The sequence below is a fragment of the Cervus canadensis genome, chromosome 12 (assembly GCF_019320065.1).
Source record: "Cervus canadensis isolate Bull #8, Minnesota chromosome 12, ASM1932006v1, whole genome shotgun sequence".
Taxonomy (NCBI): domain Eukaryota; kingdom Metazoa; phylum Chordata; class Mammalia; order Artiodactyla; family Cervidae; genus Cervus; species Cervus canadensis.
The window spans coordinates 45,038,072-45,166,001 of NC_057397.1; the positions used below are offsets into that span (position 1 = coordinate 45,038,072).

General features: G+C 40.1%; 1 protein-coding gene and 1 long non-coding RNA gene across 2 annotated transcripts; one reads left to right on the top strand and one right to left on the bottom strand.

Annotated features, from left to right (window-relative positions):
• Window positions 1–1,842: 1,842 nt before the first annotated feature.
• On the top strand, window positions 1,843–110,332 carry LOC122451341. Its single transcript, XR_006272374.1, has 4 exons — window positions 1,843–1,960; window positions 95,431–95,536; window positions 105,497–105,761; window positions 110,322–110,332. It is a non-coding gene; the product is annotated as an uncharacterized LOC122451341 (long non-coding RNA).
• Window positions 89,527–95,308, bottom strand: AARD (alanine and arginine rich domain containing protein). The gene is made up of 2 exons (XM_043484109.1): window positions 94,912–95,308; window positions 89,527–91,062 (listed from the first exon to the last, which is right to left on the bottom strand). The coding sequence occupies exons 1-2, from the start codon at window positions 95,227–95,229 to the stop codon at window positions 90,919–90,921; spliced, it is 462 nt and encodes a 153-aa protein (XP_043340044.1). The 5' UTR covers window positions 95,230–95,308; the 3' UTR covers window positions 89,527–90,918.
• Window positions 110,333–127,930: the final 17,598 nt, after the last annotated feature.

Here is a 127,930-nt window from a genome sequence, read left to right on the forward strand (position 1 = left end):
GCTGAGGGGCAGCGAGCCTTTCCACCACGAGATGGCAGCACGAGCCTGCATTTGAAGCGAAGGCCGTGCCCGAGGGCGGCAACCCGCACCCCCCGCCACCGCCACCCCGGAGGTTTTTATTCCCCTGAATTTTAACCAATTGCATTACATCTTTTGTCTCCAGAAGGACAGAAATAGGTTTCATTCCTTCCCTCTAAATGATTTTAAGTTTCCTTTTGTTCAAGCTCTGCTCAAAAGAGAGAGCCCTATTTCAAGGGTTTACCTGCTTGAGACTTCTATTAAGTGGGCCAAATGATTATACCCCAAAGACAAACATGTTCTCGGAAAGGCACTCCCGTATTGTCAGGAGCAACGCTAGTGCTGTGTTAACCCGCCGACAGGCCACCGGGGAGCCGTCATCTTCCCCCAGGGAGGTCTTAGCCTTCTCTCCAAACCCAATTGTTTGTTTATGGAACAAGAATCACCTGCTGTTACCTTCCTCTCAGGACTAGTTGGCATATTTTAAAAGGTGATGAATTTGCCCTTTGGCTTCAAGTTTCTTTGACTAGATTTTCCATTGCCTTTTCTTTTTTTTCCCCAAGTAATAGCATCACTTAATGAAGATACATAGCCTCAAATGTGTATTAGCTCTTTGTTCAATAAATAAGCAATATTACTGTTTTCATGGTCTCCTTCCATACTGATTCCCTGTTGCTTGTAACAGCAGCCCCCAAAACACAGAAGAATCCTCAGAGGTAGCTCGCTCTGACTTCCAGAACTTTGCATGTGCCGCTGCACTCTGCTGAAAGCGCTCCCGCCCCCTCTTCACTTGGCTGATGTCACCACCTTCTCCAGCTCTCAACCTAAGCGTCACGTCCTCTGCCAGGCATGTCAGTTGTCAAGGCCAAGTCCAGATGAGATGGCCTTCGCGTGACTCTGGTAACAGCCTGAACTTTCATCCTCTCAGCGCTTCTCACATTATGGAGTAACCTTAGGTTGATGAACAACCTCAGGTTGGTGAAGCAGTGGTGTATCTCCCTTCCCTCGTCGAAGAATTAAAGCTCAACAGAGGCATTTCCACCTGGCTTAACTTGCCCGACAGCCCATAGCATGAAGGTGCTTAATCAGTAGTTGTTGAATTAAAGAAAAAAAAAAAACTGTAGAATTAAAAGCATACTAAAATTTGTGAACTTACTTTTATCATTTGAAGAAATATTTTACTCTGGTAACCTATCTGCAGCCCATGTGCTTATTCTCTTACCTCCTAATGTTTTTTATTCTGTTGTGTAATTTTCAGTACACACGCAATGTGAGGCAAAGCCTACTTTGCCTCTAATTACAAGCTCTAGAAGAATCTGCTGTGACCTTTAGCCCGCTGCAGTGAATTAAGATCACTTGTGTTCTGCTGCTTGTTTTGAAAGATCCAGTCTCCTTTCCCCTTGAAGTCTGCCTAGTCATGGCGTCAGCTAACCTTGCTGGTTTGAAAGTTCAGGCAGAGTTGTCAGGCTATTTGAAAAGCAGTAGACTTTTAAAATTCATAATAATAAGGGGCCAGCTCCCAATTTTGAGTGTTTAAGAAGTCTCAGCATATGTAATTGTTTACTCTGTTTTGCCAGCATGGAGGGATCTACCATTTGCCTTCCTGAAATGACTGGCTTGAAGAAGAACTGCAAGGAATGCTTGTATCTACATGAAGCTCAGAGCACTGGGCTCCGGGCCCTGCAGGTCGCCATGTGGTGGATTACCCCGACCTGGATCCTGAGGACGTGGAAGCTATGCAGAAAACTCACCAAGGGCTTTGGTGCATCTGAAAGGACACATGGGAGACAAGGAGATGAAGGGGGCTGTGATAATGAAGGATACAGATACTGTCTACAAGGTTCAGTTTGGCAGAGAGCATGCTGATGTGCAATGGAGGAGTCTTGGTTCTGTTTGTGGCTTCAATTCATGGTGTTTGTGAGCTTCACGCTTCAGCTGCCTGGTGAGTGACTGATGAACTAAAGGCTGGTTTTTTTCATTGTTTGTTGTTTTCTTATTGGAACTTTAAGCTACTTGCTGGTCTGAGTAGTGAATACCCCCTTGTCTGAAAGAATACAGCATGGTGCTACCCGCAGTCTTCTATTGGGTTTGAGTTGCAGCGCAATTTCAAAAGTAGTGGGGTTGTCATGGCACCCCCAGGAATAGGAGACCAGTCTCCTTGTTTTTGGATGCAAATTCGTCTTAAGAGAGCATGGAGCCAGGAAGAAAAAAGATCATTTTGCTAGTTCTTGTGTATTACAAGGTGTTGTGGTTTCCAGTTTTAAAATAGGGAGAATTCTGAGGCATTTGAGAATCAGTGTGGTGTGATGGGAATGGTTGAACCATGAGACAGGGGCCTATGTGTGAATATTTCTCTGCTAACTTTGTGAGTCCTTGGGCAAAGCATTTACGGTTTCAGTTTCCTTATCAGAAGAACAGATAATTATGTCTAGTTTAGAAAATATCGTAGGATTTTAAAAATGATGTATATCCATGCTGCAAATGGATGGACCTTGGAAATACCATGTTCAATTCAAGAAGTCAGTCAACAAAAAGATCACGGTTTGCTTGCTTTTGCTGACATGGTATGTCCAGAGCCGGCAAATCACAAAGAAAGTAAACTAGAGGTTGCCAGGGGCTGAGATGTTGGGGAAAGTGGAAAGTGACTGCTAAAGGGTATGAAGTTTCTTTTTAAGGTAATGAAAATGTTCTAAAACTAGATAGTGTGGAAAGTTGTACAGTTCTGTGGATATACTAAAAATCCCTGAATGGTACACTTTTAAAAGGAGAATACTACGGCTTATAAATTATATTTTAATAAAACTGTTGTTTTAAAAACTCTCTGCCACATTAGGAAAAAACAGCACAAGTCAAGTATTTTGTATGTGGCACGTAGTAGGTGTTCATAAATGTCTAATTCCTTTTTTTCATTTTTTTCTTATTTTTCTATTAAGGGATAATTAACAGATTACGTTCTAGTAGTTTCAGGTGTGCAACATAATGATTCAATGTTTATATTATGAACTGATCACCACAAGTCTAGTTAATATCCATCATCTTATAGTTAAAAATTTTTTTTCTTGTGGTAATTCGAGAACTACTCTTCCAGTAAGTTTCAAATATGCAGTATAGTATTTTTAACCATGCTGTGCATTACCTCCCCATGACTTATTTATTTTATAAGTGTGTACCTCTGAAAATGTGTACCTTTTGACCCCCTTCACCCATTTCACCCACCCCTGCCCCTGACAACCACCAATCTGTTCTTTGTATCTGTGAACTTGTTGTTTCCTTTGTTTTCCTTTTTATGGGTTTGTGTGTGTGTGTGTGTGTGTGTTTGGATTCCACATATAAGTGAGATAATACGGTATTTGTCATCTCTGTCTGCCTTATTTCACTTAGCATAATGCCCCCAAGGTCCATTCATGTTTTCAAAAATGGCAAGATTTCACCTTTTTATGGCTGAATAATATCTCGTTGTCTAGGCAGATAGATTAAATAGATTGATAGCGCATTTTCTTTATCCATTCATTAGACATTCATGTTGTTTCCACATCTTGGCTATTGTAAATAGAGCTGCAGTGAACATTGTGATGTATGTGTGCTCTCAAATTAGCATTTTGTTTTCTTCAAGTAAATCTTAGAAGTGGCATTGATGGATCATACAGTAGTTTTGTTTTTCATTTTTTTTTTAGGAACCTATGTACTGTTTTCCATAGCGGCTGACCAATGTACATTCCGATTAATGGTATATGAGAATTCCATTTTCTCCATATCCTCATCAACACGTGTTATTTGTTGTCTTTTTGATAATAGCTGTTATAACAGATGTGAGATGGTGTCTCATTATGGTTTAGATTTGCATTTCCTGGATAACTAGTGATGTTGAGCATCTTTTCATGTGTCTATTGAGCATCTATATGTCTTCTTTAGAAATACATCTACTTGGCTCTTTTTAAATCAAATTGGGTGTTTTTTTTTTTTATTGAGTTGTGTGAGTGCTTATATATTTTCAATGTATCAGATGTATGATTTGCAAAATGTTCTCCCATTTAGTAGGCTAGCCTTTCATTTTGCCGATGGCTTTCTTTGTTGTGCAGAAGCTTTTTGATATAGTCCCACTGGTTTGTTTTTGGTTTCAGCTTCAAAAAATCACCACCAAGACTTATATCAAGAACCTATGTTTTCTTCTAGGGATTTTATGGCTTCAGGTCTTATGTTCATGTCTTTAATCCATGTTGAGTTAATATTTCTGTATGGCGTAAGACAGTAATCCAGTTTCATTCTTTTCTTGTGGCTGTTCAGTTTTCCCAACACCGTTTATTAAAAAGACTGTCCCTTCTCCGTTGTGTATCCTTGGCTCCTTTATCATGAATGAACTGCCCATATATGTGTGTGTTTATTTCTAGGCTCTCTATTCCGTCCCATTTATCTGTGTTTCTGTTTTATGCCAATGCTATCCTGTTTTTATTACCATAGCTTTGGAATATAGCTTGAAATCAGAAGGCATAATGCCTCCAGCTTTGTTGTTCTTTCTCAAGATGGCTTTGGCTACTTGGGGTCTTTTTTTGATGATTCCATACACATTTTAGGATTGTTTGTTCTATTTCTGTGAAAAAAACCATTGGGATTTTTGACAAGAATTGCATTGAATTAGTAGATTGCTTTGGATAGTATGACATTTTAATCATATTAATTCATCTAATATGAGCATAGAATATCTTTCCATTTACTTATATTTTCTTCAATTTCTTACATTAATGTCTTTTACACATTAGTATATGGGTCTTTTACCTCCTTGGTTAAATTTATTCCTAGGTATTTTATTCTTTGTGCTATAACTGTAGATTACACTCAGTCAAAGGGAGATTTTTTTTTAGTTTCTCTTTCTGATAGCTCATTATTACTGTGTAGAAATGCAGACAACTTAATATATTGATTTTTTTTATTCTGTAACTTTACTGAATTCATGTATTAGTTTTAATGGTTTTTTGATGGATTTTCAGGGTATTCTGTAAGATCTTGTCATATGTGAATAATGATATTTTTACTTTTTCTAATTGAGTCCTTTTGTTTCTTTTTATTGCCTAATTGTTCTGGCTAGAACTTCCAATACCAAAGTGGCAACAATCAAGGGGCAAGAGTGAGCATCATTATCTTATTCCTAAGAGGAAAAACTTGCAGGTTTTTTACTGTGAGTATGTTAGCTGTGCAGTTGCGATATATGACTTTTATTATGTTGAGGTATATTCCCGCTATGCCCACTTTTTGCATGTTTTTATCATAAGTGGATGGTGAAGAACTTACTTTTTCAAAAAACCTACCTATGGATCCATCCTGTTATTGTCAACAGCTCTCACTTTACTTTCAACGTATTGTTTTAACTGAGTGGGGGGATTATAATTAGAAAACAGAAAATTGGGAAAATCTCTGAGTAACCATGGGAATGCATCACAATATCATCTGCATTATGTTTTTCTATAGAGTAAAAAATGTCTGAATAACATAGCTCACAGGATCAAGTAAATTCCCTGCTCAGCAGTTGATGAATTCTAAAATCTGGCCTTATCTTTATCTCCACCATTATTGCCCAGTTGGTACTTTTTCTATCAGGTAACTCTCTCATTTTTCCAGACATATGCCAGCCTCCTCTCACGTTTGTGACTTGTTCTGACCACTCCATTTTGGATGACTTCCCTGCTGTTTATTCATGAAGTTCCCACTTAGTCTCACAAATGTGCTTAGGTCCTTTCTCTGCCAAGAAGCTTCTCCTCATTATTGAAGCCCACAGTGATCCCTCATCTCTGAAAGCCTACACCTGAAAGTCTGTATCCAGAGACTGTGACTTCTGAAATCAAAATCTCAGCTAGATTAAAATGGATTACGCTTGAATCCCAGAAAAGCCTGCATGCTAACTGGAAGTATAAACTGTTCATTCTGCAATTATTTCCTGCCATAAGCATATTCTCCCCAACCAAAACAATAAGCTACACATAGAAAGCTTTGTGTTATATGTTTTTGATATCCAGGAAGCTCGTTATTTGAGTCTCGGCATAAAGTAAGCACTCCATATGTTGATTTGTATGGAGCAAGCCACTCTATTCAATCTGTACATTGACTGATTCATATGAAAAAAAAAAAAATCTATCATTGTTTAGCCTACTCCAAATCTTGGCAGTCTTATCACAAGAACAGAGTTGGACCTAAGAATCTGAGCAGTCCCAGGCCTCTTCCTGGTCCCAGGAGGACTTCGGGCTAGCACTTTAACGGGAGTTCAGTGTCTCCCAGAGGGCAACACTCAAAGCATCTTAAAAACAAGGGATGGAATAGCAGTGGATTGCATGGAGACAGACCAGAGGACACCTGAGATGCCTTTCCCCATCACTGCCCCACCTCACAGATACAGATGTGTGGGAGTCTGCAGCATCCTTTCTGATTTAGGCAGTGACTGAATAACCCTGCCTGTTAGTGGGATGGTCACTCCATTCTACTCCATTTTCTGAGCACTCGATCAAAGGAAAAGTAGAGTATTCTGGCCATGTTTCTAGAGAGCTCACAAATTAAAAACCTTAAGGTTTTCTGTAGTTCCCAAAGCAAAACCAGAAAAGCTGAAAGACGACTGGTATGATTAATACATTTATCAGCACTAGCACATTGTTATTTTATTGCTGGTATCAGAGTGACATCATTTTTCATAAAGACACCATAATTGTCTTTGAATGTCATAAAAGGTGAAATTCATTCTCATGGAAATTGAAGAGAACATTGCAAAGGCTTCCGTCAAAGGGGAACTAAATGATTTAGATGATAAAATATACTGGCTTTAAATTTCTGTCTGTAAACCAGGAGTGAAACCACAGAGAATTAGGCTTGAGATGAAGATTGTAATAACCTGGAATTAGTTTGGGCATCCCTCTAATCTCATTTTTTCATGGACTACAACTATTCATTGGGAAATCTGTTTTCTTTCACTGGCCAATATTTCACCTGTCTACTTTCCAAATGAAAATACTAGAAGCAGGAAGAGATGAAGATACTAACTAAATATATCTTATTGGGGATGGCAGAAGCAACTTACTTCTCACTAAAGCACACAAAACTCAAGATATAAAGCAACTTATATGCATAAGACCTTTGCTCAAAATATTTATCCTCTTGTCTGCTAAGTAGTCAGAATTTCTTAAGGACAAATCCTAGAACCATCACATGCAAATTCATTTTTCAACAGGCTGAGATGATGAAAGCTGGACAAATATTTAGGAATTCCTTGCTATTATGTTGTATGTCAAACTTCCTTCCTTTTCCACCCCCACCTCAATATGAACCCACTGGAAATTCCTTCTGCTGCCAAGAGCCTTAGAAAACCTTTACATTATTAATTTTTCCATGGATTTGCCGTGTTTTGGAAGCCTCACAAGAAGCTGAGTGCAGAGTTTGAGGGCAATAAAACAGTCAGAACAAATGGCAAGCCTTTCAGTTTGGCACTGCAGAATGGAGCATGCATCTGTGCATTCCTCTCCAGGCGGCTGGAAGGCTGGAAACGTCTCAAATTTGGCCCTTGGTTTATGTTACCCAGGCAAATGGTCTTTCAGTTATTCTATGGGGGGAAGCCCTTTAGAAGAAAGGCCACATTCGAGGGGAAGGATGGGGGAAGGGACAGTTAGGGAGTTTGGGATCGACATGTACACACTGCTGTATTTAAAATGGATAACCGACAAGGACCTGCTATACATCAGAGAACTCTGCTCAATGTTATGTGGCAGCCTGGATGGGAGGGGAGTTTGGGGGAGAATGGATACCTGCATATGTGTGGCTGAGTCCCTTCACTGCTCCCCTGAAACTAGCACAACATTGTTAACCGATTGTATCCCAACACAAACAGCTTTTGGAAAAAAAAAAAAAAACAGCTTTTGAAAAGATTTAAAGAAAATAAAGGCAACATTACGGGCCAGTGACTCTCAATTTCCAAGTGCATAGATATCTTGCTAAATGCATATTCTAATTCATTAGGTCTGTGTGTAGAGCCTAAGACTCTGCATTCCTAGCAAACTTCCAGATGATGCTCATGGTGCAGGAAAGGGGTTAGCAAAACATAGGGTTGACTTACCCTATGGGCTGCCCTGGAGGCTCAGTGGTAAAAAACCCACCTGCCAATGTAAGAGACATGGATTCAGTCCCTGTGTTGGGAAGATTCCCTGGAGAAAGAACTGGCAACCCACTCCAGTATTCTTGCCTGAGAAATCTCATAAACAGAGGAGCCTGGCGGGCTACAGTCCATGGGGTCTCAAAAAGGAGTCAGACACAATTTCGCGACTACACAAGTCACCCTATACCAGGCTTGGTTTCCAGCAATTTAATCAATGCTTATGTTTGACTTAAAATAAATTTTAAATTAGTCCAACTCACAATGTTTGCGAAAATAAAATCCATTTGATTTCCATTTGAGGCCAGTATTTACTGAAGAATAAGATAGATTATCAACGAACCCAGGGAATGAGGTGGGTGTAAAACAAAGAATTCCTTGGTCTTTGACTTAAGCATTTTTCATTCTCACTTTGCAACTGTATATTTTGCTTCCTTGTTAAAAGTAGCTAATGCCAATTTTATCTTGCCTTTTTATTAACAAGCTTATCTTCACCAAGTACAAGTCAGTCCCAGAAATGTCACTGCAGCTCATGTGCATCAGGCACAAGGATTAGATAGGGGAAAGCTTGGCCCGGCCTGTTTTCTTTTGCTCACCCGAAAGGAATCTCATGCTCAGTTCCAAGCCAGATGTCATTTGGGGTGATATTATATAGAAATTCCAGTAATTAAACTCACTAAACTATGACCAGCTGATATTAACCCTCTTGTTAGGTCACAAATTGCTTCCTTCTCTTTTGTATGAAAATATATCTAAGAGCTCCTCTGTGTTCTGAATTAGTTACAAGTTCTCAGAAAAATGACCTCCAAAGGCATGAGTTTGGCATGCCATAGTGATCAGAAAGGGATTTGTGTGTGTGTGTCTGCTGTCCGTGGGTGAATGCACATACTGGGCTAAATGTGTTAAGACAAAACTTGTAAAGCCTGAATTTCAGGTGTTGGTGCAGAAATGTTAGCATCAGAACCTAAAGAGAGCATCTTTCTTGGGGGCTGGGGGGTGGGGCACATAAGAAAGTAGGTTACCAAAAGACATGGTAAAGCCCAGAAAAGGTCAGAAAAAATCCAAAATCCATTAAAAACTGGCATTGGAGACCATTTTGCCTTGTATCTCAGACAACACTTAAAAAGTGGAGGTATTTACTAAGCACCGTGTCAGATGCCGACCAGTCATTCAAGTATAGCAGTGCCAAAAGCAGAGTAGACTGATGTGCTCATTCAGCTAACAGGTACAGATGGCTGCCTTCCACTAGGCATATAGCCACTGCCATCAGGGGACCTCTGGACCAGGGTATTACTTAAGGCCTCAACAGTGTCTTTTCCTGATCTCAGCAACTGGAGTTCAAGGAAGGTGTGAGTTCAGGACAGCTGTGTCACCTGCCTGTATAAGGTTTGGGGCCTACGTTACTGTGGTCATACATGTCTGGATTCAAGAGTGAAGTAGGACTTGGACTCCATGAAATGTGCAGAGTAGAAGTAAAGAAGTAGCAAAACTGATAAGAAATATTTGCCTGTTGGGATAGTTTTATCTATTAAGAAAAGACAAAAATAAAAATGCATATGACAAAACATATATGTAACAATATAAATAACATAATGTGTGTGTGTGTAGCGTGCCCAGTCGTGTTCAACTCTTTGCAACCAGCTGGACTGTGGCCCCCCAGGCTCCTCTATGGGATTTTCCAGGCAAGAATACTGGAGTGGGTTGCCATTTCTTTTTCCAGGGGATCTTCCCAACCCAAGGATTGAGCTCATGTCTCCTGAATCTCCTGAATTGGCAGGCATATGCTTTCCCAGTGTGCCACCTGGGAAGCCCATAAATAACATAATATATATATAATAATATATACAACATAAATTATGTATAGATATAACTAAGCACTGTGCTGTTGACAAGAAAACAAGTGTGCTCTCAGAAAGGATAAGCAAGTAAAATGATGGCAGGAAATATATCTTTCTCACTCTTTTAGCCTCAACATCCAGCAAGGGGCTGGTACATAACAGGTGCACAAGATTGTCTGAATAATTAACATATAGATCTTCATTTATCTGTTGAGTTAGATCAGAGGGGAGATGCTCCATGTGTATTTCTGGACTCACTCTCCCAATTTCTCCGCTATCCCAACCTGGGGGCTTCTAGCTTACCCGTCTACTATTTTAGCATCCGCTGCCTTCCATTCATCAGTGGCAGCTTCAAATACTCTACAACCACACTGGAAGTTCCTGAAAGCCAAGAATGATTTCTGATGCTTCCTCAGTGATCCCTTTAAACCATAAGAGCCAAATGCTGGTGAAATGGTTGCAGTGACCAAATAATTTGCTCTCTTTTAGTTTAAGATCATTTGATTCACTATACAGGGCAACTGGGGCTTCCCTGGGGGCTCAGCAGTAAAGAATCTGCCTGCAGTGCAGGAAACTAAGGAGACACAGGTTAGATTCCTGGGTCAGGAAGATCCCTTGGAGGAGGAGATGGCAACCCACCCCAGCATTCTTACCTAGAAAATCTCATGGACAGAGGAGGCTGGAGGGCTATAGACAATGGAATCACAAAGAGTCAGACACAACTGAGCTACTGAACACACACACACAGGAAAATTGTGTTGAAAAATACAGAGAATGCAGAAAGAAAATAATTCTGGGCAAAGTACCTTAAGATTGTTGGGTGTTGACCATCATTCTCAAACATGATTGATAGAATAGCTTCATCTCTCTGGTGTGCAGTCTTACTACACCTGTTACAAATTTAATACATTTTTTTTTTAATATTTCCACTTCTAGGAATTTTTTCAACAGTTATGCCCAGCATTGCTTAAGGTAGCAAAAATCCTGAAAGTAAACTAAACTGTGCATTAGTGTAACAATGAGTCAGTCATTTCTGGTGTGTTCATCTAGTAAAAGAAGAAGCAATCAAGAAAAGGAAGGAAACAAGCGCCAAGACTTTACACTGTTAAACCGAAATCAGAGTGCAGAGCAGTAGACATCCTTGGTGGTTCCAAAGGAATGCATGCAGTACATAGCTAATTATAAGTGCACAGAATCTGTTTTAAAAGATGCACAATAAACTGGAAAGAATAATTGCCTCTTGTAAGGGAAACTTGGAGTGAAAAAGAGAGCCTTAAATTACCCTGTGGACTTTTTTGTATTGTTTATATAGTTTTTTTTTTATCATGTATCCACATTGATCTTTAAGATCAATTTTATAAAACTACTGCTTAGGAAAATAGAACAGCTTAAGGGTATTTCGATACCACAGTAGGTGCCAAATTGGGCTACAAAAGCTCCGGCAGCACTTCAGTCACCGTCTCCTAGCATTCTGCCTCAGGATGGCAGTCTAGTTCTTCCATTTTTTCTTTCTCCAGCAAAAAATTTAATTTGGTTTCCTCTGAGTGTTCTCTGGCTTCACCTGCAACTTCGGAGTCCACAGTGAATTGAATTATTAAGGAGCTCCTTTCCCAGAAAGAAGACTTTGGGTTTATTACATTTAACTCACCCCATCTTTTCGTTGTCTAACTTTCTTTCTCTTTTAAATCCTCACAACACAATCTGGCTTCCCCCACCATGGCATGTACAGTGTTTTCCCCTTAATGGCTTGATGGGTGGTCTGCTTCTAGAATCTTGCCTTAGCTGAGGAATACTATTTAGACACCCATCTTAGATGTATGTGCCTTGTTTTCTTATTATTCTAAGTGATATTTTTATTTTATTCCCTTCTAACCCCAATTTCTCTGGTTCTACATATTCTTCTTTACCCACAATGGTATTTTTTTTCCCTCAATAAAATATTTTCTTCCAACGACATACTGTGGGAAGATCCATAGAGTTGGGCTTCCCGGGTGGCGCTAATGATAAAGAACCCGCTTGCCAATGCAGGAGACGCAAGAGACCGGGTTTGATCCTGGGTTGGGAAGATCCCCTGGAGGAGAGTACACCAACGCACCCCAGTATTCTTGCCTGGAGAATCCCATGGACAGAGGAGCCTAGCGGGGCTACAGCGCATGGGGTCGTGAAGAATCAGACATGACTGAGGAGACTCAGTGCACACACATCCATAGGGCCAGTGCGGCTTCTCTCGGTTAAGTGGCGGGTGGCGATGCTGACCCACATGCATGCCTTTTCTTCCTGCTGCTCTCTTACCCCTGACTCTCCGCTCTCCTCACCCTGACCCTACATACAATTTTGAAATGTCGCCCAGGGTGCCTGAGGATGCACAGTCAAGTTTGAAAACCTCTGTCCAGAACAAGGAAAGGCAGCTGTGAGGGAAACTTAAGTCACTGTTGTCAAATCACTGGTGAGATAAGAGACAGTGTAGCTCCGGGACCCAAGTCTTCTGGCCTGAGCTACAGAGAATGCCTCAAAGCATTTTGTGTACCAGCCTTCTAGCACAAACACAACACAAACCTTTAAAGGGCAGCTGAACAGATTTCTGCTTTCCAAAAACCTGTATTTTTTTAAGAGAAAATAAAAGGATTTTAATTTTTTATGACTCCCAAGAAAATATGTTGTCAAAAAAATAGACCTTTAAAGCCTGTTTTTCTGATATTTAAAAGCACATTTTAAAAAAATAATGTACTAGAAAACTCTGGTGGTTGTTTTTTTTCTAGAAGTTTGTTGCTGTCAACCAGCTCTCCCTCTCTCATCCCAGGCAGGGTTCCCTTCCTTCAGTGGACAGCCAGCCTCTGAGGCAAGAGATTCAGCAGAGAGCTCCAAGGCCTTAGGAGCTTCCCAGGTGGCGCTATTGGTAAAGAACCCACCTGCCAATGTGGGTGGACGTGAGAGATGCAGGTTCGATCCCTGGGTCAGGAAGATCCGCTGGGGGAGGGCGTGGCAACCCGCTCCACTATTCTTGCCTGGAGAGTCCCAAGGACAGAGGAGCCTGGCTGGCTATGGTCCATAGGGCAAAAAGAGTCCCAGGGTCAGAGGAGCCTGGTTGGCTATGGTCCATAGGGCAAAAAGAGTCCCAAGGTCAGAGGAGCCTGGCTGGCCACGGTCCACAGGGCAAAAAGAGTAGGACACAACTGGAGAGACTTAGCACACACCTCTGCCAGGGCTTTAGAGCCCAGGTGGGCTCAGATCCCAGCCTGGCCATGAATGTGGGCATGCTGCTTGGCCACAGTGAGCCTTACAGAACAAAGTTAGTGTTTGTAAGTAGTGTGATGTCATGGTTAACAGCATGGAGTCCAAACCCAGATGGTCGCAAATCCCAGCTCTAGCCCCTTCTAGATACATTATGTTAACCACGCCATGAAGAGTAGGGCAAATACTAGTACCTCCATTACAGAATTGTTACACAGATTCAATGAGTTATTTTCATAAAGCACTTAAGTGCCTTAGAAGTACCTGTTAAATATCAATGCATAGTAATATTATATTGTAATATTTTAGTTATACTAGAAGCAGAAGAAGAACTAATAAGTGCAGCGGATGAGGACTGGATTTGAGGTGTATTAGAAGTGGATGATAAAGGCTTCCCTGGTAGCCCAGCTGGTAAAGAATCTGCCTGCAGTGCAGGAGACCCTGGTTCAATTCCTGGGTAGGGAAGTTTCCCTGGAGAAGGGATAGGCTACCCACTTCTATATTCTTGGCCTTCTCTGGTGGCTCAGACAGTAAAGAATCAGCCTGCAATGTGAGAGACCCAGGTTCGACTCCTGGGTTGGGAAGAAGATCCCCTGGAGGAGGGCATGGCAACCCACTCCAGTATTCTTGCCTGGAGAATCTCCATGGACAGAGGGCTACAGTCCATAGGGTCACAAAGAGTTGGACACAAATGAGTGACTAAGAATAGCACAGAAGTGGAGGCTATTCATCATAAGTCCTTCTATCTGCTATGATGTGATTTTTTTTTATTATCATTCATGTACCTCCATTACTTTGATATTTTTAAATACTTAAAACACAGTTAGATATGAAATAATGGTCAAGTTACTTAATCTCAGTAAATTTGTTTCTTCTCATAAAATTAGAATAATAACCCCATTCATTGTTTCTTCTCTTCCTATCTCTTTATTTTGAGAAGGAAACGTAGTTGTTTTTTTAAATAGGACAACTAGCTATGTGACCTTGAAAAGACCATCTTTCTCACCTTATTTCCATCAGGATTGTGCTAGATCTGGGAAGTTCTTTTCAGCTGTGATGCCAAGGCACGGTATTTTGTTACCATTTTTAGCTTCGAAAAATCAAATGTATTATTTTACTGTGCTAGAGATTAGCGGTCCAACACTGGTCTCACTGGTCTAACATCAAGGTGATGGCAGACGTGTGCTCCTTCTTGGAGCTCTAGGGGAGAATTTGTTACTTGCTTTTTCCAGCATCTAGAGGCTACCTCCTTCCTTGCTTTTATCTTACTATGTCTTCAAAACCAGAATTAGCTGGTCAAGTCCTCACAGCATAACCTCTGACCTTTTCTACTGTTTTTTTTTTTAATCCCCTTTTATTTCTTTCAATTGAGGTGTATTCATATAATGTAAAATTAACCATTTTTAATTGAAGTGTAGTTGATTTACAATGTTTCAGGTGTACGGCAAAGTAACTTAATATATATATTCTTTTTCAGGTCCTTTTCCATTATAGTTATTAAAAGACACTAAATATAGTTCACTGTGCTATACAAGGACTGTGCCTGTTTCTTTGTTGTTTAGCTGTTTTATATATAGTAGTATGTATCTGTTAATCCCAAATTCCTAATTATCCTTGCCCCGCCCAGGGTTTATTTTGAATTTTATTGAAGTATAGTTGATTTACAATGCTGTATTAATTTCTTCTATACAGCAGAGTGACTCAGTTATATTTTTTTCTTATTCTTTTCCATTATAATTTGTCACAGGATATTGAATATAGTTCTCTGTACTATATACAGTAGGACCTTGTTGTTTATCCAGCCTATGTATAATAGTTTCTCTCTCCTAACCCCAAACTTCCAATTTTCCCTCTCCTACCTGCCCCCTTGACAACCACTAAAATTAACCATTTTAAAGTGAACAATTCAGTGCATTTTTGTGCACTCACACTGTTGTGCAATCACCAATTCTGTCTAGTTCCAAAACATTTTATCACAGAAGGAAATTCCACGCTTATTAAGCAGTTGCTCCCCATTTTCTGCTCTCTCTACCCTCTGCAACCATCAATCTGATTTCTATTTCAGTGGGTCTACCAATTCGGATACTTCATATAAATGGAATCGTATAATATTTGACCTTTTGTTTCTGGCTTCTTTCACTTAATATTTTTGAGCTTCATCCTATATTACCATGTACAAGCACTATTATCCCTTTACATGGTTGAATAATATTTCACTGAGTGAATATACCACAATTTATTTATCCATCTTTCCATTGATGGACATTTGGACTATTTCCACCTTTTAGCTATTGTGAATAATGCTGTTATGAATATACTTATACATGTTTTTTGAGTACCGATTTTCAGTTCGTTTGGATAGCTACTAAGAAGTAGAATTGTTGGGTCACATACTAATTCTGTGTTTAATTTTTTAAAGAACCACCTATTTTGCACAACCGTTGGGCCAGGTTGCCCTTAATTTTAATACATCTCCAGGGAGCTACAGTCCCTATCTCTAATGTGACCCCCTTTTGCTAATACTTCACATGATTGCAGGGGTTCCTCTGACATTTATTCAAGTAGGAAACCCTCTTAATGAATGAACTACATGTGGAAAGCTGCCAGAAACTCCTAGGAGACTGGAAAGCCCTTCTAAAGGGCTGTAGACCTTTGGACACTTTAATGAAACTTCCCTGTGCTGTCACAGACACATGCTCAAAATACGGTAGACGCTTTGTAAACGTGAGAAGCAGTGTAAGGTCAAATGAGTCAGCTGGCTTTTAGAAGTTGAAAAGGAAAACAACTACAATTCCACAGTCTTCACAAAATATTTTATATCAAACCTTTTATTTGCTTGGCAAAAGCATATTAACTGCCTGCTATGGTGCTTAGCACTGATTAAATAACATGATCCGTGTTATCAGAGAACTCATGAGCTAGCAAAGGAAACAGATGGTAAACAAATAATCGTGTTAGAATCTGACAAGCGCTAAGAACAAGACTGGACAGAGTGTTGTGGGGGTGCAGTAGATGGAGTAGTTTATCATACCTAAGAAGCTGAAGAGCTGACTCACTGGAAAAGACCCTGATGCTGGGAAAGATTGAGGGCAGGAGGAGAAGGGGATGACAGAGGATGAGATGGTTGAATGGCTTCACTGACACAATGGACATGAATTTGAGCAAATTCACGGAGATAGAGAAGGACAAAAAAGCCTGGTATGCTGCAGTCCATGGGGTCTCGAAGAGTCAGACATGACTTAGTGATTGAACAACAACAACGACAAAGCTGAAAAAAGGCTTGACAGGAAAAGAGATTGTCAGTTGGATCATAAAGCATGGTAGGAATGTGGTCCTCAGAGAGAGATGCTGTGATTGAAGGCTTGGAAGTACCCAACCGCAGGACACAGTTAAATGAATCTTTAAATAATTCAGGAATATCTAGGAATAATAGGGTGTATGAATGTGGGGATGAGAGGGTAAAATTGGAAAGTAAATATTGTATCTTATTAGCAGCCAGAAATGAACTGACCCTACCAGCCTGAGACTGACCCCTTGGAGAACAGCCCCCTCCTGACATTCAGAGTCCTCCGGGGTATCACTCACTGGCTAAGCACTGCCATCAGGCATATGTATCAATGTATGACTTACTTCTGGGGGTGCCATTTAAAAGATTTCAAGACCTCAGAATGGCATTTCTCTAAATTTCTAAATGAATTTGTCAAAATCCTAGAAAGCTCTGCTGTATAAGCATATAAGCCTTGCAATAAAACAGCCTTAAGTGATTGCTTTTATCCCTCTAAGCATCAGTTTTATTATAAAATGGGCCTTATGAAAATACCTGCCTTGTAAAGTTGTAAGAGGATTAAATGACGAAAATGAATTAATTAGTTCTAATCTGGTGACTCTGGTAAAGAACCTGCCTGCCAATGCAGGAGATACAAGAGACGCAGTTTGCATCCCTGGGTTAGGAAGATCCCCTGAGGAGGGCACAGCAACCCACTCCATTCTTCTTGCTTGGAAGATTCCATGGACAGAGGAGCCTGGCGGGTTATTGCCCATGGGTCGCAGAGAGTTGGGATAACTGAGCACATGCACACACAATCACATAGTAAGCATTTATAAATGTGACTTAATATTATTCTTAATGAGAAGCTCTAGGAATTCAAACTGATTTGGTATCTCAGGAAACTACATACTTCATCTCTCTTTTAGGAAACATTTGGATCAAGGGGTCAATTCTAGTGACGAAATTTTTATCATCAATATCGTGAAAAGATCTGGACTTTTTGTTGATTGGCTTGGAAAGGAAAAAAAAAAAAAATCTGTGATTTCTGGTTCTTTTTAGCATCCTAAACAGATTGCTTCTCTTGGGAATTTCCTAAGACCCGGTCTCAACAGGGACAGCTCTCATCTCTGTGATGACAGCCCCCTCTACTTCTTGAAAATGTCCCTGGAAAAAAAGGTCAAGAGTGACTAAGGGAGAGAACTCAAGGTTTGAATAACAATAGTCTCCTGTCGGCTAACAGAATTTCACATATATTTCACGAGTGCTTGCTATTCAAATCCTTGCAACTTGAAGAAGTTTTCCATTCCGGGCTACCTAAAGAACTCAGCAAAAGCTAAACCTACCTTGACGAAGCTCTATCCCAAGGTGAAATTACATTTAGAAATATGGAGATTATTCCGACACAGCTTAAAGACTTTTCTCCATAATCTGTCACATTTAACAACTGTGTCCAGGCAGATGTTTAGACTTTTCAGCATGACAAAGTAGAAGACAGACCAAAGAGATCAAGTTCAGACATCAAGCATACCTTGGCTTCACTCAAAAAAGAACTGGTAAGAGCATTAGAAATGTTATTAAATTTACATAAAGGGGAATATGGAAGGCAACATAAACAGATCAGGGGAGCCATACCTGGGGATTAGGAAACATGCCTGGTCAACAATTAGGAACAAGTTTGAGAGAGCAGAAAACACTGTAATTTTACATGCAGAGCATCTTTTTCTAAGGAAAGGTTTTTGGGGTTTTTTGTTTGTTTGTTTGTTTGGTCTTCGTTTTGTTTTTAACAAAAGCAAGAAATGCCTACCATCATGGCATGACTGATGTGCTTAAAATTCGACAATTGGTATAGTCATTAGTAATTATATGATAGCACTTATGGTAAAGAATCTGCCTGCCAAAGAAGAAGGCATAAGAGATGCAGGTTTGATCCCTGGGTCGGGATGATGCCCTGGAAGAGGGCATGGCAACCCACTCCAATATTCTTGCCTGGAGAATTCCATAGAGGAGTGTGGTGGGCTACAGTCCTTAGGGTCTCAAAGAGTCAGACTTAGCACGCACGTAAAGCAGGCCATGTAACTATGTATCCTCTGATAAACCAGTGAGTGACCCAGGATCACTTCTTCATGTGCTCTACTGCTATTTCTAGGCTATTCTTAGATCTGTAATCTGTCGGGAACTTCCTGTGCTCTGGAAATGTCTAAGATCTGCCCTTATTATTTGCTGCATTTTCATCAAACTTAAAAAATGAGGCATAAGGAACTTGAGTTTAAAAATCAAACAAACGTTGCAACCTTCTGGAACTTCCCTACTTTAAATCTTGTCATTGTATTTGTAAAATCATCCTCTTCATCCTGTTTAATAATTGATTTCCTGATGACTGCTCAAAGAGTGATTTTTTTCCTTCAATGTCAAGTACTCTGACATTGGGCTGAGTCATTTTGAATCTGTTCACAGTCTTAGATGACCTCAAACAAACAAAAATTTTGTACTGAAGAAAAACCATGCCCTAAAATTGGTTTTCTTTTAAATTCCAGTAATTTACTTCTTTATAATTATCTTTTCATTACTTTGGCTGTTTGTCTTTATGTAAGAGACACTGAACTTCAATAGCTTTTGCAGTGAGTAAAGAAAATGTAGAACTATTGATCCGCCAACAAAACATCTGAGTGATGTAGAGATGTTAGGATTGTGGGTTGATGAATTTTAGAACTTTCACTTTAGTTTGCAAAGCAAGTCAAAATTTTTTTAACAGAATAGTTTCTTTGCTTTTCTTTTTTTTTTTTTTAATTTGCGCTGATGACTTAACCTTTAAGATTTATCTCTGAAACTAAATTTCTGATTATGCTCTAACTCTCTTTAGTAAACAACTAAATAGTCTATGCACTAGAAGCACTAAAAGCTCACAACTGGAAGGTGAATAGATTACCAGAATACAGTGTTATACTTTGTATGATAGTTGCAAGGGCCTGGGTAGCAAAAAATAAGTCGTAGGTCCATCTTGTAGCTGATAGAAAGGTTCATATCTTACCTATTGTTGTTGTTCAGTCTCTCGGTAGTGTCTGACTCTTTGCGAGCCCATGGACTGCAGCATACCAGGCTTCCCTGTCCTTCACTGTCTCCCAGAATTTGCTCAGACTCATGCCCATTGAGTCAATGATGCTATCCAACCATCTCATCCTCTGGTATCTTATCTACAATTCTCATCTATCTTATAAAGTTTCACATCTTATAATTAAGATAATTAAATCATTGGAATGGCACTTTCTATTGAATAAATGGAAAAAAAAAAAAACAGTGAGAAATCCTGGCAGAGAAGATGCAATTTACCTTAGAAAAATGAATAAGCTCAACACCATGGGCAGAGAACACCCATCCCAGTTTAAAATGTTTGAAATAGCAGTTTTGCCCTTACTGGAGATACCCCTCGTCCAAGGTAAGAGAAACCTAAGTAAGACAGTAGGTATTGCCAGGGGGCATCAGAGGGCAGACACACTAAAACCATAATCACAGAAAACTAGCCAACTTGATCACAGGACCACAGTCTTATCTAACTCAATGAAACTAAGCCATGCCGTGTGGGGCCACCCAAGACGGTCGGGTCACGGTGGAGAGGTCTGACAGAATGTGGTCCACTGGAGACGGGAATGGCAAACCACTTCAGTATTCTTGCCTTGAGAACCCCATGAACAGTATGAAAAGGCAAAATTATAGGATACTGAAAGAGGAACTCCCCAGGTTGGTAGGTGCCCAATATGCAACTGGAGATCAATGGAGAAGTAACTCCAGAAAGAATGAAGAGATGGAGCCAAAGCAAAAACAGTACCCAGTTGTGGATGTGAATGGTGATAGAAGCAAGGTCTGATGCTGTAAAGAGCAATATTGCATAGGAACCTGGAATGTTAGGTCCATGAATCAAAGCAAATTGGAAGTAGTCAAACAGGAGATGACAAGAGTCAACATCGACATTCTAGGAATCAGCAAACTAAAATGGACTGGAATGGGTGAATTGACCCATTTTATCTACTTCTGTGGGCAGGAATCCCTTAGAAGAAATGGAGTAGCCATCATGGTCAACAAAAGAGTCTGAAATGCAGTACTTGGATGCAATCTCAAAAACCATAGAATGATCTCTGCTCGTTTCCAAGGCAAACCATTCAATATCATGGTAATCCAAGCATATGCCCCAACCAGTAACTCTGAAGAAGCTGAAGTTGAACAGTTCTATGAAGACCTACAAGACCTTTTAGAACTAACACCCAAAAAAGATGTCCTTTTCATTATAGGGGACTGAAATGCAAAAGTAGGAAGTCAGGAAACACCTGGAGTAACAGACAAATTTGGCCTTGAAGTATGGAATGAAGCAGGGCAAAGGCTAATAGAGTTTTGCCAAGAGAACGCACTGGTCATAGCAAACAGCCTCTTCCAACAACACAAGAGAAGACTCTACACATGGACATCACCAGATGGTCAACACCGAAATCAGATTGATTATGTTCTTTACAGCCAAAGATGGAGAAACACTATACAGTCAGCAAAAACAAGACCAGGAGCTGACTGTGGCTCAGATCATGAACTCCTCATTGCCAAATTCAGACTAAATTGAAGAAAGTAGGGAAAACCACTAGACCATTCAGGTATGAACTAAATCAAATCCCTTATGATTATACAGTGGAAGTGAGAAATAGATTTAAGGGACTAGATCTGATAGACAGAGTGCCTGATGAACTATGGATGGAGGTTCGTGACATTGTACAGGGAGCAAGACCATCCCCATGGAAAAGAGATGCAAAAAAGCAAAATGGCTGTCTGAGGAGGCCTTACAAATAGCTGTGAAAAGAAGAGAAGTGAAAAGCAAAGGAAAGATATTCCCATTTGAATGCAGAGTTCCAAAGAAGAACAAAGAGAGATAAGAAAGACTTCCTCAGTGACCAATGCAAAGAAATAGAGGAAAACAACAGAATGGGAAAGACTAGATATCTCTTCAAGAAAATTGGAGATACCAAGGGAATATTCCATGCAAACATGGTCTCGATAAAGAACAGAAATGGTATGGACGTAACGGAAGCAGAAGATATTAAGAGGAGGTGGCAAGAATACACAGAAGAACTGTACAAAAAAGCTGTCCAAGACTCAGATAATCACGATGGTGTGATCACTCACCTAAAGCCAGACATCCCAGAATGCGAAGTCAAGTGGGCCTTAGAAAGCATCACTACGAACACAGCTAGTGGATGTGATGGAATTCCAGTTGAGCTATTTCAAATCCTGAAAGATGATGCTGTGAAAGTGCTGCACTCAACATGCCAGCAAATTTGGAAAACTCAGCAGTGGCCACAGGACTGGAAAAGGTCAGTTTTCATTCCAGTCCCTAAGAAAGATAATGCCAAAGAATGCTCAAACTACTGCGCAATTGCACTCATCTTACACGTTGGTAAAGTAATGCTCAAAATTCTCCAAGCCAGGTTTCAACAGTACATGAACCGTGAACTTCCAGATGTTCAAGCTGGTTTTAGAAAAGCTAGAGATCAAATTGCCAGAAATCAAATTGCCAATATCCACTGGATCATTGAAAAAGCAAGAGAGTTCCAGAAAAACGTCTATTTCTGCTTTATTGACTATGCAAAAGCCTTTGACTGTGTGGATCGCAATGAACTGTGGAAAATTCTGAAAGAGATGGGAATACCAGACCACCTGACCTGCCTCTTGAGAAATCTGTATGCAGGTCAGGAAGCAACAGTTAGAACTGGACATGGAACAACAGACTGGTTCCAAATAGGAAAAGGAGTATGTCAAGGCTGTATATTGTCACCCTGCTTATTTAACTTATATTGCAAGTACATCATGAGTAACGCTGGGCTGGAAGAAAGCACAAGCTGGAATCAAGACTGCCGGTGAGAAAATCAATAACCTCAGATAGGCAGATGACACCACCCTTATGGCAGAAAGTGAAGAGGAACAAAGAGCCTCTGAAGGAAAGTGAAAGAGAGAGTGAAAAAGGTGGCTTAAACTCAAACATTCGAAAACTAAAGATCAGCATCAGGTCCCACACTTCATGGGAATAGATGGGGAAAACAGTGGAAACTAGTGTCAGACTTTATTTTTGGGCTCCAAAATCACTGCAGATTGGTGACTGCAGCATGAAAGTTAAAAGACACTTACTCCTTGAAGGAAAGTTTATGACCCAGATCCTACACAGCATATTAAAAGCAGAGACATTACTTTGCCAACAAAAGGTCCGTCTAGTCAAGGCTATGGTTTTTCCAGTAGTCATGTGTGGATGTGAGAGTTGGACTGTGAAGAAAGCTGAGTGCCGAAAAATTGATGCTTTTGAACTGTGGTGTTGGAGAAGACTCTTGAGAGTCCCTTGGACTTCAAGGAGATCCAACCAGTCCATCCTAAAGGAGATCAGTCCTGGGTGTTCATTGGAAGGACTGATGCTGAAGCTGAAACTCCAATACTTTGGCCACCTCATGTGAAGAGTTGACTCATTGGAAAAGACCCTGAGGCTGGGAGGGATTGGGGGCAGGAGGAGAAGGGGACGACAGAGGATGAGATGGCTGGATGGCATCACCGACTCAATGGACATGAGTCTGAGTAAACTCCGGGAGTTGGTAATGGACAGGGAGGCCTGGTGTGCTGTGATTCATGGGGTCGCAAAGAGTCAGGCACGACTGAGCGACTGAACTGAACTGAATTGGCCTTGCTGTCTGACATTTATTTAAATGAATGTGTTTTTTTCCATCAATATTAATTTCTTTTTCAGTCACTTATAGGAGATAAAATAATAATGGTATTATTTGCTTGAGAGGAAATAATATGGCAAATGAAAATTAGTTCTGATTATCTTTTTTAATTTCATTTTTTAAATGAGAATGTTTTTAATTTTTATTGGAATATAGTCACTTTACAATGTTGTGTTAGTTTCTGTTTTACAGCAAAGTGAATCAGTTATATGTATATAGGTGTCCCCTCTTTTTTAGATTCTGTTCCCATTTAGGTCACCAGAGAGCATTGAGTAGACCTCCATGTGCTATACAGTACATTCTCATTAATTATTTTATACATAGTATTGTTTATATGTCAATCCCAACTCCCAATGCATTCCACCCCCTTTCCCCCTTGATATCCATAAGTTCTCTATATCTGTGTCTCTATTTCTGCTTTACAAATAAGTTCATCTGCACCATTTTTCCTAGATTCCACATACAAGTGATATTATACAATATTTATTTTTCTCTTTCTGACTTACTTTACTCTCTATGACAGTCTTTAGGTCCATCCATGTTTCTGCAAATGGCACTATTTCACTCCTTTTTGTGGCTGAGTAGTATTGCATTTGTGTGTGTGTGTGTGTGTGTGTGTGTGTGTGTGTGTGTGTGTGTGTGAGTGTGTACCACATCTTCTTTATCCATTCCGCTGTTAACAGATATTTGTTGTTCAGTTGCTCAGTCATGTCCAACTCTTTGCAACCCCATGGACCGCAGCACACTAGGCTTTCCTGTCCTTCACCATCTCCTGGAGTTTTCTTAAACTCATGCCCATTGAGTGGGTGATGCCATGCAACCATCTCGTCCTCGTTGTCACCTTCTCCGCCTGTCTTCAATCTTTCCCAGCATCAGGGTCTATTCCAATGAGTAGGCTCTTTGCATCAGGTGGCCAAAGTATTGGAGCTTCTATGTCCATGCTATTGTGAATAGTGCTGCAATGAGCATTGGGGCTCATGTGTTCTTTTGAGTTATGGCTTTTTCTGTATATGCCCAGCAATAGGATTGCTGGGTCACTGATTATCTTCTAAGCTGATACTATCTCAGTTTGTCCTTCACAATGTCATTTACTATTACCTTAGAGAAACTTATCAGTAATTTGATAACCTTTATCTACTAAGTATATTTGTTCTTTATTTATAAACCTATATTTCATATGCATTTTCCTTTATATATATGTACAGGTACATATGTATATATATAAAGACATGTCTATCATATATAATTCTTTCACCTACTGACTTAACCTAAGAGAAAGATCCCCATGCTCAAAGACTTGAGGTTTTTATAGGATCAATGTTGGAAGGATTATCACTTTTTTCTTTTCGACAAAAGAACCCTTTCTCTTTAATAGTCTTCCTAATCTAGCACTACATACACAAAAAAGAACCTGAATGTGTTAGAAATTTGTAGAAATCCATGCATGTCAGAAAACCCCAGGAAAGCATTGAAACTAGATAAGTTTATTTGTTTTTTCTTTTTTTTTTAAGATTTATCAAGATACAGTTGATAAACAAAAATACTGCACACATGTAGTCTATACCTCTTGTTGAGTTTGGACATATGCATATACCTGTGTAACCTAATCCCAAGATTTCCAGTACTGTACAGCAACCCTTTGAGATCTAAAGACTGTCCCCAAAGACTGGGGACTGTAATGCTGTGTTTATGCTTCTTAAGCTTTTTATGTTGTTGAAACAATTTCATAAAATCTTTGTTGTATTCATATTTTAGGGCAATAATTTAATTTGTTCCTTAAACAAAAGACTTAACATTTTTAGGATTTTTTTTTTTAAATCACTGCCTAAATTTCTCACTCTTTTCCCCTGCCTATTAATAGCCTAACATGTATCAGTGATGTTGATATGAGATCTGACAAAAATCCTTGCCCACCAGGAGAGCATAATATCATCTAAAATCATTCATTGTCTCTTCCTCTACTCTTTGTTTCCTCAACTTAAACAAATTAAACAATAATCAATTGACAGGCAGAATCTTTCAAGATCAAAATTTATTTTCAAGAAAGTTAAATTCCTTGGGTAGAAGGAGGAAACAATTTGTCAGACTCTGTTACGAAAGCTTTGTAGACATCTTATTTAAGCAAAAATAATCCTGTGAAATATTTTATACATAAAGAAACTTAGGTTCAAAGAACTTGAATGACATACCCGAGATCACACTATAAATGATAGAATTAGGATTTAACCCCAGTTCTGTGCAACCTCAAAGGTCCTACTACTCTTTCCTATAACTGACACCTTCTCCAAGGACAGTGGCAGGAAGCAGGGTGGCAGGTGAACATTAGAAAGGAAGGAAGATCTCTTCAGAAGTGAAGAAATGAGAATTTTATTATCTTGTTCTTCAAATAGAAATGATCAGTAGGAATCCCAGTGAGTCTTAAGGATATAAGTTAGCATGACCCAGGACCTAGGTTTCACTGGTCTCTTCTGAAGCACTGCCATTAATTTCTTCACTCAGCACTAGTTTATTGGGTGTCTAGTAAGGGCCTAACAATGTTCAAGTCACTAGTATAGCACACTGAATAAGGATCTCTGTTCAGAAGACACAATTAACAGACAAACAAAAAATAAACAAAGTAATTGGGTTATCTGAGCTTGTCTATGATGTTGATATTTGGTTTGAGATCTGAAGAATGGAAGGAAACAGAAAGGTAGAAAGGCTTTCCTAGAAAGAACAGCAAATGCAAAGGCCCTGGGGCAGGAAAGAGCTTGACTTGGAAGAAACTGAAAAGCAGGCCAGTGATGTAGCCTTGTGAGCACCAGGGTGGGTGGTAGGAGGTGATGCTGGAGTGAAAGATGGGTGCTGACCCCAAGCCAGGACTTCAGGCTAAAGTGGCAGGGTCATTCTTCTCCCTATATTCTACTGTCTTCCGTTTGTCAGTGGCCAGCACAAAGCTTCTATTTTGGACAATGCCAGCAACCAGGAGACCCACTGCACTCTTGTTTCTTTTTTATGTTTATTCACTTTCATTTGGCTGTGTCAGGTCTCAGTTGCGGCACGTGGGATCTCCGTTCTGTCCTACGGCCTCTCTAGTTGCGATGTGCAGGCTCAGCAGGTGTGGTGTGCGAGCTCAGTTGCCCCTCGGCACGTGGGATCTTAGTTCCCTGAGCAGGGCTGGAACCCTCGTCCCCTGCCTTGCAAGGCAAATTCTTAACCACCGGACCCCCGGGGAAGTTACTGTACTCTGATTCTCATTACCTCCTGTAGGACCAAGCCCTCAGTAACCACTCTGAGTGTTACTCAGTGATAATGCCTCACATTTTGGTGGGATTCATTGCAATGGACTTCCTGGCACCCTTTCTCATGGCAACCAGAATAAGTAGCATAGTCCAGCAGCCATGTGCCTGGGCAGTCACACATGGGCACCAATAAAAGTTCTGTTACTTCACAGTTGTGCACCTTCTAACAGGTCACCTTACCTCTCTAGATCCCAGGTCCTTCATTTCAAAAAAGAAACAACTATCTTGCTGCATTCTTTCTTTGGGGAATAAGCAAGATAAAGTGTCAAGATTATACAGCATAGGGTCTGACAGGTAGTAAATGCACAATATACTTGTACATATTTCAATCCCGGGCTTCCCTGGTGGTTCAGATGGTAAAGAATCTGACTGCAATGCAAGAGACCTCGGTTCAATCCCTGGGTCAGGAAGATCCCCTGGAAAAGGGAATGGCTACCCACTCCAGTATTCTTCTTGCCTGGTGAATTTCACAGCCAGAGAAGCCTGTACCTCACCCCATTCTGCAGATAGAAGAACCAAAAGTCAAAGAGATAAAGTGACTTGTCTAAGCTTGCACATTTAGGAAATGCTAGAACCAAAACTTTGGCTACTTCATCTAGATGCTTTTTCCTCTCTACTGCCATGAATCACTGCCAAGTGAAAGGAGGTTAATAAACCTGCTTCCACCATTACGGGAGAGGTATCATGTACAGTGATAGGGAGGTCAATTTCTGGGAGCATGAGATTCGTCTGAGCATTGATCTAAAAACTCTTCAACAAGAATTTCTTAAGGGCATACTTGCTTCTATTAAACATTACTCTTTGCTGTTTCTGCTGAGCAAAAGAAGAAGGGAAAAAAGAGCCTGCCCTATGCTTTCTTAAAACAAACAAAAAAAGAAACACAAATGGAAGTTTGATGAAATCATGTGGGTGCTCTTGACTTATCTTTATCCATCACCCGAAAATGTGCCCATATGGAAGATAAATAGTGCTATTACATCCAGTTCTCTGTACTAAGTTCCAGAAATGCCGACAAGACACTAATCCCAACAGAATGTATGGAAGTTAATTATAACTGAAGCGCAACAGAAGTCAGCCAAAAGATTGCAATCAACAAGATTCATGGAATGAACACTTTGTTCTTTGCTGGGAACGAGACATGCCACTCTCTCTCCTCATCCCCCTTCTGCAAACCTCTGCCTTGCCTACAGAACTCCTAAAGCACGACTCCATCCTAGGAACAAGGATGGAAGCTGGAAACTGAGAAGGAAAGGAAACCTTCCCATTGGCTCATGCTCAGGGGAGTGCAGAGACCCTAGTGCTATATGTGTCACCTTAAACTTGAAGCCATTACTGCCACTTTTCCTCTCCCAAGAAGGAATCCATCAGGCATTCAGTGTAGTAGCATCTTTCCCTGAAATATGATTCCTGTAAGGCCACCAGAAATTCAAGTTTGCTATTAAAGCCTTGTTAGGAAAGCTAGTCACATTTCAAAAGCTGTGGTTCTTGTAAAACAGGCAACTAAATTTTCTGCCAAAAAGAGAGAAGGTCAGGATTTACCTAGTGGTCCAGTGGCTAAGACGCCATGTTCTCAGTGCAGGGGTCCAGGGTTCGATCCCTGATCAGGGAACTAGATCCCGCATGCCGCAACTAGGAACTGGCATAGATAGAACTGGCAACTTGGCAACTTGGATAGAAAGAGATCACAGAAGACTGTAGAAGAAATAGCATTTGAGACAGGATCTTGAAGGGTCGGTAAACATATTTGAAAGTCAGAAGGCTTTTGATTTATAATAAATCAAAGAATTAGCTGAAAATTCCAAAAGAAAAATACAATGTATCCGAGTGGAAAATATGAAAAAATATTTCTCAAAATTGTTAACCACTTTAAAACACCTTTCATTTTTGCAGTGTTTTGGGGGAAGTAGCATCATGTAAAGGTCTTTCTCTTCAAAATATCCCAGCAGTTTTATTGGCTGAGCAATATCTACTCAATAGCAATTTATACGCAATATCTAACAGTGGACATTTAACTATGAGTATAGATTTTGCAATTGCATTATTAGCAATGCATGAGCAAGTTTTACTCATGATTGTTCTTCTACCTGAGTGATGCCATGTATAGATGGAAAATGAGAGGCAAATGTTTTTATATTGGCCAACAGATCAGCCAAACTAGTCACTTTGGAAATGTTTTTGAGTTAGCCAGAATGATAATGTTTTTGTTTTTAGTGATAGTTTATGAAACCAGCTCCTCTGCTTATCAGAGAGCCCAGTAAGGCTCTCTGGTTTTATATATGATTTTATAAGAGGGACCTTGGTTTTAAATATATGGTTTTATAAGAGAGATTATGGTTTAAGGAAGGACCTTAAGGGGGTTGTCTCTTCCAACCCTCTCCTTCCCTGTTTCTCCACCTGGCTGAATCGTGCATATAATTCCTTGCACTGGGGCTAGGTAGCAATTTTCTTTCATCTTGTGCCTGGCCCATGCCTCGTCTCACCTGCCTGGTGCCTTGCAAAACTTGAGATCTTAGCCTTCAGAATTAAGTCTAAACGTATTGTTATGCCCAGAAGTCCTTTGGAGATGTGTGCCAGACCAACCTGTGGGCCTCAGTTCCTTTATTCCCGCCTGTCCTGCCCTCAACATTCCAGCCTACTCCAACATTTTCCACTATTTGCAGTTTCCAAAACCAATCTTGATTTCTTACGACCTGCTCCTCAGCGCCTTTGCTAATGCTATTCACTCTGTCTAGAATGGTCTTCTAGCACTCCATCCCCAGGGGTCATTTCACAGATTTCAACATTTTTTTCAAACAGTCTATCAACATAAAGCATTTTTATATAAATCTATTCAATTTTTAAAAAAATGTTGAGCTTCAACTCTTTCCAGGCATTGTGCTGATTGCTAGGGAAAGACAATGGAATCAGATGGATCTTGTTTTCTGGGGCCTAACAGTCTTTGTGGTAATTACTGTGTTTATGTATTTATACATAAATATGTATATGTATTTGTGTTTATGTGTTTATGTATTTATATATAAAAAATATGTGTTTATGTATTTATACAAAAATTATGTGTTTATGTATGTATATCAAGCATCTGAAATTGTTTTCTTAAAAGGCCAGAGAGTAAATATTTTAAGTTTTAAGGGAAAACCAAAGCTGATATGTAGGTACGTAGGTGACCATTTAACACTTAACCGTGTCTACCATATAGCACAGGGAGCTCAACTTAATACTCTGAAATGGCCGAAATGGGAAAGAAAATCTGAAAAAGAATAGCTATATGTGTATGTATAACTCACTTTGATGTACACCTGAAACTAACACAGTATTGTAAATCAGCTATAATACAAAATAAATTTAAATTTGAAAAACAATCATGTTAAAACATAAAAAAAAAAAAAAAAAATGATGCTTGGCTGGTAAGTCTTAAAAAACAAACAAAAACCAAGTGGTTTTCTAGACGTGGTTCAAGGAACCAAATTCTACCAACCCGTGGTCTAGACCTGTGGTGTCCAGTAGCAGCCACTCACCACCTGGGACCGCTGAGCACTTACGAGCGGTGAGAACAAACTGGGATGTGCTCTAAGCCTCCACACACACTTGATTTTAAAAACGAGTACAAAAAAATAAAAACAAGATATAAAATAGCTCAAGAATTTTTTTTCATGTAGTTATGAGAATTGGACCATAAAGAAGGCTGAGTCCTGAAGAATTGATGCTTTGGAATTGTAGTCCTGGAGAAAACTCTTAAGAGTCTCTTGAGTGACTGCAAGGATATCAAATTACTCAATCCTAAAGGAAATCAGCCCTGAATATTCATTGGAAAGACTAATGCTGAAGCTGAAGCTTCAATACTTTAGGCCAGCTGATGTGAAGAACTTCACTGGAAAAGACCCGCTGGGAAAGATTGAAGGCAAAAGAAGAAAAGGGCAACAGAGAATGATATGTTTTGATGGCATCAGTGACTCAACAGATAAGAATTTGAGCAAAATCCAGAAGATGGTGAAGGACAGGGAAGCTTGGCGTGCTGCAGTCCATGGGGTTGCAAAGAGTCAGACATGATTAAGTGACTGAACAACAACAAAATGCAATAAAATAATGATATTTTAGATACATTGTTTTAACATATATTATTAAAATTTCACTTCTTTTTTTTTTTTTTTTACTTTTTTAAATATGGCTGCAAGAAACCTTAAAGTCGTATAGCTGACTCACTCACATTAAATTTCTGTTGGACGGAACTGGTCTGGATAACTTCTCTATTGGGCAAAATGCCATAGTTTAAAATGAATTCATTAAAAATAACAAAAAACAAAACCAAAACCCCTTCCCAAAAAAGTTCTTAGCAAAGTTTTCCCTAGCCTGGGAAATTTGAACTTCTCCCTGTGATTCAGTAACCGTCATATCGTGTTTCTATACTTTTTCACAGATATTTCTGGAATTTTCATATTTGTTTGTTTCCTTACTTATTCTCTGCCTGTCTGAGTTAGAATGTCAATTCTACAAGACAAGACCCTTTTCCAATCTTCTTCACTGTGGTTCCAGGACAGGTCAGCCATCTGGTACTGCCTTTTGCCTTGCTTCCATTGGGTCTAAAACTATGCCCTAGTTGGTATTAAGTTTTATTTCACTGGTGTTCTAGAAATGGGTACTTTTGGAATAGTCATGGGGTCATTAATAGAATATTCAGAACAAAACAAAGAAACATCCGTTGTTTAGTAGTCAACTTTGAGCCCAAGAGATAGATGTCTAATGGTTTTGGTGAACAGGAAGGGGGAATAATGGAATGCACTTGGATAAGAAGCACCAAGAACAGACCTTAGGAAGAGAAGGGAGATAATACTGGAAGGATGGTGGTGGTTTAGTCACTAGGTCATGCCTGACTCTTGCGATCACGTGGACTGTAACCCACCAGGCTCCTCTGTCCGTGGGATTTTCCAGGCAAGAATACTGGAGTGGGTAGCCATTTCCTTCTGCAGGAGATCTTCCCAATCCAGGGATCACACTCGAGTCTCCTGCATTGCAGGCAGATTCTTTACCAACTGAGCCAATTATCAAGAGTTAATATAACCCAGTGGAAAATAGACCATCTTAAATCAGGTATGCTAATCCTGGAGAAGTCCCCCAAGAGACCTAAGAAAAATTTAAAAAGAGACTCAAGTTAGTTTTGAAGCAAACACTTGTCTTTTCACCTCTATCCCTCCTAAGACAATTCCTAGGTCCCTTTAATCTCCCCTAAGAAGGATTTCCAGTTTTACCAAAAAGGCTGGTACCAGCTCTAGGTATATTTATGGTTGTAATTTTTAAGCTGTAAAATGCTGTATAATACACCTACCACATTGTTGGCAACAGATCAATATTTATTTAATGAGAAAAATAGGTGAATAGTATTATTATTTTCCTTCTTATGTATTTTACTCTTTTATCTATCTAGAACAAGACTAGGGACTGTTCAAAAAAGGGTACCTAAATGATTTGATAATATTTTCTACTTAATATTCCTGTTGCTTAGCCCTTGTGTCCTACTTTTGGTCACTAAATACTTTGTGCTTTGCAAAAACTATTTCTAGTGTGGAAATGAGAAGGCATCATGCAGTGGAGACAGAGGTATCTGAGCTGTGGAAAGCAGAGTTCTCATAGAAACAAATTCTACAATGGCAAAGAAACATTCTTACATTTTCCTTATACCATATTGTCCCTTCCTCTACTCCTCTTTTATGTTTCTAGACTTTCCTCTCCTTACACTGGAGGAATATGAATCCATTTTGCTAATATTTTTATACACGATTGAATTCTCAAAGCTATACCTCTCCTTACGAGGAGGTAATGAAATTTCCAAGAAGTTATAAGAAAAATTGATAGTGAAGGAGACAGTCAGAGGAAGTACCAGGGCTTGCTTGCTCTTTCATCAGACATAGCCCTGTTAGAATGAGAAAGTCATGCCAATGTTGAATTATTAGATGTTTTTCTTAAATCTGCAAGATGATGCATGTTCATCATAACAATTATAGTTAAAACACTGCCTACTGAGTCCCTACAAAGTGCAAAGTACTGTTTTTGGCACTGGGGAGTCAAAACTTACATGAAATACATGATTTCTGCCATCAAAGGTTTACAGTCTATTTGAAGATACTGTACACATGTGTGTGTACATGTGCATATATGTGTATGTAACTTGGGATTGTATGCTTTATATTTAATTATATAATTGGGATACATTGTGCATACATGATTATAATTGGGAAAATTAAGTTTGGAATTAGAAACTCAGACTTGGAAGGTTAACTAGTAAAATATTACAATTGGCCATCATTTTAAAAATAATACTAACAAAAGATAAAGAATAGAACAGTCTGTACAAATTAAAAATAAGAAATAAGGGCACTTATATGAACAAAGCTAGTTGTATTTTTTGTGCACCTGAAGTTTTGCATACCCTTCAAATTTTGAAAAAAGTTAAAATGCAAGAAGCATATACTAAATATACGATGAGTGATGTTTGTACAGGCAACTACTACAAAAGCTCAGAAGAAAAAGCAGCTTGGGGATTATTCTGGATTCTCTCCAAAGTAAGCTAAGTACATTACAATTCCTGTGTGTTTTACAGAGAGTGAAACTCTTTACTCCATACTTAGCCACTATGGAACCAGAATGTGGAACCAGAAAACCTTTCATTTAATGAAATCTACATTGTATGTAGTCTTTGGAAATTATTCAGTCTTAATACTTCCATAAATATATATATGTGTAAGAAGCTTTAAAAATATTTATCAAGTAGTATCCTGTATATGTGTTATTTAATAATTTAAAATAACTTGCCATTACCTGATTATCCAGTTCATTTCAGTTTAGTCGCTCAGTCGTGTCCACCTCTTTGCAACTACATGAACCACAGCACGCCAGACCTCCCTGTCCATCTCCAACTCCTGGAGTTTACCCAAACCCATGTCCATCGAGTCGGTGATGCCATCCAACCATCTCATCCTCTGTCGTCCCCTTCTCCTCCTGCCCTCAATATTTCCCAACATTAGGGTCTTTTCAGTGAGTCAGCTCTTCACATCGGGTGGCCAAAGTATTGCAGTTTCAGCTTCAACATCAGTCCTTCCCATAAACACCCAGGACTGATCTCCTTTAGGATGGACTGGTTGGATCTCCTTGCAGTCCAAGGGACTCTCAAGAGTCTTCTCCAACACCACAACATTAATTCTTCGGCGCTCAGCTTTCTTCACCGTCCAACTTTCACATCCATACATGACCACTGGAAAAACCATAGCCTTGACTAGACGGACCTGTGTTGACAAAGAATGTCTCTGCTTTTTAATATGCTATCTAGGTTGGTCATAACTTTCCTTCCAAGGAGTAAGCGTCTTTTAATGTCATGGATGCAATAACCATCTGCAGTGATTTTGGAGCCCAGAAAAATTAAGTCAGACACTGTTTCCCCATCTATTTCCCATGAAGTGATGGGACCAGATGCCATGATCTTAGTTTTCTGAATGTTGAGTTTTAAGCCAACCTTTTCACTCTCCTCTTTCACTTTCTTCAAGAGGCTTTTTAGTTCCTCTTCACTTTCTGCCAGAAGGGTGGTGTCATCTGCATATCTGAGGTTATTGATATTTCTCCCGGCAGTCTTGATTCCAGCTTGTGCTTCTTCCAGCCCAGCGTTTCTCATGATGTACTCCGCATATAAGTTAAATAAGCAGGGTGACAATATACAGCCTTGACATACTCCTTTTCCTATTTGGAACCAGTCTGTTCTATGTCTAGTTCTAACTGTTGCTTCCTGACCTGCATACAGGTTTCTCAAGAGGCAGGTCAGGTGGTCTGGTATTCCCACCTCTTTCAGAATTTTCCACAGTTCATTGTGATCCACACAGTCAAAGGCTTTTGCATAGTCAATAAAGCAGAAATAGATGTTTTTCTGGAACTCTCTTGCTTTTTCGATGATCCAGCAGATGTTGGCAATTTGATCTCTGGTTCCTCTAGCTTTTCTAAAACCAGCTTGAACATCTGGAAGTTCATGGTTCATGTACTGTTGAAACCTGGCTTGGAGAATTTTGATACTTTGCTAGCGTGTAAAATGAGTGCAATTGTGCGGTAGTTTGAGCATTCTTTGACATTACCTTTCTTTGGGATTGGAGTGAAAACTGACCTTTTCCAGTCCTGTGGCCACAGCTGAGTTTTCCAAATTTGCTGGCATATTGAGTGTAGCACTTTCACAGCATCATCTTTTAGGATTTGAAATAGCTCAACTGGAATTCCATCACCTCCACTAGCTTTGTTGTAGTGATGGTTCCTAAGGCCCACTTGACTTCGCATTCTAAGGTGTCTGGCTTTAGGTGAGTGATCACACCATAGTGATTATCTGGGTTATGAAGATCTTTTTTTTATAGTTCTTGTGTATATTCTTGCCACCTCTTCTTAATATCTTCTGCTTCTGCTAGGTCCATACCATTTCTGTTCTTTATTGAGCCCATGTTTGCATGAAATGTTCCCTTGGTAGCTCTCATTTTCTTGAAGAGATCCCTAGTCTTTCCCATTCTATTGTTTTCCTCTATTTCTTTGCATTGATTGCTGAGGAAGGCTTTCTTACCTCTCCTTGCAACAAAATGCCATAAGACTTCCTTGAGAGGATTGGGTATTTTATTTTTCCCAATGAAGTCCAACATCAATATCACCTTTAGCCATTTTTTTCAACCTCAACAAAATAGCATACAGGTTTTTTGTCTTTTTTTTTTTTCGTCAGTGCCCACGGGTAGTGCAAAATTATCCTTCCTCCATCCCAAAGCTGCAGAGTCCACCCCAGACTCTGAATCAACAAGTCTGAAGCCCTGAGGCTGGCAAGGAGTAACTTCTACTTTCAGCTCTCCAGGCTTCTCACTGACCCAGGCTTGGAATGCAGAGCAGAGTGGAAGTGTTTAATTTGGAAGTTATCTGCTCCTTTGCAAGTTTACCTCAGGGGTTCAGAAATATTGAGCTGCTTGGCAATAGAAGGAACCTGCCAATAAGAGGGCAGGCTGAAAAGATTAGTTTCACTGAGGCAAGGAGGACAAAACCTGAAACAGGAAACACTGGTCACCACTCTTGATCTCAAGTGATAAAAACCCAATTGAAACAAGTTTAATCAGAAAGAGAAATGGTTCATGTTATTGAAAAGTCTAGGAGGGAATCTGGCTTCAGGGTCTCTAGATGATCAAAACTTTTGGCTCTCACTATCTCCTGCTCTTTTTCTTGCTCCTGTTCTCGTAGCTGTTTCTCCAAATGAATTACCTGTGTCCTCTCAGACTGCAACCTGAGGATGGAGTAGACAAAGAGTTGAGGATAAGAGAGTGGACTTGGGGAGTTTGAGATCAACAGGTACACACTGCTGTATTTCAAATGGATAACCGACAAGGACCTTCTGTACAGCATAGGGAACTCTCTTCAATGCTATGCGGCAGGCTGGATGGGAGGAGCGTTTGGAGGAGAATGGATACATGTATATGTATAGCTGAGTCCCTGCTGGCTCAGATGGTAAAGAATCCGCCTGCAATGCAGGAGACCCCGGTTCAATTCCTGGATTGGGAAGATCCCTGGAGGGCATGGCAAACCACTCTGGTATTCTTGCCTGGAGAGTCTCATGGACAGAGGAGACTGGCGGACTACAGGTCATGGCTTCCCAGAGTCAGACATGACTGAGAGACTGAGCGGGCCCATAACTGAGTCACTCTGCACCTGAAGTTATCACATTGCTAACTGGCTACACTCCGATACAAAAGAAAGAGTTTTTAAAAAAGAAACTGCAGCAGAACCAGATATAAGAAGTAAGTCAGCCATCAGATATATGAGTACAGAGGACAAAAGGCTTAATAATTTTCATAGATCTCCATGAAATAATGACAGTAACATTTATTGAGCATCACCTGCATGCCAGGTACTTTAACCAAGCAGTAAATCTCATTAAACCTTCAAAATTCTGTGAGAGAGCCTCAGAGATCTAAATGGCTTGCCCAAATTCACGTAACTATTAAACCATGCAGCTACCATATTTGAAAACCCAGGTCAGTACATATGACTCCATTACTGGACACTCTGGACATTGGCCAAAGAGTTGACTGCTAAAGACTCATAACTGCCTTCTCCTAAAATCTCCCTGCAGAAAGGAAGTTCCCTCAAGAAAGGGAGATGTTTCACCCAAGGATTTGCCCCCTCAATAAAAGGTACCAAGATCCAGTCACTTCACATTAATTTGAGAGACTGCAAAGAATTTCCCATGGGATCTTCAGAGGCCTTGGTTACAACTCTGTCACTGTTAAACTTCAGTTTCTGCCCCATTTTACTCCCCACACTTCCTTATGTGTGTTGTTCCCAAGCGTACCCATAGTAAAACTCACATGCACAAAACTCCATTTCTGATTCTGTTTCCAGGGAACCAACCTAAAACAAGTTCAAAGCCTGAGCTGTTGACCTTTATCATAAACTACCTCTTCACATCAAGTTTATTGACTCTGCCTGCTTAACTCTAAAGAGATCGTGGGAAATGAATCATGAAGTTTTGAAAATGAGCAATTTCCAAACAGGGAACCAAAAGAAAAAGTTCCTGTGACATACTCAGAATGGTAGCATAATTTTATGTGAATTGTGGACCTAGTCAACAGTTTTTCAAGGTAAATATTTTATGTTCTCTATTACAAAGCTGAGCAGAAGGCCTTCATCATATTGGTTTACTCTTTCCTGTCTTCTTGGCAAATTAAACTGTTTGATGAACAGCTTGCATTTAGCAGTTTCTCCTTTGTGGTGTTTTACAACATTGAGCTTGCCTGCCTGTCAGAAATGGTCTAGATACAAATTGTTTCCTTGAGGAGTAACCATGCAGTCCTGTACTCCTAGGTCACTGGGAATTTGATAATATTCATCAAGTCCTGTGGTATGTCAAATAGACACAAAATTATCAGTCCTCAACTTCAATCTGAGTTGCAACAGAAACCATTGTAAGAAAGACAAGAAACCAAGAGCACTTTGTCCATCTAGTCCTTGAAGGATGTTTCAAGTTCATCTTTAGTCCTTCTAGAATTTTCAGAAAATGGTCATTTTTTCCCTTCCCTCTCAGTATTTTTCAGTAAGAAAGACTGGCTTCCATGTTTGGATTTCTTGAGAATATTTGCAGTTCCACTGTTAGAAATTCTTTCTCTCATAATCAATCAAAGGCAACTAAGGCAATAGCAAACTTTTAAACCTTTTTATTGCAGTTCAGTATAAGGGTGACTGAGTTCACCAGCAAACAGTGGTTTTGATGACTAAGTTCTATAGAGGGATAGGGTAGGAAGCCAGCACTGGTAGAACAATTATTTGTTCATGATACTTTGCAGACATGACTTTATTTCGTCCTCAGCTAACCCTAAATTATCCCTGTGTTATCCCCTTTTTGGGCTTCCCTGGTAGCTCAGCTGGTAAAGAATCCACCTGCAATGCAGGAGACCCCAGTTCGATTCCTGGGTTGGAAAGATCCCCTGGAGAAGCGAATGACAACCCACTCCAGTATTCTGGCCTGGAGAATTCCATGGACTATATAGTCCATGGGATCACAAAGAGTCAGACATGTCTGAGCAACTTTCACTATCCTCCTTTTATTGGTGAGGAAACTGAATTTTAGAAAAGTAGATAGGTTGTCCAATATCACATACCTAAAAAGTATCAGACATGGGTTCCAGGTGGGGGCCTGCCTAACGGAACAGCATCATCCTCTCAAAAGATTGGACTCATCAGGGGAGAAGATCATGTAATCCTGGTAGAAAAGTGAAGAATGGAGAGGAAGTACGAACCAAAACACAGTTACTTAGCCTCACGAGCATCACTGTACTAGGCTCTCGGGCTAAGGTAACACAGACTACACAGGGCATGACATGAAGCTGGAGGGACCCTGGTGAAAAAGGCTCCTTCCCAACAAATAGACTAACAGTTCCCATGAAATAGGAAGGTCACCTCCTGTGCATCAAGGCCGAGAACCTCTGTAAACCCACTGAAATCTCTGGTGCCAGAGAAAGTCCAATCTGGTTTACAGATTCTTTGCTGTTTGGTACATCAGCCTGATATTTCCTCAGCCCACACTCAGAATTAAGATGCTCAGAAACGGACTGTGGAGATACTTGGAGAGGGGAATCACCTGAAAGCATCTGATCTATGTAGTTCCCAGGTGGCACTAGTGGTAAAGAACCTTCCTGCCAGTGCAGAAGATGTAAGAGACACGGGTTCAATCACTGGGTTGGGAAGATCCCCTGGAGAAGGGCCTGGCAGCCCACTCCAATATTCTTGCCTGGAGAATCCCATGGACAGAGGAGCCTGGCAGACTACAGTCCATAGGGTCATAAAGAGTCAGGCATGACTGAAGCAATTTAGCACACACACTGTATGAGGCTACAGATTCATTCCCAAATAAAACAGCATTTTCTTTGGGACCATCTACTGCTACATTATCCACAGTGCCTCTCCCTAAAATACCAACAACACTTAAGAGTTTGAACTAGAAAAGGTACTCCGAGGTAAGGTACAACAAGCTTAGTTCTCCAAGTATAAGAAGTTTTACTTACATCATTGGATTTAGACAGAGTTCACTCAACTTAGTAAAAATTCAGAAGAGCCATGAAAAGACATAACTTTCACTGTATTAAATGTAAAAGAAAGCATAATTTTTTTATCTCTGTTTAAAGATAGCATTTCAATCAAACCTTTTGATGATTGAATGATTGATTATTCACCATCATTAAGTGAATTTTCTTCTAGAGCTCCTTTTCTGGCACCAATTTCCCATGGTAAAGAAGGAGTTTCACAGGGCACCGGGCTGGGCTCCCTGTGTTGTATAGCATCTTCTCACCAGCTATCTGTTTTACACATGGGTAGCGTATATATGTCAATGGTATGAGTTCACATGCAGATGTATGTGTAATATATATGAGTGCTAAATCACTTCAGTTGTGTCCAACTCTGCAACCCTATGGACTGTGACCCACCAGGCTCCTCTGTCAATGGGATTCTCCAGGCAAGAATACTGGAGTGCATTGCCTTGCCTTTCTCCAGGGATCTTTCTGACCCAGGGATCGAACCCGGGTTCCTTACATCTCATGCATTGACAGACAAGTTCTTTACCACTAGTACCACCTGGGAAGCCCATATATATAATGTAATGTAATACATGCAGTTTTGTATAAATCATTCAGTTCAAGAGTAAAGTAGAATGATACCTGCAATTTATATTCAAATTGTTTAGTTAAAAATTGTGTTACTTATATATAGAAATATAAAGGTGACCAAAAAAACCCGATAGTTACCAAAAAAAAAAAAAAGAGTTTCTGTTCACTGAGATGGGGACATGTTTGTGGATGCTGTCAAAGGCTCTTGTATTGATACATTTGATGACTCATGTCAGAGAAATCAAAGATCCCAGGAGGAATTACTTTCTACCAACTCATGTGTGCTCAGCTTAAGTATGTATTTCCCAGGATTTTCTTCAAAGACAGGACTTTATGACAACTATTTTGACAAGAACTGAAAAAGATACATTCAGAATTTTTTATCTCTCAGCTCCTTGTCTAGTTAGGTTTATCCTACAATACCTTTGTGACATTTTAAATGGCATATCCTTTAGCTGTGATGGGAATTACACAAGGAAATCTCTTGAAGAACCAAAAGGAGTATGTGTACAGATTGAAAAGGCAATTTAAAGGGCTGTTGTTACCGTGAACATCCCACTGGACTGGATACAGCTGTGTAAACCCAGGGTGGGAAATGTGTAAGCAGAGGCTTGACAATGAGATGCTGCTGAGTTTGGCTGGAGCTCAGATCACACATGTCAGGTTTAATTATCAGTATCTCCCACCATGTCTTTGACCTAAACAGAATATATTGTTGTCTCTTCCAACACATCTGTTTAAAGTCATATTGGATAAAGTGAGTATTTTGACATACAGCATCTGAAATTTTGACTTTAATGGAGGCATTCTTCTAAGGATCAAAGATTAACAAAAAGGAAAAAATACCTGTACAGAAGAGTAAGCAAAGGCAGAGATGCCAGAAGAATTTCCTTCTGGTCCACTAATCAATACCAGCATTCTTTCAATGAATTATTGTAAATAAATTAGTAGGGAAACCCATTTGTCATTACTCTATATGCTACTGAAATTCTATAGAGCCCGAGGATAAAGTGCTTATTCATTTCATTTATCAAAATCCTACTCACACTTTGAAACCCTGAATGTCCACACCCTGGAATAGGTTCGCCCTGTGCCAAATCCCACCATGCCAGTTTTCTCTGTCATATGTAAGAAAATCATCTGAATACAAAGGATATCTTGGTAGACTTTATATCAGAGTTTGAATCCTGGCTCTTCCACTCCTAGCAGAGTGACACTAAGCAAGTTAAGTTTGCCTTTCAAATCTAATAATGAAAACAATGATGACATGTATTGAAACCTTACCATACACAAAGCCTCATATTCAATATAGTATTTCTAATCCTCACCACAATCTACAGTGTGATCAGCAGTGTTCTCCACTGGGGAAATGGAATGGTTAGCTAACTTAAGGTAACCCATTTAACAAGCTTATCTTCAAGCTTCAGCAAATAGGCATGTTCCATTCCTTATCCTACCTTCCTCACTTCCCCTACCACTTAGGGAGCAAGTAACAAATAGTAGCTCTTATTACATACATGCTGACAATACCGGGCTATTTATTGATTAACCACATAAGCTAGGTCCTAATGGGAAGTTTTAAAGACCATATTAACCACTGTGGTCTCTCAGGACCTGGGTTCTTCATTTTCTGTGGACAACCTGGACCTTGAATTTTACACTGTGCAGCAAAAACTGCAGCATCAAAGGCTATAAAATGTAACAAGATCTCATACATCTCATTCCTCTTTTCTTCTTGATGAAAATAACCACTCTCCGTAGATGTAGAACATTTTGACCATAATTTACTATATGAGTTCCACATTGATGAATCTGAGCATGATAAAATATTTCAAAATATTGTGATCTCAAAATTAATGGATGCTTAAAAGTAGACTTTATCAATTCCAACATTATAGAAACATTATAAATTGAATATTTTTATCCTAGATTTTTATTTTAAGAAAAATTGAAAGAAGTATATTTTTATACTCATTTCAAAGTTGGATAAGAATTCCAAAACTTTATTTAGAATAACCACTCTTCGGTCTGGAATACAAGTATTTCAGCTCTTTTTAAAGTCCTTGGGCGAGGTTTAAAATGGCAATTTAAGGCATGCAATTTGTAACAGAAAGAATTCCTTTGAGGGCTACAAATTACTTGAGCTTAGCAACCAGGAGTTTATATATCTTTTCTTGCTCTTGGCAGTGATCTCAGAAGTCTGGCTTCTGAAAAGATAGTAAATGTGTTCAAATTAGGAATTGACCCTGATGAAGCTAGACTTTCTCCATTGAAAGCTACTTGCGTTAGACACCAATCCGGTCAATTAGACCTGTGAACATACTTACTAATAAGGATGGAACTGTTCATGCGTAGAGGCAATGTGGTACAGTGACAGGAGCAAAGACTTTGAAGGAAAGAAGACAGAGGTCTGCACCCTGGCTTTGTATGTGTTAGGAGAGTTAATTACTTCCCTGGTGGCTCAGCGGTAAAGAATCCATCTGCCAATACAAGAGATGAGGGTTCAATCCCTGGGTCAGGAAGATCTCTTGGAAAAGAAAATGGCAACCCACTCCAGTATTCTTGCCTGGGAAATCCCATGGACGGAGGAGCCTGGTGGCCTACTGTCCATGGGGTCACAAAAGAGTCAGACACAACTTAGTGAATAAGCAGCAACAACAAAAAGCAGTTAGTTAACATTCAGGAATGATTTATTGAGAGCTTGGCTTGTGCTGGGTACTATTTTGGGTTTTAGGCCTTAAAACCATTCTCTAAGCTTCTTTTCCCTCATATTAAATCTAAGAAACAGTTCTTAAAATAAAGTAGGTGACTGATAAATAGTGGCTGATATGATATTGTTTCCATGGCCATGGAGGTTGTCTGAATGAATCTGACCTTTCAGCTAGATTTTTCTTTCTTCTTCAGCTCCCAATCAATGTGACTAAAGTTCAATTTATTATTTCAGAAATATATTATTAAATACTCACATGAAAAAGTAAAAAGTAGTCATTTGAATATTTTGCCAATAATATTAACCTAAAGTAATATTTTGCCAATAAATTTCATCGTTTTAGAATGAGTCAGTTATTCAGCATGTTATAATAATAGTACTTGGATCAGGAAGCTTTCAGCTGCAGTTAAAAGAAAAACTCCACTCAACGCAAGCAGTAAAGGAAATTTATTAGCTCATGTAATTGAAAGGTAGAGATAAACAGTATATATTATCACATATAAGTCTTACAATGTACCCATTTATCCTCTCCATTTTATAGGAAATAAATGAAGCCTGGAGAGGTTAAATAATTTATCCAAGGTTCACACAAACATTGAGTGGGAGTCAATAGTTGAGCCCATGTCATCTGACTCCAAAGTCCATTCTAGATTTTAAGCCACTTAGAAAAATTCCTGGCATAGGACACACAACTAACATCCCCCTTTCATAATAACCACTAGGCTCTTTTCTGAAATATGGTGACTTTTTCTTCTATTTTCTATTTTAACATACAGTGTCATATAGATAAAACCAAAGAATTTGGATTAATATAGTACATCACAATCAGTTTCATTATTCAGGCCAACAAACACCTAAATCCAGGTGCAAAGCCAAGTACTCTGAAGGAGATTAGGTATTTGCTCTTCATTTTAAGTTTACAGCATATACACTTATACACTTCCATCGTTTTTCAGGGTTGACAAGGCATAGAACCTGCATTATAGCAAAACTGGTCAGAATTTCTATAAGCCTGATCTGAACTGTCAGGGGTCAAGGCCCACAGTAATTGTGGGCTGGCCAGCAATCTTTACACGAAATGTGAATATGTGCTATAGCCCAGGGCTAGACCACTGGGTCATGGTAGTCTTTGCCAGTTTCTCTCATTACTACCCACCCTTACCTCACTCGCCCCTCTCTTGACTCTAAGGCTAGTGCTAATTTCAAAAAATGCCAACCACATTTGTAACACCAGAGTCAGACAAACACTCCTTGGGTCTGAGTCAGATACTTAAAATAGAGCAACATGTTCAAGCAGCTTGAAATGGAAGCTTGTTTCATCATTTCTTTTCCTTTGTGTGGCTATAAAACCTTAGTTTATCTCTTGAAGCATCCTAAACATAATTACTTTAAAGTCCAGATCAATATAAACGATCATAAAATTTAAGGTGTAAAATGTGGAAAATATGTCTTTGTCAGACATGCTATAGAATTCATGGTATCTCTAGTACATTCATGTCTCTATATTGATTTTGTTTCTTAAAGCTAGTTTTCTTTATGTGGTTATGCATTTGGGCTTGCAGGCTCATTTTGAAAGGAAGCCTTTTGGCTGGGGGTTAGGATTTGACCTCGGTTCTCTCACATCTGCCTGTGCACACGCTTTCGCTCACCCTGTCTGGATCCCCCTGCTCTTGCTGCCTGCTCTCATCTCTCCCCAAATCCCCATGTGTCTCCCTCTACAATTGCTTCAACATGCCTCACCCACCCACCCACCCCTCCTCCAAAGCGGGTCTTTTAAGGTTTGAAGATTTGGGCTATATGTTAGTTTTCTCAGGGTACCACATTAAACTACCACAAGCTTGGTGCTTTCAAACAGTAGAAACTAATATTCTCATAGTTCTGGAGGTCAAAAGCCTGAAATCATGGTGTCAACACGTGCATGTTCCTTCTGAAGACTTTTAGGATGGAATCCTTCCTTGCCTCTTCCCAGCTTCTGACAGCTGCTGGCATCCTTGGCTGCAGTAGCTGCGTCACTCCAGCCTCTGCCTCTGTCTTCGTGTGATCTTCTCCCCAGTGTGTGTCCGTGTGTCCTGCTCATCCTATCAGGACATCTCAGTCATTGGGTTCAGGGACCAGCCTAAGTCCAGTATGATTTAGTGTCTAGAGACTTAACTAATTATAGCTGCAAAGAGCTTATTTCCAAGTCCGGTCACATTCTGACGTTTTGGATGGCCATGGATTTTTGCAGGGTTGGGGGAAATGTCTGTTCAACCTAGTGCAAGTCACAGGCCCTACGATGACATTGAGAAGAACAAAGACACAGTTGCCAAGCCCGGGGATGGTTTCATTCAGCTCCCAGTCACAAAGCTGTTTGTAAGTACCTTGACCCAGCCAGTAATCTATAGTACTTTTTCCGGCTTCTTGTTTTGGCGTTGAAGGGATGCCTGTCTCATGTAGAGGACTCTCAGTCCCTTGAAGAAACCAAATTCCTGGCACCCCTGCCAGTTGAGGGCACTGTGCATCTTCACTCTAGCCCTGCTGCCTGTTCACGTGTCTATTCCATTTCTACTTCTTGAAGATACTTGCATTGTTTTTGAACCCAGCTATGTCTGCTAAGTTTGCTTCCTTTACATTTTTCTCTCTCTTCATTATATGTTTCAGTACATTGAAGCATCAGTTGACCACATCATCTTGATGGGTTTCCCCTTTCATTTTTTTTTTTTAAGTGCGTTCTGTGTAAGTCAAACAAAGTAAGCATCTGTCACTTGGCAACCTCTACTGAGGTCAAGTGTCCCCAACTCTGGCAAATCTTCTCAGACTCCGCAGACAGAGACAGTTCACTCTGCTTTGTACTCAGCTTCTTTGCAGCACTGGCCAAGGGTAGCGCTGTTTCCAGGAGCTTATCTCCTCTTTGGACTGTGGACCGCTTGAGAGTGGAGACCCTATTTTCTCATCTTTATATCCCTGATATGTAGCACAATACACAGTTCCCAGCAGTCTCTTATATGCTCAGTGAATGAATGAATGAGCAGAGCAACTTCAATAGCTTCATGAGTCTTGGGTCTCATTTTATCCCATTTCTGTCTCTGTTTGCCTTCCAAAGAAAACTCCTTCAATAAATATTCTTCATTTTCAAAACACCATCTGGGGTATTGTGCTCTGTACCCTGACTCACATAAAATTTCAAAGCCCTCTTTTTAGATCAATTTCACTTGGCAATTAGGTTTTGGTAAATAAATTTAATTCTCCTGTTCTGGTTTTAATTCAATGCAAAAACACCTCAGAAACAAGTTACCTTTTTTAAATGGCTTTAATTTTCTGATGGTTAAATTGTTATAACTGTTCCATTAACCCCCCTATAAATAATCTAGCAGCTGTGAACATTCTATACATCTAACAAAGAAATACTTTTAATAGAGGACAGGGGAAATGTCATAAATAATGAGGGTTGTTGTAAAAATTAATGTTTCTGCATTTTACAGTTCATCTGCAATGAATTATAGATTATATTTTAAAGCGTGTTCCGGACTTCCACCTCATAAAAACCATCACCAGAATAACAGGCAAAGTGTTCAGTTCCTCATTTTGTAACCCACTGCCCTCTGGGTGGTCTGGCTTCTAGAGGTGGATGGTAAGAGGGGAATGGGGCATTATAAAGCCTATTTACATGGGGGTTGGGGTATTATAAAGTCTATTTACACTCTTAGTCTTCTGCTTCTGGTAGTAAAGTTTCTCAGAACCTATGCCCAGATATCCTGGTCATAGACCCCTTCTGAAACACAAATGCTGCCTATATTTTCTTTGCTAAATTAGACTTTGAAAGGTGAAGTTATGCTTAAGGACATCTCCGCTTGAATGAAACACTCCAGGTTTCTATATTTAAATTATTTTCTATTTGGGAAACAGCACAAATAATGGAGTTTGGGAGTTGGGCCATGTTTTCCTTTGCTTTTGTGCTTTTCTTCCGATGAGAAGGTTCTGTATGCCTTTCCAAATACCTGAAAACCACTGAGTAGGAGCCGTAGGTATATGCAAAAAACGTCAAGTTCTCAAGGTTTCAAAGCTACCAGATAAATATACTGCTACCAACATGTCTTTCATCCTGCGTGTTCTCATGGAATAGTGTACACGGAGTGTGCCTTGCGGGGTATGTGTTGTGGTCTGTGACCTGCACAGGATAAAAATAAGATCATCCACTGTGGTTGGGAAGAGAGAAGAGGGAGAGACAGAAAGAAGGATAGTTGGGGTAGGGAGCAGGAACATAGGAAGGTGGTGGGAACCTAGGTAAAGATAAATTTAAAAGGATGTAATTTTTCCCAAGTACCTGGGACTGAAAGCCCAAGCACAAAGTCCTTATCCAGCTCAGCCTCTGAGCCTCAGTTTCCTCAGGTAAAATGAAAGCTTTGGATCCCATTGGATCCAAAATTTTAAAATTACCATCTATTTTACTTATTAGAAACTTTTCTATTGATATTTACACTCTGCTGTATTTAAAATGGAGAACCTATAAAGACCTATACTGTATAGCACAGGGAACTCTGCTCAATGTTATGTGCAGCCTGGATGGGAAGGGAGTTTGGGGCAGAGCAGATACATGTGTATGTATGGCTGAGTCCCTTCACTGTTCACCAGAAGCTATCACACAATCAGCGATACTCTGATATAAAGTAAAAAGTTTAAAAAGGAAAAAGAAAAATCCTTGGGGAGACCCAGGAGGCAAAATTAAAAAGTAAAGATATGAAGACTTGGAGATAGTGGCTGCTTAAATATCGTCCCCTCCTCCTCCCTCCCCCCGCCTGAGATATATCCAGCACCTGCCATATCAGCCTCCCCTCTAGGCTCTGGTCACATAGAATGTTCTCGCCAGAGTGGCACACGACAGTCACCAGAGGAGCTTTCTAAAGAGACACATCCCCTGGCTTGCACCTCCAGATACAAATCCCATAGCCAGGGAAGAGGCCAGGGCTCTCGTATTATTATAAATGTGGTTCTTGTATATGTCAATGGAGAATCACATGGGAAATGAAGTCCTTGTACATTTAAGGCATCATTGGGATTTGACTAAATACAGATAGAAACTTGACCGTAAGCAACCTATTTGGGTGGCTTATTTGGCTGAAGAATACTTTAGGTCCAAAGTCCACATCTCCTTCAAATGAATTCTTGGCATTTCAACAGCTCCCATACCTGGGCATCTCTCAGTACTTTACAAATACATATTGAACCTCATTCTAGGGCAGAAGATGTCATCACAGCCATCGTGGGGTAGGGCAAAATCAGCTTAGAGGTGAACTCTCTCTCCTGGGGAAACCCTATGTAGGCGTGTGCCTACATGCTTTGTCATCAGCATCTGAAGAGGCATTGGAGTGACCTTCCATGTCTTTACTAACCACAAACAAGAACACGCATATGTAACTGGAAAACGGAGAGAAAGAGAAGCAAACCAATAAATTAATGTTAATCATACTACATTTTAGCGATCATCTTCCATAATCAGGGTTAGTTGTTCATTCAGGGAGATCCCTTCTAAAACCAGCTAAGACACATACATGTCATTTTCTCATGGCCTCAAACAGTAGGGATTATGCATGTTAAGATTTTGAGGATTTACTTTGCTTTTGGAAAGGAGAGGAGGAGGGAATTTCTTAAAGAAGTAGAATACACACAGAGAAGGATTTGTAAGTCGTTAGGTTACAACTCATTGAGTTTTTACAAAGTGACTCAGGTGTGTAACCACCTCCTGGATCAAGGTATAGTTTATTACCAGGAGCCTGGAAGTCTGTCTCTTCATGCTTCCTGGAATTACCTTCCAAGTAGCATGAGTTTTATGTCTATGGACACATGGATACCTGTGGCCAGTTCATGTTGTTGTATGACAAAAACCATCACAATATTGTAAAGTAATTATTCTCCAATTAAATTAATTTAAAAAAGCAAACAACAACAAAAAAAACATGAACAGGGCTTCCCAGATAGCACTAGCGGTAAAGAACCTGCTTGCCAATGCAGGAGATGCAGGTTTGATCCCTGGGTTGGGAAGATCCCCAGGAGGAGGGCATGGCAACCCACTTGAGTATTCTTGCCTGGATAATCGCATGGACAAAGGAGCCTGGCGGGCTACAGTCCATAGTGCTGCAAAGAGCTGGACACAACTGAAGTGACTTAACATGCACATTAACATGAACAAATAGAATCCTACTGCATTTTAGGCTCTTTTTGCATCTGTATTCTTTCAGCTGACAATATTTCTGTGAGAGTCATCTACACTGAAATGTGTACTGTAATTTATTTTTTTTAATGTAGATAGTATTCTGTTGTTTGACTATACCACAATTTATTTACCCATTTGACTCTACCTAAACATATGAGTTATTTCTATGAATAATAATGCCATGAATATTCTTGTGCATTCCTTTTGATGCACATATCTAACTTGTATCTGTTGCATCTGTATCTAAACGTAGTGTGAAATGATCGTGGAGGGGCGCCATAGTTTGGTAGATAGTGTCAAATAGTTTTCCAAGACAGTTGCATTAGTTTACACTCCCACAAGCAGTATATGAGAGGTCTAGCTGCTCTGTATCTGCTGTATTTTATGTTCTCTTGAATAATTTCTGTGAGATTAGTTTTATTTCTTCTTTAAAAGTTCTGAAAAATCCACCAGTGAAGTTATCTGGGTGGGCCTGGAGGATTTTTGTTTGAGGAAGATTTTTAGTTACAGATTCAATTTATTAAACAGATGTGGGAATGCTAAGATTTTCTACTTCTGTCCATTTTGGCACATTGCATTTTCAAGAGATTTTTCCATTAACATTTCAAACTACTGTCAGAAATATGGGGTTCACCTTTTATGCTTTCCTTCTCTCAAGAATTAAAACCCTGTGTTGGTTGCAATCCAGTGGCTGCAAATAGTTATTTTCCACATTTTGTCCAGCTCTGATATACATTTATAACAATAGGGTGAGTCCATTACCAGATAAGAGATGTCACCTCTCCATAGGTATTAGCCTCTTTGCTGTCTCTCTCTTAGTTTCTGAGCCTCTTATCACATGCACGCATCCTTTTGTAACTAATAGATGCCTCGTGGGGAGACTGCGTATATACTTCGGGGCTCATGTTTTGTGACTGCCATGGTAGGCTTGCTCTCCAATTTTTGTCTTCCCTACACAAGACTGTCACAAGTTTCAGGAGATCACTTTTTCTTAGCATCTAAAGCTCCTATTATCAATAAGGATAAGCAAATGCTCTGCGGGGATAAGACCATGATAAATTTAGCGCTTACTGTGTGTGTTCATTCCTGTCTGAATCATGGCCACATGTTTCTGGTCATCTTAGTTGGTTTCCAGTACTTTCAAACATCTTTTTTCCTTTGTTTTGTGCTTTAACTCCAATATGGAGTTATTCTCAGCAGAAGAGTTAGTCGGATACAAGTTACTGTCAATGCAAAAATCCCTCGCTTGCATTTTCACTGTAACTGTCTACCAGAACCATTTTTTTGGTTCTGGCCTGGAAGTTAAACCAAAATCAAATCAAGGGAAGAAATGGCATAACTGAGTTTTCCAAGCTTTGTCGTCCTGTTATTTTTGAACCACCTCCTACATAATTTATACTGAGTTTCACCTATAATATAGTTCATTGATGCAAGCAATTTCAGTGCATTTTAGGCAAATAAATCTCCCCCATGAAATATTCTTAGTTAATAACTAACACATAAAAAGTCAGAAGTACTTGCCAGAACCATTAATTTTGAGTTAATTTTATAGCTGTTGAAGAGCAGGATGTTATTCTAGGCGTAGACCCTGCACTGCCAGCCTCAGGGCCACAGGACACTTACTGTGGAATTAAACGGACTTTGCTAAGCATCATCAAATGTGGCTCTTGTGTTCCTCTCTTTCCACGTTAGCAGCAAACCTGCACGTGATTTCACAGGCTGCAAGTCAGAGGGAGTATATTTTCTAGTCAGGGAAAGTAATTTAAACTCCAGTATTATGAATCTGTACCAACTAATGTCAGCAGGAAAGTTAAAGATAAAACAGCTGAATTTACATATCTATTGTCACACCAAATCTTTTGTTTTGCTTAAAAATTAAGATTCACAACGGATGTCATGAGTGATAAAAGTGTGTCTGAGTTTTGCAAGTAGATTGGAGGAAAATAGAAACTAAAGCAGTTCAGAAAAACATATAAAAATGCAAGTTAACATCCAGAAAGGAGAAACTCTTGATAGAAGATAGCAGAGTAGTATTCAAAATTAGAGGAAGTATAAGAGAAATAAGGGAAATGCTGAGTATTCTTCTAGTACTTCATTTTTAAAGAGGAAAGGAGGAAGAAAAATTCGAATTATTAAAAGGTAAAGGTGACTTAAAAAATTGAACAGTAAATATTGGGTAGACCAAAAGTTAGTAATTAAATAAATTACCAATAATAGTATTTCCCTGGCAAAATTCTCCCCAAATAAAACTGTATTCTGAAGCCTGAATTTCATGTATATTATTTGAATAAGGTTTTAGTTCACACACACACGCAAACACACAAACATACACATGCACACCCCAAACAAGAATACATATGTCTCACCAATAAATGTTGTGTAGTGGCTGGTTAAGTGAACATTTTATTTTAGAATAATTAGAGATTTACAAAAAATGTTGCAAAGATAATGAGGAGTTCCTATGAACCCCTCACCTAGTTTCTCTTAATGTTAACATATTCCATTATCTACGATACATTTGTCAAAACCGAAACCAACACCGGTAAGTTGCTATTAACTAACTTCAAATTCATTTGATTCACCAGTTTTCCACTAATCTTCTGTTCTAGGATGCCACATTGCATTTAGACATATTACCAGCTTATACAACTCTTGGCTCTGATGGTTTCTTAGTCTTTCCGTATTTTTGCATGACTTTGACAGTTTGGGGAAGTACTGGTCAGATGTTTTGTACAATGCCCCTTAACTTAGGGTTGGCTGATGCTTTCTCATGCTTAAACTTGGAGTTAAAGGATTTGGGGAAGAAGACCACAGAGGTGAAGTACCCTTATCACATCATAGCAGAGTACATGATATAAATATGGCTTATCACTGGGAATGTTCACCTTGATTACTTGGTTAGGGAGTATTTGCCAGTTTACTTGCCATGTGTGTACACACATACACACACACACACATTTTTTTTTTTCATTTCCATACACTATTCTTTGGAAGCCAAACTCACGGGAAATGATAAAGATTAGGCTCTACCTCCTTACAGGGGAAACAAATGTTTCCAAAACCTAGATTTTTAGAAATAAACATGAAAGAGCCCATAAAGGGACTTCCCTGGTGATCCAGTGGTTAAGAATCAGCCTGCCAGCACAGAGGAAATGGGTTTGATCCCTCATCTGGGAAGATGCCACATGCTGTGGAGCAACTAAGTCCCTGCGCCATAGCTAATGAGCCCATGAGCCGCAGCTAATGAGACCACGTGCTGCAACTAGTGAAGCCCGCATGCCCTAGAGCCCATGCTCTGCAACAAGAGAAGCCACCACAAAGAGAAGCCTGTGAACTGCGGCACAGAGTAGCCCCAACTCACTGCAGCTAGAGAAAGTCCATGAGCAGCAGCAAAGATCCAGCACAACCATAAATAAATAGGCAAATTAAATACAAGCTTTTACTCAGTGTTTTATAACACCAAAACTAACATATAGTATATCTTATTATAGAACCCAACAGAATAAAAACTTAAATACCATGGTTTCAACCTCGGGAAGTTAGTTTTCACTTCTTGCTATCCAGTTGAATGACAAGGAAGATGGCACAGTCCTGAGATGGTAAAGATATGGGCATGCCCTCCTCGTTTTCATGGCAGATACCTCTGATCAATCAAGAAATCTTGTCCAATTTTATCCAGTGTAGTTTTGGAGTTCTTTCATTGTCAACTATGCTGGCAATAGATACGTAAATAGAAGCCTAACACTCTTTCTTATTTTGTTTCTAACACTGAAGAACACATCACAAAATTTAACATTACACTTCCCTGGTGGCTCAGACGGTAAAGCGTCTGCCTGTAATGCGGGAAACCTGGGTTCCATCCCTGGGTCGGGAAGATCCCCTGGAGAATGAAATGACAACCCACTTCAGTATTCTTGCCTGGAAAATTCTATGGATGGAGGAGCCTGGTGGGCTACAGTCCTTGGGGTTGCAAAGAGTCGGACTCGACTGAGCGACTTCACTTTCTCTTTCTCTTCAGCAAACATTTTAACATTGGCCAGTGGTCTTTCTTGAGGAACTGTAGTTGTGTAGCACATTCAGAGTTATCTGCATATCTCTATTTGTCCCTTCCTCCACAATTAACTCAGCAAAACTATGCTCTATTTCTCGGAAATCAACAAATGTAATCCTGCTTATTATCTATTTTTTATGCATTCAAAATTATTTTTTGCATATCTGCTTCATTCAGTGACTTGTGTTAGATTCTGTGGGGGCCATTACTCCACCGAATAGCATTATTGCCCTCAAAGGAGTTTATATGAGGAGACTTTGCATAAATCAGGGAACACAGTGAAAAGTCTGTATGAATGGGAGAACATATTAGAGGCATTAGGAAGATAGGGATCACTTTCCCCAGAGGAAGAAGCAGAGAAGGAAAGTATAGTTCCCCAAGGCAAGCCTGAGTTAATCCAGTCATTCTACAAAAGTAGAGGCTAAGGATTATAGTACAAGAACAATAGCAACTACAATAATATGAATAATTACTTTTAATTCAAGCTTTCTTTGTGCTAGATGAACAAAATTACAGACATGGTCTTTGACAAGTGTTTCAAGAGAAGCATGAGAAGGGTGCTAAGGAAATAGAGGGGTATCATCTAAAAAGGAATTTATGGAAGAGAAAGGCAAAAACTTTAATGGATTTCCCAGAAGAGTGACTCCAGCCATGTTTTTAAAGATGAATAGGAGGTAGCCATCTGTATGGGGCCAAAATCACCACCCCGAAAGAGAGAAGAGCTTGGAGGAAGACCCTAAAGCAAGAGAATCCATGGTGCATACTGAAAAAAACTGGATGAGGTGAGGGGAAGGGCACAGTCCCAAAGGAAGATGGGGCTGGAGGGACTTCCTTGGTGGTCCAGTGGTTAAGAATCTGCCTTCCATTGCCGGGGATGTGGGTTTGATCCCTCGTCAGGGAACTAAGATCCCATGTGCCACAAGGCAACTAAACCCTCTGCAACTACTGAGCCTGTGCGCTCTGGAGCCCATGTGCCACAGCTAGAGAGAAGCCCACATGCTGCAACTAAGATTCCTGCATGCCACAAGGCCTTATGCAGCCAAATTAAAATTTAATTAAATTAAATTTTTATTTTAAAAGAATTTTTAAAAAAGATAGGGCTGGAGGATGGAACAGTATATGAAAGGAAGAATGAAGACTTGAGCTTCATAGCATTTAACCTTGTCAGCTGACTATATAGTATAACATGACAACATTCAAAGTGAAGTTTACACCTGCCTGCCACGTGCTCTGTTGGATTACGGGATTGCCTCCACATTGCCCGTTCATGACTTGCCCATCAAGATCACCCATTATCACATCTGCATGGATGAGTTTGTCAGAAGAAGAGTGAGCAGAACAGGGGCCCTGACAGGCAGGACGTGAGTCAGGGAAATCCCAATGGTGAGGAGTGTCATCCTATCAGATAAGTCTAAAAACATGGACCTCAACCCCAACTAGTGAAATGCCAAGTGGGGATATCTAAGTTGAAGAGTGAAGAGAAAGAGATCACCAGCAAGATAAAAAAATTAAAAATAAGTAAGTAAAAGTATTAGAACACTCTTCATCTAGCTCATAAGCAATGGATATTTTCTTTTTGGCCTATGGTGGTAAGATGCCTGGGTCAGATGATAATTGAACAGCTGATGAATTCAAGACTTGAAAGAGGAGTACAGAGACTTCAAAAGAGAGAAACTTAATTTCCCTAAGTCTAGTCTTTTTTTCTTGGGGATGGTCTTGATCACTGCCTCCTGTACAATGTCATGAACCTCTGTCCATGGTTCTTCAGGCACTCTGTCTATCAGATCTAATCCCTTGAATCTATTTGTCATTTCCACTATATAGTCGTAAGGGATTTGATTAAGGTCATACCTGAATGATCTGGCAACCCACTCCAGTATTCTTGTCTGGAGAATCCCATGGACAGAGGAGCCTGGTAGGTTACAGTCCATGGGGTTGCAAAGAATCAGACACGACTGAGCGACTTCACTTTCACTTTTGAATGGCCTAGTGGTTTTCCCTACTTTCTTCAATTTAAGTCTGAATTTTGGACTGTGGTGTTGGAGAAGTATATTGAGAGTCCCTTGGACAGCAAGGTGATCCAACCAGTCCATCCTGAAGGAAATCAGTCCTGAATATTCATTGGAAGGACTGATGCTGAAGCTGAAGCTCCAATACTTTGGCCACCTGATGAGAATAACTGACTTACTGGAGAAGATCCTGATGCTGGGAAAGATTGAAGGCAAGAAGAGAAGGGGACGACAGAGGATGAGACGGTTGGATGGCATCACCGACTCAGTGGACAGGAGTTTGAGTAAATTCCAGGAGTTGGTGATGGACAGGGAGGCCTGGTGTGCTGCAGTCCATGGGGTCACAAAGAGTCGGACACAACTGAGCAACTGAACTGAACTGAAGTCCAGTCTAGAAGATGTTTACTTTAATCTTCTGTTTTTAACAGAGCTATCCTCTTATTATAAAGAGACTTTCAGAAAAAAATACCCTGTAGAAGTTCTATTCCATGACATAAATAGAAATTGGGTTCTCAGACTTAAGCAATACTTATCCTGTTACTCACTCTAAAAATGAATTTTTCTCCTGTGTCGATACACTATTGTCAGTGGAGTTTCATACTGTGTAATTTACTTAGAAATGTGTCTTAATATATAAAGACTAACAGTGATAATACAGACCAGTAAAAAACTGTGTGATATATCACGTTATTTATGTTCTCGATTAGAAAATGAAAGGTGATAAGAGGAATATCAAGTAATAACTTTGATTTTTCTCGGGTCTAAATATTTTCTTTATCATAACCGGTTTTTTAAAAAATAGAAAATATTCATTCATAAAGACCATCCTGGTAAGTTGCAATAAAAATCCACTTTACACCCCCTACTTGTAAACCCCTGTGTGCCCGCCCTGCCTGTCCCCCAGGCTTACACTTGTTTGCTGATAGCTGAGAAGGCGATCATTCTTTATCATGCAGATTTCTTGGCTGGGGAATGACAGATGAGCTGCTAATTTGCTTGTTTTTAGGTCTCTCTTCTGACTCGGTGATTGATTCCTACCGCAGATCATCAGTGGAAATAAAGTGCTCTGGTCCGGCTCTTAATTTGTACTTTAATTAAGTTTTCGATCCAGCAACAAAAATCTCCAGTAGGTAGAACTGCCCTTTCTCTCTACTTGTCTGCTCATCATTATGGGATTTACGTTTCCCTGCTCTGTCCTTGCCTAACTCCCCGTCCAGGATTCTTTGAGGGCTCTCAGCAGACATCTGTGCAGACCCATTCGCTCTGTTTTGTCTTCATCCCCACATCGGACTGTGGGTCTGTGGACACAGTCCTTATGTCTCCAGTGCCTTAGGCCCATGCCAGTTAGGTGGTAAATAAATATGGCACCGTGATAAAGAAAATGCCTGCCAATGCAAGAGACCCAAGAGATGTGTGTTGGAGCTCTGGGTCAGAAAGATCCCCTGGAAAACAAAATGCAACCCACTCTAGTATCCTTGCCTGCAAAATTCCATAGACCCAGGAACCTGGAGGGCTACAGTCCAGGAGGTCATAAAAGAGCTGGACACAACTGAGGACAACAGCAAATAGTTAAATAAATGAGCAGAAAGATAAATGGGTGGCTAAACAATAAAGAAAACGAAAATGATACTATTTATTAGGTGTTTCTCTGTTTACAGACAAATCTTCCCTCACTTGAAAACCTGTGGGTGATCGTTGACTTCTAGAATTATGTGGTGGGTGGGACATTTCCTACTAATGACACCAATGATGGATCCCATCCTCCCTGTTAGCACAGCGAGGTAGAAAGTTGCTGACTCTCCAGAAAGTGAAATTCACCTCTGTTGGCTTTAGAAGCATATCCTTTCTTTTACTGTAAAAACCTTAGTCAGCACATATTCCAAAGAATTTGAATTTTATAGGGTGAAACGTAAAATTGTCTTTCTTAACAACCTTAAACTGATACAAACACATACATGCACACAAACTCACCATCTCTTAAGTCTATTTAGAATTCAGAAAAACAAGAGAACCATGTCTTACTTCTCAGGTAGGCAAAGAATAAAAGCTTGGGTAGTTTCAGAAAAGGTGTGAGGATATTGGAAAGTTGGCACTTCCATTCATTGTTAGCAAGAGTGTATTCTGATATTTCACTTTTAAAGGACAGCTTGCCAATAATATCAAAATTGTAAAAGCACATATACTGCAAATTAAGAGACTTATATTCAGGAATGTAGTTTTCATAAACACTTGTATAATAATATGTACAGGAAATTTTATTGCAACTTTATTTCACATGGGAAATAAAACTCCTGTAAGTAAACTAATTGTTTATTATTGGTAGAAAAGTTCTGTAAATTATGGTTTGTCCCTGCAGCTGTTAAAATAATGAGAATGATCTTTACTGATACATCTCTTTACTGTAGAAATACATCAAGTGGGAAACAGTGTTACAAAATAATACATACATTATGATCCCCTTTGAGTTTAAAAAAAGAGATAATTTGTGAGTTTGTGTGTGCAGGGTTGTGTGTGTGTATCTGTGATTGTGTGTGCTTAGAACAGTTTTACAAAGATATACAAGAAATAATTGACAATGTCTACTTCACGAAATAAAGCAGGCATAAGTAAAGGCAACTTTTTCTTCAAATTTTACTTTTTGAAATTTTGCATTTTGAAATTTCTAATGGATATGTTTACTTTTATGGGCTTCTCTGGTAGTTTAGCAGTAAAGAATCTGCCTGCCAAGGTGGGAGACCTGGGTTCAATACCTGGGTTTGGAAGATCCCCTGGAGGAGGAAATAGCAAACCACTCCAGTATTCTTGCCTGGGAAATCACATGGACAGAGGAGCCTGGTGGGCTGCAGACCATGGGGTTGCAAAGAAACATAACAACTAAACAACAGTAACTTTTATATTTTTAAAAATAAGTTAATAAAAAAGACTTGTGTCCAAAATAATACATGCAAAATAATTTTTAAAATCTGGGGGTAGAGAAGGTCTTCCTGTGGAACACACAAACCCAGAAACCATAAATCAAAAGATCAACAGATTTGACTACATTTATTTTTAAATTTTAACACCAAAGGGAAAAAATTAAAAGGCATTGTCCAAGGCTGGCTCAGCAGTTTTTAGAGACGACACCAAGAGTAAGATTCATAAAAGGAAAAAAAAATGGTAAATTGGTTTATATCAAGATTAAAATTTTCCTCTCTAAAAGACCCAATATAGAGGATGAAAAGACTAACTGTAGACTTGGAGAAAATATTTGCAAATTACATATTGGACAGAGATTATATCTAGAACATATAAACAGCTCTCAAAGCTCAACAGTTTTTGTGTTTTTTTTTTAAAGAAAGCAAATGACCCAATTAAATGAGCAGGTTTCTCACAGCCCTCTGCTAGCCCCATTGGTCTGCAAACCACCTCCCGGGTGTCAGATCCCAGGACTGGGGCGCCCAGTGTGTGGTCCAACTGCTCACTCCCCAGGAAGGATCTCTGAGCCAGTGTGGACCCCTCCTCTTCTGTGGCCCCTCCTAGGGTTGCAGGTCCCGATCTGATGGCTTCTCTTCCCTTCCTACGTGACTCCATATGGGTCTCTCTTTAGAGCCTTGCTTGTATTAGGGTTTTTCTGACCCTTCAATCTTCAGTTTGTTTTCAACGAGAGTTGCTCCACATGAGGATGTGTTTTTGAGGTGTCCGTGAGGGGAGGTGAGCTCTGTGTCCTCTTTCCCTCCCATGTTGATCTCCTCCCGAGACTGTGTTCTTGCTTCAGTTACCCGTTTCCTTTCCTCCCTCAGTCTCCTGCTCCTGAAAGCACTCCGCTAACAGATCGCTTAAACAAGAATCCCCATCTCAGACTTAGCTTCCACAGAACCACTGTAAGATAAATATGTTATTTCTATAACCCAAACATAATAACAACAAACCAGAAGCAATAAAAATTTGTCAAATCAATTTCCATAGAGGCAATAAAACTAGGGCAATAAGCACTTACTCGAAATTTCAGTGGTCAGACCATAAAGTCTAACTAAGTTTATGTGAGGTAAGAATACTGGAGTGGTTTGCCATTCCCTTCTCCAGTGGACCACATTTTTGTCAAGCTCCAAAATCCCTGCAGACTGTGACTGCAGCCAGGAAATTAAAAGACGCTTGCTCCTTGGAAGAAAAGGAGCAAACCTAGATGCATATTCAAAAACCAAGACATCGCTTTGCCAAAAGGTCTGTATAGTCAAAGCTATGGTTTGTTCCAGTAGTCATGTACAGATGTGAGATTTCAACCATAAAGAAGGCTGAGGGCCGAAGAATTGATGCTTTCAAATGGTGGTGCTGGAGAAGACTCTTGAGAGGTCCCTTGGACAGCAAGATTAAAGCAGTCAATCCTAAAGGAAATCAACCCTGAACATTCATTGGAAGGACTGATGCTGAAGCTCCAATACTTTGGCCACCTAATGCCAAAGAGCTGACTCGTTAGAAAAGACCCTGATGCTGGAAAAGATTGAGGGCAGAAGGAGAAGGGGGCAACAGAGGATGAGATGATTGGATGGCATCACTGACTCAATGGACATGAGTTCAAGCAAACTCTGGGAGATACTGAAGGATGAAGGGGAAAACTGGAATGCCGCAGTCCATGGGATCGTGAAGAGTTGAACACAACTTAGCAACTCAACTAAACAACAACATTTATGTGCAGTTTCCCATGCCTCAGAAAGAGCGGTGATCAGGAAATCACATCCACCATAGTTTTCCTTGTTTTCGTAATGCAATTCTAAGTATCAGATTTCTATACAAATTCAACACATGTTAGGCCTTCTTCTTTTACTTCCTCTAAGTGTTCTGTCCCTTTAGAAATGATTCTACCTTCACCTCATGAAAATTTTTAATTTTATTTCTCATCTTTATTCTCTGCTACCATGGAACTGATTTTTGTTGGCATAGTTCAAGCAACCAAACCCCTGGGGAGTTATGGCCAGGATGTATGATAACAGACTGCTTTCACAGGTAGAAGCATCTTGAAAAGGTGATGTCTGCAGTGGTCCTGGAGGGAGGCACTCACTCCTCCTGGGGCAAGTGAGTACATGAAGAATTCACTTGGGTTGCCCTGTGCTTCTGTTGTACGTTTCAGTAGTCCCCTTCATCGTTTGCCCTGTTTTTTCTCAGCTAGCTACTTGAGTACAACATAAGGAAATTCAATTGTAAGGCTTTCAAGGTTTTGATAAATGTCTCCTAGGAATGGGCCTGAGACCACTGGTTCCCAAAGATGCATTAAAAAGTCATCCTAGGGCCACTAATCACCTGTCTTGTCTGACCTCGGCAAAATGAAAACCAGTGACAAGGGATGGGAAAGGCATCCCACTCCATTTCCCAATTCCCTGAGACATTCAGTCTCTCTTCCTTTTTTATCACACAACTTTATAGGTTCTTTGGGGATGTGTGATGTTAGAATGAATTGTACCCGAGTCACCCTAGGATTGGGCTTCGCTGGTGGCTCAGCAGAAAGAATCCGCCTGCATTCCAGAAGACAAAGTTTCAATCCCTGGGTCAGGAAGATCTCCTATAGAAGGAAATGGCAACCCACTCCAGGATTCTTGCCTGGGAAATCCCATGGACAGAGAAGCCTGGAAGCCTACAGTTCATGGGATGGCAAAGAGTTGGACATGACTTACCAATTAAACAGCAACAACAATCCATAAGGCCACTGGCTAGGTCTCAAATTTTTCCAGAAAAATTAAAAATTTCTCCAAGGGGAAGTACCGATTGTGTCTGAGCATTTGGACATATTTCTCCCAAATACATAGCATGTGACTTTCTTTTGTAACATTTTTTGCATGATATTTTATTACACTTTTGTACATTTACTAAGAGAGAGGGAAAATGAAGGGAAAAGAGAGTAACAGTTATCACTGATGAGACTTACCAGCATTTTTATCCTTGGTTTGCAATATGACTAATCATCTCAAATTAAGAGCCTGCTAAGAGGAGGTCATAGTTCTGGCTACATTTTATAAAGCATTAAGCATCGTGAATGCTCAAAATGAACCTTGTTACTGCTTCATGACCAGGGCTTTTCTATTTATTTATTCTGTTTTCCATAAATGATGCAAATGCTGTTCAAAAATTTCCACCTACCTCTAAAAAAATTTTAATGGTGATATATATTTTGCATATCTGTTCTTCATTCATTCAGTCAACAGGCATATTTATTACTCATAATAATAGCAAACATTGAGTGAGAACATAAAATATGAGAATATACAATAAAGTCTTAGACCAGTGCCAGCTTCTGCTCCTTCTTTATTAGCTGCTAGCTCAGCTTTCCCTATTTCAACAGCAACTAACTTGATGCCTGGTTCAAAAGGCCATAATTACCTCCTGATAGCTGAACTGTCTTATGGAACTCCCTTGAGAAAGGCCATGAATGAATCTACCTCCTGCTATTTCAGGTATAGATAAAATGGACGTTCCAACCTTGCAGGCCCCAAATGTCTAGACCTGAGATTTAGCCTATAGACCAATAGCAGGGGACTTCCCTGGTGACTCAGATGGTAACGAATCCACCTGCAAGGCAGGAAACCCAGGTTTGATGCCTTGGTCAGGAATATCCCCTGGAGAAGGGAAAGGCTACTCACTCCAGTATTCTTGTGTGGAAAATTCCATGGACAGAGAAACCTGGAAGACTACAGTCCATGGGATTACAGAGAGTTGGACGTGACTGAGTGACTAACACTTTCACTTTTCACCAAAAGCAGAAAAAACCTCCATTAGTATAGTTATACTCTCTTCCATCTTCATTTACAAAGTGGCCAATAATTGTCCAAGCTCATTTCTTTCTTCTGAAATCTTTGTAAAATCAACAAAAAATAGTCAACATATCTGATGGTCTATCTTCTTCCAACCACATCTCTAAAGTTAAGTGCTATTTCTTTCAAGTCAGTGCATATAACAGTTTTACCAAAAACATTCTCAAAGTATTTCAGAAAGGTCATAAGCCTTCCAGCCTTAATAAGTTTCTTGGTCATCTTGCTTCTGACTACTAAGGCCATATATTTGAGGTTTTTGTTACAGCTACAATATAGTTTCAGATACTAATTTTTATAGCGAGTAAAGTACAGGTGGAGATTTATAGCAAAGATACCAAAATATAAAGTGTTTTAAATAAATACAATTAATTTTTCCTCTGTACTATTTTTCCCAGAACTAAGTAGTCTAATGCTGCTTGATTAGCCCTGATACTCAAATTGTTCCACTAGTTGCCACTTTTCATAAGGAAAAGGTCTAGATAAAACACCTTGGGAAAAAAAAAAAAAAACAGAAAGGGACCTAGAAGGTACATATAGCACTTCCACCCACATCTCGTTAGTCCGAATTTAGTCACACGGCCACACTTAACTGCAATGAAAGCTTTGAAATGTCATCACTAGAGGGAGTCCATATGACCAGATGAAAATGAGGGGGCCTATTATTAATAAGGAAAACAAGAGAGATGAAAACCTGTGAACACTTAGTGGTCTCTGAACAGGCATAAACAGAAAACAAGACATTGTTTTTCATAGATCAGCATCTGCATATCAGCTCCAGGAGGCAGTTTTCCTCTAACAATTTGGATGAAATTTCGGGTCAGTCCTATGGTTTTTCTAGTCACTCTCAAATTCTGAAAAGTCTACTGCTGACTTTGGGGGGCGCGGAAAGTCACTCAGTCATGTCCGACCCTTTGCAACCCCATGGACTGTAGCCTGCCAGGCTCCTCTGTCCATGGGATTCTCCAGGCAACAATACTGGAGTGGATAGCCATTTTCTTCTCCAGCGGATCTTCCCGATGCAGGGATCGAACCTGGGTCTCTTGCTTTGCAGACAGATTCTTTACCATCTGAGCCACCAAGGAAAGCCACTGCTCACTTTAGTCCCCCCAAATATTCTCAGTCAGTTCACTAATTCATATGTGCAGCATAACAATTAAAACTCAGACATTCATTAAAAGTTAAGGCTTTTCTTCCTGTGGGCTCAGGTCTGCTGAAGGTGAGAACATACATTGAGGAAAGAGTGCAGCGTTGTCTTCTACTCCTCTTCCTTATAGTCCTAACCGTCTTGAATGAATGAAGGAATGTGAAGTCGCTCAGTTGTGTCCGACTCTTTGCAACCCCATGGACTGTGGCCTATCAGGCTCCTCCATCCATGGGATTTTCCAGGCAAGAGTACTGGAGTGGGCTGCCATTTCCTTCTCCAGGAGATCTTCCCAACCCAGGGATTGAACCCGGGTCTCCCGCATTGTAGGCAGACGCTTTACCATCTGACCCACCAGGGAAGCCTCAACCCAGCTCAGAAATAGCAGTCGTGTATTCCTCCATGATTGAAGTCACTCACCCGTTGACTTACTTCTCTGCCTCAATTCCACAAGAGTTCACAGGCTCTTATTTCATTTGTTTGTTGGGAGGCCAGGTCCCAAACCTCTGTTTCAATCCCAGTGTCTGGATAACTTTTTCAGCAAATTTGTACATTGTTCCTAGATGCCTGAATCCCATGCCAGGAATAGGAAGAATGTTAATAATTAGAAGATAAGGTATAGGGGCTTTCCTGGTGGTCCAGTGGCTAAGACTCCATGCTCCCAATGCTGGGGACCTGGGTTCCATCCCTAGTCAGGGAACTAAGATCTCATATGCCACAACTAAGACCTGGTACAGCCAAATAAATTCATTCAGTAAATAAAATAAAACAAAGATGTAAATGTGCAATTAGAAGTGATTCATTGGAAGAAGATGAAAAGAAAAACTTCTGAAGTAATGTAATTGTGTAACTGGTTCTTTTCTTGTGCTTTTGTAGCATCTTTTGTTGTTATTCAGTCACTAAGTTGTATCTGACTCTGCACACCATGGACTGCAGCAGGCCAGGCCTCCCTGTCCTTCACTATCTCCCGGAGTTGGTAGTATCTAAAATGAGAAATTATGGGATTTGATCTAGTTTTTCCTAGTTTGTTCATTTTATAATACATAAAAGGTCATTATTGTTTTAGTTGAAACATTCATTTATATATATATATATATATAAATATAGATATCTATAAATATTTAGATATTAAATATTAATATCTCCTTAGCTAGTAAATTTTTCAGGGACTATATAAAGGAAATTAAGGTTAAATTTTCAAGCAGAATCTGTTATATAGATGGAGGAAATTAATCAGACACAATTTGCTCTATAGAATTTCCATCATTATGATAGTGAGGAAAGATGGTGATGCTCAGCTACTGTTGCAGTGTTATTTGGGGAATTACCTGTTTGATTATTTCTCAAAATAGAGTATTAAAATAGTGGAAAGATGCTGAACTCATTGTCTAAGGAAACAAGCCCATGGGAGGAGAGAAGGACTCATGTTCATTATCAGAAACCAACATCTTTCTGTATTTTTTTTTTCATTTATTTTTATTAGTTGGAGGCTAATTACTTTACAGTATTGTAGTGGGTTTTGTCATACATTGACATGAATCAGCCATGGAGTTACACGTATTCCCCATCCCGATCCCCCCTCCCACCTCCCTCTCTACCCGATCCCTCTGGGTCTTCCCAGTGCACCAGGCCCGAGCACTTGTCTCATGCATCCCACCTGGGCTGGTGATCTGTCACTATAGATAATATACATGTTTCGATGCTGTTCTCTCGAAACATCCCACCCTCACCTTCTCCCACAGAGTCCAAAAGTCTGTTCTGTACATCTGTGTCTCTTTTTCTGTTTTGCGTATAGGGTTATCATTACCATCTTTCTAAATTCCATATATATGTGTTAGTATGCTGTAATGTTCTTTATCTTTCTGGCTTACTTCACTCTGTATAATGGGCTCCAGTTTCATCCATCTCATTAGAACTGATTCAAATGAATTCTTTTTAATGGCTGAGTAATATTCCATGGTGTATATGTACCACAGCTTCCTTATCCATTCGTCTGCTGATGGGCGTCTAGGCTGCTTCCATGTCCTGGCTATTATAAACAGTGCTGCGATGAACACTGGGGTGCACGTGTCTCTTTCAGATCTGGTTTCCTCAGTGTGTATGCCCAGAAGTGGGATTGCTGGGTCATATGACAGTTCTTTGCTGGGAAAACTGGTCAACCACTTGTAAAAGAATGAAACTAGAACACTGTCTAACACCATACACAAAAATAAACTCAAAATGGATTAAAGATCTAAATGTAAGACCAGAAACTATAAAACTCCTAGAGGAGAACATAGGCAGAACCCTCTCCGACATAAATCACAGCAGGATCCTCTGTGACTCACCTCCCAGAATATTGGAAATAAAAGCAAAAATAAACAAATGGGACCTAATTAAACTTAAAAGCTTTTGCACAACAAAGGAAACTATAAGCAAGGTGGAAAGACAGCCCTCAGATTGGGAGAAAATAATAGCAAAGCAACAGACAAAGGACTAATCTCAAAAATATACAAGCAACTCCTGCAGCTCAATTCCAGAAAAATAAATGACCCAATCAAAAAATCGGCCAAAGAACTAAACAGACATTTCTCCAAAGAAGACATACAGATGGCTAACAAACACCTGAAAAGATGCTCAACATCACTCATCATCAGAGAAATGCAAATCAAAACCACATTGAGGTACCATTACACGCCAGTCAGGATGGCTGCTATCCAAAAGTCTACAAGCAATAAATGCTGGAGAGAGTGTGGAGAAAATGGAACCCTCTTACACTGTTGGTGGGAATGCAAACTAGTACAACCACTATGGAGAACAGTGTGGAGATTTATTAAAAAACTGGAAATACATCTTTCTGTATTTTTTAATTAATTATTTTTAAAATTTATTTAATTGGAGCATAATTGCCTTACAATATTGTGTTGGTTTCTGCCATGCATCAACATGAATCACCATAGGTATACATATGTCCCCTCTTTCTTGAACCTCCCTCCCACCTCTCCCCCCATCCCACCCCTCTAAGGTAGTCACAGAGCACAGATTGCGCTCCCTGTGTTATATAGCAACTTCCCATTAGCTGTCTATTTTACATATGATAACGTACATATTTCAGTGCTGCTCTCTCAATTCATCCCTTCCTTTCCTGAGCCTGCTGTGTCCATGCGTCTTTTCTATACGTTGGAATCTCTATTCCTGCCCTGAAAATAGGTCCATCAGTACCATTTTTCAAGATTCCATATATATGCATTAGTATACAACATTTGTTTTTCTTTTTCTGACTTACTTCACTCTGTGTAACAGACTCTAGGTTAATCCACCTCACTAGAACTGACTCAAATTCATTCCTCTTTATGGATGAGTAACATTCCATTGTATATACATACCACATCTTCTTTATCCATTCATTTGTCGATGGACATCTAGGTTGCTTCCATGTGCTGGTTATTGTAAATAGTGCTGCAGTGAACATTGGGATACATGTGTCTTTTACAATTATTATTTTCTCAGGGTATATGCCCAGCAGTCAGATTGCTGGGTTATATGGTAGATTTCTTCCTAGTTTTTTAACATCTTTCTGTATTTTATTTTTTGAAAACATAGAGAAAAAGCTTCTCTCTGCCCCTAAAAAATTACTTTCCCTAAAAGCTATTGAAAATGGGAATATCATCAAATGGTCTCAAAAAGAGGAAACAAAGTTAGTAGCTTATGCCATAATGTTAGCCATCAAATCCTCCTTCTTGCTTTTTCTGCCAGGATATCTTCAAAGACTGATGACCAAAAAAGAAAAGAAAGTGGTAAAGAATCAATGATATGGACCAGTTGAATTGTGTAGAGAAGGTCACTTTAAGAGATGTGAGAAATTAATATACCATTCTCCTATCATAGCTACTTTAATTGACTTGTTTATTCTATAAGAAATGCCTATTTAAATTTACTATCCCCTCAATATAACCAGTGATAATAATAGCTAACACATGTTACTTACTTTGCATGTCAGTTTTCATTCTAAGTATATATACATTTTTATGTATTTATATATACACAAAAACTCATATCAGTTTCTTAATCATCCTATGGGAAGGGATAAATGTTGTTATTATCCAAATTTTCCTGATGAGCAAACAAGCATAGAAAGATAATTTGCCCAAATTCCTATAGCAAGTAACTTTCGAGGTAGGATAAAAACCCAGGTTCAGAGTCTATGTTCTTACCCACCATCCAGTGCAGCCTCTCTAGTAATAGCGATAGTTATTGTGGCAATAATGTAATGCACTGTATTCAATCATATCTGACTCTTTGTGACCCCATGGACTGTAGCCCTCCAGGCTCCTCTGTCCATGGGATTGTCCAGGCAAGAATGCTGGAATGGCTTGCCATTTCCTGCTCCAGGGGATCTTCCCAACTCAGGGATTGAGCCCAGGTCTCCTGCATTACAGGCGGATTCTTTACTGTCTGAGCTACTAGATGTATTATTATTCCCAACAGTTCACTCTCACTTCCTATAAGAGATTAAAATATATGTATTCATTGCCATGAGACTTGCAATGGCTTTGGGGGAAAAGTGTACTTCACTTCTTCATTAATAGCAAGCTTTGTGACGCAACTTACTTTGGCTATTTATTCCCACAAGAGCATATAGAGGCATAATGTACTTGCTGTAATTCTCTTTCAACCTCCCTCTCTGACATGAATAAAACAGGTCTCACATAGATGCTGCTCCATCTGACCTGCAGCTATTGACAAGGAACACAGGCAAGAATAAATGTTTGTTGTCCTAATCCACTAAAACGTGGTGGTTATTTGTTATTGCGGCACAGCTGATTAATACAGTTGCCTCTCCTGTGTGCCAATAGGAGTTGAAATGAATTCTCAGATCTTGTAAGTATAATATCTCATCCTTCAGAATTCACAAGGGTAGTTAGCATGTATTTGAATAAACCAAGGGGTTTCATAGGTTTTATCGGAAAAGTATCATTACTCTCAGGGCTTCCCTGGTAGCTCAGACGGTAAAACATCTGCCTACAATGCAGGAGACCTGGGTTCAATCCCTGTGTCGGGAAGATCCCCTGGAGAAGGAAATGGCAACCCACTCCACTATTCTTGCCTGGAAAATCCCATGGACTGAGGATCCTGGTAGGCTACAGTCCATGGGGTCGCAAAGAGTCGGACACGACTGAGCGACTTCACTTTTTTTTCACTCACATCATTACTCTCACCTTATAAAGGAGAAAATAGTTTTTATATTAAGTGATTTGGCTGACATCACAGAATTAGTATTGGGAAACTATTCCCACCCTTTTTTGGTCTGTGATATCAAGGCACAGGCCTTCCTTATGATAGTATAGTGCATCCTCTTCCAGGAGAGAAAAGATCCTAGAAGACCCGAATTACCTTTAGAGAGTTTATGACTGAAGGTTGAAGACTTTGAATCTCCAAACTTCAGCTAGCCTGCCCTAAAATTACTGAGTGTGTCATACAATTTGTTCCTTTCCTAATCTAAAAAGTACAACTGTAAGTTATATCTTATCATTTAGAAAGAACTATCACTTCTAACTGTAGCTGGTTATACTTTATAAACATATATGCTACCATGAGGAAATTACAATATATCTTAATCAATATGAATCATCTTCATGTATGGACTTGGTTTACTCAGGTATATGCTAATTACCTCTGTGAACTCTGAAAGACAAACCATTACACTTTGAAGATTAGAAAATCTAATTGAACTTAGTGGTTTCAAAGTTATAGAGGTGAAATGTAGCTTGATCAATGTGGAAATCAGAGCACATCAATCCTTGTTAACTATCAATGTTCTGAGTGGACAATTTCCATGATAACATGGAAAAATACATGACTGAACAACATGCTTCAAGTAGATATAGACTATTCAAATTAAAATAATTTCCTGTGTGCTTAGTCACTCAATTGTGTCCAACTCTTTGCGACCCCATGAACTCTAGCCTACCAGGCTCCTCTACCCATAGGGATTCTCCAGGCAAGAATACTGGAGTGGGTTGCCATGCCCTCCTCCAGGGGATCTTTCCAACCCAGGAATTGAACCCAGGTCTTCCGCATTGCAGACGGATTCTTTACCATCTGAGGCAAAATAATTCCGTAGACAATTTAAAAGTCATATAGAAAAGATAAGGTGGTTCTTCAATTTTTTATGCTGACTTCCCATTGCCAACTCTCTTCTCTTCCATCTGCTTTTTAACACAAACTAAGTTGGACTCACCAGGATTACATGTTTTTTATATTTTTAAATTTAGACTGCCACTTCAGACAGAGAAATCCTAAAAATGTATTCACTCTACACTTCTAAAAGTTGATTCCTCAATCCTGAGGGATATTTGTTTGAGTCACAGTACTGTCTTATTCCTTTATAAAATGCTCGTCCTTACTTTTCTCTTGTGACAATGAGAAAATATAGCTGTTTATTATTTTTCAAGGTTTAAAAGAAGCAGTTGAACAGCCAGAAACATTCAAGGGGTGAGGATAGATTACTGCAAATTGCCCCCAAAGCTCCCTTTGGTGAATGAGTCAGAGACTTGTGTTATTCAAGTCTGGTTCTTGTATTTAGACACATTTAAAAGATGGGAAGCTAGCAGTAAAGTGTTTTTTGGAACTTAGCATCATTGCCTTCATGGCACTAATGGGCTTTTATTGTCATCATTTTGTACTTGAGTGTTAACACCCTCTCCTCTGGTAATTTTTTTTTAATTTTTAAAATTTTTATTGGGAGTATATTTGATTTAAAATGTTGCATTAGTTTCCAATGTGAATTAGTCATACATATATTCACCCTTTTAGATTCTTTTCTCATATAGGCCATTAGAGAGTACTGAGTAGAGTTCCTTGTGCTATACAGTAGGTCTTTATTAGTTATTTATTTTATATATAGCAATGCATATATGTCAATCCCAGTCTCCCAATTTATCCCTTCCCTCTCTTTACCCGGTGATGGCCATAAGTTTGTTTTCTACATCTGTGACTTTGTTTCTGTTTTGTAAGTTCATTTGAATCATTTTTTTAGATTCCATGTATAAGCACTATCATATGGTATTTCTCTTTTCTGTCTGCATTACTTTATTTAGTATAATCTCTAGGTCCATGCATGTTGCTGTAAATGGTATTGTTTCATTCTTCTTTATGGCTGAGTAATATTACATTGTATATAAGTACCACATCTTCTCTATCCATATTTTAGTAACAACACCCTCTCCTCTCTTATTTACCTGGTAATTTTTTTTATAATTGAGCAAGCATCCCTTATGATCACAATATGACAAAAAGTAAATTATAAGAAAAAACTGCAAAGACACATGTAGGGTCTAAACAATATGCTGGTGAACAACTAGTGGGTTGTGGGTGAAATCAGAGAGGGAATTTAAAAATACATGAAAACAAATGAAAATGGAAACACAGTGATCCAAAATCTATAGGATGCAGCAAAAGCAGTTCTAAGGGGGAGATTATAGCAATACAAGACTACCTCAGGAAAGAAGAAAAATCTCAAATAAGAATCTAACTCTTCACCTAAAAGAACTAGAAAAATAAGAAGAACCAAAACACAAAGTGAATAGAAGGAAAGAAACAAAAAACAGAGTAAACGGTGACAATAAAATAAATAGAGACAAAAAACAATAAAAAAGATCAATGAAAAAAGAACTGACTCTTTGGAAAGAGAAACAAAATTAATAACACTTTAGCCAGGCTCATCAGAAAAAAAAAAAAATAGCAAGAGCCCAAATCAACAGAAAAATCAAAAGTGAAAGAAAAATTACAGCCAACACCACATAAGAGATAATTGTAAACAATTATATAGCAGTATAAATGGACAATCTAGAAGTATTGGATGAATTCCATAAATGCACAGTAGAAGAAGAAATAGAAAACATAAACAGACCAATTACTACTAATTAAATTGAGTTGGTAATAATTAAAAAAAAAAAAAAAAAAAACCTCTTGACAAACAAAAGTTCAGAACCAGATTGCTTCATGGGTAAATTCTACAAAACATGTTAAAAAGAGTTAACATCTATGCTCCTCAAACTATTCCAGAAAATGCCAGAGGGAGGAACACTTCCAAACTCATTCTACGAGGCCAGCGTCACCCTGATGTCAAAACCAAAGACTCCACAAAAAAAGTGAAATTACAAGCCAATATCACTGATGAATATAGATGTAAAAGTCCTCAACAAAATATTAACAAACTTGAGTTCAACAATTCTTTGATACTTTCACAAAGTGGAATTTATCCCAAAGATGCAAAGATGGTTCAATAGCCAGAAGTTAATCAATGTGATGATAGACAGCTTTAACAAATTGAAGAATAAAAATCATATGATCATCTGAATAGATACAGGAAAAGCTTTTGGCGAAATTCAACATTCATGGTTTAAAGAAAAAAAAAACTCAAAAAACGGTGTAGAGGGAAAATTGTAGTTGTCATTGTATACTCGCTAAGTCTTGTCTGAGTAGTTTGTGATCCCATGGACTGTAGCCCCCCAGGCTCCCCTCTCCATGATATTTCCTAGGGAAGAATACTGGAGTGGGTTGCCATTTCCTTCTCCAGGAGATCTTCCCAACCCAGAGATCAAACCTGCATTTCCAGCACTGGCAGGCAATTTCTTTACTGCTGAGGCACCTGGGTGGCCCATAGAAAGAAAATACCTCAACCTAATAAAGACCATATTTGATAAACTCACAGTTAATATCATGCTCAACATAAAAGTTGAAAGCATTTTCTTAAGTACAAGACAAGGATGTCCACTGTTGCCAATTTTCATATTGATAAGTCCTAGCCACACCAGCGGAGAAGGCAATGGCACCCCACTCCAGTACTCTTGCCTGGAAAATCCCATGGACGGAGGAGCCTGATAGGCTGCAGTCCATGGGGTCGCTAAGAGGCGGACACGACTGAGCGACTTCACTTTCCCTTTTCAGTTTCATGCATTGGAGAAGAAAATGGCAACCCACTCCAGTATTCTTGCCTGGAGAATCCCAGGGACGGGGGAGCCTGGTGGGCTGCCGTCTATGGGGTCGCACAGAGTTGGACATGACTGAAGCAGCTTAGCAGCAGCAGCCACACCAGAAAAGAAAAAGAAATAAAAGGAATCCAAAATGTAAAATAAGTAAAACCATCACTGTTTGCAGATAATATGATATTATATATAGCAAATCCTAAAGACTGTCCAAAAAAACTGTTGGAACTAATATATAAATTCAGTACAGTTATGGTTACAATATTAATGTTCATATCTATTGTGATTTTTTATACACTAACAAAAAACTCTAAGAAACAGAAATTAAGAAAACAATTCCATTTACAAATTCATGAAAAAGAATTATATACGTGGAAATAAATCTACACATTATGACTAGATAAATAAATCAAATCCCTTATGACTATACAGTGGAAGTGAGAAATAGATTTAAGGGACTAGAGCTGATAGACTCCCTGATGAACTATGGACGGAGGTTTGTGACGTTGTACAGGAGACAGGAATCAAGACCATCCCCAAGAAAAAGAAATGCAAAAAAGCAAAATGGCTGTCTGAGGAGACCTTACAAATAGCTGTGAAAAGCAGAGAAGTGAAAAGCAAAGGAGAAAAGGAAAGATATACCCATTTGAATGCAGAGTTCCAAAGAATAGCAAGGAGAGAGAAGAAAGCCTTCCTCAGTGATCACTGCAAAGAAATAGAGGAAAACAATAGAACGGGAAAGACTAGAGATCTCTTCAAGAAAATTAGAGATACCAAGGGAACATTTCATGCAAAGATGGGCTCGATAGAGGACAGAAATGGTATGGACCTAACAGAAGCAGAAGATATTAAGAAGAGGTGGCAAGAATATACACAAGAACTATAAAAAAAAGATCTTCATGACCCAGATAATCACGATGGTGTGATCACTCACCTACAGCCAGACATCTTGGAATGTGAAGTCAAGTGGGCCTTAGAAAGCATCAATCCGAACACAGCTAGTGGAGGTGATGAAATTCCAGTTGAGCTATTTCAAATCCTAAAAGATGATGCTGTGAAAGCGCTGCAATCATATGTCAGCAAATTTGGGAAATTCAGCAGTGGCCATAGGACTGGAAAAGGTCAGTTTTCATTCCAATCCCAAAGAAAGGCAATGCCAAAGAATGCTCAAACTACCACACAATTGCACTCATCTTACATGCTAATAAAGTAATGCTTAAAATTCTCCAAGCCAGGCTTCAGCAATATGTGAACCATGAACTTCCAGATGTTCAAGCAGGTTTTAGAAAAGGCTGAGGAACCAGAGATCAAATTGCCAACATCCGCTGGATCATCAAAAAAGCAAGAGCGTTCCAAAAAAACATCTATTTCTGCTTTGACTATGCCAAAGCCTTTGACTGTGTGGATCACAATAAACTGTGGAAAATTCTGAAAGAGATGGGAATACCAGACCACCTGACCTGCCTCTTGAGAAACCTGTATGCAGGTCAGGAAGCAACAGTTAGAACTGGACATGGAACAACAGACTGGTTCCAAATAGGAAAAGGAGTACGTCAAGGCTATATATTGTCACCCTGTTTATTTCACTTATATGCAGAGTACATCATGAGAAATGCTGGGCTGGAAGAAGCACAAGCTGGAATCAAGATTGCTGGGAGAAATATCAATAACCTCAGATATTGAGCCGAAGAATTGATGCTTTTGAACTGTGGTGTTGGAGAAGACTCTTGAGAGTCCCTTGAACTGCAAGGAGATCCAACCAGTCTATCCTAAAGGAGATCAGTCCTGGGTGTTCATTGGAAGGACTGATGTTGAAGCTGGAACTCCAGTACTTTGGCCACCTGATGCGAAGAGCTGACTCATTTAAAAGACCCTGATGCTGAGAAAGATTGAGGGCAGGAGGAAAAGGGGATGACAGAGGATGAGATGGTTGGATGGCATCACCAACTCGATGGACATGGGTTTGGGTGGACTCCGGGAGTTGGTGATGGACAGGGAGGTCTGGTGTGCTGTGGTTCATGGGGTTGCAAAGAGTCAGACACAACTGAGCAACTGAACTGAACTGAAATCTAGACAAAGAGGTAGAAGCCTTGTTCTCTGAAAACTGTAGGACACTGATGAAAGAAATTGAAGATGACACAAACATATGGAAAGTATCCCAGGCTCATGGATTGGAAGAATTATTATTTCACAACTAAAATAATTCTAAAATACATATGGAAACATTAAAGACTCTGAATAGCCAAAGCAATTTCAAGAAAGAAGAACAAAACTGTAAGTATCACACACCCTAATTTCAAACTACTGCAAATCTGCAGTAATCAAACCAATATGATACAAGCACCAAAAACAGATATATAGATCAATGTAAGAGAATAGATAGCTCAGAAATAAACCCATGCTTAATGGTCAGTTAATCTATGACAAAGGAGACAAAAAATATACAATGGAGAAAAGACCAGTCTCTTCAATTAGTGATGCTGAGACTATTGGACAACTACATGTAAAAGAATCAAACCGGACTATTTCTCACACCATACACAGAAATAAACTCAAAATGGCTTAAAGACTTGAATGTAAGACCTGAAATTATAAAACTCCTAGAAGAAAACAGAGAGAGTACTCCCTTTGACATAGATCTTAATTATATACTTTTGGACCTGTCTCCTCAGGCAAGGGAAACAAAAGCAAAAATAAATAAATAGGACTACATCAAACTAAAAAACTTTTGCACAGTGAAGGAAACTATCAACAAATGAAAGGTCAGCCTACTGAAGGGGAGAAGATATTTGCTAAATACATAATAAGAGGGTAATATCCAAAATATTAAAAAAAAAACTCATACCACTCAATATTTTTTTAATTGATTAAAAAATGATCAAAGGACCTGAATAGATACTGTTCTGTAGAAGACATAAAGCTGGCAAACAGTCTGATGTTAAAATGCTCAACATTGCTAAACATCAGGGAAATGCAAATCAAAAGCATAATGAGTTACCACCTCACACCTATCAGAATGGCTATTATTAAAAAGACAACAAATTAAAAATGTTGGTAGGGGATGTGAGGAAAAAGGAAACTCTCATTAACTGTTAATAAGATTGTAAATTGGCACAGCCACTTTGGAAAACAGTGTAGAAATTCCTCAAAAAAATTTAAATAGAGCTTATATATGATCCAGCAATTCCACTCTTGAGTATTTACCTAAATAAAAACAAAAATACTAATTTGAGAAGTTATATGCACACCTGTGTTCATAGCAGCATTGTTTATAATCACCAAGATACGGAAGCAACCTAAATGTCCATCAGTAGATGAAAGGGTAAGGGAGACACGGTAGCCCACCAGGCTCCTCTGTCCATGAAGATTCTCCAAGCAAGAATACTGGAGTGATTTGCCATGCCCATTGCAGTTCCGCCTGCAATGCGGAAGACCTGGGTTCGATCCCAGGGTTGGGAAGATCCCCTGGAGGAGTACATGGTAACCCACTCCAGTATTCTTGCCTGGAGAATCCCCATAGACAGAGGATCCTGGCTGGCTGCAGCCATGGGTTGCAAAGAGTCAGACACGTCTGAGTAACTAAACACACACAGCACATACATGTACTCACATATGTATGCATATGTATATACACATATATTCCACACAATGGAATATTACCCATTAAAAAGAATGAAATATTGCCATTTGTGACAACACCGATGGATCTAGAGGGTATTAAGCTAAAGTGAAACAAATCAGAGAAAGATGATACCATGTGATCTCACATCCATGTGGGATCTAGAAAACAAAACAAAAACCGAGCTCATAGAGAACAAATGGGTGATGACCAGAGGAGGAGGTTTGGGGGCAAAACGGGTGAAGGGGATTAAGAGGTACAGACCTTCATTTATAAAATAAATAAGTCACAGCAGTATAATATACAGTATAAGGATTATTGTCAATAATATTATAATAACTTTGTATGGGGATAGATGGTTGCCAGACTTATCGTGGCGAGCATTTCACAACATATGCAAATATCAAATCACGAAGTAGTGCACCTGACCTTAACATAATATTATACACCAATGGTGGCACTAGTGGTAAAGAATCCGCCTGCCAGTGCAGGAGATGCAGGAGGCATGGGTTCAATCCCTGGGTCAGGAAGATCCCCTGGAAGAGGAAATGACAACCCACTCCAGCATTCTTGCCTGGAGAATCCCACAGACAGAGGTGTCTAGTTCATAGAGTTCTAGTTCTAGAGGCTGCAGTTCATGAAGTCACAGAGTCAGACATGACTGCATGACTGAGCACAGCATAGCATATTTCAAAAAAAAATAGACAAAATTTGTTACTATTTTACATTTTTTATTTTATTTGAAGGTAGCTAACATTAGCAAAGATCTCGGGCTTTTAGAATAAGTTATCCTTTGGTTTGTATTTCAGCTTTTGTCAATTACTTTTACTATCTATTTACATAATTGTTGTGAGCATCTAAAATAAGAAATGTAAAATGCATAATACATAGTAGCACTAAAAGACTTAATACTTGTACAGGCTGTTTATTGGGTTAAGGTATGTGGAGGTACAGGTCTTCCTTGATGGCCCAGTTGGTAAATAATCCTCCTGCAATGCAGGAGACTCTAGTTCCATTCCTGGATCAGGAAGATCCACTGAAGAAGGGATATAGGCTACCCACTCCAGTATTCTTGGGCTTCCCTTGTGGCTCAGCTGGTAAAGAATCCACCTGCAGTATGGGAGACCTGGGTTCGATCCCTGAGTTGGGAAGATCCCCTGGAGAAGTGAAAGACTACCCACTCCAGTATTCTTGCCTAGAGAAGTCCATGACTGTATAGTCCATGGGGCCGCAAAGAGTAGGACACTACTGAGCGACTTTCATTTTCACATGTGAATATACCACCTTTCCCAACAAGGTGCTTGAGTAGGTTATGGAGAGATTTTATATAGCATCAGGCATTTTTAAATGATAAAAATTTAGATAGGGCTCTTGATGTGTTGTTTTTGCTTTGGGCCTGCTGTGTGAGCTTCTACAGCCACCTTGATCTACTCTATCCAGTCTTGGATTGAGTCAAGCCTAGGATACAGGTTTTCCTCAGAAAGTCTGACATCCAGGAATCCAGATGCTGAGGGGAGTGGTCTACATAAATACTTTGTTAAGTTGATGATCTTTCCTAAAGCACCAATGTGAGCCAAGTATCTAATAGGAGCTCGGACAAATATGTAATTGTCTGCTCTTCTCAATAGAGTTTTCAAAACAGTCTGGAGCCATAAATAGTTCAAATTTGTTTTTTACCTGGTTATCTCTCAGAGACCATTATGAAAGTTGGCTGGAAATGTCATTGGTTCATCTATGCTTGAGCTTCTACTTTGGATTAAAGCAATCTTGGATTTCAGTTCATTAGAATGTCCTGAATAAAGATAGTTTAATTAATGGATTTAACAACCACAGTCAGCATGCCCATACTTCAAAAGAATTGCACTTTTTTGTGCTTCCAATAGCTCATTAGGAAAAACAGGTTAGATGGTGGCAAACTAATTCAACTCAATTTGTCTCCTTTCAGCTTCAGGTTTTATTATAAAAGCTCACACCTATAGAGGTTGAATTTCATGTAAATTTATTGAACTATCAAACTTCTTGTACACTACACTATAATGAATGCCTGCATACATAATAGCTCTAATTTAAATATATAAAGGCTGCTTTCAGATGGCCTTTAATAGTTTCACAAAAATTACTAATCCTCCAAGTGATCTTTTAAAGTCAAGAGAGAAAAAATTAACAAAGCACATGATAGCCTTGAAAGAAATGCTTTCTCATTAAAAGTAAATTCAGTAAAATGCTGTAGCTGCTGTGGCAAGTAATTTGTGGTTCTATGAAAAGCTAAGTATAAAATTACCATGTGGCCCAGCAATTTCATTTCTCATTCTAAACTCATAAGAACTGAAAACAGGTGTTCATAGAAAAACTTACATACAGATGCTTGTAGCAGCACTATTCACAATAGCTAAAAAGTTGATCCAGACGTCCATCAACTAATGAATGGATCAGTAAAATGTGGTATATCCTTAAAATGGAATATCAGCAACCACAAAAGAAATAAATATACCATATGCTGATATATGATACAATATGGATGAACTTTGAAATTATTATGCTAAGTGAAAGAAGTCACACACCAAAAGTCATATATTTCATGAAATATGAAATAGTCATATCATCATATCATATTCATATCATATCATATGAAATATAATTCATATCATATCATCAAATATTACATATCATAAGAAATATCCAGAATTGGCAAATCCATAGAATACAGAAAGCATTTTAAAGGTTGCCAGTGTCTAGAGGGAAAGGAAAATGGAGGTGTGACTATTTAATGGGTATTGCATTTCATTTAGAGCTGATGAAAATGTTTTGGAACTAGATAGTTGTGATGGTTGTACAGTATTATTAATGTGCTAAATATCACTAGTAGTAAGTTTTATGTTATGTGTATTTTAACCACAATTTTTTAAAAGAAATTATTTCTGTAAGTTTGATCCTCATGTTTCTGGGAGTGTATAAATACAGTCCTGCCTGAAATCTAAGAGGGAAACTTTAAACAGCCTCATGGTTCCCTTCAGACCTGGTGTTTCAGGGAAATAAATGAAGCCCAATCTAAGTAATTTCCTCAATTCCATGAAATGAGCTTTCTTTGTTAGTCTAAAGACCTCCTAAATTTTTAAGCAAAGCCTTCCCTGACCTCCCCAACTCCCAATCCAATTTAGATGCCTTATGTAACACCTATTATACAATACCTATATTAATACCATCATATTGCATCATACCTGTTTGCTGGCTTGTCTTCCTTCCCCACCAGACTCTGAGTTTCTTGAGTCTTGCCGTTTTTTCTGTGGTCCTTGCACTCTACCTTCACATGTGGGAGGGATTTCAGAAATTACTCTCCCTTGTGTATAAAGTGAAAACTGTATGCTGTTCCCAAATTATGAACTGTTAATGCACTAATACTTCATAAAGCAGTGTGTCAGTTTCCATAAACTGAAATCAGATCTTTGCTGGAGAGTGTCATAAATGAAGTGCCTTTAGACAGGGATATGGTTATATTTTTTACTACGTGGTGAATAAATATGTTAGAAGCAACATGAGATTTTTGTAACTTGTATTGATCTTGCTTTAATTTTTAACTTTTAATTCAGTGAAAATGAATCAACTCTTGGATAAACTGAACAAATTCAAACTATTTCCAGGCTATTGTTGCCCATAAAATGACTTTAATGTCATGGCTGAAGTGAGTATCAGTAAGAATAGTTTTGTGATGAATTGAGGAGAGTGAAAGTTACAACGGGGTAAAATCTATGTCAAGGTCTTGACATCAGTGTAGAATAAAAAGGGATAAAATGGAGACAGGAAGAAGGAAGATTACTTAAAATAATTAAGATAACTGTTTTTTAATATGCAGGTAGCATGGCTTTTATTTTTTGTTGTTGTTCACTCACTAAGTCACATCTGACTCTCTTACCCCATGGACTGTAGCACATACGGCTTCTCTGTCCTTCACTACCTCACTGAGTTTGCTCAAATTCATGTCCTTTGAGTAGATAATACTATGTAACCATCTCAGCCTCCACCGCTCCTTTCTCCTTATGCCTTCAATCTTGACCAGTGTCAGAGTCTTTTCCAATGAGTTGGCTTTTTGCATCAAGTGGCCAAAATATTGGAGTTTCAGCTTCAGCAACAGTGGTGGTGGTTTCATCATTAAATCATGTCTGACTCTTGCGACCCTGTGGACTGTAGCCTGCCAGGCTCCTCTGTCCATGCGATTCTCCAGGCAAGAATGTTGGAGTGGGTTGCCGTTTCCTTCTCCAGGTCAGCAACAGTAATTCCAATGAATATTCAGGGTTAATTTCCTTTAGGATTGACTGATTTGATCTCCTTGCATTCCAAAGGACTCTCAAGAATCTTCTCCAGCACCACAATTTGAAAGCATTGGTTCTTTGGTACTCAGTCTTCTTCATGGTCCAATTCTCACATCTGTACGTGACTACTAGAAAAACCATAGCTTTGACTATATGGATCTTTGTCACCAAAGTGGTGTCTCTGCTTTTTAATATGCTGTCTAGGTTTGTCATAAGCTTTCCTTCCAAGAAGCAAGCATCTTTTAATTTGGTGACTGCAGTCTCCATCTGCAGTGATTTTGGAGCCCAAGAAAATAAAAATCTGTCACTATTTCTACTTTTCTCCATCTGTATGCCACAAAGTGATGGGACCAGATGCCATGATCTCCGTTTTTTGTATCTTGAGTATTAAACCACCTTTTTCACTCTCTTCTTTTACTCTCAAGAGGCTCTTTTGTTCTTTGCTTTCTGCCATTAGAGTGGTATCATCTGCATGTCTGAGGTTGTTGATATTTCTCCTGGCAATCTTGATTCCAGCTTGTGATTCATCCAGGCCTGCATTTCACGTGATGTACTCTGCATAGAAGTTAAATAAGCAGGGTGACAATATACAGCCTTGACATACTCCTTTCCCAGTTTTGAACCAGTCCATTGTTCCATGTAAGGTTCTAATTGTTGCTTCTTGACTCACATACAGGTTTCTCAGGAGATAGGTAAGGTGGTCTGGTATTCCCATTTCTTTAAGGATTTTCCTCAGTTTGTTATGATCCATACAGTCAAAGGCTTTAACTTGTCAATGAAACAGAAATAGATATTTTTCTGGAATTCCCTTGATTTTTCTGTGATCCAATGAATGTTGGCAATTTAATCTCTGGTTCCTTTGCCTCTTCTATACCTAGTTTGTACATCTGGAAGTTCTCAGTTCATGTACTGCTGAAGCCTAGCTTGAAGGATCTTGAGCATAACCTTGCTAGCATGTGAAATGCTTGCTCTTATGGTAGTTTGAGGCATTGCCCTCCTTTGGGATTGGAATGAAAACTGACTTTTTCCAGACCTGTGGAAGTTGGCCTAAACAAATATATGTATACATATAGCTGACTCATTGTTCTACAGCAGAAACTAACACAGCATCGCAAAGCAATTATACTCCAATGTTTTTTAAATATTGGTTCTTGTTTCTAATTATAGCTCTATAAGGTTAATGTTCCATGCTAAAGGCAAAAGTCATCGTTCTGGAAAGCCTTCATTGAACCCAATTGTTTTCCAGTTAATGAATTAATACAATGAGCTAACTTATTGAGCTCCTAGGCATATATATTATAAATAATTTGTCCTTGATGATTCACTATAAATAGATTGCAATGTTAGTTGTTGGAAAGCTTAGGCTCAATATTTGACCTATTGCTTAAAAATACTCAAAAATTAATATTTCAAGTGCTGATCTTACCCTGGTGTCAATTATTCACCCAGTTTTATTTCTCCTTGTCCCACTTTCTCATTTGGATCTTCATTTCTGCCTTTACATCACATATATCTTTGTAGGTTTCCATAAACAAGGTAGAATATTATACATAAATAGAAGAGATTCAACTATATCTTGAATGAATGAGTGAATAAATAAATAGCTGTACTTAGCTTTTCTTTCTTCTTTCCTTCCTTCCTTCCTTTATTTTGTGTTTCCTTTATTTTCTTTTCCTTCCTAAGGATATTGAGGAAATCTTAAGGGTATTTATTATTTAAGTTACAAGAGCCATAAAAAGTGGGAGCATAAATCAAATCACAAAGTATAGAAGCATTAATATCCTCCACATTCTTTAAGACAAAAAATCAAGACAGACATTTTCCTAACATTGAACTCTCATTAAAGATGTGAAATCTGCATTTCCCTCAGTTCAAGTGTGGTTGCTTCAATTTCTGTAAAATTCTTCTAGATTCTAACCATTTCAGTTTCTTAGCTAAGTAGACAGAAATTATGAGCACACATATAGTATCCCAAAATGCTTAGCCAATTATCTTAATGAACTTATAGAGTTGTTTTAAGAGTAGCTGAGATATGACTAAATCCAAACATTCAGTATTCCTTACTATTGCGTTGTGTGTGGAAACCTGCCTGTAGACTTCTACAGAAAGGTATATTCCCCCTCCCACCCCATTATAATATTGGGAAGAGTAAAGGGATTAGAAATAAGAGAGCTAGAATTCTTCTCTGTCATAATAAGAAAGCATAATATCCAAAAACAACAAAAGAAACAGGCATTATTTTGAAAGTGAAAGAATTGACAGTGGTTTCCTCTGGGATGGTATCAGGGCAGGGGTACCATTAGGGCACTGAGAATTTTTGAGTAAGGCTTTTAGACTTTACTGTTTTTATATATTATGTGCATGTATTATTATAATGAAAATTGAATTTTAAAATATTCTTTAATGGCTACCCTTGCTTTTAAGGATAAAGTCTGAAATCCAAAGGGAAGCTTGCGATGTTTGTCTTCCTAAAGCCACCTCTCCTTACGACTCAAGCCATACTCCTCACATCTTACCCTTTCCATCTAAGCTCCAGTTATACTGAGCCTCTTCACCTCCTCCTAGTAGATGATGACTTTGCTCACCCCTGGGCTTTCCATGAGCAGTTGCTTTTGCCAAAGACTGTCTGTTCCTCCTCTTCTCTCCCCAGCCTTCTTTTCTGGAAGCCTTCTCCCTCCTGTCTCACCCAGGTTAAGTGTGCTTCCAGTTTACTCCCTCAGCACTCTAAATTCTCCCCTGTCATAGCATTGATCACATTACACTATAGTATCTTAATGAATTATCTGCCCCCTCATCCAAGGTATAGACCCATGAGAGCTAGAACGCCTTCTTTCATGTTCATTCTCCTGTGCTTAGCGCCAGCAAGATGTTCATTTCAGTGTTGATGTCCAACACATGCCTAGAATAGTGCCTGGCCCCCAATAAGCATAAAAATAAAGTTAAATGAAAAAAGGAAGGGAAAGTGGAGGGAGTGAGGAAAAAAAAAAAAAGAATATTTGGACTATTAGATTCATGCCTGTCAATTGAACTTAAGGCCAAATTATAAAGGGCAAAGAATTTAAATTTTGTATTTTTCCTTTTTTTTCCTATTCTCTTCTTTAATTGTTCACTACGGATACTCTAAAGGTCAATGTTTCCAAATCACCACCTAAAATAATCCGCGCCAAAGAACTGGTGAAAGCATGGTTTCCAAGGGTGATTCCAAAAGCATCAGTTGGAGACAATATGCTTAACCCCAGGAATCTTAAAGATCATTTTGAGTTCAACCTCTGACTTTATAAATGAGGAAATTGAAGCCCAGAGACATCAACAGTTCACCAGATATCACACAGTAGGTTCAACTCAGAGCTGGCTCCCATAGCTGTATTTTCTGACTCACAAAATGGTACTTCCTCCTGGAGGTAATACTGACCACTTAGGGAGAGTGACATCTTGGGAAGCAGGAAGAGGGTGATATTCCCAAAGTCAAACAAAAGTCAAACAGCTTTCTTGCTGCCCCTCAAATTTCAACAGCCTCAAGCAACATAGCCCCAGAAGGTTATTGTGGGTTTAATAAACATTTGGCTATGACAAGTGGTAAATTATACACCATAAAGAACTCAGTAAGCTGTAGGGTTCAGGGTAAACAATAAACCATCAAGTCATGGGTTGTGCTCTCAGTAACCTGACAATCTCACCTCGAAATCTTGAGGAAATTTTTTGCATGGCAATTCCTGAATGAATCCTTTAGAAGTTTAGAGAGAGGAGCATCCTTAATACCAGTTCAGAAGCAATTTTTGTATAGACTCGATTTTGGCTGGTTTTTATTTTTTGGACAGTTTTCTAAACTTCCCTGAAATAAAAATTTAAAGCTGATGAACAGTTTACTATATTTTGCTGCCAGTTCACTCTTCAAACACTTTAGGAAGTTATTTCATTCCAATTTATTTCAATTGCTAAAAAATGAAATTACTTCTCTGACAGACTCAGATAGGTGGTAGGTTCCATAGGCATTTGGGTATCCTTGACAGAGTGTGTTAAAAGATAAACTGAGACATATTAAAAAATTTTAAGAGTTTATTTGAGGAAAAAATCGATTTGAAGCAGACAGCATCCAACCTTGCAGATAGGAGCTCAACAAAATGAAAGACTCTTATAAGCCAAAAGGGAGTAGAAACAAGGAAGTTATATTAGGTCAAAAAAAAAAAAAGTGGGTTGGTTATTGCAGGGTCATTTTCTTTTAGGGGATGGCAGGGTTCTATCAGACAAATTACCTGATTAGTGCTGATCACATGATTACTGGTTGACTGGCTTAAGCTTCCATTTCTCAGAGGCCCTAAACTGTAATTGAGTTAAGTCTCAGCTTGATGGCATGGGGCTTAGCATAAGTAACTCCATTTTGGACCTGTTGTCTTTCCCTTAACAAGTGTGAACATGTGGAAATATTTTCATTAGAACATTTACTGCGGAATTCCAGAGCCTCCACAGCATTAGGGAGAGGGTATGTCTCAGACACATTTTGCTCTGATGTGCTTTTGACTGGTCTCCTGTTGCATTAAGGTAGGTCCTCATTACAGGCATTTAAGCAACTAAATGATGTTTCTGGAGTCCTTTGCATGTAGCTTCCGACATCTAAGGTTGCAGTCAGATAATACATCATCCTGAATCTTCATCCCAGGAGGTTGTTGGGATCCAAGCGTGTCAGTTAGTGATCCTTCATTGTGTTCATGGAACTAAATACTTAAATAAAAGTGATGAATAATTCAGTTTTATCCATGTTGCTCTTCTATTAGAGATCAAGACTAGCCACAGGTAGGCAGTCTCAGGGCTGGCTCAGGACCTCACTGGTGGCATCAGCAACATTGCTTCTCTTCATCTTGCTGTCTTCCCATCCTCAAAGAGTCCAGGTACCTCCTACCTTGGTCACAGGGTTGCTGCAGCAGGTGCAGGCTTTCCCACCTTGTGTGAGTGTTCCTCAGCAAGAAGGACATAAGGAGAAAGAGAGCTGATTCCTATTTCTCCTTTTGGAGGGAGAGAAAATGGTTCTCAGAAAGTGAAAATGAAAGTCGCTCAGTCATGTCTGACTCTTTGTGACTCCATGGACTATACAGACCGTGGAATTCTCTAGGCCAGAATACTGGAGTGGGTAGTCTTCCCCTTCTCCAGGGGATCTTCCCAACCCACAGATTGAACCCAGGTCTCCCGCATTGCAGGCGGATTCTTTACCAGCTGAGCCACAAGGGAAGCCTGGTTCTCATAAAAACCCCTGCAAATTCCCTTTATGTCTTATTGTACAAAACTGGATTTCATAGCCATCTTGAGCTCCCAGAAGATCTGGGGAAAGTGAAAACTGTCCTTCTCAGTCTCTCTTGGAATTGGGCACTTCCAATAGACAAGAAGGATGAGCAGGATGTTTGTTAGGTGGGCTGTTAAAATAATAAACACTACTTGAGAGCATTCTAAACACTTCACATACCTTAATCCATGAGATCGCCACAAGTCCATGGGGTGGGTAGGTGTGACTATTATCACTTTACAGAGAAGCAGCAAACTGAACGTCAGCAGTAAGAACACAGGGAGGCATTGAAGAAGCCAAGATTTCCACCTCTGTCACCGGACTCCAGAGACTGCACTCCTAGCTACATATTACACTGCTCTCAGCCTGCGGCGTCCCCCTCAGCAGGCAATCTGCCAGGCTGCTTCCAAAATCTAACACATAAAAGGTCTGAGCAATGCTTGTCTCCTTGTGAAGTGCAAATGTGACATTTTCCCCTGACTGCAGTCACAGTGTGGGTGAGAAGAGCAGAGAGGTATCTGAGAGTGACAGAAATTGCTCCCCGTTGTCATCAAGGCTGCCACAGCCAGGGCGTGATGGGGTCAAGGACCAGGAGAGTACAACTCACAGCCCAGGGCCAGTGATTAACAGCCAGCAGCTCGCCTCCCCCTCTCCCACCCCAACCACAGGTGTCAGGAAGTGTGGGTGAGTCAGAGGTGATGGAGGGTCCAGGTACAAGCAGGCAGCATTGGAATAGAGTCTCCAAGTTAGAAAAATGCTTTAGAGACCACTCCAGTCTTCCTCTCATTTTCCAGTGAGTAAAGTGCAAGTCACTCAGTCATGTCTGACTCTTTGCAACCCCATGGGCTGTAACCCACCAGGCTCCTCTGTCCATGGAATTCTCCAGGCCAGAACACTGGACTGGGTAGCCTTTCCCTTCTCCAGGGGATCTTCCCAACCCAGGGATCTAACCAAGGGATCGAACCCAGGTCTCCTGCATTGCAAGCAGATTCTTTACCATCTGAGCCACCAGGAAATCCTCCAGTGAGTAAAATGAGGCCCAAATAGAGTGGAGTAGTGTGTTTGGATCACCCAGCTTGTTTATGTAGAATGTAAGGCGCAGAATGAGGGCTTTTTTCCAGGTGAAACAGAAAGAACTTAAGAGCATGTCCTCAAGGAAATCTTGTCTGACCCTTGCAGAAAATATGCCTAGCACCTCACTTTTTGCTACAGTTTCAAATTTATCCACTTGTGTCTGGGTCTCCCTCACTACCTTGAAAGTGAAAGTTGCTCAGTCATGTCCAACTCTTTGTGACCCCATGGACTATACAGTCCATGGAATTCTCCAGGCCAGAATAATGGAGTGGGTAGCCTTTCCCTTCTCCAGGGGATCTTCCCAACCCAGGGATCAAACCCAGGTCTCCCACATTGCAGGCGGATTCTTTACCAGCTGAGTCACAAGGGAAGCCCTTGGGAGGGTCTCAAAAACCACACTACACCCAGCCCTGGACCAGAATCTTGACAGTTCCACTCACTTAGCCTCCTTGATACTCATCTCCTCCTCGATAAAACGGGAAAAGCAATAGTTCCAACCTCACAGTGTTGCTGGGATGACTGAGTTTTAAATGCACATGGCACTGTGTGCCAGGTAGATTCAGGGATTGGTAAGTAGCAGTTACTGGTGACCTCTCCCTGGTACCTCCTCTCAAGTTTGGTAAATCAATTTACCAACTAGCAGAAGAGGCAACATCACAACAGAAAGCAGACGGCAAAAGTTTAGAGAGTCACAGTGAAGACATGACGAAGAAAGAGGCACAGGAAAGGTCTGAGTCCAAAAGTGCAGTACGATCATGTAGAACTGAAGATGTAAAAGAAAGAAATGCAGGAAGTGAAAGAGCCTTCACCACTCACTCTGTCTCCCAAACCTGCTTCAAAGTTCTTTAACTTGAGCTCCTCAGGTTTTAAATAAGACAGATACTATTTTGACTTGGGGCTTCAGTGACTCAGCAGTAAAGAACTTGCCTGTCAATGCAAGAGACATGGGTTTGATCCCTGGGTCAGGAAGATACCCTGGAGAAGGAAATAGCATCCCACTCCAGTACTCTTAACTGGGAAATCCCATGGACAGAGGAGCCTGGTGGGCTACAGTCCATGGAGTTGCAAAGAACAGGCACTACTTGGCCACTAAACAACAACAACCCATTTTGACTAGCTTCTTTCGACAGATCTAAAGAGATTAAAAGCAGTTTAGGTTATAAAGCTGGCAAGTGACAGAGCCAGGGCTAACTACCAAGGCCAGATGACTTCAAAATCATGGTCCACGTGGATACCAATCATCGTGGGATTAAATAAGCTAATACATACTGTTCCATTCCTGGAACAACACTGGGCACAGAAGAGGATGGCCCATGACATTGCTGGCTTCATTATCATTACATCCCAAGGGTCCCTCCTGCACTGGTCCCAGCACAGAAGGATGGAAGCAGTGTGGTTCTTTAAGGAAGAGGTAGAAATTTGTAAGCCCCAGCATTCATCAGAGGCAGGACCCAGAAGCACTGATGGTGCATGGCCCCCTGAGAAGCAGTACCTGGCTCGGGCTGCTGTGAGAGGTACGTGCCCATCTCTGAGTTACAGCACCTGGTCCAGGTGAGACAAGAGGCTGCCAGATGCAGAGGTAAGCAGAGTGGCATAGGTTCAACCTGAAACCTACCCATATTTCTAATCCTTCCATAACCCTTGTTAATGACACAGCCAAAGAGGCAGGAGAGGTGGCGACAATGAACGAGAGGAAGCAGCTGGCACCAGAGGGCCCCGTGCCAGGCTCAGGGCTGGGAGGGACTCCGGCAGTGATAACAGTGGTGAATACACAGAACTGATGGTTTCCTGATGGCCCAGCACCCTGGCAGGGGAGACGGCATTCTTGCAGTTACACTGGTACAGGCTCAGCCATCCCAGGTTTACCCACATCAGACTCTGCCCAGGCTGGTGCTCCAGAAGCACCTGTTATAATAGCAGAAGCAGTCTGGCAAGCAACCAAAATGTGGATTCATCCAGGCCACCCGTAAAGGGGTTTAATGCCTAACAACCTGTGCAAAGTTCCTAAGTGTCATCATTAATTCGGCACCTCTTCACTGGTAGGTCCTGACCAGGTACCATAGAGTGAAAGCCTGTTCCCAACAAACATGGTTCCCCCTGTAATTAAAGCTATGAGAAATCAGCATTTTGGAAAACCTTAACACCCTATTTTCCTCACTAAACTATTTTTTCAGTTCTCGTCTTTGGCATTCTCTATCCACTACTGGGACGAACATCTTACGTACTTTGACTTACCCAGTTACTGCTTCCCTGATGCATCATTTAGGCATAATTATTTTCTAATTTTCCCCTCCAGCTGGCAGTAGTTTGGTCCCTTCCACCTCGTATTTCTTTAAAATGCCACACAGTTGCTCTCACTTATTTAAACGCTCTGAAAAGTGGGGAAGTGTAGCCATGGAAGTGCATTCCCACGTCCTATAGAAAAGAGTCCCTGTTGTCTGTGTGCAGCAAACAGAACCAGAATTCAGCAAACAATAAACAGCTGAGTGCAATTGCAAAAATATATCTATATATGAACACAATCTGGCTTCTGCTACTTAAAAAAAAAAAAGAGGAGGGATATGGTATGAGAGCAGAATTCACTTCATGAGGGGAAACAAACGAAAAACATTTAATAGCAATAGTTGTCCCATGTATCAAGTTCTCACTGTATCTCTCTGTGTCAGCTAATATCACAAGCCACCTCCTCTAATGAGGGCTTCAAAAAATAAGAGACTTTTGAAACAAAGAGTTTCTTTTTCTGTTTCTCCATCTGTCATTCCTAAAAGATATGGTGATCCAAAGTTTATCACTGAATGATAGGACAAAAAACTGGTGACCAAGAACTTTACAATAAATTGTGGACTTTTTATCTGACAATGTGAAAAACAATGCATCCATTTTCAGAAGTTCTCTTTTTAAGTTTCTTTTGATTCCCAACAGAGCACATTTAGTGTAATCAAATCATTCACATGAAATCTAACTAATGTCAGTTTCTCTGCATTCTGTAAGGAATTACACTTATAAAGTAAAGCATCTTGAATATCTGCTAAACACAAAATCTCAAGAATTTATAAATGTTAAATTGTAAAATGTACTTTAGAATGACTGCTCCAATATCTGATTAGTCTCTTTTGAAGAACAGACCATAAGGAATTCCACTGCCTCTTTCTTCAGAATTTCTATAACTTTGATGAAGAAACATATAAGAAATCTGTTTTACAAATACAATTTAAGAAATCAGCCTGTATATTTGGAAGGCAGGAGCACATATGCAGAATATCTCAAGAAATCCAGGGACTAGGTCTCAGGATATTGCTGACAGCTCATTGACAATGTCCTGGAAGCTGAGCCCTAGTGGTACCTCAGTTTCACAGAGAAGAAATTAAGTACCAAAGAATTTAAAGAATTCATCCAGTTCAGTTCAGTCGCTCAGTCGCATCCGACTCTTTGCAACCTCATGAACCGCAGCACGCCAGGCCTCCCTGTCCATCACCGGCTACCAGAGTTGACCAAAACCCATGTCCATTGAATCAGTGATGCCATCCAACCATCTCATCCTCTGTCATCCCCTTCTCTTCCTGCTCTCAATCTTTCCCAGCATTAGGGTCTTTTCAAATGAGTCAGCTCTTCGCATCTGGTGGCCAAAGTATTGGAGTTTCATTAATAGTAACCCAAAAAAGTTAAGGACAAACTAAAATTTGTTCAGAAAATCCTCAAATCCTCACACACATAAAACTTGTATTTAAGAGAAAGACCACATCCATTCTGTTCTGCTTTTTCTTCCAGAACTAATTTTTATTGCTAATTAAATGTGCAAATGACCTGTTTTATAAATTCATTTTTACAGATGATTATTATGAATATGGAAAGTATTTTTAAAATTAACTTTATTTTTTGCATCCAGAAGGCAGCACTTTTAAGGTAAAGGTAGCTATTCTAATTCAACAGGAGCTCTTTAACTCCTGAAAACTTAATAACAAAAGAATTGTGTTAGTTAGGAATCTTTGGAATACAAGTTGTAAAACTCCAACTCAGTTGATTTGGCAAAAGGACATTGTAATAGGAAGCTACTAGAGAATTTTCATGTATCTTAATGACAGCCAGGACTGGGGATTTAAACAGCTGGTCCCCAGAGCCAAGGAAAAGCAGTTCTCTCTCAGGGGTGCTGTTTCAATCTTCTGCAAAGAGCTCACACCTTCTCACTTGGTAGCCGCCAGCAGCTTCCAAGCCCCTTTGTCCCACAGCTTTTCCACCATCACCTTCTAAGACTCATCTGCTCCCTTAGTTCTAGTCCAAAAGCTCCCAAGAACAATCTGACCAAACTGCCTTAATTTGCATGACTATATCCAAGGTGGTGAGTCACCCTTGATGGCAGACTCTACCTGAAGGGTATGGTTGGAATCGAGGCAGAAGTAATTCTTCCAAAAACGGGGGTGGGGTAGGGTGCGGAGGGAAGACTACTGAACAGCTGACTGGGCAGACAAATGAAGAATAATCAAGTAGAACAAAAACGAACAGACTCTGTTGAAAGTTCAGGTATGGTCAGAAAATTAAGGTAGCACAAGAGAAAATGCTGGAAATTGGCACTAAGACATTCTTCCATACATTCTTCTTTTACAGTTTATTTATTTTAGCTGTGCTGGATCTTCATTATTGTGCGGGCTTTCTCTACTGGAGGCGAGTGGCTGTCAGACAGCAAGTTGTGGCACTCGGGCTTCTTATTGCGGCGGCTTCTCTTATTGCGGCGGCTTCTCTTATTGCGGAGCACAGGCTCAGAGCGCCCGGGTTTCAGTAGTTGCGGTATGTGGCTCAATAGTTGCACCTTGGGGCTTAGTTGCCCCACAGCATGTGCGATCTTCTAGGACCAGGGATCAAACAAGCATTGGCAGGCAGATTCTTAACCACTGGACCAACACGTAAGTCTCAGTACATTCTTTTACCTCTATGTCCCACACAAAACAATACATAACTTTCAAACTTGTCAACACACCATTTTCTCTCTCCCCTCTCATAGCACTGGCACTTCCCCATGGCCTAGAAGATTTTGGTCTAAAAATTGCCCCTAAAATCTTATGCTAAGCATCCATCATGTTACTGTTAGAACTGTTTTGGCATTGTCTGCATTATTCTTAGGTTTCAAACCTTCATCTGTGCATGTACTCATTCCAGATTTTGAGCATTATCTTCAGAGCTTTGCAATTCTGATGCAGTTTCCATTTCGTCCTCCTTTTTCAGTTGTTGCATTTTCATGTTTAAATCCAGCAGAGTTCTGGCCAGCTGACGATTCTGGAAACGCATTTCCAGCTGAAAGTTAGAAAAAGAATAAGGGTTTTTATTAGCCTGAGGTATGGATCAAATGAACCTGCTCTCTGCACAGGAAAAATATAAGGATTTTGTAGGAAAGGAAAACAAGACATCAAGAAAGATGTATTTCTCATCTTATTCTCCAGTTCTGACTATTTGGCCTGACTATAAAACAGACTTTCTATATGACAAGGTAAAATCCAGATATACAAATAGCTTTCAAAATGGCCTTGCAATGAAAACAAAAACAGCTGATGCACAGAGCTATCCATTTGAAAAATTCCTGTCCTTGGAAGGCTGTTTCCAAGCAATGGCATGTGATCTGCGAGGAAATCACTTATCTTTATGAGCTTTCTGAGCTCCATGATAACTGCCCAGGGCCACCTGAGCTTTCAGAACCTGGGCCCATTTACTTGATTACTTGTCATTTCAAGTTCTTAGGATTTTAAACGGTCTCCCTGTTGAGCAAAACATTTAATGACCCCTTAGGGGCACATGTACAGTTATGTGTACTTATAGAATCTAATAATTTTCACTCTAGAGTGAAATCTGTTGTAGAGCAAGGTTTATATAACCTCCCTCCAATGGGAGTTTGTGAAGGTCCTTGAGTATTAAAAAGAAAGAATAGATCTTTCGGGCAGTGTACCTAAGAGGCAGTCCAGCATAATCTTTGCATTGTAGTTGAAAACTAGTAACCAACTCTGCATATTTCTTCAGTTAGGGTCTTGTTTAATACAGTTCAGGAGAACCCTGTTCTCTCTGCTGAAAACCCCGCATCAACTCCCCATCAGAGACCACCCAAGGGTGACCCAGGACATTCCATTGGTAAAAAGCAAACATGGGTGGTCCCCTTGTAATTCGCAAAATAAAATCATTGGATATAATTTCTTTCAGTTTTCCTCTGACATATTTTTCATTCTTCAGCACTTGAAACCATTTCTCTAATGCAAGAATTTGCAGAATGAAGTAAATGAACACCCAGGAAACAACCAGTTAACAACACAACCACCAGCACAAGAAGCCCCTACACCTTGCCTACAGGAAGCGTCAGTTCTCCAGTGGCACAGAGGCCCTATAAACCTGCCCTGCTCTTCCAGCTTTATTTGCTGGCCCCGTCCACTCACACACACAGCCACCCCCCGGGCAGCTGGTCAGAAATCTTGCCTGTCCTGGAATAAACACGTCATACTGAGCCACATCTTCTGCCCTCTCTGCCTCTTGCCTCCCACTTGCTGTTGACCCCAGCCAAATGCCAGCTCTTCTTAGAAGCTCTCTCTGTCTCACCTTATCTGTGCCTCCAGAGCATTCTGTACAAGTCCCTCTCCTAGCACACAGCCTACACTAAACTGGTGATTTTGAGCACAAAGTCTGTTCCTATCCTTAATTGTATCCTTAACTATGGGTACACTGCCTGCGCGCACAACATGTTGGGTTCTCTGTGTATTTGTTAAAAAACAGAGTGAAAGAATGAATAAATGGATGAACTGATGAATACCCATCCTGTACTTTCTTGCCAAGAATCAGTTAAATTATTGATAATGGCTTACCATCTAAGTTGCTTTTTTTTTTAATAGTACATGTAACTCATAATTCTTTAGGAAGTCTGAACACCAATGGTTCCTTAATTTTCTCTCCTCATGGATCCTATTGAGGATCTAATGAAAGCTATTAACTCACTCTGGGGAAAGATGTGCATTTTATGTGTACACAAAGCTTGGCATACAATGTGAAGTATATAGAACCCGTGAAATTCACTCACAGACTCCCAGAACTCAACACATCCCTTTTAGAAGACCAATTCAAACAACAAGTAATAGCATAAATGACATCTCAAAAATAGCGACATGAAAATAAATGAAAACAAAAATAGCAACATGTCTGTAAATTAACTGAACCTGTTCATCATTGTTGCTTACACAAATACCACCTTAACAAATGAGCTGTGGATATACACGTATGGATGGGTGTCAATTCCTACAGAAATCTGGCTAAGAGACCATTATCAGAAATGACTTGTTCTAGTGGTGATAGTGTTAAGGATCCACACTCTTTTGCTTCTTCTTCATGACTGGTCACATACAATGGTGAAATGGCTGGCCAAGACAATGACTATGGTCTGTGTCTCAGGAACACAGCATCTGTGTGACAATCTCTGCCTCTTTCCAGCAAAACCCTTGATCTTTCATACCTATGTATCTGCCATTTGGGGGGCACAACCAAAAAACAATAAAAGCCACTCAATAGTGTCAATATTCTAGGCACTTCATGTAACATTATCTCACATAATACTTACAGCCATCCTATGGGTTTATTATCTCCATTTTACAGATGAAACCTAAACTTGCTAATTAGCATTCCTAAGGTAACAGGAACAATAACAGCAGAGACTGTAAATATTAATGCTGGGCTGTGAACCCAGTTTGAAATTTTATTCTCTACTTTCTCCCCACCCTGGTACATTACTTGCTTAAAACTCCTTCTGGTGGAGTGACTAGTTAGAATGCTAAAGTTCAAGTGTCTCGGAGCTTCTTGAATATACTTTCTTCACCTGATTTAAATATCAGTCAACTGAAGTGTGAGGGGGTGACACCCCAGGTCAGCAGCAGAGAGGTGGCTCAGCCATCCCGTTGGCATCCTGACCCACAGCACACCCCTCCAGGCCATCTCTTCTAATAAGGGGTCTCACCCACCCACTGCTCAGGTGTCGGAAGAAAATCATATGTTTCTTTGATATGGCTGGGTCAAAATTAATACATTCTTTGTCAGATTCAAATTGTTAACACAGGTAAAATTAAGTGAAAACTAAATGTACTACCTTCTTGCCCTTCTTAAAGACAGAAACAAGGTAAACTTTTAAGGTTCAGACAATTAACTGATGGTTGAATCAGTTCTAAAGTACGTAGTACTTACTATTTTATTAGTATGCAGTGCAAGAGAGTATAACTTTACAAATCTCCACTGTGCATATTCAGGGTGATGGTGGTTTAGTCGCTAAGTCGTGCCCAACTCTTGGGACCCCATGGACTGTGCAGCCTACCAGGCTCCTCTGTCTATGGGATTTCTCAGGCAAGAACACTGGAGTGGGTTGCCATTCCCATCACCAGGGGATTTTCCCGACCCAGGGATTGAACCGTGTCTCTTGCATTGCAGCTGTATTCTTTACCGCTGAACCACCAGGAATTCCCACGCATAATCATAGGTAGCACCATTTTAAAGCTTAAATTGCTCTTATTTCAAATTTTGCCTAACTCGAAAATGGTTTAAATTACAAAACAGTAACTAAACTATTTACCTACAGTTCTCCTGCCTAATGTTAAAGAGCTACAATTTTACAAAATTCCTTATTACTATTTCCTGTTTTCTGAATTCTTACCAAGGAGAAAGGTAATAGTAAAACTTGCAGAATAAAAGAAACATTTGCTAATGGACTCGCTCCACCCATCCCCTGAGTTTATTTCATTGAAATTTCCGCCCCAGCCCCATTTATGCGCATATACTGCAAGTGCCCTAGAGGGAACTTTCTATTTGGTAGGGAAAAAATAGAGAACAAGCTGAGGAGGAGTGGTTACGGGGGACTTAGGTGTGTCACCAGTAGACTCAGTCCTCGCCGGAGACAGCCAGCACCTCGGCTCGCAGGGCCGGTTCCCTCCCTATGCTGCCTAGGAGACAGTAGCATCAGCGCCGTCGGGGACCCAGCTGGCCCGCGCTGCACGGCCTCACCGTCTCCCCGGGAAAAGCTGCCCTCGGCCTCCCCAGTCCTCGGTGGGGCACGTGTGCGGCCTGCAGCCGAGGGCCCAGGGCGAGGACCAAGGCGAGGTGGCCCCGAGAGCCAGCCGTGGGCACGCTCACCAGCTCGGCGCGCAGCCCGGCCAGGGCGCTCTCCACGCGCGCCCGGCTCTGCGCCTCCCGCGCCGCCGCCTCTTCCCGCAAACGCCTGGAGCTGCCGCGCAGCACCGCCCGCTGGAAGGCGCGCACCAGCCGCCGCTTGAGCTCTTCCAGCCGCGGACCGGCGGCCTGGGCCTCCTCCGGGCCGTCCACGCCCCTGCCGCCTTCGAGGAAGCCTCGTGAGGGACGCAGGGCGGAGGACCGGAGCCCGGCCGCGTGGAGGATGCTGTGGGGCCCCCGGGAGGTCCCCTCTCTGCGGCGGCCGGAGTCCTCTAGGCCCATCTCGGAGGTGCCGGCTCCCAGGCTCCAGGGCTTGTATGGCTAAGGGTTTCTTTCCAAGTGTGAGAATTAGGGCGGGTGAAGGCGGGGGCGGGGAAACTCGTGGAACCCGCGGGACCCCTGCCAAGTGGGACGAGGCTATCGCTTGCTACTCGGAGGCGCTCCACTCCTACAGCCTCACGTCTGTCTGTCTTTCCTCCTTAGCAACAAACGGAGAAAGGAGTTCCCATGACTCCGGGAAGAGTTTTCAACTGGATCCCTTTTTCTCGCTCCTTGAGTGTCACTCCAAGGAGAGACTGAGTCCATCCAGGTAGGTGGAAGTGAGGTCCGGCTGCAACATTTGAGACCCGGGTTGCCTTGATTGTTTAATATTTCAGAAGCCCTTTAAAATATTTTTCTCTGGCTTTCTACTGACGGCCAGGCATTGTGGCAGGTGTTGAGGATATAAAGTTTAATTAGACCCCTTAGCCATCCCAGACATCGCTAAGACAGTCTAGTGGGAGAAGCTTGGCCCTATTTGCAAGTTAGAATAATCTTTCCACAATTCTAGGCTTGTGGGAACCCACAAGGCTTCCCTGGTGACTCAGCTGGTAAAGAACCCCTGCCAGTGCAGGAGAGGCAGGTTTGATCCCTGGGTCGGGAAGATCCCCTGGAGTAGGAAATGGCAACCCATTCCAGTATTCTTGCCTGGAAAATTTCAGGGACCGAGGACCCTAGCAGGCTGCAGGCCGTGGGGTCACAAAGAGTCGGACACAACTCAGTACACACACACTTGTTTCCACAAGCCCAACAATGTAGGAGACACTTAGTTTCTGAAACACCATGTTCTCTTCTATACTTAAGACCATTCTGCCACTTTCACATTATGAAGGGATTAAAATGAAAAGTAAGCCTGGAGTGATGCCGTCCATGGGGTCAGAAAGAATTGGATACAACTGAGCGACTGAACAATGGCAAAGTCCTTTACTCCAAAGTGTTATTTTCTAAATCCCAATTCAGTGTAATCATGTGCCAATATTACTGTATATCCTTTATCAATGAACATAATCAGCTGCCTCTTTGGGGCCTAATGAATTTCTAAAAAGGAATAAACAATTAAAAGTTTTATGTGATCATAGAATGCAAATACCTCCCCCCCACACACACACACAAAGGGCAGAAATATCTATGTAGTACTCTCAGAATTAATCATTTGTTTAATAAAGATTTACAGATTACCCACAATTCCCACAAACTGTTCCAAGTTCGTGATTGGCATTGAGGGCAGTAAGAGCTAATTGCTATTAGTATTTACTGTGTGTCAGGCCCTTTTCATAGATTAACCCATTTTATCTTCACAGTAACCCTGTGAGAAAGGTGCTGTTAGTTTCTCTGTTTCACAGGTGAGAAAACTAAGGCAGTTGTTAAGCGGTAAGTCTTCCCAGGTGGTACTAGTGGTAAAGAACCTGCCTGCCAGTGCAGATATAAGAGACACGTTTTCGATCCCCGAGTCGGGAAGATTCCCTGGAGGAGGCCACTGAGAACCACTCCAGTATTCTTGCCCGGAGAACCCCATGGACAGAGGAGCCTGGGCTGTGGTCCGTAGGGTCGCAAAGAGTCGGACACGACTGAGTTGACTTAGTAAGGCAAAGATCACCAAACTGGTAAGTGGTAGGGCTGGGATTTGACCGAAAAAGTCTAGCTTGTATTCTAAGCCACTGAGACACACCTTGGCTACACACTACTTCTGAAAGAGGAAAGACATTGCTCAGTTTACATGTTGCATGACTGAATGTGCAGATTCCCTCTGCTCATAAAATTCAACTCTGCAGAAATGGATTAAGGCTATAATTGAATAAAGTGGAATGCCGGTTACTGCTTCTGCAGATAATCTGCCAATTTCAACATGTTTCAGTAGTTTACAACCTGAACAGCCATGTATCTATCATTGTATATTCTATATTGTATCATTGTATATTCATTGTATCATTGTATATCATTGTATATTCAAGATTCTCTAGAAATGTTTGAAGACGTGTTCTCTTGGTGGAAATTATGAACATTCATATGGTCTACTATAAACCAACTGAATATAAATTTAGAAATTTAGGGGTTTCTTTATTTTTGTGTGGCTTTTGTTGCATGTGTGTGATAGGTGATGAGGCTTAAAAACCAGCACTTGTCAATGTGCAGTATAAATGTTTAAAATTGGTTTTCTGCCATGATTTTCCCCTTCTGCTTCTAGATCATTTTCTTCAACAAGGATTTCAGCTAAGTTTGATTTAATTCAACAAACAGTGAATGGAGCATGTTCAGTTAAGCATTGTTTCATATGGGATAAAAAAGGGAATAAGGCACAGTTTTTGTCCTCTAGAAGCTTAAAACCTGAAGGAACAAATTCATTCATTTATTCATCAGCAATATTTATTTAATATCTCATTATATACCAAGTATTAGAGTGTTCAAGCTGTGAAAGTAAACCACTAAGACAAAATGGTGTTTTAGAAGGATAGTTTTACCACAAATTAATAATTTTCTCCATAGATAGATATTTTTCAGCTGTGGTGCATTTTGGTGCATTTTAATGTTGAATTTTACAGTATTTTTTTATACAAATAAGGTGAATTAAAGCATTGATAAATCAGAGTGAATATAGCATGCAGAGACATTTGAGTTAAGAGATGGATTAGTTATTCATTGCTGCATAACAAATTATCCTAAAATATAGTGGCTAACAACAACAATAAACATCATGTCTCATGGTTTCCATGGGCAAGAATTTGGGAACAGCTTAGATAATGATCTGGGACATTCGTGACGTTGCAGTCAAATGTCAGCCAGAACTATAGTCATCTAAAGTTGGGTGTGATTGGAGCTATAGGGACCACATGCAAGGTGGATCATTCACATAGCTGGCAGTTGGTGCTGGTGTTTGGTGGAAAGCCTCAGTTCCTCTCTTTTAAAAAAAAAAAAATTATTTATTTTTGGCTGTGTTAGGTGTTTGTTGCTGGGTGGGTTTTTTCTGTAGTTGTGGAGAGTGGAGACTGCTCTCTAGTTGCAGTGCACTGGCCTCTCATAGTGCTGACGTCTCTTGTGGAGCATGGACTCTGGAGTGTGCAGGCTTCAGGTGTTGTGGCGTATGGATCCTGCAGTGGTAGCTCCCGGGCTTAGTTGTTCCGAGTTATGTGGGATCTTCCTGGGCCAGGGATTGAAACTGTGCCTTCTGCTTTGGCAGGTGAATTTTACCACTGGGCCCCCAGGGAAGCCCCTCGGTTCCTCTCTCTGTGCATCCTTCACCAGGACTGCTTTGAGTGTCCTTATGATATAGTGGCCAGCCTACCTCTGAACAAGACAGAGAAAGAGACAGTCAGATGGAAGCTCTGTATGTGTGTTCTGTTTTATGATCTAATCTTGGAAATCACACGGCATCACCACATTCTGTTTACTAGAACCAGGTATCTAAATCTGGACCCCATTTAAGTGGTGGGGCTCCATGTTTTGAAGTAAGGAGTATCAAAAAATTTGCAGACATGTTTTTACTCTGCCACAGGAAAAATATCCACATATGTAAACAACGATTAAGTGACTGCTGACTTCCTGTCAGAAAAGAAAATGAAGGCCAGAAGATATTAGAACAATATTTTTTTTAGATTCAGAAGAAAAAAATTAACATAGATTTCTATATCCAGCAAAAATAGCCTTCAAAGGCAAAATAAATGTGTTTTGATACAGAGAAAATTAGGAGAATCTGTTAGTAGCCAACCTGAACTGAAGTGAAAGTCGCTCAATCGTGTCAAACTCTTTGAGACCCCATGGACTATACAGTCCATGGAATTCTCCAGGCCAGAACACTGGAGTGGGTAGCCTTTCCCTTCTCCAGGGGATCTTCCCAACCCAGGCATCGAACCCGGGTCTCGTGCATTGCAGGCAGATTCTTTACCAGCTGAGCTATCAGAGGAGCCTTTGGCTATTAGAAATACTGAAGGAAGCAGCTAAGGCTGAAGTACCCCCACCCCCAACTCAGTAAATGGAAATTCTGTTCTGTCAGTTACCCAAACCATAAACTTGGGAAGCACCCACACTTTTTTTTTTTCTCCCTCTTTCTTCCTGCCTGAAAGTCATCAGTATGGTGTAGGCCCTACCTTGCAATATATCCAGAGTCGCAACGAAACTCTTTCAGTTCATCTCAGATCCTCCCTCTCTCTCCTTTGCTTATGCCATCCTGCCACCCTGTTCTCTTTACTGTTTTGATTTCAGGGCCTTTGCTTTGTTATTGTTTCTTCCTAGGAGTCTCTTCTTCCATATACATGAATGGTTAGTTCCCTTACTGGGTCTGGGTTTCTGCCCAAATGCCACTTCATCAGAGAAACCTTCCTTGATCTAAATTAGCAGACGTACACCCCTCGGTTCCTGTCATTCTCTGTGTCTTTGCCCTGCTTCATGTTGCTTCATACCTATACCAACTGTCATATATTTACTGTTACCTCATGTATCTTCTACTGTCTGCTAATAGAATCTGCATGAGAATAGGTACTTTCTTTTGTTAACTGCTATAACCTCAGTGCCTAAAATGGCATCTGGCATTTAGTTGTCGTTCAGTTGCTAAGTCATGTCCGATTCTTTGCAATCCCGTGGACTGCAGCACACCAGGCTTCCCTGTCCTTCACTATCTCCCAGTTTGCTCAAACTCATGTCCATTGAGTCGGTGATGTCATCCAGCCATCTCATCCTCTGTCGCCCCCTTTTCCTCCTGCCTTCCATCTTTCCCAGCATCAGGATCTTTTCCAGTGAGTCTGCTCTTTGCATCAGATGGTCAAAGTATTGGAGCTTCAGCTTCAGCATCAGTCCTTCCAGTGAATATTCAGGGATGATTTCCTTTAGGATTGACTGGTTTGATCCTGTAGTCCAAGGGACTCTCAAGAGTCTCCTCCAGCACCAGTTTGAAAGCATCCATTCTTCCGTGCTCAGCCTTCTTTATGGTCCAACTGTCACATCTGTATGTGACTACTGGAAAAACCATAACTTTGATTACATGGATCTTTGTCGGCAAAGGGATGCCTCTGCTTTTTAATACACTGTCTAGGTTTGTCATAGCTTTCCTTCTAAGGAGCAAGCGTCTTTAATTTCATGGCTCCAGTCACCATCCATAGTGATTTTGGAGCCCAAGGAAATAAAATCTGTCACTGCTTCCACTTTTCCCCATCTGTTTGCCATGAAATGATGGGACCAGATACCACGATGTTAGTTTTTTGAATATTGAATTTTAAGCCAGGTTTTTTCCTCTCTTCTTTGACCCTCATCAAGAGGCTATTTAGTTCCTCTTTGATTTCTGCCATTAGAGTGGTATCATCTGCATATCTGAGGTTGTTAATATTTCTCCTGGTAATTTTGATTCCAGCTTGAGATTCATCCAACCTGACATTTTGCTTGATGGACTCTGCATGTAAGTTAAATAAACAGGGTGACAATATACAGCCTTGTCATACTCCTTTCCCAATTTGGAACCAGTCCGATATTCCATGTAAGGTTCTAACTGTTGCTTCTTGACCCATGCACAAGTTTCTTAGGAGACAAGCAAGCTGGTCTGGTATTCCCATCTCTTTAAGAATTTTTCACAATTTGTTGTGATCCACATGATCAAAGGCTTTCATATAGTCAGTGAAACAGAAGCAGATGTTTTTTCTGGAATTCCCTTACTTTCTCTGTGATCCAATGAATGTTGGCAATTTGGTCTCTGGTTCTTCTGCCTTTTCTAAACCCAGCTTGTACAAGTGTAAGTTCTCGGTTCATGTACTGCTGAAACCTAGCTTGAAGGATTTTGAGCATAACTTTACTAGCATGAGAAATGTAGGCACTGTGTAAAATTTTGTTAGATGAATGAAAAGAAGGGAGAGAGAGAAACAGAGGGCATCAGAACAAAGAGAAGGATGAAGGGGAGAGAAATAAGGCAGAAGGAGTTGAGTAGACCAAGCAGAGAGCCAAGACAAATGTGAAGTAATCATGTCAGTTTATGAGATTCTCCAGAGTGACTCCAAATTGATAAATCAGGCCTGCTTAAAAATAGCACAGCATCCTCTAATGAAAAGAAAAATAGTTCCTGTCCATGTAGCATATATTTCTTCAGTGCATTTGTGCAATATGGATTGCATGATGCAGTGACAGGTCATGACAGCAATCCCAAGTCTATCCAGCTGACAGTGCCTGAAACTAGAAGTCTCAGCGAACTTTTTGAAACCATGTGATGTCTGGAATCATGTGGTCTATATGTCTATATCTCCTTTAGCTTCTTAAGGACTGTGTCGTCTTCATCACCTTTTCATCATCTTCAGAAACAAGCACAATGCTAGCATGAAACAAACACTTAAATATTGGTTAAATGAGTTGGTAAATTGATTAATACCACAAGGCAGAAAGCAATTAACATTCATAGAGCACCTCTTAAGTAGTATATAGATAGAGATATGGACACAGGTACAGATGCAGATATATTTATAGATATACACACATAAATATAGACACAGATATAAATAGTATACAGTTTACTTAATCTTCACAAAAATCCCATGTTAGGTTTGTTTTGTTCTGTTTTTTGTATGGGAACCTGGAGTTCAAAGAAAGTAAGAGACTTGCTTAAGGTCATATAGTAGACAAAGAAGTGGCTGAGGTAAGATTTGATACCAGATCTATGTGTCTCCAAGGGTTTTGCTCTTTTCTTTATTCCGTATCAGGCAATATACAGTTACAGAATCATTTAAAATCTGCTAAAGAAGGTTAGAACTTTGAATTTCTTTTATTCCAATTACCTAAACCAATTCTTCCCTAGCCTAAGTGCCGTCCTGCTTCCTCCCTTGTGTTTAGCAAGGCCACCTTCTCTCAGCCCTTTTGAACAGCAAAAGGAGGTTGAACGCACGAGTGTGTGTGTGCACACGTGCGTGCTCAGTCGTGTCCGACTCTTCATGACCCCATGGACTCTAGCCCGCCAGGCTTCTCTGTCCAGAGGACTCTCCAGGTGACAATTCTGGAGTGGATTGCCATTTCCTTCTTCAGGGGATCATCCCAACCCAGGGATCAAACCTGTATTTGTTAGGTCCCCCTGCATTGGCAGGCAGATTCTTTACCACTAATGCCACCTGGGAAACCCTGAATGCATATGTCATCCTCCTATGTATGAACAGCAACAAAATAAGGGTCAGAAATTCCTTATGCAAATTCTAGTCTCCTTTCTAAATCCTTTTATGTAAATTCACCAGTTAATATCCACCTTTGTTGCAACCATTTCTACTTTTTTCCCCTGCCTATTTGCTGTTCCCTGGGAAACCTGGATCCCAGTTCTTTTATGTGTTCTTTATCTGTACCTTGAAAACCTTTAGCTCTAATTTCACTTCTTCGCTTCATCTTCAACCATCCCCTCTGAACAATTATTCTTTTAAGCAGCAGGTTCTCTGTGTTCCCACTGCAAACAGAATGTCCTCAAGTGTTCTGTGCAAAAAGGAACAAATATTTCTCTATCAAGTGTTCTGTGCAAAAAAGAAACATATTTTCTAGGCTTCAGAGAAAGTAGATTTTCCTTGTAAGCCTTAAATATTTTGTAATTTATTTCAGTGAACAGATTAGTGATTTGAATCACTTGAGAGCCTGTGGGGAACGTGGTCATTCTGTTTCCTGGCTAACTAATAGTTGGCAAAAATTTCTTTTTGGTTGTGGAATGTCTGGAATGTAGTCACTGTCTTTCTTGCTTAATTTGCCAGAACCCTGGGGTCAAAATGTTGGCTTCAGATCCCAGCTTCACCCCTTGCTGGCCGTTTGACTTTGTGTAAGCTCTCTGGGTCAATTTGTTCACAAGTAAAAAGAAAATAATCTTTTCCTCTTCACTTAGTTACTAAGTAGATTAACTAAAGCACACAGGAGCACACTGAACCATTTATGCCCTATGGCCCTTCATATATGTTATCCATACTTCTCACATGAGGGATGTGATGGGGTTCTTGATGTAGAGACACGTTTCTGAACATTATATCAGCGAAAATCAGTGCCATGAATCTAAAAGATACAAGAGAATTGGTATTAGGATTGCAAGGGAAGCTGAGTCAAGTCTGCACTACAAAAGTGAATTCATCTTGGACACAGACCATTCTGATGGGTTGGATCACCATTTTAATTTGTCAGTGATCACATGGCATCAGTAGAATCATCTCATTCACATCTTCTAAGTCTGTTTGGTGAGTTGTTTTATTGCGCACAGTATTCTCTGCTTCTTGCAATGGAAAGATTGTATTTCTACACTACAGTGACTTCAGGCTTGGCCATAGGACTAGCTTTAGCCAATGAACTGTGAACAGATGGGGCACTTGTGATGTGCCAGCGAAATCTAGATGGTGTCACACAATCAACCCTCTTCTGTTTTCCAGCACTGTCCCTGGGCAGGCAACTCCTCACCCTGAGTCACAGAAAAAAGATAATCATGAACTAGAGGGGAAGCTGGCCTATCGTGGCTATACAGTTTGAGTGAGAACTAAACAAATGTAGAAATCCAAGAAGATGAGTGTATTTTCTGTTTTGAAAGCCTTGATATCTGATTATCCTTTTGCTTTATTTCCTTTTTCTAAAAGTAGAGTGCAGATGTAAGCATCCAGAGGACTGGGAGTTTTGGTAAATTGAAATTTGACTGAATCATTTCTGAGCAGAGATGTGCAGAAGCATATTTGCCTCAAACAGGAAAAAGCTAGTTGTTGGGAGGTACAAAAAATTTCTAGTAACTGTTCAAAAACACTTCCTGTTTTATTAGGTTAAATGAGCTATGGGTTATGTGTGAAATATAGATAACTAACTTTTTTGTTGACAGAGTATATAGAAGCAGATATACAAGACACTGTAATTTTAGACTGTCACTTTATAGTCTGAGTAGAGCATCACAGCTTCATTTCCACACCACATATAAAAGGGGTATGTTATTTTAATATAGTTTTGACTATTTATCTTGTCTTCAGGCTGTGTTTCTTGAAGACATTTCAATTACAGCCTTCTTTTAAGATTCGACTAAACATGACACCAGAAAAATACAGAAACTTGAAAACTTACGACATTTTTCTGCCTTTTATGTACTATGATATTCAAGAGTTTTGAGAAATAGAATAAATGTCATATTTGTCCAACAGCAACTTTGATACCCATTCCAATAGATATATTTTTACATAAGATACATGACTTAACTATTTTCTTTGGTAATTTCAGTTCTCAGAATAAGTTATAAATACCCAGGAAGTACTCAGGAAGCAAAATCTGCTGGAGAATATTATTACCTTCTTTTAAGATTGAACTTTGCAGTGAAAGTTAAATGTTACTCAATCAACCAACATATTCATTGGACCGCATTTAGTGCAACGTGCTTCCCAGATGGCAGAGTGGTAAAAGAGTCTGCCTGCCAATGCAGAAGACACAGGAGATACCAGTTCAATTCCGGGGTCAGGAAGATCCCCTGGAGGAGCAAATGGCAACCCACTCCAGTATTCTTGCTTGGAGAATCCCATAGACAGGAAGGAACTTGATGGGCTACAGTCCATGGGGTCACAAAGAGTCAGACATGACTGAGCAACTGAGCACACACAGAAAACCCTGTTCAAAGAGTGCCCAAGCAGAAGAAATATGCTAGCAAATGCCTTCTTTTTGTGACTGATGACACAGATTTAAATTGAAGCGCTGGTAATTGTCAGAAACATTTTTAGTATTTGGGGGTGTGCATGCCTGGTGCTAAGTCACTTCAGTTGTGTCCAACTTTTTGTGACCCGCTGGACTACAGCCTACCAGGCTCCTGTGTCCATGGGATTTTCCAGGCAAGAATACTGGAGTGGGTTGCCGTGCCGTCCTCCAGGGGATCTTCCTACCCAGGGATTGAACCCAAGTGTCTTCTACCTCCTGCATTGGAGGGCAGGTTCTTTACCACTAGTGCCACACTGGCGCCTGGAAATGGGATGTCACTTCTTAGATTGTGTTCATGCTTGGTTGTTTCAGTCGTGTCCGACTTTTCGCGACCTTATGGACCATAGCCCACCAGGTTCCTCTGTCCATGGGATTCTCCTGGCAGGAATACTGGAGTGGGTTGTCATGCCCTCCTCCAGGGGTCTTCCTGACCCAGGGATCAAACATATGCCTCCTGCATCTCCTGCATCGCAGGAGGATTCTTTACCACTGACTGGCCCCTTGAAATGGCATGTCACTTCTTAGATGAGGTTATAGAAAGACTGAGTTTGACCTTGCTCAGTCTTTTGTACTTCCTTGCTTGCTTCTTCTGAAGGATGCGGGTTGCTATGCCAGGAGCTGACCTGTGAGAAGCCATGAAGCAAGGGCTGGAGGACAGCAATGAGCCCTCTGTCCAGCAGTCCATGAGACACTGATATTGACATAACCACGTGAGTGAGCCCGAATGAAAATCCCCCCTTAGCCAAGCCTTCAGATGACTGCAACCCCATCCAGCACCTGACTGCATCCTCAATCGAGACCTTGAGGCAGAAAACCCAGCTGAGTTACACCAGATTCCTGAACACAGAAATCTTGAGATAGTAAGTGTTTGTTATTTTAAACTTGTAATTTTTTCATGTTGATTTTCTGTGAATTGTCTCTTCTTATCTTTGAAATGTCTCTTTTTCTATTGCGTGATTTGTCTTTATTTATTTTTAATTGGAGTATAAGTGCTTTACAATGTTGTGTTAGTCTCTGCTGTATTACAGCATGAATCAGCTCTACGTGTACATATATCCCCCCTCTCTGAGACCTCCTTCCCATCCCACCCCTATCCCACCCCTCTAGGTTATTACTGAGCACCAAGGTGAGTTCCCTGTGCTGTATGGCATAAGCTTGTACTGATTTTAAACTGTTTTCTTTTATCTAAAACAAACAAATAGCATTTTATTGAGGTATGACTAACATACAGAAAACTGTATACAGCTTGAGGTTTTTTGTTGTTGTTCAGTCGCTGAGTTGTGTCCAATTCCTTACAATCTCACGGACTGTAGCAGGCCAGGCTCCTCTGTCCTCTCCCATCTCCCAGAGTTGGCTTAAATTCATGTCCCCTGAGTCTGTATCAATATCTAACCATCTAATTCTTTGCCGCCTCTTCTCCCTTCGCCGTCAGTCTTCCCCAGCCTGAGGGTCTTTTCCAGTAAGTTGGCTGTTTGCATCAGGTGACCAAAGTATTAAAGTTTCAGCAACAGTCCTCCCAGTGACTATTCAGGGTTGATTTCCTCTAAGATTGACTGGTTTGATTTCCTTGCAATCCAAGGGATTCTCAAGAATCTTCACCAGCATAACAGTTCCAAAGCATCAGTTCTTCAGCTCTCAGCCTTCTTTATGGTCCAACTCTCACATCCATACAATTACTAGAAAAACTAGCTTTGACTATTTGGACCTTTGTCAGCAAAGTGATGTCTTTGCTTTTGAATATGCTGTCTACGTTTGTCCTAGCTTTCCTTTCATGGAGCAAGCGTCTTTTCATTTCATGGCTGCAGCCACCATCTGCAGTGATTTTGGAGCCAAAGAAAAGAACATCTGTCACTGCTTCCACTTTTTTCCCCTTCTGTTTGCCATGAAGTGATGGAACGAGATGCCATGATCTTAGACTTTTTAATATTGAATTTCAAGCCAGGTTTTTCACTCTTCTCTTTCACCTTTATCAAGAGGCTCTTTGGTTCCTCCTCACTTTCTGCCATTTGAGTGGTATCATCTGTCTATCTGAGATGATTGATATTAATATTTTTCCCAGCAGTCTTGATTCCAGCTTGTGATTCATCCAACCTGGCATTTCGCATGATGTACTCTGCATATAAGTTAAATAAGCATAGTGACAGTATACAGCCTTGACACACTCCTTTCCCAATTTTGAACCAGTTGGTTGTTCCATGTTTGATTTTGTTGCTTCTTGACCTACATACAGGTTTCTCAGGAGACAGGTAAGGTGGTCTGGTATTCCCATCTCTTTAAGAAAAATAAAATTCTTAAAGAACAGTTAAAAGGCAAGATGGAATGCGAGATAGGCTACCTGTTGACTCTGTGACCTTGGAGGTGTCACACAGCATGCAGGTCTTCTCCTACAAAGGAAGGTGTGTTAGTTTCCTACGATTGCCAGATCAACACAGACTGTGATTTATCCTCCCGCAGTTCTAGAGGCCAGAAGCCCCAAATCAAAGTGTCAGCCCTGCTGGGATCCCTCCAGAATCTAAGGAAAGATTGCTGCTTCTAGCTGCTGCTGCTGCTTCTAGCTTCTGGTGATCACTCGCTATCCTTGGTGTCCCATGGCTTGCTGTGCACCTCTCTAATCCCTGTCTTTTAAACCATGACCCCAAATGAGGCTAGGTCTTCGCTTTTGCCAGCAGTAAGAAAACTGAGCAAAGTACCAAAAAAAAAAAGCCTTGCTTGCTGCTTTCCAGTGCCTGGGGGCCCCCTGCTGTCCACAAAAAGACATTGCAGCCTCTCCCCAGGCTAATGGGCGTGTTTGACACTTAACATACTATTTCCTAAAAACTTACTTTTACCACTTCACAGACCAGATCATTACTATCATATGCTTTTATCAACCTCATTCTGGATCAGCCAAGTCCTCTCTCTGGGTTTCCAGTTTTTCTTAATGGTACCACCATGATCTAAATCCTGGCCCCAGCTCTGCTTCCTGCTGCTCCTTTTTCAGCAGTATCTTTGTCATGTATTAGATTTCTGCTGTATGTCGGGCACTGTGCCGAAATCTTCACATACATTATATATCATTTAATCTCTCAATAACCCTTATAAGGCAGACAATTATGTTCCTTTTCAGTTCAGTTCAGTTCAGTTGCTCAGTCATGTCCGACTCTTTGTGACCCCATGAATCGCAGCACACCAGGCCTCCCTGTCCATCACAAACTGCCGGAGTTCACTCAAACTCATGTCCATCGAGTCGGTGATGCCATCCAGCCATCTCATCCTCTGTCGTCCCCTTCTCCTCCTGCCCCCAATCCCTCCCAGCATCAGGGTCTTTTTCCAATGAGTCAGCTCTTCGCATGAGGTGGCCAAAGTATTGGAGTTTCAGCTTCAGCATCAGTCCTTCCAATGAACACCCAGGACTGATCTCCTTTAGGATGGACTGGTTGGATCTCCTTGCAGTCCAAGGGACTCTCAAGAGTCTTCTCCAACACCACAGTTCAAAAGCATCAATTCTTCGGCGGTCAGCTTTCTTCACAGTCCAACTCTCACATCCATACATGACCACTGGAAAAACCACAACCTTGACTAGATGGACCTTTGTGGGCAAAGTAATGTCTCTGCTTTTTAATATGCTGTCTAGGTTGGTCATAACTTTCCTTCCAAGGAGTAAGCGTCTCTTAATTTCATGGCTGCAGTCACCATCTGCAGTGATTTTGGAGCCCAAAAACAAAGTGTGACACTGTTTCCACTGTCTCCGCATCTATTTCCCACAAAGTGATGGGACCAGATTCCATGATCTTAGTTTTTTGAATGTTGAGCTTTAAGCCAACTTTTTCACTGTCCTCTTTCACTTTCATCAAGAGGCTTTTTAGTTCCTCTTCACTTTCTGCCATAAGGGTGGTGACATCTGCATATCTGAGGTTATTGATATTTCTCCCGGCAATCTTGATTCCAGCTTGTGCTTCTTCTAGCCCAGTGTTTCTCATGATGTACTCTAAGTGAGATCGCTCAGTCATGTCCGACTCTTTGCGACCCCATGGACGGTAGCCCACCAGGCTCCTCCATCCATGGAATTTTCTAGGCAAGAGTACTGGATTGGGTTGCCATTTCCTTCTCCAGGGGATCTTCCGCCCCAGGGAACGAACCTGGGTCTGCATATAAGTTAAATAAGCAGGGTGACAGTATACAGCCTTGATGTACTCCTGTTCCTATTTGGAACCAGTCTGTTGTTCCATGTCCAGTTCTAACTGTTGCTTCCTGACCTGCATACAGGCTTCTCAAGAGGCAGGTCAGGTGGTCTGGTATTCCCATCTCTTTCAGAATTTTCCACTGCCAAAACCTTCGACTATGTGTTCCTTTTAGGGAAATGAAAACTAAAGTTTAAGATCACTAAGTAACTTGCGTCATAAATATGACAGGGGTCGAAGCTGAGACTTGAACCAGGAATTCTAGCTGCAAAGCTCTTAATCTTCCAAGTCTATTGCATCCAGCCTGAGTTCTACTGAATAACTAACTTCCACCTGTGATAGCATTCACTAGAGGTGGTTTGTGAAGAGTGATACATAAGCAGGCAGAATTATTAGATATTAGATAAACTAACATTGTAAAAGAAAATATACATGACATTAATAATAGTTTAGGTTTTGAATTGTTAAATTGTTTTACTAGCAAAATGCATTAATATGTGCATGCCAGTTGACTATATTAATAGATTGAACAATTATTCACTTTGCTAATTTTTAACCTAACATCTTTTAGCAGATAATTTCCAGTGAATGACTAGTACACACACTTGAGCATTTTGATTTGATTTTTTTATTTTTTTTTTTATTTTTATTTTTTTTTTAATTTTTTTATTAGTTGGAGGCTAATTACTTCACAACATTTCAGTGGGTTTTGTCATACATTGATATGAATCAGCCATAGATTTACACTTATTCCCCATCCCGATCCCCCCTCCCATCTCCCTCTCCACCCGATTCCTCTGGGTCTTCCCAGTGCACCAGGCCGGAGCACTTGTCTCATGCATCCCACCTGGGCTGGTGATCTGTTTCACCATAGATAGTATACATGCTGTTCTTTTGCAACATCCCACCCTCACCTTCTCCCACAGAGTTCAAAAGTCTGTTCTGTATTTCTGTGTCTCTTTTTCTGTTTTGCATATAGGGTTATCGTTACCATCTTTCTAAATTCCATATATATGTGTTAGTATGCTGTAATGTTCTTTATCTTTCTGGCTTACTTCACTCTGTATAAGGGGCTCCAGTTTCATCCATCTCATTAGGACTTGATTTGATTTTTTTAAATCTCTATAGAATATACATTTCAATACACATGGGTATGCTAAGCTAATTCTCCTCTCTCTATTCCCAAATTACCTTCTCATTCCCATCACATATACCAAGATGGCTCCAGAGTTCAGCATCTAGCTAGAAAGAGGGGATGAGGGGTAGAAAAGAAGGGACCACGTGATGGACAAAGATGGTCCGAGGCTCTCAATATTGTAAACCCCTTATAACTTTCCTGGCTGTGATAAAAGTTTTGTTTTAGAGGCAGAAACCAACCTGGGAACACCTAATCAATTCTAAGTTGCTCAAACGTATTAAAGTGGCATGGGTAGTATTGAGCCTAGCTCTTCTGTCTGTGGTTGCCTGTTTTAAAGTACCTTTGGTTAAAATTGTTTACCTAACTTTTGTTTTCTTACCAACTGACTCCAAAGAAAGAGGACCTGGATAAAGAGAATGTTAGATGAAGACCCAATACACGTGTGAAAACTGTGTATTTGTTTGATGTTTATTGTTGAGAAATAACTTCCTGGTGAAAGTGTTATTGGAATGGGGACTGGAAAGTGGGACTGAATGTTCCGTAAGTTGGAATTTCACTTTGAAGCTTAGAGTCAAATATCATATCATCATTTTTTAAATCAAGAAATACATGAAAAACAGTGTGAGCTTTGTTGGTGTTTACTACTCAATAGTGATACCTATTCATCACTAAAACCACATCTCCTTCCAGAAAGAGGCAACTTATGAAGATTTTTTAGGTTTCCACCTATAGTTCTATGAGAAACCTGTGATGGGAGCTCACTGAGTTCTGGGAAAATATAGAGAGGGGGAAACTAATGCCGACGGAATGAGGGTCAAGAACTTACGAAAGCTGTGAAGCAAAGTCAAGGGCAGATGAGTCAGCAGAGGCCAGTCATGAAGACTTCTTTCTACCAAGCCAAGAGGGTAACATAAATAACCAACATACAAAAAAATGCTTTCATTAGTGATCAGAAACCAACTGTGTTTGCCTTTTTTTTTTTTAAATTGAAGTGTAGTTGATTTACAATAGTGTGTTTCTGGTGTTCAGCAGAGTGATTCAGTTATACGTTCTTTTTCATATTATTTTCCATTATGGTTTGTTACAGGACTGAATATAGTTCCCTGTGCTATACAATAGGACCATGTTGTTGATTCATTCTGTGTATAATAATTTGCATCTGCTAGTCCCAAACTCCCACTCCAACACTGCCCCACCCCTGTCCCCCTTGGCATCCGCAGCTGTATCAGTGAGTCTGTTTCTGCTTCATGGATAGATTCATTTGTGTCATATTTTAGATTCCACATGTAAATGATATCCTACGATGTCTTTGTCTTTCTGTTTTACTTCACATCATGTGATGGTCTCTAGTTCCATCCATTTAGGTGCAAATGGCATTATTTCATCCTTTTTGTGGCTGAAAACTATAGTGTGTGCGTGTGAGTGTGTATGTGTCCGTGTATCTCACATCTTCTTTATCCATTCATCTGTCAGTGGATATGCAGGTTGCTTGCATGTCTGGGCTACTGTCAACAGCGCTGCTATGAATGTAGTGAAAGTTGCTCAGTCGTGTCCGACTCTGTGTGACCCCATGGACTGGAACCTGCCAGGCTCCTCTGTCCATGGAATTCTCCAGGCCAGAATACTGGAGTGGGTAGCCAGTATTCTTCCCCTTCTCCAGGGGATCTTCCCAACCCAGGGATCGAACCCAGGTCTCCTGCATTGCAGACGGATTCTTTACGATCTGAGCCCCCAGGGAAGCCCATGAACATAGGGCGCATGTATCTTGTTGAACTATACTTTTGCCCTGACATATGCCAGGAGTGGGATTTCTGGATCACATGGCAACTCTATTTTTAGTTTTTTGAGGCACCACCATACTGTTCTCCATAGTGGCTGCACCAATGTACATTCCCACCAACAGTGTAGGAAGGTTCCCTTTTCTCCACACCCTCTCTAGCATTTGCTATTTGTAGACTTTTTAATGATAGCCACTCTGACCAGTGTGAGGTGGTACCTCATTGTGATTTTGATTTTGTTTGCCACTTTGAATAATCTTCAAACAGGCAAGTAGCAACATAAAAGTATCCCCCAGGGAATTCCCTGGAGGTCCAGTGGACAATAAGATCACTTGTGTCTCAGATAAAAACCAGTATTCTTAGAATATGCATGTTATTTCCGAAAGTATTTGGTCAAATGTAAGTTTCTATCTCACACAGAGATGAGTTCATTATTTCATGTTTAGCCTTCCACTGAAAAGAGATATTTATCAAAGCTGGCCTACTTATTATTCTCCATCCTAAAGACGTGTTTCAGTGATGCATCTGACAAAACTTATACTGATGTTTTCTTTTGGATGTAATAGTTGTACCATAATAAAGACGAAGCCAACTGTAAGACTCTACCAAAGTATAGAATTCAATCATATAACTGATTAATTCTTCACACAAAACCATTCCATCAAAGATGGGTGTTTTTAAATTCTTTATGATAAAACTTAAACAATTACAAAGAAAAAACACTAAACTAGATATGATACCTTAAGTACAGAACATTATTTGAAAGCACAATAGCTTCAAACAGATTAGTATTAATAGATCTGTTCTTTGATTTCAAGAAGTGTTAGTTTAAAATCTGTCCAAATCAAAGCAAGCAATGAATTATTTGAGAAGCATCTTAAGAAATTTCTACTTTGAAATAAGTCTGACTGTCTCATAGAAGGCTTATCCCCTCGCTCCACTCCACTCCAGCCACACTGGTCTCCTTTCTGTTCCTTAAGACTTCCAGGGAGCCTATTGTCTCAGAACCTTTGCACTTTCTGTTCCCTCTCCTGGATACTCCTTCCCTAGGAACTCACAGGGTTCATCCTCTCACTTCCCTCAAATCTTCACACAAGTATTAATATCATTCTTTTTTTTTTTTTTTTTAATTTTTGGCCACAGTATGTGGCATGTGGGATCTTAGTTCCCTGATCAGGGATTGAACTTGTGCCCTCTGCAGTGGAAGTGCAGAGTGGTAACTGCTGGACCGCCAGGGAAGTCCCAAGTATCGTTTTCTTAGGGAGCCTTCCTTCATCCACTCAGTACTCTCTACTTGTCCTACACTATTTTTCTTCGTGGCACTTATCACCTTCTAGTGAAAGACGCTCAGCTGTGTCTGACTCTTTGCAATCCCATGGACTATACAGTCCATGGAATTCTCCAGGCCAGAATACTGAAGTGGGTAGCCATTCCTTTCTCCAGGGGGTCTTCCCAACCCAGGGATCAAACCCAGGTCTCCCACATTGCAGGCAGATTCTTTACCCAGCTGAGCCACCAGGGAAGCCCTATCACCTTTTAATGTACTATATATTTTAGTCATTTGTTGTGGTAAGTACTCAATAAATATGTGTGTGTTCACTTAGTAAATAAAAGGAAGGAAAGGTGAGGATGCCAGTAACGTGGTTTTGCTGGAGTGGGTGCAGTAGGCATGGTCTGTCTCTGGAGCTCTAATGCTGGAGGAAGCTCCTGACTCCAGTCCATAGCTAATGGAGCGTGATTCTGGAAGTGCGCTATCAGTGCCTTTTTGATTCCCCAGCTTCCTGACAGTTGCAGAGGTAGGCCTTGTTTTAGAGGATATTCTGGGAGTCTCTCCTGAAGACCCAGAAAGAGTCAGCTTTTCTTCACCATCTATCTCATTCATCTTAGTTTATCCAAATGTGCCCTGTTATCTACGACTGAACCCTGACTAATACTACACCCCCATCTGACGTCAAGAAAGCTGATCATCAGGAACACTAAATGACCATAATAAGTCACGTCCAAGTTTATATGATCCCACAAACTAAATGAACAATTCTAGATTCCTCTTCTAATAACCGAGTAACACCTACTCCATTCCAGAAATTTCTCTTCCTAATCCCTCACAACCATGGATTTCTGGAACTGATGAAAAAATATATTCTTTCCAGGCCAGCCCTCTGTCTGGAATAGTTTGCACCTGCTGTGGATGACTGTTAAGACTGCTCCCCAGGGGCAAGAAAATTTTGCATCTCAATATTTGAGCATTTTGCATAATGTATCCTGTAGGATATTTTGTGGAATTTTCAAGATACGGTAACTCAAATTAAGTCACAAAAACCAGCTGTTTGGTTATAAACCATCCACCATTGTGGATTTACAGTGCATATTATGGATTCAAATCTTCTTTCAACTAAAAATGGCTTGTTTTCCTTTTCTGATTACTCAGTTGATGACTTGTGTGATTTGGGACAGTCAGAGCCTGAGAATCTGGCTGTTGCTTCCTGTCTTCTGTACATTCTGTTGAAGCAGCTAAACTCTGTGTCTAGTGTGGTTTTTTCCTTCTTTTTTTTTTTTTTTTTTTGTATGTCTGTGGTGTTTGCCTTTGAAACTGAAAACATTTTTCAAAGAGAAAACCATCTCAGAAAAACATCATAGAGGGAAAATCCTCTTCATTGTTTGTATAATTTTATAGAGGCAAGACAAGGGCTATTCCTCTGAAAAGACAAACCTGGTAAGAGGAGATTTCTTTTTTTTTTTTCATTTATTTTTATAGTTGGAGGCTAATTACTTTACAGTATTGTAGTGGATTTTGTCATATGTTGACATGAATCAGCCATGGAGTTGCATGTATTCCCCATCCCGATCCCTCCTCCCACCTCCCTCTCCACCCGATTCCTCTGGGTCTTCCCAGTGCACCAGGCCCGAGCACTTGTCTCATGCATCCCACCTGGGCTGGTGATCTGTTTCACTATAGATAATATACGTGCTGTTCTCTCGAAACATCCCACCCTCGCCTTCTCCCACAGAGTCCAAAAGTCTGTTCTGTACATCTGTGTCTCTTTTTCTGTTTTGCATATAGGGTTATCATTACCATCTTTCTAAATTCCATATATGTGTGTTAGTATGCTGTAATGGTCTTTATCTTTCTGGCTTACTTCACTCTGTATAATGGGCTCCAGTTTCATCCATCTCATTAGAACTGATTCAAATGAATTCTTTTTAACGGCTGAGTAATATTCCATGGTGTATATGTACCACAGCTTCCTTATCCATTCATCTGCTGATGGGCATCTAGGTTGCTTTCATGTCCTGGCTATTATAAACAGTGCTGCGATGAACATTGGGGTGCACGTGTCTCTTTCAGATCTGGTTTCCTCAGTGTGTATGCCCAGAAGTGGGATTGCTGGGTCATATGGCAGTTCTATTTCCAGTTTTTTAAGAAATCTCCAAACTGTTAGGAGATTTCTTAATACAGAAAGTGGATGAAGCAGAAGGTATCAGAGGATGGATAGGGCCAACATATTTTTTCATGGGTATGAAAATTTGTAATACAAAGTTATTAAATAACATGTGAGTCAATTATATTGCACTTTTAACATACTGTGGGTTTCTTTTCTATTTGTTAAAGAGTTATTGTACGAGTTTTTAAGAGTGGGTTCCCAGAGAATTCCCTGGTGGTCCAGGTGTTAGGATTCTGCTCTTTCACTTCTAAGGGCCCAGGTTCAGTGCGTGGTTGGGGAACTAAGAACCCAGAACCTTCACAGCACAGCCAGAAAGAATTGGTTCCCAACAAGTGCAGAAGGGACTGACCCTTCTAAAGTTGTCGTTTATGAATGGATAAGGAAGCTGTGGTACATATACACCATGGAATATTACTCAGCCATTAAAAAGAATTCATTTGAATTAGTTCTAATGAGATGGATGAAACTGGAGCCCATTATACAGAGTGAAGTAAGCCAGAAAGATAAAGACCATTACAGCATACTAACACACATATATGGAATTTAGAAAGATGGTAATGATAACCCTATATGCAAAACAGAAAAAGAGACACAGATGTACAGAACAGACTTTTGGACTCTGTGGGAGAAGGTGAGGGTGGGATGTTTCGAGAGAACAGCATGTATATTATCTATAGTGAAACAGATCACCAGCCCAGGTGGGATGCATGAGACAAGTGCTCGGGCCTGGTGCACTGGGAAGACCCAGAGGAATCGGGTGGAGAGGGAAGTGGGAGGGGGGATCGGGATGGGGAATACGTGTAACTCCATGGCTGATTCATGTCAATGTATGACAAAACCCACTGCAATGTTGTGAAGTAATTAGCCTCCAACTAATAAAAATAAATGAAAAAAAATAAAGTTGTCATTTATATCAGGAGAAATTGTCATTATTATTGAAAATTATTTTTCAAAAGAGAGTTTCTCTTTTGGTTGTCCTAGTCAGTATATTTCCCACTTCAGATGAAAGTCAGACCCTAACAACAAAGAGAATGCTCCTTAAAAATGGCAGTCTTATATCATCTAACATAATAGCTTGTTAGGTTTTGATGTGAGAAGAAGAGAGAAAGCAGGACACAGAATAAATATTGACTACCATCAATAAAATGTATATTTTTTAAGGGTTTTACATTAAGGAATTCTGCCACAAAACACCATTACATAAAATATTATCCTAAACATATGATATAGTGAGTATAAATAAGGTAAGTCCCAGGATGTACCAAGAAGACTCAGGACAGAGGAAGATTCCTACTGTGAGTATGCAGGGATTCAAGACAGAGTGTGCTTTTGCAGTCAGGCATGAATGAGGTGGGAAAGGAAACCTTCGTTAGGAAAAGCCTCATATTTGAACCTGTAGGATTTGTTAAAGGGCCCAGAATATACATATTTTAATTAATCACTAAATTCCAGTCTGATACATTGCCACACACATGGTGTTTCAATAAATGTTGGCGAAACAATTTGATACCAACGATGCCTGTTGAGCACATATATAGATGTCAATTCCTTTCTTCCTTCCTCTTGACTTAAAAGATGAAATGATACATACCACAACAGGCATCATATCCCAACCATGAAGCCAGTATTCTTAGGTTGATAGGGCAGGAAGATGTAAAAGATGCGAGGCTTTGAGTTTATCAAGGAGCTGTCTGCTCCAGATGTTTTATGTTAATATATATTTTTTGCTTCCAAGTGCAAATTTATATTTTTTCTATTTTTTTATTGACGTATAGTTGCCCTACGATATTGTGTAAGTTTCAGGTGTGCAAAATAGTGATTCACAGTTTTTAAGAGTTATACTTCCTTTGTAGTTATAAAATATTGGCTGTATTCCCCGTCAAAAAGAATTCATTTGAACCAGTCCTAATGAGATGGATGAAACTGGAGCCCCTTATACAGAGTGAAGTAAGCCAGAAAGATAAAGAACATTACAGCATACTAACACATATATATGGAATTTAGAAAGATGGTAACGATAACCCTATATGCAAAACAGAAAAAGAGACACAGAAATACAGAACAGACTTTTGAACTCTGTGGGAGAAGGTGAGGGTGGGATGTTTCAAAAGAACAGCATGTATACTATCTATGGTGAAACAGATCACCAGCCCAGGTGGGATGCATGAGACAAGTGCTCGGGCCTGGTACACTGGGAAGACCCAGAGGAATCGGGTGGAGAGGGAGGTGGGAGGGGGGATCGGGATGGGGAATAAGTGTAAATCTATGGCTGATTCATATCAATGTATGACAAAACCCACTGAAATGTTGTGAAGTAATTAGCCTCCAACTAATAAAAAAATTTAAAAAAAAAATACACACACACATGTAAAATAAATAAATAAATAAATAAAATAAATAAAATGCAGAGGCATTACTTTGCCGACAAACATAAAAAAATATTGGCTGTATTCCCCATAGTGTACAATATATCCATATAGCTTATTTTATACCCAGGAGTTTGTGCCTCTTAATCCCTACCCCTATATTGCCCCTACTTCCCTCTCCCCACTGGTAACCACTAGTTCTCTGTGTCTGTGAATCTGCTTTTTTTTTGGTTATATTCACTAGTTTGTTGTATTTTTTTAGATTCCATACTTAAGTGATAACATGTAATGCTTGTCTTTCTCTGAATTGTTTCACTTTGCATAAAGTCCATCCATGTTGCTGCAAATGTCAAAATTACATTCTTTTTATGGCCAAGTAGTATTCCATTGTGTGTGTGTGTGACATCTTTTTTTTTTTTCCATTCATCTGTTGATGGGTACTTAGGTTGCTTCCATATCTTGGCGGTTGTAAATAGTGTTGCTATGCACATTGGGGTGCATGTATCTTTTCGAATTATGGTTTTCTGCAGGTGTGTGCCCAACAGTGGGATTGCAGGATCATACAGCAACTCTATTTTTACTCTTCTAAGAAACCACTATACTATTTTTCACAGTGGCTGCATCAATTTACATTCCTACCAACATCGTACAAATTTTCCCTTTTCTCCACATCCTTGCCAACATTTGCCAACTTATTTGTTTGCTTTCAGCCACACCACACAGCATTCAGAATCTTAGTTCCCTGACCAGGGATCAAACCCATGCCCCCTGCAGTGGAAGCACAGAGTTTTAACCACTGGACTGCCAGGGGAGTCCCTGTAGACTTTTTATGATAGCCATTCTGGAGAAGGAAATGGCAACCCACTCCAGAATTCTTGCCTAGAGAATCCCATGGATAGAGGGGTATTGTGGGCTGCTGTCCAAAGGGTTGCACATCCATAGGGTCACACAGAGTCAGACATGACTGAAGCAGCTTAGCATGCATGCATGCATTGGAGAAGGAAATCACAACCCACTCCAGTATTCTTGCCTGGAGAATCCCATGGACAGAAGAGCCTGCTAGGCTGCCGTCTATGAGGTTGCACAGAGTCGGGCACAACTGAAGTTACTTAGCAGCAGCAGCATTCTGATAGGTATAAGGTGATATCTCATTGTGGTTTGATTTGCATTTCCCTGTTAATTAATAATGTTGAACACCTTTTCAGGTGCCTGTTAGACATCTGCATTTCCTCTTTGGAAAATATCTATTCAGTCCTTCTGCCCATTTTTTAATTGGGTTGTCTGATTTTTTTTTTTTTTTTTGGTGTTGAGCTGTATGAGCTATGAAGATAAAAAGAGTTGTACTCAGAAAACTATAGCACACTGATGAAGGAAATTGAAGATGGAAAGATATACTGTGTTCTTGGATTGGAAGAATCAATATTGTTCAAATGACCATATTACCCAAGGCAATCTACAGATTCAGTGCAATCTCTATCAAAATACTAATGGCATTTTCCACAGAACAAGAACAAATAATTTTAAAATTTGTATGAAAACACAAAAACACCAAATAGCCAAAACAATCTAGAGAAAGAACAGATCTAAATAAATCACACTTCCTGGCTTCAGGCTATGCTCCAAAACTGCAGTAATCAAAACAGTATGGTAGTGGCACAAAAACAGACTCATAGATCAGTGAACAGGATAGACAGCCCAGAAATAAACCAGCACACTAATGGTGAGTTAATCTATGAGGACGGAAGCGATAATTCACAATGAAGGGAAAAAAGTCTCTGCTAAGTGGTGCTGGGGAAATGGAACAGCTACATGTAAAAAAATGAAATTAGGGCATTCTATAGCACCATGTACAAAAGTAAGAGCCTAGATACTGTAAAATTTCTAGAGGAAAACATAGGCAGAACATTCTGTGACATGAATTGCAGCAATATTTTCTTGAATCTGTCTCCTAAAGCAAGGGAAATAAAAACAAAAATAAAGAAATAGGGCCTAATTAAATTTTAAAAGCTTTTACACAACAAAGGAAACCATTGGCAAAATGAAAAGACAGTCTACTGAATGGGAGAAAATATTTGCAAATGATATGACCCATAAGGGATTAATATCCAGTGTAAATGTTTTATTCTTTGTCCCTGAAACCACTGTTATTGTAGAAAAAAAAGGAATTCTTCACTGATAAACCCCTAAAAAGGAAGAGTACATCTTTTTTCCAGGTCCTGAAAGCTAGGCCTGATCTGATGTCACAACAGTCCTCCTGGATAAAGAAAAACACAAAATCATTTGTTTGCTGGTATCTCCAATTCTTCATGCAACAGAACACTTTATCTAGAACATGTGATATTGACTCATACGTATTTGTATAGTACCTATTTTGGCCTTATCTTTGGGTCTGTTCCAAGAGAGAATTTCCTGTTTGGGGAAGTTCTTGGCTCACAAATTCAGATAACCTGCAACATAAACTATTTTTCAATTATTACAGGTTTCCTGCTTCAGCCATTGCTAAGCTTTTGTTCTCAAACTAATCACAGTGCTAGCATGTATTCCACAAATAACCACCTCTAAAACTTTTCTTCACAAACCATAAACCTGGGTTCTCCCCACAAATAGTCACAAGTCACCATCTGTGCCAGTTATCAATTTATTGTCTCTGAGCTCCTAATTCACCTGTGTTTGTTTTGCATTGTGCTAACTGGACCCTGCAAACATTTCCCCATGTCAGCTAGTGCAATGTTAGTCTTTGTCAGCAGAGGGCGAGGCAGTGACGTTGCTGGAGGCAGGAACTGCTCTTTTGGGTTCTTGTGTGAAGATGGAGGGTTGGGGCGGTGAGAGGAGGTTGCTCCTGCAGCTCTTGACAGAAAGCAACATATAGGACACCCATGCAGCACATAGGCACTCATGCACCAACATGTTTTGCCAGCAACATGCAAAAAATCAGAAAGTGACTTCCCAGTGAGTTTCACCAGCATCCCAGAGGGCTGATTCCCAACTAGTTTTACTGGGGCCCCAACAGGTGGTTTCCAGCCAGCCCTGGCTGCTGGCACTTCAGCAAATTCTGTCATTAAGTAGGCCACAGCCACACCCTCTCCAACAGGACCTGTATGTCAGTGTTGGCTTCTTTCCAAATCTTCTCCTTCCATGGGTTTTAGCCTCAGCTGTAGAAGTAGTAGCCCATCCCCCTCCCTATGTCTGCTTTTCTTGTATTCTGTCAAGTTTACTTTATTGCTAAGATGTCATCTCCTCTTTAGTTTACTATTAATTATTTATCCCTTACTTACTCCCTGCTATTAGTAGTTCATTACTAGATAATAATGCTTTACATTTAAATGTTCCATTCAATTTACTGAGTGGTTTCTATCTCCTGGCTAGACCCTGACTGACACATCTTCTGTAAGTCATTCATAGCAATTCTTCTTGGGCTGTCTTTATTTTACAAAAATTTCAGGAGTCTACTAACTTCCAAAATAAATCAGCCTATCAGTTGTAATGTTAGACATGTACAACCAAATTTCCAAGCCTGATAATCCAGTACATTAAATTTAAATTCTTTTGCAAAGGTTCAGAAATCAGGAAAGATTCAGAGACATTGAATTTCTGTTGATGGCCTTTCTTAAAGCCATTAACATTTATTTTAATTATGGTTCCATGGTACTATTTCAAATAGTCTGAGAACTAAATTGCATGTGTAAAAACTCCAATGTTTAGGGAAATATTTGGATATTAGATATAGGCTCTAGAATTGCCTACAACTAAAGGATTTGAGAAGATGAGAGTGAAAAAGCTGGCTTAAAACTCAACTTTTAAAAAACTAAGATCATGGCATCTGGTCCCATCACTTCATGGCAAATAGAAGGGGGAAAAGTAGAAGCAGTATTAGATTTTCCTGGGCTCCAAAATCACTGCAAACAGTGACTGCAGCCATAAAATTAAAAGACGCTTGCTCCTTGGAAGAAAAGCTCTGACAAACCTAGACAGCATATTAAAAAGCAAAGATATCACTTTGCCAACAAAGGTCCATATAGTCAAAGCTATGGTTTTTCCAGTAGTCATGTACTGATGTTGGACAATAAAGAAGGCTGAGTGCCGAATATTTGATGCTTTCAAATTGTGGTGCTAGAGAAGACTCTTGAGAGTCCCTTGGACTGCAAGGAGATCAAATCAGTCAATCCTAAAGTAAGTCAACCCTAAGTATTCACTGGAACAACTGATGTTGAAGCTGAAACTTCAATACTTTGGCTGGCAACATGATGCAAAGAGCTGACTCATTGGAAAAGACCCTGATACTGGGGAAGATTGAAGGCAAAGGGGGAAGAGGGTGGCAGAGGATGAGATGGTTGGATGGCATCACTGACTCAATGGACGTGAATTTGAGCAAGCTTCAGGAGATAGTGAAGGACAGGGAAGCCTGGCATGATGCAGTCCATGGGATTGCAAAGAATTGGACACAACCTAGTGATGGAACAACAACAACGAATGTATCTCTACAAATAATAAGCCTGTAGGCAAACTAAGTCAAAAAACAAAACAAAACTCTACTCTCGACCCACACAATTGAATATCATAACATTTGAGATTTTTGGGTTCTGTGCTAATCTTTGTCAAGAATGACCCACAGAGAGAAAACATCTACAAATAATATACCTGTTGAGAACTTAGAGTCCATAATATGTTAAGAATTCATACAATTCAGCAACAGAAGACCAACAATCCAGTTAAGGATGGACAAAGTATTTAAATAGACATTCTCTAAAGAGGAAATATAAATGGCCAACAAACAGGTGAAAAAATGCTCAGTGTCATTAAAGAAATGCAAGTCAAAACCACAATGAGATACCATTTCACATCCACTTGGATGGATAGAACTAAGAAATATAACAGAAAATAATTAGTGGTGGTGAGCATTTAGAGAAGTTGGAACCTTAATACATTGCTGGTAGGAATATAAAATAATACAGATACTGGGGAAAGAGTCTGGCTATTCCTCAGTGATTACATATGACTCAGTAATTCCACCTCTAGGGATAAACCCAGAAGAATTGAAAACAGGTGTTCAAACAAATGACTAAGCAAATGTTGATAGCAACACTATTCACAATAGACAAAAGGTGAAAACAAGCCAAATGTCCATCAGCTAATGAATGGTTAAACAAAGTGACATATCCATACAGTGGAATATTATACAGATATAAAAAGGAATGAAGTACAGATTACAGTACAATGTGAATGAACCTAGAAAACATTATGCTAAGCTAAAGAATTAGGTACAGAAGGTCACAAGATGTATAATTCCATTTATATAAAATATCCAGAACAGGAAAATCCAGAGATTAGTGGTTTCCAGGGGCCAGAGAAAAGATGGAATAGGGAGAGATAGTTGAATGGGTATAGGTTTTTCTTTTTGGTTGATAAGGTTCTAGAATTAGTAGTGATAGTTTTATGACATTGTAATTACACTACATGCCACTGAACTATACACTTTAAGGTGGTTAAAATGGTGAGTTCTGTATTGCATATATTTTACTGCAATGAAAAGATTGTGGAAAGGAAGGAACTGGAGGTGCAAAACATGAACAATTCTTTAAAGAAATTTTGATGTAAAGAGTAGTTGAACATGGTACATGGCAGGAAGGGGATATAGAGTGAAAGGAAAGTTTTTAAAATATTTAAAAAATTTAAAATATATTGAAAGCAGTATTATCATATAGTAATTATCAAATATGTACTTGCTGAATGGTAATTAGGTGTATGGTTACCACACAGACATAGAGGGTGGCAGCACTGGATGAAGAGCCATTGATTAGATCCCAAACATAAGGTACAATGATCACCTTTGCCTCTGATTCTCATGGTCTCACTGCACGAAAGAAATGAATGCTAACAGTAGGGAAGCAAGATAAAAGAAGACTATGGGACTAACTGTGTGTGTGTAGTTAGTCATGTCCCATCGACTGTAGCCCACCGGGCTCTTCTGTCCATGGGATTCTCCAAGCAAGAATACTGGAGTGGGTTTCTATTTCCTTCTTCCAGACCCAGGTATCAAACCCACCTTTCCCGCTTGGTAGGTGGATTCTTTACCACTGAGCCACCTGAGAAGCCTCAATCTCAGGGGTTGACAAATTCACATTCCCACCAGGTCCAGAGATCTGCAGCATCCCTGGGGCCACTCCTGGCCCCTGGCAATATTTCTTTGCAGATACCTACCTGCCTGAACAGACCCTTAGTATGGCCTTGACAGGGATGTTTGCAGCCCCTCTCCAGAGCAGGATCCTGATTCAAACCCACATGCCTGAAGCTGAGCATGTGATTGTGAATGAAATCTAAGATTTCTGTGATTTAGCTAACTTATTTTATTATCTTAATATGATATTTCAAAACCAATGTTTTGTCCTTAGTCCTGCTTTTTCTTAAATATAATGCATCTGATTATAACATTTTTTACTATGTTGTCCTTAGAATGTGTTCCCTTTTTGATCAAAATAGTACCATCCTTTTTAGGGATAAAAAATATTGTTGACATTAGAAGAAAAGTCAGAATCTAAACAGAGAAAAATGGACGGATAATGACTGGAAAATGTTTATACCACATCTTAAAGGGTTTATTCACTCTTTCTGGACTCTAATGAACTTTAGTAACTTCATAAAACAAATATTTTACACTTTGATTTTTTATTTAAATAACTTTTAAATTCTGTTACAACATACTTAACACTCTGCAAGTGTTAACATACTTAACACTCCATTATTAATACTAAAAATCTGTCCATTTGCCTTATTGCTCTTAATCTAACCTCTCCTTTTAATCTAACCTCTCCTACTTACACTATATATTTTATGTCATAGAGAATTATGTATTGAAAGTCTAGCAATTCTGATGATTAAGTCTATGAAGTTGTGTTTAAATCTTAAAGAACTCTATTACTGTGTGTTGATCATCTACTTCTGTAACAGTTTTGTTTGTTGGCTGAACTGGGTCTTCACTGCAGCACATGGGCTTTGTCTAGTTGTATGGAGGGGGGCTACTCTCTAGTTGCAGTGTGTGGGCTTCTCATTATGGTGGTTTCTCTTGTTGTTGAGCCTAGACTCTAGGTGTGCAGGCTTCAGCAGTTAGGGTGCATGGGCTCAGAAGTTGCACTTCACAGGCTCTAGAGCATGGGCTCAGTAGTTACGGCACATGGGCTTAGTTGGCACTACTGCATGTGAAATCTTCCCAGACCAAGAATCGAACCCATGTACCCTGCATTGGCAGGTAGATTCTTTTTTTTTTTAATTTTTATTTATTTATTTTTTTATTAGTTGGAGGCTAATTACTTCACAACATTGCAGTGGGTTTTGTCATACATTGACATGAATCAGCCATGGAGTTACATGTATTCCCCATCCCGATCCCCCCCTCCCACCTCCCTCTCCACCCGATTCCTCTGGGTCTTCCCAGTGTACCAGGCCTGAGCACTTGTCTCATGCATCCCACCTGGGCTGGTGATCTGTTTCACTATAGATAATATACATGCTGTTCTTTCGAAACATCCCACCCTCACCTTCTCCCACAGAGTTCAAAAGTCTGATCTGTACTTCTGTGTCTCTTTTTCTGTTTTGCATATAGGGTTATCGTTACCATCTTTCTAAATCCCATATATGTGTGTTAGTATGCTGTAATGTTCTTTATCTTTCTGGCTTACTTCACTCTGTATGGCAGGTAGATTCTTAACCACTAGACCACCACAGAAGTTCTGTAAATGTTTTAAACATTTAATCTGTATTGGTTGAGGGAAATAACGTTGAAAATAATAACAGTGCTTGCACCCCTTCCCGACTTAGCTTGGAATTTCAACAGCTATCCTTATTGCCAGCCTCTTAAAGTCCCCATTTACTTCAGTTCAGTCACTCAATTGTGTTTGACTCTTTGCGACCCCATGAACTACAGCACGCCAGGCCTCCCTGTCCATCACCAATTCCCAGAGTCCACCCAAACTCATTTCCATTGAGTTGGTGATGCCATCCAACCATCTCATGCTCTGTCGTCCCCTTCTCCTCCTGCCCTCAATCTTTCCCAGCATCAGAGTCTTTTCAAATGAGTCAGCTCTTCACATCAGGTGGCCAAAGTATTGGAGTTTCAGCTTCAACATCAGTTCTTCCAATGAACACCCAGGACTGATTTCCTTTAGGATGGACTGGTTGGATCTCCTTGCAGTCCAAGGGACTCTCAAGAGTCTTCTCCAAGTCCACAGTTCAAAAGCATCAATTCTTCAGCACTCAGCTTTCTTTCTAGTCCAACTCTGACATCCATGCATGACTACTGGAAAAACCTAAAAGATGATGCTGCGAAAGTGCTGCACTCAATATGTCAGCAAATTTGGAAAACTCAGCAGTGGCCACAGGACTAGAAAAGGTCAGTTTTCATTCCAGTCCCTAAGAAAGGCAATGCCAAAGAATGCTCAAACTACCTCACAATTGCATTCATCTCACACGCTAATAATGCTCAAAATTCTCCAGTACGTGAACCATGAACTTCCAGATGTTCAAGCAGGTTTTAGAAAAGGCAGAGGAACCAGAGATCAAATTGCCAACATCTGCTGGATCATTGAAAAAGCAAGAGTGTTCCAGAAAAACATCTATTTCTGCCAAAGCCTTTGACTGTGTGGATCACAATAAACTGTGGAAAATTCTGAAAGAGATGGGAATACCAGACCACCTGACCTGCCTCTTGAGAAACCTGTATGCGGGTCAGGAAGCAACAGTTAGAACTGGACGTGGAACAACAGACTGGTTCCAAATAGGAACAGGAGTATGTCAAGGCTGTGTATCGTCACCGTGCTTATTTAACTTATATGCCGAGTACATCATGAGAAACGCTGGGCTGGAAGAAGCACAAGCTGGAATCAAGATTGCCAGGAGAAATATCAATAACCTCAGTTATGGCAGAAAGTGAAGAAGAACTAAAGAGCCTCTTGATGAAAGTGAAGGAGGAGAGTGAAAAAGTTGGCTTATAGCTCAGCATTCAGAAAACTAAGATCATGGCATCCGGTCCCATCACTTCATGGCAAATTGATGGGGAAACAGTGACTGACTTTATTTTCTGGGCTCCAAAATCACTGCAGATGGTGATTGTAGCCATAAAATTAAAAGATGCTTACTCCTAGGAAGGAAAGTTATGACCAACCCAGACAGCATATTAAAAAGCAGAGACATTACTTTGTCAACAAAGGTCCATCTAGTCAAGGCTATGGTTTTTCCAGTCGGCAAAGTCCCCATTAAAAAAGAACAAATAAAAAAAATTGCACAACTAAAATAGGAGTCACCTGATGAAGCTCTGAGTTCCAGCTGCCATGACCACTTGGCTCATGGACTTCAGCTTGTGAGTTGAACACTGCCCCAAGCCAAAATCAGGTGACCCAGAATAAGTGGAGCAGAAAGCTGCTCACTTTCTTATCCACCTGTTGCTACAACACAATAAATTTAAAAGTGAGTTGTATTGTATAGTGTGAAAACCCTGGAAGGGTCCAGGGCAGTTGAAAAACTAGCATGCAACTGGGCTGGATTATAAGTGCTAGGTGTCCACATCCAAAAATGCTGATCCTACTCTCCTCTACTCTGGCTTGGAGCATTATGTCTAGCTCAGGGTGCCATTCATTAGGGGGGAAAATTATAGGGGAGAATAATTTTGATAATGATAATGAAGATATAAGTAATAAAACTTAGATTACTTGTAACAGGCCATGCGGCATTCCAAAATCTTCTACACATATTAATTCATGAATCCTCGCAACAGTCCTCTCAGGTGATAAACCAAAAGCACAGAGAGAGGCTGTTACTTACTCGTGGTCATACAAGCAGAAATTGGCAGGGCCATGTTGTAAAGCCCTTAAGTTTGGGGCAGGATAGAGACCTTTTCTTATAGTAATAGTGTTAGCCTACATAATACAGAGGATCAGGGAAGACTCTCTTGAGGAGGTGGCTTTTCAACTAAGATGTGTAAGATTAACAAAACAGAAATAAGTTAGGGATGTAGGAAATTTACCATAACCAGGGGGTAAGAGGGTGGGGGATAAATGGAAAGAATGGGATTGACATGTACACACTACTATATATAAAATAATAAGGACCTACTGTAGCACAGAGAAGGCTTCCCTGGTGGCTCAGACGGTAAAGT

Coding starts and splice junctions, on each gene's coding strand:
- AARD (XM_043484109.1), bottom strand. CDS start 95,229: ATGGGCCTAGAGGACTCCGGCCGCCGCAGAGAGGGGACCTCCCGGGGG. Junction 91,063..94,911: donor CCGGGCTGCGCGCCGAGCTG/GTGAGCGTGCCC, acceptor TCTAACTTTCAG/CTGGAAATGCGTTTCCAGAA.